Raw genomic sequence first — 118,878 nt, forward strand, 5'->3', positions numbered from 1 at the left:
GCTGGATCCAGGGACTCAAACAACATTCCCGGGAGCTGTCTCCTTCTGAGGATGGATCCTGGGGAAAGGAAGGAAGGAAGGGGAAAGAGAGAGGGAAGCGGGAGGGTGGGAAGGAGAAAGATGTGCCCCGCAGATATGCCCAGAAATAATTACACTATGAGAAAGACAGTGCCAAGTGACATGAGAGAGCTCTCAGAGAAGCACAAGAGGATTTCAGAAGAGGGAGAAGTTAATGCATTCATTCATTGATTTATTCAGGTCTTAAACATTAAAATCCTGTTCCGGGCTTCACACCAAACTAGGCCTGGGCTCCAGAGAAGAAGGCCAAGTGCCTGTTCTCAGGAGCTCCCACCAGCTTTGCAGAAGGCAGGGGATTTGTACCCCGCTGCAGGGATGCTGTAGGCACACGGAGAGGTCATTTCAAACAGGAGATCTGGGAAACTTCTTGGAAGCAGTCCACAAGGACTGGAAGAGTGCAAATGGCAGGTAAAGGCATGAACAAAGAGAACAGCATGAGCAAAAGCTCAGAGGCTGGGTTCACAACTGCTCAGAGGCTGACGTACTGGGTGACATTGGGTACACAATTTTCCCAAGCTGGGCCTCAGTTTCTCTATTTCTACAACAATAGGGTTGGACAACTTGCTCCTGAGAAAGGGAAGGGAAAAATAATCACACACATCCGATGTGGCTGCCCCCACCTCAGAGGGGTGAGTCCTGACTCACTTCTAGTTTACTTCGTTGACTCACAAAGGTGAGGCCTGGGCCCAGCCCAGAGGAGACGGGAAGAGAGAATGAAATGATCCACATCACACAGTAACAGGTATTTATTTTTTCACTTAAAAGTAGTATTTGTCATTTGACGAGATGTCTGCACATTGTCACCGTCGAAAAGGTAGGGCTGGCGTCCTGTGGAGTGTCAGCTCCCTCCCCACCACACCTGCGGACCCCGTCAGTTCCCTTCCCAGAGGAAATCTGTTACCATTTTTTGGGTGTACTTCCAGAGATAGTCTGTGTAAACACAAGCAAGTTCACCTACACGTGTACACATAGACAGCCCCACATGTTTTTTGTTTTTACACGCGGGAGCTGTGCAAACAGGAACCCAGACTGTTCACACTGCCCTGCACCTTACTTCATTTTCTTAATGACGCGTCTCAGATCCTGCAGGCTGTCACTTTGTAGGGGGCTGCCTCATTCTTTAATGGGTGGATACTGTCCCCCTGGAGGGATGTGCGGTAGTTCAGGCCACCAGTCTGTACAAATGTGTGGGTGAACAGTTAGGGGTTTCCTGTCCTTTGCTGTTATAAACAGCACTGCAAAGCCCGTCCTGGTACCTGTGTCCTTTCCACGTGGGGGTGTCTCTGTGGGACAAAGGCCCGGAAGAGCAGTCGTTGGGTCAAAAGTCTCATGTGTTGGTGGTTCTGATCCATATCGCTCCAGTCCCTGCCCCCCACAGAGGCGGTAACCAGTGTGTACTCCCACCAGCAATGGGTGACAGGCTCTGGTGAGCCCCGGGGAGGGAGTAGGGAGATGGGGACTTGGGAGGAGCCCAGGGCAGCAGAGTGGAGGACGCCCTTTGGAGGGGGTGGGACCTGGAGCCTGAGGAGAGACAAGTGGAAATCACTGAGGCAATGGCTGTGACCAAGGGACCTGCAAAGCTGGTGGTGATGTCCTGTGTACCTCGTCAGGCGCCCTTCCTCCATCAACAGTTCAGGGAAGGGCCTGCTATCCCGACAGCCTCTCATTCCCAGGAATGGCCCTTGGGAGGTGAAGGAGGGGTGCCCACTGGGACCGGGGGCAGCTGGGTGAGTGGGTGGTGGCTGTGGGGACTGGAGCTCCGGTTAGGAGCCGGAGCCATGGAGAAGCAGGCTGTGCCCAGCCAGGACTAATTCAGGAGAAACTAAAACTCCCCTAAAACTCAAGAGCTAGGGAAGGACTCCTGCACTTGCCCGAGAGTAGGGGGAGGGAGCTGAAGACATTTTCTTCAGATAGTCGAGGAAAGAGATGGTGGACATGGAGAAGGCAGTCACCGGGGTGCCATGCCCGATGGATGGCGGAGGTACTCAGTGCCTCTGAGACAGGGTGGTTCCCGCCCTGCTCTTCCAGTCCTGATCAGCCAGTCCTGAGTCCTCATCCCCTGCTTTTCTCTTCTGAGAAGCAGCTCGACCCCTGGGGTGTTTGGTGGTGGGGGGTCCTCCTTGCCACCAGTCCATCACCAGCCCTTCTCCTGACTTGGGCGGTAGAGATCCTGGAACCCCGTCGCCCGGGGTCTGAGACTCCCCCCAGGACCACACGAGCAACACTCCTTCCCCGGCCCTGCTCTTTACCGGACAGCCCCCATCAGCGTGGCTGCTGGGGCCACACAGCCCCTCCCCTCCAGCCGAGGTGGGACTTTTCACCCCACTTTGCACTTGAGGAAACCGGAGTCTGGAGAGCAGCTTCTAGGGGAAGGTACCCCGCCGTCACCCAGCATTGTCCCCAGGGCTTCCTGCTTCCAGCAGGTGACGTGGAGAGAAAGCAAAGCTGGAGCCCTGGCCTAACCACGGGATCCCAGAGATGGGACCGAGGGGACATGGGGAGACTCCTGAATAGAGTGGAGGGCTCCTGAACTGCCCTCTGCCCTTTCCACGCTGTGACCTTGTCTTGCCAGCAGCAAGCCCCACAGCGCTGGGCAGCGAGGGTAAACGTTTGGTAAATGTTACTGCATTTACCTTCCTCTGCACCAAAGCTCCGAGTGAGGGGCTGGGGACTGATCCACGTCATTAATCTGTGTCACACTGCAGTGGATGGATTCGGGCGTGGCTTTGAAACCAGTAGGATCTGGGTTTGAATCCTGACTCTACCACTAGGCGCTGGTGTCTTCATGTGTCTCAGCCTCCAGGCTGCTCAGAGTGTGAAGGAGTCAGGGAGACTGAGAGGCTCTTCCTTCCCTCACATCAGGAGGCGGGGGTGCCCCTCGTTCCACCCAGAGTTAAAGGGCGCTGAGTCCAAATTCCTGGTCCAGGGTTGCCCAAGCCTTTTTGATCATAAACCTCTATGAGTAAACAACAGTTTATTTAAATAAATAAATTTTATTTTAAGTAAGTTATTAAAAAAAGTAAATCTTTATAAATTCCGTAAAGTACTACTACACGAATATATTACGTTCCTTTAACACAAATAAAAATAAAAATTAGAAAAGATAGAAGTAAAAATAGGAGTCCTTAGTGTTTTTTCCAAGGCTTCAATGACACCCGACTTTGGAAACCACTGACCTGGCTTCAAGAAAGTGCAGAACCGGGTTGTCCAAGGGACTTAGAGGGTTGTGTGTATGCATACGTGCATGCGTGTGTGTGTGCATGTGTGTGTGTGTGTGAGCATGAGCCCTGTGCTGACTCAGGAATGGAGGTGTGTGGACATTTGGGAGACTTTGTACCTGGTGAGGGTTTGGGAGTTTTCTCGAGTGGCAGGGCTTGGGCTGAGCTTGCAATGGAGCCCTGAGTGAGGAGGGCACGTGGCTGTTTGGTAGATGCGCTCAACCTTGAATATCTTAGCTTGAGAGCAGCTTGGCAAGATCCCTGCCCCGCCCCCCCCCTCCCCCCAGCTTGGGTTGAAGGAAGAGGGGAAGCCTTCCACCTGCATAATGATCCTATTCCCCACCTACCCCCCTGAGCCCCCACCCCTGCCTCCTTAGACAGCACGCTTAAGCACAGGGACCTAGTAACCCATCATATTATAGTTATACACCATATGAGGGACTTCTGCTTTTACTTCTATCCTTTCTAATTTCTATTTTTTATTTGTGTCTATTTATTGTGCTAAATTAGTATAATAGTACTTTACAGAATTTATAAAGATTTATTTAAAAAATAACTTACTTAAAGGAAAATTTATTTACCTAAATAAACGTGGAGATCAAGCCAGCCCCTAACCCATTTTCTCCCTGAGAGGCGGGGAGCACTAATAATGACTGCTATTGCAGGGGTTTGATTTGACATAAAACAAGAGAAATGTGGTCCTTGTTTCACCTGCTTGCCATCGAGCCAATTCATACTCACTGCCCATGCATGAAAGGGCTGCGGTAACAGAGGGGAGGTGTTAGAGATAATTTCCAACTGGGTGCAACCTGGATTAGGGAGAACAGCTTCGATATTCACCTCCAGGCCTCGGCTGAAGTTCCCTTCGCTCGTCCATCTCACCCCTTTGCTGCTGAGGCCCCTGCTGCCTCCCTGCCCCTACCCTGCCCTTGGCTCCCCGCTGGACACTCCTCAGCCAGCCCTCAGGACTGCAGCCTGACTCCAAGCCTGCGTAAACCACCCAGGACTGTTAAACAAATCCTATAATTAGAAGCCAGGTTTCCTAAACGAAGTGAAAAATGTAACGTTACCCTCTGTTTGTTCACTGGATGCTCAATGCATGTCCCATGATCCAGAGGAGCTGTGACTTTGGGTTTCCAAGAAGCCTTAATAAGGTAATGTTTATAAGTTCTTAACTTTACAACTCCATTGGAGTACAACTCTGTGAAACGAGGACAAGCCATAATTCCAAAGAAATTCTGCCTGCTCCCCTACCCTCCCACCCCCTATCTCAGTGGTGAAAAATGTTGTCCCCTTATGTGGTGTGCAGAAAGCCCCAAGGCTGGGATTAAAGGAAGCGGGTTCTGGCCCCAACTCTGATGCTGAATTGCTGTGTGACATTGTTTCAGTCTCTTTCCCTCTCTGGACTTGTGTTTCCTCATTTGTAAAAGAGAAAACATGATGAGACTTGCTTGTTCTAAAAGCCGTTTTCCCCTCCGACCTTCTACAGTTTGATTTCTGTGTCTCTCTGCCATCGGGGTTTTATCTCAAGCGAGGACTCGTCTCCAAATTTGACCTCCCTTTTCTGGACTCCTCAAAAGGACTTGGTGATGAAGCAACGGGTGAATCTCGTTTGGGGTTGGCAAGACACATAGATATACATTTTTCTGCCTCAGCTTAAACCCCTAAGGGCCTCACTCATGAGATAAAATGCATAAAAAATAATGTGAAAACGACTTGTGAAAAAAACAAGACTCCCTTAACTCTTCGAAGGAATTCAAACTGGTCAACACGGGGAAGAGTGGAAAGCACTGCTGTTCTGTCTGGAGACAGTAGCCACTATTAAGTTAAAATATTATGATAACATCATAAGAGCTGACATTTATTGAGTTCTTTCTGTGAACCAGACTCTGAGCTAAGGGCTTCCATCCATCCTCTCAGTTAACCTCCCAGCACATCTGTGAGGTAGGTGCTTTTTCATTAGCCTCATTTTACAGATAAGAAGCTGAACTTAGAAAAAGAAAAGGAGTAGTTGGAGCAGAGACTCCAGAATCCATTTCTGACCTCTTTAAAGCTACTGCCGACAGACCTCTGATCCTGTTGTGGTACTGGTGGAAGCAAGTGTCGTGAAGGAGCTTCCATTATTCTGTGTCCCTGGGTGACTCTAATGAGCCAAGCACGCCCTGGCAGGCTACATGGCCCTTGTAGTGTAGGTGAGACAGACATCTTCGCTGGACTCAGCCTCCAAGATCGGGGGGTTGTTTGTTATTGCAGCGCAGCTTGGCCCATCCTGACTGATACTGCTTGTCCTGGGGCAGAGGGAAGAGTTTTATTCCGTATATTCTCAAAGAGCAAATTTGTCATCAGTGGATGGAAGGAGCAGGGAGGTAGACATATGAAACAAGTAGAGGCTGATAAGAAACTTGGGAGCTTTTGAAAGCAGTCTCATTGGGAAGCCAGCAAAATGACCCCCAAGCTTCCACGGAGCCTGTGATTCTGAGAAATGGTCTAAACAATGAGATTTGCAAGTGATTCTGGAATGACAGGGTCAGAGCCAACTGTGTGGTTGAGATAATGGGATAGAACGCAAAGGAATCCCAATATGGAAGACACAAAACTGTGGCCATAGCTATGTGATGGCCAGCCCCAAGAGCCAAACAACTCATTTCTCTCCAAGAGCACACCCCTGGGGGAGAGGGAGCTCGGGGTCAGCCCGACCCTTGAATTCTCTCCAGAGCTGACTCAGAAAACATGTCCCCCTGGCACAGAGCCCCCTCAACAGACACATTTCCCTCCATTGTAGGTTAGTCTGCAGAGCACAGCAGGCCACGCTCACGGCAACTGGGAGGGACTTTGGCATTCTGTGTACGCTGCCTAATGACACAGGTGCCCGCCTCTAACCACTGCCTCGTTCCAATGATCATTAACACTCCTGAGCTGGGGCAAAGGTTAGGGTGGGTGGTGGCCAAAAGTGGCCTCAGGGGCCCAGGGTTTCATCTGAAGTTCTGCCCCTTTTGTCCTCCCTTCCCTGGACCTCCATTTCCTCTGCTGTAAAAATCTTTATATTCCCACGGGATTGAAACAAGGAGGAAATAAAGTCATGCATGGACAAATGCTTTGTAAACTGTAGAGTGCGATCCACATGCAAGTGTATCACTCTTACCACCAGGCAATTTTCAACAGCACCTGTCCAGGTCCTATGGCTGGACCACTTCCATCTCCCAGGGCCGGAAGCCTTGAAGCTGTCTTCTAACAGTAGAACAATTATCAAGGTGTCTTTCCTGGGAACCAGACTTTGGAAATGATCAGATTCCACACTAGCTGTTTCTTCCTCTTTCCTCACAAATCCAATATTTATGAGAACCGACCTGCCAATGGAAATTTGGCAAGAGTTTACATTCTGGAGACATCATACCTTCCTCCACATGGCCCCAGGGCTGAGGTCATGGGCTTCCCAGGAGATGCGGCCGTTCCCACGGAGGCAGGAGATGCAGGAGACTGAGAGGAGAGGGGCCCAGCAGGAGTCCCTAAGCTGTAGGCTGGTTCTAAAATGTCAATATTCTTATATCCACCCTCCTCTATGAGAAGATAAACTCAGGAACTGTTTCAGTTGATCAGTCCAGTGCCTGGCATATATGAGGTGCTCAACATATATTTGTTAAATGAATAAATGAAGTAAATGACCCCTCCTCAAGAACTCTCAAGGCATTGCCCATACCTTGAAGGTCACAGTTTGTAGAAACTTACAGAGCATCTCGGTAAGATATTGAAACCCCAACTGGGGGAGCTTCTCAGTGTCGTCCCCCGACAGATTCAGGCACAGCTTGTGCAGGAGGCCAGGGTTGGAATTTACTGCAGCACTAAGAGCCTTAAGTTTCTGAGGCTGTTTTCCGAGGGGAGGCAGGGTGGGGACAGAGGCCTCGGCTATGGCCACCAAGGCTCCTTGCTGAAGGGTGGTGTGATGTGTCTCAGTGTTGCTGCCTGTCCCCTAGGTGGTGGGTGGTGAGTAGCTCTCAGGGTTTCTCCACTCCCTCAACAAGTCCTGCCGTGGTCAGAGCCGGCCCCAGGCTCCGGAGCCAGGCACACACGAAGCACGTGTGTGAATACGTGTTCGCTGCATTCCAAAAGCTTTCACCTCCTGACTCTTCAAAACGGTAACCAGACAAAACGCACACACACAAGACTCCTTCCACAGATTCGCACCCACACACGTGTCCTCCAGAACAAGCACAACAAAAATAGCGCTACCTGAGCCGATGGCAGAAGCCAATGTGTAAGGCAGACTTTGATCAAGACCACCCATTTTTAGCTTTGTTCAGGGGAGCAGGCTTTTGACTCCAAGCGGCAGAGGAAGTCCCTCTCCCGCCCCCACTCCACCTCCCCCTGGACTCCTCTCCCACAAACAGCCCAGGCTTCTTCCTCCACTGGGGTCCTGGCTCTGGGGGTCTGAAGAGAACATTTCTCACACTGTACCTTTTTCCTGCATTTGCTGGAGGATGAGGCCTCCCACCCAAGATCGACGCAGACCCACCCAGCAAGAGGAGGGGCTGACAGCTTTGGGGGAAAGTCAGAACTCTGGATCTTGTAAGTCCAGACGTCCTGTAAACTCTGACCAGAGTATAAACATCCCCCGGGACCCAGGGGAGGATATGCCGTGGGCGGGGGGCCCGGCGCCTCCGTCTGCTCTGGGGACAGGCTGTTTATTCCATATCTCTTGTGGGCCCCCTTGGGCTCCTTCCTGTCCCAGGCCTGGGAAAGTCGAGGCAGGCAGGACAGCCCCACAGCGGGGCCTGAGGCCTTTGATACAAGACTGGGACAGCTCAGGGCTGGAGGGGAACATTTAAGGCTCAACAAACCCAACATTTCCTCTTCTTGAGTCTCCCTCACAGCATCCAACTGATCGACGGGCCTCTGCTGATGCATCTCAGCTGATGGGGAGCTCACACTTTCCTGGGGCAATCCATTCTATTCCTGGGATTCTGGCAGTTGGAAAGTTCTAGAAGAGAGCTGACTAGAATTGTTCTCTGTGACCTGATGGAGCAGAGCTAGGAACAACGTGTACAGCAAAATAATAGCAGGACCATTCATGGAGCACCATGCTGTGCCAGGCAATTTACATGCATTATCACATTGAATTCCCACTCCTTTCAAGGAGAACACAGTAGGCTCAGAGAGGTTAGGTCACTCCCCCAAGGTGATCCAGCTGTTGCATGGAGGGGCCTGGGGTTCAGGTCACTCTGGTTCAAAGTCTGTGCTTTAAATATTAATCTATAATTGTTCTTCACAATCAAAAAGCAAAAATAGCACACACGCCCACCAAAACACCATACAACAAACACAGACACACACGAAACCGACCAAATTACAATAAAAACAGCCCAGACTTGCCAAATATTAAACATCAGTTGTATGCCAGGCAAATCATATTTTTTATGATAAATCCATTTTAACAACCCTAAGAGGAAACTGAGGCTCATTAAGGTTAGGAAGGGTGGACATGGCCACCTAAGAAGGGACACAGCCATTTCTGAAGTCTGCAGTCTCCCACTACACCATATCACATCACAGGAGGGGAGCTCAGCATAATGAAAGAGAAAACTTTTATGATTATGACTTTCAAAAGCTAGAGGTTTACAAAGCGGGGTGTGCATCCTCAGAGAGAAATGATCTCCCTATACAGGCAGGAGGTATCCAGTGAAGATGCTTTCCAAGGGGTCCCTCCACTGGTAGGGGCTGCACAAGATCTCCACAGCTCCGAGGTTCTGTGGGTAGCGAGCGCTAACAAGAGACCAGCTACCGTGGGGAGCCAACCTGCCACCCAGGAACACAAACTTGGTGTTTTCAAGGCTGGATGCTGGGCCGAGGGGAGGCCTCAGCCCCCCAGTCCCAGAGCACAAGCCCATCTCTTGGAGCCCTCCCTCAACTCGAATTTCCCTGACCGCCCCCTCCCCCCCACCCCCGCCACCTCCCCCCTAGTTGGGGAGAAGGCACTGGCACCTGGCCTGGGCAGAGGGTCATGTGGGTGTGGCGGCCCCTCTGCACATCCCAGGGGCCGCCGATTCACCCGGGCCTTTCCCTTTTTTGAGAACTGGGAGTCTGCTGGCTGGGTCTGTTCCCACCAACAGTGTTCCCGTCCAGGGAGCTTAAAATAGTGCCTCTTGGCTGGGGCTCTGGAGCGAGCAGGGAGGCAGGCATTTGTGCAAATATGGGCCTGGGAGAAGGACTCCGACCCGGGGGGGTGGTGCGGGTGGGCAGCACAGCAGGAGAGCCAAGACCTCCTGGGGAGGATGCGCCCTCCTGGTCACAGCCCCCTTCATCTTGCAGCAGAGGCGCCTGCTAATCTGCTCTGCCTGCCCACCTGACTGGGTCCACTTGGGCAAGTCTTTAGGCGGAATCCCGCAGGTCCTCCCCACCCAACAGAGCCTCCAAGGTAGGTCCACCGGGAACAGGGAGCCTCTGCGTTCTTCTGCTGGTTCTATCCTTGTCCCCGCCTCATATTGCCTTTCCTACCTAGAAACACTGCAGAAGCATCCCTGAAGGCCCAACTCAAAACGTGTTTTAACCATAACAGTGACAATGGCAGCTACCATTAATTGAGCGCTCACTTTTGTCAGGCACTCTGCTAAGTGCTTTAATATGCATTGTCTCATTTGATCCTCATAGCTATCCATTGAGAGTTAAGTTATTATCCCCTCCAATGTGCAGAAGAAACTAAGGCTCAGAGAAGCCAAGTAACTTTCCCAGGTCACACAGCCGTGACGGGATAGAGGCAGGATTAAAACTCAGGTCTATCAAGCTCTGCAGTCTGAACTCTTACCCCCTGGGCTGCACCTCCTCCTTCAGGTCCCCAGGGCTCTGGTCTCCCGTTCTCCATTCCAGCATTTTCACCCTGAAGTACAGCTGTTCTGATTCCATGCATCAAATATTTGGTCAATGCCTACTGTGTGCCAGGAACATTGCTGGGTCCCATGCCCACACCCTGAGTTCTCAGATCCCCTGAGGACTCTGGTTTGGGCTTGGACTCAATGATCTCCCCTAAGCTCCGGGCCCGGTCTATTTGAGGATGTCAGGATGGGGCTGGGGCTAGCAGAGACCCTCCCGGATGCCCAGCGACCAGCCGCACGCTGCCCTCCTCTCCTGGCTGCAGTGCTTGTCTCCTTCCTCCCCTACAGGGAACAGCACGTGCAGGAATCAGACAAAGTTGCCTTGAATCCTTTGTGACTTTGCGCGTCTGGAGCCTCAGTTTCCCCATCCGCAGATTCAGGATAAAATTAGGGTGGTTGGGAGGATTTAACGAAACAATGCACATGCAGGACTTAGCACAGTGCCTCGCAGTCAGTACGTAGATATTAAGTGCCAGCGATTATTATTACTAATTGTTATTTTCTGAAAATTATGGTGTCTAGGTTCCAAATGCCTAGCACATAGTAGGTGCTCCCCGAAGGGAATCACTCACACATCAGAGGGAGGCCCCCCACCCCATCCTGCCCTGACTCCCAGCTGGCTGTGCCATTCCTGCCGGGAGGTGGAAGGCGTCCTGGGCAGGGTCGCTCAGGCAGCTGGTGAGTGCCCACTCACCAGCCCCCTCATTTTCAGTCCCAGGGCCCAATCCAGGGAAAAGCGACGGCTGGCGGCTGGCGAAGCTCCGGCAGGTTGCCGCCCTTCTCTGGGACATCTGGCTTTCTGGTGGTGCCACCTGGCGGAGAGCACAGCACGGCTCCTGGATGAGCTGAGGGCTCTGGTGGCTCAGAGCACAACCACCCCCGTCCCTCAGTCTCCAGCCCATGCGCCCCTCCGTCATTCACATGTACCCACCACCTCCCGTGGGAACAGACCTCAGACCCCACCTTGGTGTGGGGCAGAAGGCCCTGCCCAAGTTCCTATGGTTCCCTCTTGGGCCTGGCTTGGGTTTGGGTCCCACAGTGGTCTGCCAGGGTTCACACTCAGGACATCCCCGAGTGCAGATGACCCTTCAGTGGTTTCTAGAAACTGAGGCTGGAGGAAGGGCCCTCCTCCTGGCCTGAGATGGCCCAAGAATGGGAAACCCAAAGCTGGTCACTGGGCCTATCCCTGACTCCCCACAGCCCCTTCCTGGGTACCCCACAGTTCCTTCTCCCCATTGTGAGGGGTCTTGGGCCCCCAGAAGGACTGGCCTAGCTCCTGGGCTCCCTCCAGACCAGCAAAGAGGCCCAGCCTGGCTCTGACCTGTGTGTATACAGTTTGGGGGAAGAGTAGTAAGAACTAGGAGCCTGAGCTGTGCTCCCACCTCCGGCACAAACATGCTGTGTGAGCTGGGTAAGGCCGGTCCCTCCCTGGGGGCTGGTCTCCTTGTGGTAAAATGGGGGTGGGGGTGGGAGCATGAGCTAAATGATGGGTAAGGACCCCTGCGGTTCCCAGACTGGGTCCTTGTTAAAGTGCAGGTTCTGGGGCTTCCCACATCAGAACTCTGGGGCCAGGACCCCGGACAACGAAGCTGGAAGCTGGGGAGGCCGGTAAGTCCTGTCTTTGGAAGATGGAGGCAAGGGGTGTGTGTTCCAGCAGGGAAGGACCGTGTGGTGGTTTCAGGGCTCTTGAGAAGCAGAGGAACCCCCTGCACCCCAGTCCTCCTGCTTTATTCTCCCCACCTTCCTGTGGGTGCAGGGAGGGGCCACCCCAGCTGCATGTCTGTCAGAGCCCGCCGCTGGCAGCAGCAGGGGTGGCAAGGAGCCTGCATGGAATACAACCAGGCTGTCCCCGTCTTTTGCCCTCATGCTTGCTGTTTCCTTGTTCAAAGGACAGTGGCAGCGGGGCTGGGACAGCCTGGGGTGGGAGTGGGGGCCCTTGTTGCCTGAGGAGGTATTTTCAGAGTCCCCCTCCCTCTGGAGTTTCCAGTGATAGAATAGAGCCTTGTCTAGTATTTGACCAAATATGGTGGTATCTCTCGATGAGCTGGAGCCTCAGCCAGCTCCTCAGTTATGCTGTGGAAACCTGCCCTGGACAGATTAATCTTGTGACATTCAGGAGCGCCTCGTACCCCGCGTGCCTCCCCTCGGCCGATTCCTGTAAATGGCCAAGAGTGGCCCTCAGCAAGCCTGTGCAGTCCTGGCTGTCTGTTCCCAGTGTTCCTCCCCATCTTCTTCACACTCCTTCCCACCCCCTCGTCCGCCTCCCTGCGTGGACTCGCTCACTCACGTTTGGCCGGGTTGTCGCTTGAGGGGAGAGATCTTTCCCAGCAAGGGGGTCAATTCAGAAGGTGATTCCAGGACCTGTGGACCCTGGAGTCACCTGGGCTCACGAGACTGTGGCCTGAGCCCGTGAAGCCCAGGGCTCTCCCAGCCAGGAGGGTGGGCCCGAGCCGGGGGAAGGGAGAGCTGGCTGAGCAGAGAGAACCGTGCTAGCTCTACGGCGAATGTTTAGAATAACAATTCCTTTCACAATAAACAGCGAAGTGTTTATTGAGCACTTACTATGCGTTAGGCACCAAGCCAGCTGTTTAACATGGGTTATTTCCTTTACTCCTTATAATAGCTCAAGAGGTGGATGCTTTGATTATCCCCATTCTAGAGATGTGGGAGCTGAGAGACTCAGAGAGATTTGAGGGAGAAATGGGCCAGGTCACTGTCGACTCCTGGGCAGACCTCTGTTTTACAGAGAAGGAAACTGAGGCTGAGAGAGAATCAAAGTCAGAAGTAGCCCCACATGGGCAGGGCCTGGAGTGGAGACGGTCTGTACATGAGGCAGGGCGCTGCATCGGGAAGGCCAGGACAAGCGGCCGTGAGGTCCGCAGGGATCCGAGACTTGGCCTGCATGAGAGCACACATTCAGAAACATGTTCACAGCAGGCCGGAACTGTGCAGAAAATATCCCAAGAAAAACAGCCTGGGGTGGCGGATAGAGCCCTGCACAGGGATCAGGCACAAACCCCAGCTCTGTCATGTCGAACTCCCTGTGTAATCCTGGGCAAGGCCCTTCCTCGCTCCTGCCTCAGTTTCCCAGCCTGTGAACTGAGGGGGTGGGACTCTGGTCACCGAGGGCCATTGAGCTCACCTGAGGCTGGCTGAGGCTGAGTGCCTGAGACTGTTTCTCTGGGACATGTGGCCTGTGTCCCGCTCCTGGCCAGCACACTCTGAGAACTTTGGCTCTCCTGACCAACGGACAGCCCGTACCTCCTCCCCCTTCGCCCGGTTGCCATCCCCAAAGCAAACGAAGCTGATTGTCTTAGCCGGCTCTGTGGGTGCTGGCCGGGCGGCCGGCCGCAGGCCACAGGCGGAGGTGCCACCCGCCAGAGCCCCGCCAGACACACAGGGCATTGTCCCTTAGTCAACAGCCCCTGGGCACCTCGGCCGGGCTCCTGGCCTGCCCCCACGCCCTTCGCCGCCTGCCACTGCGCCAGGCCCAGCCCGCTGGGGGCCCGAGACTCCCAGCCGATGATGAGCCCACCCACCCACCCAGCCCCCAGCAGCCCCCTGACGAGCTATAATTGCTTCGCTCCATCCTGTTGCTGCCATTCTCTTGGCGGAGGCATCTGGGGTTCCAGGCAGGCGGCAGCTGCAGGCCCACCGCCCGGCTCGCGGGATGGACTGGCCGCACAACCTGGTACGTGGCGCTTCCCCACCCCACCCCCACCCCTTTTTAAGGCCTGAGTGTTTCGCTCCTTCTTTCCTATTGATTGATGGCTGCCTCTGTTTGGTTTGGAATCTGCAGAGGTGAGTTCTCACTCTGTCTCCCCCAGCACCAGGGAGAAAGAGACTGGTCTCAGAGCCTGCAGCCATGCCCAGTAGCTCAGGCTCCCGAACTGGGCTCGGCCCGTCCACACTAATCCCTTTCAAGCCAAAGGCATCCCTGGGACGTCCTGGCAAACTCAGTTATCTGGGTTTTTCCAAAGCGTCCCTGAGTCCTGAGATCCAGGCTGTGTGACCTTGGGCAAGTCCTTCTGTTTCTCTGGTTCCCATCTGTAAAGTGAGGGACGGGGACTCGATTCTATGCTGGGTTCTGAGCAGAGAGGCAGACTTTAAGAATGCCACATGAGAAGCTCAGATGAGAGAGCCTATTGTTAGCGAGACATTTTTCTGCACCAGAATCTAGGACCAAAAAGGAAGAATTTAGTGACTTGAATCTCTGTCGTGGAGTTTGCGCCAGGAGATGGCTCTGCCAAGAGGGGCTATGCCGAAACTTGTTTCCAAGGGTCAAGACTTGCTGGGGAGCTGGATAAACCAGGCACGGCCATGCGGGCTATGGGGTGAGGGATCCAGGGCAGGGAGAAGCCAGGCCAGATTCAGCAAGATGAAGTTCCCCCTGGAGATTCCTCCCTTCTGGCCGGTCCTGCCCCCATCCAAGTCCTGGCCCTTCTCTCCGTGGCTCCCTGAGGAGCCTGGGTTCTGCTGGGCCCCCAGCTCCTCTTCTGTGTGAGCCAGAGGCTCTCCTGACACTCCTGGTTCTGGGGAGGGTGGATACAAGTCAGCGAGGAGGGGACGAGAGGGTCGAGCTTGGAGGAAGGGAGCACAGGTGTCGTGGAGATGGAGTCCAACAGGGACCCTGGCCCAAGGCCCGCGCGTCTCCCCAGCCTCATCTCATGCCCCCGCCTCCCACCTACTCTATTTCAGCCTCGCTGTTTCCCTTCACCAGCTCAGACCCCCCTCACACTGTTCCCCCTACCCGTAAGCTTTGACAGACCCCTTCTGCCCACATCTGCTTCCCTCTTATCCTTCAAAACTCTCCTGACATGTCCTCTCCCCAGAAAGGCTCTGTGAGACCCCTCCACTGCCACTGGGCTGAGCGGGTGGCCCTGCTCTTCTGTACCTACACACTGCACAGTCCTGCCGTTACACCCATGAGCAAGAATTCTGTGCTTGTTATCTTGTGTCCCGTCTGCTCTCCCTCCCAGACTGTAAGCTCCAGAGGGGCAGGGAGGATGAACTATTCATTCACTCAGACATGAGGGATCAGACAGTATGTGGAAACTGACGCGAGGCCTGCCCTTCATGGAGTCTGTGCTTAGTAGGGGGCAGACATGTAAAAGAATCACACACACAAACTGTAAGACTGCAGTCTTGCAAGGCTCGTGTGGCGTTGAGAGCCCAAGAAGGTCCATGAAGGCATCCCTGAGGAAGTGACACTGGAGCCAAGACAAGGGTGAGAGGCGTTTAGAACATGAGGAGGAGAGGTAGGATTCTGTAGGCAGCAGCCTGTGCAAAGTCCCTGTGGCAGGAAGGAGCGTGGTGACAGGACGGGATTGAGAGAAGGCTGCAGGCTGAAGCGAAGTGTGAGAGGAAGCCAGGAGTGATTTGAGGAGGGAGAGCTCAGGCCCTGGAAGGTGACTTCATCAGATTTGCAAAGCTGGGAGGTGGGGGTAGGATTTGCAGAGACCTGGTAAAGAGACTGTTGAGCTGTCCAGGGAGGTGAGGAAGGCGGTACACAGAGAGAAGTAGATGGGTGGGAGATTTTTAAGAGGCGCAACAGACAGGACTTAGTGGTGATGTGGTGCATAGGTTTTGATACACATGTGCAGTGGGCTGGTGGGACCAGGCCAGGGCATGGCAGGTGAGGGTGGCCCCTATAGTGGCCTCTTCTCTTTCCTCTCCCCTCCCTTGGTCCAGAGCTCTCTCACCTTTGCCATGTGGCCTTCCTCCCCAGCTGTTCCTTGTCATCATCTCCATCTTCCTGGGGCTGGGCCAGCCTAGAAACCCCAAAGGCAAGAGGAAGGGGCAAGGGCAGTCTGGGCCCCTGGCCCCTGGGCCTCACCAGATGCCGCTGGACCTGGTGTCTCGAGTGAAGCCATATGCCCGCATGGAGGAATACGAGAGGAACCTTGAGGAGATGGTGGCCCAGCTGAGGAACAGCTCTGAGCCAGCCAGGAGGAAGTGTGAGGTCAACTTGCAGCTGTGGCTGTCCAACAAGAGGAGCCTGTCGCCCTGGGGCTACAGGTAGGCCAGATGGGGCAGCAGTGCTGCCTAAGGGGGGTTGCAGTGGGCATGCCTTGCCCACTGTCCCCATCATTGGAACAGTTAAGACCTTGGATTCAGAGGCCTGAGTGCCTAGGTTTGAATCCTGGCTCTGCCTCTTACTGGCTGTGTGGCTTTGGGCAAGTTGCTTAGCCTCTCTGAGCCTCAGATTCCTCAACCTACCTCACTGGCTTAAATGAGATGTCCAGGGAGAGTACAGCCGTTATGGTTCTCCAAGTCTCCGCTGAAGCACTTGCAAGGCCTTCCCAGGATGTCACTTCCTCCAGCTCAGGGTACCTTGTACACCTCACTTAGTTACAGCACTTCTAGGCAGTATTGAGTTGGCTGTGTCCACATCTAGCTCTCTGCTAGACTGGGGCCTTGCACGCTGCATCAGCATAATCTAGGGGTCCTCGTGCCCCACCCAATCAAAATCTCCAGGGTTGAGGCCCACAGAGTGGTGCTTTATGCATCTCCACATGCTCAGGATGCTCAGCCAGGTTTGAGAATCAAGACCTGCGACCCCTCGATGACAGGGGTGGGGTCTCACCTGGAGCGTAGCTCCGCTGCCCAGCACAGCACCTGGCAGGCAGAAGGGGCCACATGTGCCTGTGTTGAATGAATAATGAAGAAATGCACTGACCTGAAGGATCCTCACTCACAAACCCGGGCCAAAGGTTTTTTAGCCACACAACTTATGCCCTGAGACTCCAGAATATCATGTTCAATAGAACTTTCTGGATGATGTAAAGTAAGGTATGATAGCCTCTAGCCTCATGTGACTACCGAGCACTTGAATTGTGGCTAGTGTGACTGAGGAGCTGATTTTGATTAATTTAACGTTAAGCAGCCACGTGTGGCTAGTGGCTACCACCTCTGGAATGTGGCAATTGCAAGGGTCCCTAAAGATCCTCCCTTTTCACTTTGACTTTCTTGGGGATCCTATAAAAATGTAGCTTCTGATTCAGGAGGTCTGGCGTAGGGAGGAGATTCTGCATCTTTAACAAGCTCCCAGGAGATGCGGATGCTGTGGGTCTGCAAGTCAAGTTCACCTTCCACGTTTAGCAGATGAGGAAACTGAGGCACAGAGAAGGAAAGGTCACAAGGCAAGTCTGTACTCTCAGCTCTAGGAGGGAACTCGTCTGTGTTGTCCATCGGTGAACACCTAATGTCTAGGACGGACTCACTCACATGGTGGGTATGTGAAAATAAAAATATCTGTTGAATGAATAGAAACAAGTTAGAATAGCAGCCAGGCCTCCTGACTCCTCTTCTGGCGGGGATTAGGCATCAATGTGCTCACATATCATTTTCTGCAGATTAAGTTTCCCAAGAATATAAACAAGGGAGGAGGAGTCAGGGAGACACACGGAGCCTTGGGCTTCTTTGTGATCACACAGCACAATCTAGAATACTGGGATGGGCAGCTTGCTGGATGAATGAAGAAAACTGGGTGACTGACTGGTGACCTTGAGCCGGGATAATCTTGGGTGGTGACTTGCCTTCCAGAATCTTCTATTTTCCCACCTGGAACACAGAGTTGGTTGCTGCCGTTCCTCCAGCATAGCAGTCTTGCTGTGGGAATGAAAACCCCCGTCAGGAAAGGCAGGGGCGTGGGGGGTGGGTGCCGATTTGCTCTTCCCCGGACCACCTTCTGCCCTGTGCTCTCTCCTGCCTGCCTGCAGCATCAACCATGACCCCACCCGTGTCCCTGCGGACCTGCCGGAGGCGCGGTGCCTGTGTCTGGGCTGCGTGAACCCCTTCACCATGCAGGAGGACCGCAGCATGGTGAGCGTGCCCGTGTTCAGCCAGGTGCCTGTGCGCCGCCGCCTCTGCCCGCTGCCGCCGCGCACCGGGCCCTGCCGCCAGCGCGCCGTCATGGAGACCATTGCCGTGGGCTGCACTTGCATCTTCTGAACCGCCAAGGCCCTGAGCTGGTGGGCAGTGGAGACAGCCCTCCCTGCGCCCCCATGCCAAGCAGAGCCAATGAAAAGTAAACGCTGTCTTTTCTAAAGCAAGACCTTGGGTTTGCTCCTTGTGGCTCTGAAGCCAACACCAAGTGGGGAGAGGAGGTTCCTGGGAGGTAGAGTTCAGATCAACAGAAAGGAGGATTTTCCATCTCTCAGAGTTCTCCAACGCTGAGAGGATAGGCTATTTAAAAAGTACTGCATTCGTCTCTACTGTTTAGGACAGTTGTATACTTCCTTTAATTTGGGTTTATAAGCCTCTATCTCAGCCAAGGTATTGGAGCTTGGTTGGTTTAAACCTATACAGGCATGAGCAAGAGCTACGTCTCCAGAGTTAGTTAAGGACCTTTGCAAACGAGCCCTTTGGCAGCAGAGAGCTCCCCGTCTCGGGAAGGGTTCCGCTAGGGCTGAGCCTCTGAGGACATTGTGGAGCAGATTCCTGCTCTGGGTGGAGAAGATGATCTCTAAGGCCTCATTCTCTGAGATTCTCCCCAGGTGGCCAAAAAGCAGGGTGGGGTTTTAACCTGGGCCAGCGAGCCCTTGAAATTTTCGTATGGATAGGTCTGTTTCTGGGCTGGGGATCCCTGGCTTTGAACAAGCACTGACGAGTTGAGAACATCAGCTTAGATCATTCTTTCATCCAGCCTTATCCACAGAGGGTTTGCTGGTATCTCATGGTTCTCAAACTCGAGCTAGCCTCAGAATCCCCTGGAGGGTTTATTAAAACACAGACTGCTGGGTCCCGCCTGCAGAGGCCCTGATGCAGTAGGTTCAAGGTAGGGCCGAGACTGCCTTTCTCTACAATGGTTTCTGTGCATTTCTAATGCAGCGGATCCCAGGCGATGCTGATGCTGCTGGTCTGAGGACCACACTTTGAGAGCCACTGGCTTTTATGAAGACACTTTGCCGATGAAAAAGGCAGTGTGGACTGACTTGTCCTAAAGCCCCTGTGGGTTCCTGCCCCCTGGATACTAATCCCTCCCCCGCCCCCCCCCCCCCCCCCCATTAGCCCCTTGCAATTCAATCCTCTCTCTGCCCTCCTAGCTCCTGTGGCAAATCCTAAATCAGCTGTTCTGGGGTCTAAAAATACCTTGCCTCCCCGAGGACAGCTGAGGGGCTCAGGCCATTTTCCGAGGGTAAGAATAGCTGGCACTTTAGAGTTAATTTCAATGAGGGGGCCAACAGTCAGTATAGGAATCCTTTCCTTGGCTGCTGTGACTTCAGTGCTTAAAGCAGCTTCTGCTCTGAGTGTTTTAAGGGTCTAATTCATGAAAGGGCAATGGTTAGGTATGTGCCTGTCTGGGGTAGTAAGTAACTTACCTTTTTTGGTATTGTTCTAGAGCGGATACTGATTAAAATTACCCCAGGAAGCTTCGGCCTGGTTCCAGACACATGGAAAATAGACTTCATGTGCCAGTCCAAGCCGATGCCTTCAGCAGCCACTTCTCCTCCCTGGGGAGCTGCTTGTCTCTGAGGCCCCACAGTCTACTTTCCTGGTCAAAAGACTTCAGCCACACATGAGGGACCCACTGCCTCCAAGGCCTTTTTGTCGGGTGAGGGCCTGGGAAGACCTGAGCTGCAGGAGGGCTGGTCTAGTCCTGGGAGACCCCGGGTGCCTGGGGCGTAGGGACTGGGCGGGGAAACTCCTCATCTGGGTGGGACGGGCTCCTACCAGAGCATCAGACACACGAGATCCTCAGCAAAGCTGGTTAGTTTCATACGGATGATGCCTTTTCCTCTTTCTGGGCTTCAGTTTTCTCATCTGTGAAATGAGCAGAGGGGCCTTAGGGGTCTCCAGGGTCTTTTCCAGTTTTACTGTTCTGCGACTTCGAAGCTTGGCCTCCTGAGCCTGGCCTGGCAGCTGGCCTTTCCTGGTCCCCTGGTTTCAAGGCAGCAGCAGGGAGCTTAGGATTGTTTGAGAGCTGGGTCTACGCTGCGTCTGCACTGCACCCTGGCACCTCCTTTGGTCTGAGTCTAAATGTGTTTCACATTTTTCACTGTATGGTGAGAAACCCCCATTGGATGCGAACGGGGGCCGCATCTGCCTCCTTCAGCGCTGCATCTCCAGTGCCTAGCAGAGTGCCCAGTGCAGAGTAGGGAGGGGTGCAGGGCTTGGTGAAGGAATGAATGCATGCGTGCATTCATGTACAGAGGCCTCTAGGGGGAGCCCAAGATCCCCCCAGCTCCTTCTGTTGCTCCTTCAAAGGCGGTTCAGGAACAAAGCATTCCTCCTTCCTCCACCATTCCTCCCCCACCCCCAACTCTACCCTCCACAGTGCCCCTTTGCCCCCCAAAGGGCTGAGCTTTTGCTTGGGTCCCCTGCTTTAGCGGTGAATCCCTGCGAGGAGCCTAAACGTCTACTACACTGCATCCAGGACTACTGAGGATAAGTGTGGCCTCTTTGCTGTTTTATTTGTAAATGCTCCCTCTTCTCCCAGAGGGCTGTGGGCCCTGGGGGCTTCTGTCCTGGCCTGAGAAGCCTCCGGTGGGCCCTGGGCAAAGGCTTCCTGCTGGTTCCCGGGCTCCCTTCTGCCACCTTCGGGAATCGCTGGCTTTTCCTTGCAGGCAGGGAAGTGGGGAGATCCAGCCTCAGGTCTGGGCTTGAGGAGGCAGGCAGCGTGGACATTTTGGCCCGCTTTGATTCTGAGCTGTTCAGGCCTGCCTACCCAGATGAAGGAAGTTTCTGAAGAACCAGCCAGCATACTGCAGTCAAGCTGGGGCATGGAGCCAAAGCCCAGCCGAGGACTGGGCATCGAGGGTAACTGCCCTGGTCTGCCTCTTCTGGGCACACATCCTTAGGGATGCAAGGGAGGGCTGGTTATCAGGGATAAGTTTGGTCTTGGCCTTGGTCCTCTGGCCCAATAACAATGATCATCAGTTACACCATAACAGCCCATGGCATCTTCATTGCAAACACAGACCGTGGAAATATGCCGTCACACACTGATTTGACTGGACTTGAGAGGAGGGGGAGGGCACAGCCCCAGCCTGCATGTGGTTGACATCATGCCTCTCTCCAACACTCTTTCCACCCCTCTTGTAGTTTGGATGAGACCACCTCTGCTCCAGGGGCGGGACTTGACTGTTCTAAGCCAGTCAGCTTAATCTCGATCCCTGTATCCTGGTTACTGGCCCAGGAGCTAAGTCCTAAGCCAATCAGCATGTGGCATTCACTTGGCCATAGGAATTGGTTCAGCAGGGGCCCAACTGGTCCAGAGCCCAGAATTTGGTTCAGGGGTCGTGGGAGAAGACCCTCTTGCCCGGGAGCTGTTGGTAGCTATCGTTGACCGTGAGAGAAGCAATGGCCTGGCATTGCAGTGCTGGGTATCTGCCCTGTAGCCAGACTTTTATGAGAAGCAATAAAACCCTTTCATTGCTTAAGCCAGTTTCAGTTTGGTTTTCTACTACTTCAAATACAAGCATTTTTTACTGACATGTCAGTTTCATAATTCCTATAATAACCAACAAGTGCGTGCGACTTACACTTTACAGGCACCATCTCTTTCACACCCCCCGCACCCCCAGCATAGTAAAAACAACTTTGGAGCCAGTCTGGGCCTCTGCCTACTTGAAGAGTATTTTGCCCCATGGTGAATTCAATTAATTTGAAGAAGCTCCCGATTTCAGCTCTGTTCTATGAACTTACCAAGCGACCTTGAGCAAGTTATGTCCTCGCTTTGGGCTTTTATCTCCCTCTCTACAAAGAGAGGGAAGTTAGCTGGATGACCTCTTGGGCTACTCCTGTTAGGAAAGACACATTGTCACTGTCATTTGGCAGCCTTGTGTCTTCCTGGCATCTGGGCTCACCACCCCCCACCCCCACCCCAGAGCCAAATTTAGCAGGTCCGGGAGGAACCTGAGCACCTGCATCAGATTAACCTCTGAAAAACTATCCCAACACCTTCTTTCCTTCCTATACTCTCCTGGGGTGAAAGTTTGGGGGTGAGGTATGACTGCCCTCTGCCATCTGGGAACTTGCCTTCTTACAAGACAGATCCATCGTATTACTCCTCAACCCTTGCCTAATGAACAGAATGGTTAATTTCTCCAGGTGCCAAGGAAAAACTTTTCTCTTTCTATGGCCTGGTATGTTGCCCTTTTCCCACTGTTTGCCAGGAAGCTCGGAGCTATACTGACAGCACTGCTGGGGTAACAATCTCTTCCTTGGGTCCTACCACAGTCATCTTCCCCAACATGCAGTGTTGTTGAGAGGTTTGGATGGTATCTAGTAAGGTCATAACTAGATACACATCTATCAAGCTGACAGTAAATAGGAGCTATTCTCATGTCTTAGGTTTTCTGATCTTCCCTACTTTATCTGTAAACACCTGGTTACATGTTTCATTGTAGGTGCTGCCTCAGGTACATTTTGAGTAGGCAGTGAAAAACAATACAGAAATTGGATCCAGAGTTCTCTGCCATATATTCCCTCCCAAGGTTATCCTTGTCTCCTAGTTAGAAAACCAAGTCAGAAGCAGCTTGAGAACATGGATTTTTATTTTTTCTTAAAAAAAATAAATAAAATGAATACACTGGCTTGACTTTTCTTCCCTTCTCTTACTCTCCCCCTTAGAAAGAAGCAACCACTGTGAGAATTCTAAGATAGAGGCAGAGAGCGGGACACCTGGACCCACGCTGGAGGGAGGACACTCGACACACGAGGGGTCAGAAAGAGGCTGGGTGGGTGAGCGCGACCTGTACGGTCTTGGCCACTGTGGGTGATCCACCTTCAGCTGGCGATGGACATTCCCAGGCTCGCCCGGAGCCCTCACAGTTCTGTCTTCACCTTGTGCATCAAATCCTTTTGGTCAATCTTGTCTAGGTCCTGGTACCAGCGGTTGTAGGCCAGCAGGGCCACGTTCTTGGCAGCGACAGCCATCACCTCCACGGAGCTGGCTGCCCACTCCAGGGCAGTGAGGTGGAAGAGCTGGTCGTGGAGAGCGAACCGCGGGAGGGTGGTGCGGGAGCCGTAGAGGGGGTGGGCCTGCCACTCGGCTGTCTGAACTGAGTAATAGGAGCGGAAGAGGGTCTTCAGCTGGGACCGAAGGAGGGGCTTGGGGGACTGGACTCGCCAAACAGCTGCCTCCTGGGGCTGCTTCCGCCGGAAGTTGGCCGAGATGTTGACGGGACAGATGTTGTCCAGAGCACAGAAGAAGTTGGGGAAATCCGTGGTAAGGATGCTGGCAAAAGGGAAAAGCTTAGGGTCGGGGAAACCGAAGTAGGAAGAGTTGAGGTAGCCGTGGACCAAGGAGACGACGGTGGGCTGGAAAGGGCCCTGGACAGCATCAATGGGCGGGTCGAAGCCTTCAAAGGTGATGGTGCTGCTGCTGCTGTTGTCCAGGTGCAGGGGGGTGGCGATGACCACTATGTCGTAGAAGTCGGAGCCGTTGCCCACCTCATTCTCATACTCTACCTGGTATAAGGCTCTCCCTTCTGGAAGGAGAGAGAAGAAAGCACAAAAGTCAACTTATTTCTTGGCTCCTACTCTCTGATCTCCTCCCATCTGGGGCCCAGCATTGAGGGTACGAGACCCTGGGTGCAGCTAGGCGTCCAGATGCTGGGTCCTGGTCTTTCCATGCTGGTGTGGCTGCACAGTGAGCACTGGACTGGGAGTCCAGGAGACTCGAGCTCTTTCTCCAGCTCTGCCACTGACAGTGGCTCGAAGTCCTCAGTGGCCAAAAGAACAGGGCTAGATTAATGCAAGCCTCAGCTTTCTGGCTCTGACATTGGGATGGGACAACAGTGCCCTCTGGCGTCACTCGGCAGTGCTGGGGCTTCCCGCTGGTTTTTTGGAACCACTCCCCAGCAGATCACAGACTGGGATTTAGGGACAGAAGAAGTGGAAGTGTTCACTCTCTAGGAATGGAGTGGCCACATCCCTTGCTCTGTCCACTCACCTACAGTGTGCAGGGTCACAGAGGTCACCGTGGCGTGGATCACGTTGGCTTTGGTGAGCTTCAGCAGACCGGAACAAACCAGCTTGTTGCCTCCCTCCACAGACCACAGGCTGCCTTGCGCCCCGGCTAGTGCCATGGCTCCTGGGCAAAGGGGTAGGGCGGCCAGTGGGTTCTCAGAACCACTGGGCAGTGGGGCTTCAGAGTCCAGCACCATCCTGGCCGGGCCTGCCTCCCTCCCAGGCCAAGACTCCTCCCAACCATGGGCATGAAGAGACCACACACACACACACGCAAATAAATACAACAGAATTCACAATGCCACGAAGTGAAAACGTTATGCTCAGTGCAAGAGCCAGCTACAAAGGAACACAGATTTTAAGCTTCATTTATGCAGACTGTCCAGAACGGGCAAGTCCGTAGAAACACAGAGCAGATTCATGGCTGCCTAGGGCTAGAGGGCTGGGAGGTGTGGGCGAAGTGAGGATTAAAGGTATGGGGTTCCTTTGGGGGCAATAAAAATGTTCTAAAATTGTGCTGATGGATGCACAACTCTGCGAATATACCCCAAACCACTGAATTGTACACTTTTTTATTTTTTAAGGTATGCTTTTTGGTGAAGAAGATTGGCCCTGAGCTAATGTCTGTTGCCAATCTTCCTCTTTTTTTTCTCCCCAAAGCCTCAGTACATAGTTGTATATCCTAGTTGTATGTCATTCTAGTTCTTCTATGTGGCAGGCATGGCTTGATCAGTAGTCTGTAGGTCCTTGCTCAGGGTCTGAACTGGCAAATCCCGGGCCACCGAAGCGGAGCACACAAACTTAACCACTCGGCCACGGGGCCAGCCCCTGAACTGTACGCTTTAAATGGGTGGAACTGTGTGGTGTGTGACTTATCTCTTGAAGGATACACACCTTATACTGGAAGAGTGAGCAGGGAAGCCCCCTTGTGGAGACACTAGGCAGGACCTGAAGGCTGGGGAGGAGGTAGCTGTGCCAAGAGGCAGAGGAACAGCATCCTGGGCACGTGGGAGGAGCTCTAAGTGTTTGGGATCCATCAGTAAACAAAGGAGAGAGAGGTTCTTGCCCTTGGGAAGCCTACATTCTAGCGGGAGGAGATAAATAAGTAAATTAAATAGTCTGCTGGAAGATGATACCTGAAGGGTGGGGGGACTGCGACTGCTGGGGGCAGGCGGAGGGCTAGGATGTGATTTACGTCTGGGTGTGGGGTAGCTTCAATGGAAAGGTAACACCAGCACAGAGACGCGATGGGGAGCGTGAGTTTAGGGTGCCCGTGTCTCAGGGAAGAATGTTCCAGGCAGAGAGATGGCCACACAGAGGCCCTGAGGTGGGAGGGCACCTGGACGCTGGAGACTCAGCAAGGAGGCCAGTGTCTGGACCGGGGTGAGTGAGTGGGGAGGCGGTGGGCCCAGACCATGTGGGGCCTTATAGGCCACTGGGAGGACTTTGGGTTTTATCCGAAGGAAAGTGGGAGCCCTTATGGAATTTTACACACAGGCCTCACACGATCTTTTGTTGTAAAAGGGGCGTCCAGCTCCTCTGTTGAGAATAGCCTGTGGGGGGCAGGGGGCAGGGGCACCTGGCAGGAGATTTGCAGTAATCCAGGTGAGGGATGCTGGTGGCTTGGACCAGGGAGGAAGCAGTGGTGGGAAGCAGTCAGATTCTGGATATACATGGAAGAGAGAGCAGATGGGATTTCTTGACATACTATGACGCGAAAGCTATGAGAGAACGAAACGAGTCAAGGTTCTGGCCGGAGCGACTGACAGGAATGAGTACCACCCGAGCTGGAAGACTCTGGGAGGTGCAGGCTCAAGGGGGAAGGTCAGGAGCTCAGGGGTGGACATGCTGAATTTGAGATGCCCATTGGCCCTCCCGGTGGAGACATGGGGTGGCAGCTGACACGTGAGCCTGCAGTTCTGGAGAGAGCTCCGGGCTGGAGGTCATGTTTGGGAGTCAGGTGGGTGGAATGTAAAGGCTTGAGACGGGCTGAGCTCATCACCGGAGCATGAGCAGCTGAGAGGAGAGGACAAAGGACTGAGCCTGGACCTTCGGTGTCATGAGACTGGGAGAAGACAAGGAGCCCACCGAGCAGGCTGGGAGGGGGGCCAGTGAGGGCCAGCGCAGCTCTTGGCCTTGAACGCCCCTCCCCACCTGGCAAAATCCTACTGCATCTTTCAGGCCCAGAACAGTCTCCACGCCTCGGGGAAGACACGCCCTGAGGACTCTTCCAGGCAGATTAAGTGGTGACCTCTCTTGTGGTCTGTGGGGTGGCCCTTTTGTGGCCTGTGAGGTGACCCTCCTGTGGCTGGGGGGTGGCCCTCTTGTGGACTGGGGGGTGGCCCTCTTGTGGTTGGGGGGTGGCCCTCTTGTGGTTGGGGGGTGGCCCTCTTGTGGCAGGGGGGTGGCCCTCTTGTGGCCTGGGGGGTGGCCCTCTTGTGGCTGGGGGGTGGTGGGTTGTGCATGTGCCCACTGGCCCCAGTAATGAGCTGGGAGGGTTAGGGGCTTTAAAAGATGAATACCCAGGGGCCCAGAGGCCTCAACAGGGCAGTTCTTGAAACCAATCCAATCGGGAGTGGTAGAAACAAGCTGGACCTAAGATCTGAGCCTTACTTTCACTGTCTGTGAAGTGGGGTGAATACCACCTCCCACCAGCTTGGAGGATTGATGCCAGAATCAAATGGGGTTGGGGCAACAAAGTGCTAAGGCAACCGTCACGAGCCGGGTAAATGTGAGGTGATTACAAGAGCCCAGCCCATTCTGGGCACTGTGGGCTGGGGAAGGGCAGGCGGGCAGGCAGGCAGGCTGAGGCCGGAGGCTCACCAGCAAAGGCGGGCATTGCTGCCGACTGGCCGTAGCTGGCCCGCAGAACGGCGGAGACAACGTCGTCGATAAAGCGCTGCGTGACGCCCACCTGGAGCAGGGACTCGGTCACGGAGCGCTGGGTCATGTTGATGAAGGCCGACTCCCCCAGCGAGTAGAGCAGCTCCTCCACGCCCGAGAAGGCATAACCATGGGCCTGGAACTTATAGATCCTGGGAGACACGCGGAGCTCGAGCCCTTGTGCAGAAAGGTCTTTTGGCTGACCCCCTGCTACCGGGTCCCTGCACCTGGGAGGCCCAGCAGGGACCCACCCTCCTCTCCATGCAGAGGGCTGGGAGAGGAGGCTGGTTATGCTCCCCTTGGCCTGTTTGCTGGCCGTGGGGGGCCTGTCCCACCCGGAGGGGCGGCACAGAGGGAAGGGCAAATACCCCGGAATCCCTCTAGACCTGTCTTCACATCACTGCTCTGCTGAATGACAAGTGCGTCGTTTCTCTGAGCCACTCCCTGCCTGAGGTCACAGCCCTCTTCTCACTCAGCTGGGACTGCCAGGCAGTGGGCCACAGCCCACCCCTGCAGACACTTCCCTTTCTCCAGCAGCTTCGGCTCTGCCCTGGCTTCTAGGACCACACTGGACCCGAGGGCAGCTGCCTCATGCCAAAGTTGTCACCCTCGCTGCGAGCCCTGCCTGTCCTCTCCGCTGGCCCTATCCGAAAGGGCTCCCATCCTCTCCTTGAGTTCACATCACGTCCTTCCCTCCAAGACTCCTCTACGCTCAGGGATGAGCATTTGCCTGGAATCACCTGCTGATGGATTTCTGGATGAGCTGGCCTTTGAAATGTTGCCTCTGCTTGGGCTGCTGTGTAGACATCTTGAGTTTGGTTATCAATGGGACACCTAGACGGAGGTGTGCAGAAAGCAGTGAGAAATGTAGGTCTGGAACTTAAGGGGAAAGTGGGGTTGACAGGTGGAAGCTGTCTCCCACAAAAGGGAGAACTCAGCAGTGTAGGTCTGGATCAAATTGACGAGGGAGAAAAATGTAAGAAAGAAGAAAGGGGTAAGGACATAACCTGTGGGGGACGCCTGGAGAAGATAAAGAAGCAGCACCATAAAAAGCATGGTTATAGAAGTGGGAAGAGAAGAGCAGTGAAGGAGGCCTGGAGGCCACCCTTGAGTGTCAGACACTGAAGCCTCTGCGTCTGGGCCAGGGAGCAGGGAGAACCTGCAGGAGGGACTTCGGGGGCCAGCTTGGGTGCCAGCTTGGAGAGTGAGTGGATTGCGAGAAGTGGAGAGCGTGGCAACAGACCACACGTCCTTGTTATCCAGGAGTGATGGGAAGGGGGCTGGGACCCAAGGAGGAGAGAAGCGGGGAAGACATGTGCTTATTCTAGATGGGAAAACTAGGGGATAGCAGAGTTTGTAAACGGGTGGTCCACATGCTGCATGTGGCCTACAGATGTGTTTCGTTTGGCTTATAAAATGAATTGGTTGCATACATTGAAAAACTAGGACATTTTGCATATAACTCTGGATTTCCAGATTCTTCTGAAAACCTGGAAGATCTAGCCACAGGAGGTGGGCGTTCCCACATGGCCACAGTTGGCTCTAGCAGAGCTGGCTGCCCCCTTCAGATGGGGCCCTGCTCTTCAGGGTACCCCACTCCATACCCTTCTCTTCTGCCCCCTGCTTCACTTACTCATATCCCAGGTTGGCCCTTGTGGGTGGCCGAGTTTGTGACTAGTGCTTTTATTTATCTGTTTAGCAGAGGGAAAGAAAAAGCTAGTGTGACAATACTAGAGACCAGAGACCACCCCTGCACCACATAAGTACATTCCTCACACTTGTTCAGAACCTCGACTGAGCTGTGCTGGGTTCTCTCGTCAACAAGTACCTTTTCCTTTTTGAAAATGTATTGTCAGGCTGGTTCCTTCCCCAGCTCTGTTCCTCGTTCCCTCGGGAATGCCCTCCCCACAGCTCGGCCCAGCCCTACCTCATGAACTTCTCCATGACCTCCTCCACCCACATCTGCAGCCGCAGGAAGCTGATGCCGTAGTGCCACCAGAGGCGGAAGAGGTTCAGCAGGTACCAGTCCGTCTCCTCCAGCACAAAATGCTCCCCGCTGAAGATGGCGCTCCTGCCCACCACCTCTCGCCGGTGCCTCAGCCCTGAGGAGACAAGGAGCCCCTCAGGTCCCCTTCAGAGCACCCCCAGGAGCTGATGGTGCCCGAAGCTTACACTCGGGGCCTTCCTGAAGGACTGGCTCCATTAAAGGGAATACAGACACTATGGTTTGATCATCTGTGCTGCTTGTTTAAAACAGTAAACAAAGGCACTTGGGAAAAGTTTGGCCTGGTTAGTCAACAAAGAAATGAAAATTAAAATAATGTACCATTTCCCTTTTTTTAAAAAACAGGGATCTACTCAGTCACAAATGAGGGGAATTCAGATTTCAGCCCGCAATGTCTGTGGAAAGAGTCACAGCTCCCTGCAACCGGCCACACACTACCACTGACAGAGCTTTGGGACCTGTGCCTCTCGCTGCATCCTCTTACAGCCCAGGAAGAGGCAGAACCCCCAGGGAATGATGTGGAAACTGAGACTCGGAGGTTATAGAACCTGCCCCAAATGACAGGTTTTTGTTTCTTTCCCTCCTATTCCAGTCCCTGAGCCACTAAGTTTCCCTTCCCAGAGGCCACCAGTGAGTATATCCCTTCAGAATCCTTCCAGAGACATTTTGTGCAAACACTCACAAATGGGTATGGGTTACTGCTTCCCCCACCCACACTATAGACTGCTCTGCATCTCACGGGCAGACTGTGACTTGGAGATTGTTCTATCCCAGGGCATCAAGGACTTCCTCCTCCTGGCTGCTCAACAGTGTGCTGTGTACTTAAACGATAATTCATATAATCTCAGATCCCAGTGGGCGGGCAGGCAGGATGTTTCCGACCTTTTGCTCTTACCAACAATGCTGTAATGAATGACCCTGTGTGTATGCCACTTTGCACACCTCTAAGTACACCTGTAGGATCACTTCTGAGAAGCGGAATTTCTGAGTCGAACAGGGTATGTATTTGCGGCTTTGACAGAAGCTGTCGGGACTGAATCCCAGCCTCTCACTCATTAGCTGCACGGCCTTAGCCAAGATGTCTACACTTTCTGAGCCTCAGTTTCTTCAGGAGGAGATACAATACCCATCTTGCAGGCTGGTAGGCAGGATTAGAGATAAGGCCTACATATAACCTAGAAGGATGCCAGCTACCTGGGAATTACGCAGCATGTGGAAGCCATTATGATTCTGATTAGTAAGAGGCAGCAAATTGAAAGGGAAAGAAACTGGCCTAGGAGTCAAACCTGAGTTCTAATCCTGGCTCTCCAACTAACTCACTGTGTAACCTCAGGCAAGTTCCTTTCCCTCTCTGTTCTCAGCTGTTTCATCTGTAAAATGAGGAGACTGAGCTACGTGACCTTCCGGCCTCGACCGGAGGGGCAATCTGGGAAGGGCCTGATGGCTGCCACCACCCCGGGCGCTGGATGCCGGAGCCCCCGATGGTGCACTCACCCAGCTGCTTGACGAAGTCCTGCATGTGCAGGCTCAGAGAGTGGAAGCAGGCGGCCCCACTCTCGTAGTGCTGCTTGTTGACTGAGATGGTGGCTAGACGGCCGCCCACAGTCCCCTTCTCGTACACGTCGATCTGCACGCGGGGGCCGAAGTGCTGCTGGAGGAAGTGGGCCACGGCCGAGCCCCCGATTCCGGCCCCAACCACGGCTGTCAGCAGGTCCAGGAGGCAGGCAGGGGAGAGACAGAGCATGCGCGTGAGGCGGCCGGTCATACCTCCTCAGCCTCCTGGGCAGCGGTTCCCAGGCACTTGCCTTTCATGGGCTCATGACCTCCCCAAAAGCAAATGTGCAGACTGGTTTTTAGTGAAGCTGTTAATGAAGAGCAAAGGACAACCTGAAAACTGCCACCTACTGTCACCCTCATTTCATAAGGAAAAAGGCACATTAGCAGCAAAAGCACAGGGAAGAACCTCAAAGTCCAGGACGATCATTTAAAGAGAATAAATTTTGTTTTATACAAACTCATTACATTGTCCCCATTTTTATTTCACTATGAATTGGTGAAAACCTGGTCACTGACAGGTACTGTTAGGTTAGACGAGTGTTTGGAAACCCCTCCTTAATCCAGGGGTCAGCAAACCACAGCCCACGGGCCACATCTAGGCAGATGTCTGTTTTTGCAAACAAAGTTTTACCAGGATGCAGCCACACTCTTTCCTTATCTTATTGTCTATGGCTGCTTTCGTGCTAGGCAGAGCTGAGCAGCTGCAACAGACACTGTATGGCCTGCAAAACCTAAAATATTTACTCTTTGGCCCTTTACTGAAGAAGTCAGCTGACCCTCAGTCTAGTCCAGCCTACCACCTGACACTTAAATAATTTCTACATCTGTGTTTGCCAAGACTGGAATGTACCCTGTGACAAGTTGATCATTACCGTACGGGGAACTCTATTCCACTTTGGACTCTTGTGACGAAATTTCAGCTTGTTGGGGTCTTTTCATTCACTGTCCTTTCTACCCCTCCTGCATTCCTGTTATTTGCAAACTTGTTTCATATGCCATCAGTATCGTCATCCAAGCCACTGATAAAAATGTTTCAATGGGCAGGGCTCTGAGGTGCTGCTAGGAACCATGGTCGAGAGAGATACTAATCATGAAATAGCACTGTGAGAGGGCAGTAAAGCAACTATGAAGCTACTGAACCGGACCGCCACACTACTCACAACGTTTACCCACCATGTATCTGAAACATAGCTTTCCTCTCATCTGACAGTCTAGTAACCCTATCCAAAAAGAAAGTGAGATAAATCTGGTCTGATTTGTCCTTATTGGACCCATGTTGGATCCTAAGACCACCAGCTCCCGCCAAGAAGGCAAAATTACAAGGTTCATGACGATCTGACCTCCATTTACTTATTCCACTCCCTGGCCCATCCTCGCAATACTCCACCTTCTTGTCTGTCTTGACATCTGCTGGGGGCCAGGTGCCTTTGCTCTCTCATGCCTGTCCTGGTCCCTTTGTCAGGAATGCTCCTTCACCCTTTGCCTCGCTGACTTCTATGGCCCTCACATGTCATTTTTAGCTGGCTTGCCTGACTCCCCTAAGACAAGTCAGGCATCCCTCCTGCATCTTCCAGCAGCACACTCTCCCTACCCCTGGCCTAGGCACACTACACTCAAAGGGTCTGTTTAAGGACTGAGAGCAGGTCACTATGCCCCCAGATCCTAGCAGGCAGTAGAGTTAAGTATTTGTCACATCTTCAAAGAACAGACCGCTTCCTCCTTCTCAGTGTTTACAAAGCTATTTCCAAGAATGCCCTTAACTTTTTAAACCCAGTGTGCTCCCCTCCCCTCCATTTGTGACAGAGCCCTCAATTACCCATTTTTCCAGAGAAACTGATATCCCAAAGCCTGGAAGCTGCCCAAGGGCTATGGGAAAGCAGACGACCTCGCCTCATTGAGAACCAGCTCATCCAACACCTGTGAACTGACACCCACTCTGGTCTATGGCAAGATGAGCTCGGGCACAAGATGAATCACACAGGGCTCCTGCTCTCCTGAGCCCAGGCAGGGAGTGGGCAGACAGACTCATGCACGATTGGCTATGACAAAGTGTGACCAAGTGTCACAACAGCGTTCCAGGGAATCCTGAGGAAGCAATGAATTCTGCCCGAGGATGTGGAGGCACAGGCTTCCCAGGGGAAGTAATGTTTGATCAGGACCCTGGAGGACAATTGGCTCTGCCAAAGAACAGAGACACGTTCTCCACAGAGAGAACAGCAAGAGCAGGGCAGTGTGCGGAACTATGGGGGAGTTCAAAGGGTCCAACGCCACCCCGAGGTGTTCAGATCTGATCCTGCCGCAGTCTGAGGGTTAAGCCTTCCTAACAGGAAGCTCCTCATTCTTGTTGTGGGTAGAGTCCAAACCTCCAACAGCAGACAGAGGCTCCTATCAGAGGACTAGGGACGATCAGGAAAGCTACAGGCAGCTTGGCATTGCCAAGTGTTCTGCCCCGGATGACCCCTGAGGCGATGTGGGCAGGGTCAGCTGGAATGAGGAGAAATGGAATTTCTGCATTGCCAGAAACGGTAGTGCTGGGAGGAGGGGCTGCCCCTTTCCCAGCGGTCAGTGTGCAGTGTCCTGCTCTGCTGCCCATTCCCAAGAGACAGGGGAGTGCCCTGTACCTCTGGACACTGCCTGCCTAACTCTTCCCCATCCTTCACAGCCTGGCTCAAAATCCACCTTCTCCATAAGGTCTTCTCGGACCACTAGCCCTCAGGATTCTCTTTCCTCTGAAAACCCTGAACTCTCAGTCCCAAACTGACTTCTGGCATGCTTTAGTCTGTCTTAACCCTTCACGGTTTGAGCTGTGGTTCTGTAACCCAAGAAGCTTTAGCACTGCACTGGCTGCAGGAAGTCTGTGGTGCTCCCACGGGACATCCCTCCCTGCCATCTGGGGTGCACAGATCGCAGATTAGTAGCCTAGGGTTTCCTACTTCCCCACCCAGATGCCCAGCATCTCTGCCTATGGGAATTTATATGTGAGGGGTTTGAAAATCTTTGAGTCACGTAGAGTTAAAATGATAACCATTAAGAGGAAAAAACTGCAAACAAATATGGAACCGCTAGTCAATGATATGCACGATGACGTATTTAGCAAAGAGTCCTGATGTCTGCAATTTATTTTGAAATGCATCAAAATGTCCGATGGATTAATGGATGTGTGACAGGTATGTGATAAAGCGAGTAGAGTAGCAGTTTGTTAATGGCAGAATCTAGGTGGTGGGTATACAGAGGATTGCTGTATTATCTAGTTCTTTCAACTTTTGTGTACGTTTGAAAATTTTCAAAATAAAGTATTGGAATAAAAAACAAAAAAATAAAACGGCTGCTGTTAAAAGTTCCCCACTTGGTCATTCAGCAAATCTATCCCCAGCAGACTTACCATGGGTTCTGTCTCTGCTAGGACTGTCTCCTACCGTCCCTGAGGTGTGGCCTGGATGTTACTTCTAGGAAGCCCTCCAGAGCGAAGGAAGACTGCGGTGAAGTGCCCTTCCTCTAGATCAGGGTACTTTCTCAGCCTTGGCACTAACTTCCCTGTATTGTGCAGTCTCTCCTCCAGACAGGAACTACGGAGACTGTGCCTGCTACAGACGGCCCTCAATAAACCTTTGTGAATGACATCGCCCAGACCCTGGCCTCTCCGTCATCGGGGCACCTGGCAAAGAGCCAGGTCCACGGCAGATGCTCAAAGCCTCTGGACCTTCCAGTGACATCAGTGGCCAGTCCTGCCTCAAGCCTCTTTTCCGTCCCAGGTAGCCCTCGACACAAGCCCATGCCACCCTCCTCATCAGCACCTTGCCTGCTGCGGTCCCCTTCCTCACCCAGTCGCAGTCCCTCGTCTCTTCTCCACCCAGCTTCTTTCCGGAGGACCTCTCCCTCGCCCAGCCGCCCTCCCCATCCCCCACCCAGCTGCTCTGGACTGAGAACCCTTTTCCCGCGCAGCCCTCCCCAGCTTAGCACGCCACCTCGACCTCCCCGCACCGATTTTGCTGGGCCGGGCATCTCCGCCTGTAGAGGCGGCGGCGAGGAGCGCGGCCAGCGCGGCGAAGAGCCGAGCAGCGCGGGCCATGGCGGGCGGCGACGGGGAAACCATGCCGGGACGCGGGTGCCGGCGCGTTGGCGCCGGGCTTTACAGCCCCGCCCCGGCTCCCCCGGCCCTTCCGCCTTCCAGCTTCGCTGGTCACAGGCTCTCATTGGACGAACAGCCGTCCCTCTCCAGCACGAGAACTTCATTAGCTGCATCTCTCTCGGGGTAGGCTCTGTCATTGGCAGCTTCCCTGTCCCGCCTCCTGGATGCGGGTTCCTGATTGGCTGGCTCGTCCTGCTCTGTCGCAGGTGTGCGCGCTTCGGGTGCTCAGCATCAGCACCAGGGCCCAGCTGTGGGGAGATGGATAGAAGGGAAAGAACGGAAGCTTTGACGACCACGGCTCAAGTCCAACCTCTGAGAGTTACTAGCTCTGTAAACTGCCTTCTCTGTGTCTCATTCAGTTTCCCTGCCCTACCTTTCTAGGTGGTTTTGACAATCACGCGAGATAAGGTATATGAAACAGCTTGGCAGTGTCTGTAAGTGCTAGAAATTGCTGACCAACCACGCAGCCAGGGAGGCTAGACGCAACCTTATGCAGATGCTGAAAGGAGGCCAGATGCTGAAACGAGGCCAGATGCTTTCGAGACTGCTGTTACTTATATGCAGTTGCAGTGTTCGCATACAGTTTATATCACTGCCTTTTACTTTAAAAACAAAATGGGAAGGGTTTCAGCCACTCTCAGAGGGAAGGAAAAGTGGGAAGGAATAAGTTCCCATTTTCATCCTCTAAGAAAACAAGAACAGCTCAGTGTAGCTGGTTTATGACACTGTGAAGGACAGATTTCCTCTAGCAGAAAATAAAGTTGGGGATGAGTTTCAGAATAAATAAGGAATCCCTATTTATTCAGATTCTGGCTGAGAGAAGAAACTGAAGAGATTCAGAGAATAGTAAAAGAGCAAATAGCTGGGGTTCTAAATCAGCTTTGCGGGTCTTAACAGGGTCAAACTAGATTCCTAGTAAAGTGGTAGATAAATAAACATGCATTTTTATAAAAAATCTTTTTGGCAATGTTTGTGTCAGAATGCAAAGTTTAAGTTCATTCCCAAGGACTCAGGATAGTCCCTTAAATTTTTTTTTTTAAACAAGCGTTCATTGATCACTTTGTGCCAAGTTCTCTCATGTGCTGACTTTTGTAGGTTTTTTTGGTAGAGTAAATCATATTGACCAAAAATTCAACTTCTTGAACTGCTTTTAATTTTAGAGTCCTTGGTAACTCTAGAATCTAGAGCTCTTTTCTTCTGTTAAGTTCTTCCAGTCCTGCCACACACTGACATTGTGTGAGCACATCAAAGTTGTAGGGCAAATTAAAGAGCTGTAAGAGGAAAAGCAAAGAGGCACAATTCTGGTGGCTGAGGTGCACCACTACTACTGAGACTGGGAGTGAAGTTTGGTGACTATCAGTTATCTATTACTGCATAATAAACCACCCCAAAATTTACTGGCTAAAAGTAACAATCATTTACTTTGTCCATAAATCTTCACTTCGGGCAGAGCTGTGAGATCAGTTCATCTCTGTTCCACGTGGTGTCAGGTGGGGCTGCAAGATCTACTTTCAAGATGGCTCACTGAGATGGCTGGCAACGTGGTGCTGGCTATCAGCTGATGGTTCAGCCAGGACCCTCAGTTCCATTCCACAGGCTGCTTCAGCTTGCTCTTGCTTTGTTGGCTGGGTTCCAAGAGTGAGCATCCAGACTGGAAGGTTTGGATCCAGAAACTGGCAGTGTCACTTTCACTCTATGTTCTTGGTCAATCACCAAGTCTAGATTCAAGGGGATTTGTAGCCATGTTATAAAACTTTCATGGTGAACTTGAGAACGTGGACAAAGTCTGAGTGAGTAGGAATAAGAATATACTTACTGCCTAGCACTGGGAATACGGGAAACAGTGGATTATGGAGCCAAGGTGTACAGACAAGATTGGAGGAATGATTAAAATGCAAGGCTAAACTGCAGGAAAGGCTGGCTCCAAAGAGCGCCACTCAGCCAGGAGGCTGGGTATGGGGAAACCAGCTGAGCAGCAGAGCTAAACACAAGGCCAGGCAGAGGTTGGGAGGCACGTGTGGAAGCTGAAGGTCAGAACAAGGCCACATGCCAGGAATCCGGTTGAGAGGATGGTCAGGAGTCCTGCAGTGCAAGTGAAGTGGTTAAAGCAGGTAAGACAATTAGAACCACAAAGCAAGCACAAGAAAATAACGCAACGTCAGAGAGGAAGGCAGAAACAGGAGTCCAGATTTAAGAAATACACAGAAATCAGAAAGAAGGGAGGAGGTGGAAAACAGACAAACCTTGAACACTGAAGCAGGGTGTGGAATGCTGACACTGCATCCACTTGGCTGGGCTGCTGTGAGATCTCGGTAGTTCCACCGAGTGCCAACAAGGTGGGTCAGGGATCAGCGAAGTGACCCTAACAGGTCAATATACAATATGAATCAGGCAGACAAAGACACTAACACACGAACTGCTGTTACTTCAATTCGGGTTTTATTAAAGTTGCTTCTGAATGTTATGTTTCATCCTTAGTTTTCCCTATTTTATTTTGCTTTAGTATTTAAGAACCATTCTTCACTTATCAAATCTTTTGCCATGAAAGACCACCAAATAACTTCTATCAGTATCAAACAGACTGATTCTTTTATGGCAGTGAGGAAACTGTTACAGATTTGTAGAATCCAAGTACTGAAACACCACGATCCCCTCCTTCAGGTGAGCCAAAGCTTCCGTACACATTGTCTGCAAGCCAACAATGTCTTTCCACTTCACCATCAAGCTAGAAATAATCACGAGCACTGACACAATTTTCTTGCTTCTTTAGTCTAAAAATGTGGATTTCTTGTGTATGGTTAGAGAAAACACACAAAACCCCAGAAGCTGGAAGGAAAACAAGTCACTGTGATGGATTAGCTTACCATTTTCTTATAGTCAAGCATCACTTAACCACACTTCCCCCGCCCTTAGACTTTAGGCAGCTATAAAAACATAGGAAAAATAATATGTATAATAAAAAGCAATAAAAATAAATATTTGAGGGCCTACTGTAGTAGGCAATTTACACATTTCACTTAATCTTCACAATATTGAGAGACTCATAACCTTTTTACAAACAAGAAAGCAGGCTCAGAAGGGTGAACAGACTGGCGCCCACAGTCACACAGGTGATTGGGCTGGGATTTACGTTCAAGTCTAGGCCTACCAAGCCTGTGCTCTAGTATGCTGCTCTGGCTCCTGAAGGCCCTTCGACATTTTGAGATTCTTACTGTTATACCTCCGTCTTCTAAATTTACACTTTTAAGTCTGCAAAACTACTGAATAAGAAAAAAACTAAAACTATTCTCAATCTACTTGCTAAAACAGGAGCTTGCAAAGAATATCAGAAAACTCTTCAAGTAGTCAGAACATTCCATACTAAAATTATGGTTATTCTAATTCACTGGTAATGATAGCTAGTGATCCAAGAACATGTGGGTAATTACAATTGGCACATTTTCTTATTGTCATTATCTGTCAATCTCAAAGGAATGAAGGCAAAAAAGGATAAATTCCTACTGTGAAATCTGCTCATTAAATTTACAGTATGCACTTAGTGGAATGCCAAAAGTGGTTCTGGTTTTAAAACCTTACTACCGGTCTTATGCTTGCATTTTAAAAGCACATATTTGTTTCTTTAAGTGTCTAAATCTGGAGATGGTAGGGCCCATTGGGGGATGCCTTTATTGACACATGTTTGTGTAGCGTTCTAGAATTATCTGTAATGTCTGAGAGGATAATGTTTACCATTTCATGGAATTGGGTCATAGAGTTCTAGCAGAAATGGATTTATTTTATGAGTAGTTAACTTAAACCTAAACCTATGCAATCTGGACATCTGACACGTGATTACATGTCTGCTGGGGACATATTTGCATGTTCATTACAGAACTGTTGAATCTTACATGACTGAAGTTAATATCTAGTTTTTTCTTATTCAAATTATCACTGAAATTTAGTTTACTAGTTTCAGATTTTTTTTGAGTTCAGTCCTAAAAAGACTACGTCTTCATACTTCAGAAGAAACTGAAGGGGCAAGATTAGATCATCATTAAGGCCTCTTATAACATTGAACTATCCATAACTACCTACCTTTCTAAAGTCTGACTGATGTACCATTCATTCACTATTTATTGAACAAATCTTTCACAGAATACTAGCTGTAAGCAAGACTGAAAGAATAAAAAATAAACACACAGGCTCATTAACTTTAGGAGGTCAATACACAAAAGGGGAGCTAGATATTTACACATGTGCATAAGACAGATACAAAAACTAGGAAATAAAGTGTGTTAATGTAAGAGAGGTAGTGCTTTGTATCAATTTAAAAAAGTTCAGCCTAACTAAATGAAATGAGAAATCTTGGGAACCTAACATTTTTGTCCTGACTACCTCCCCACATAATCTAATAAAGGATCATAAGGCAAATCTGATAAAGTGGCCGAAGATTTAAGGGCTGGGGAAAAGAGAAGTTGTAGGTAAATTGCCTATACTGACCATTTTGGGTCAATAGCTGTTGGTGCTGCCTCAGTTTCCCTGGAATGACTATATACCTAGGGAAGCTGAAAATAATTTGAAGATAACTCAGCAAAGAAAGCAGAGTTTCTTGGCCATGCTTGCTTGAAAGGGACCTGGGTATCTTGAATTTCTTGATGCTCCCTGCCTTCTAAGTCTTGCCTGGGCCTTTAGCCCTATAAATGGGAATTAGAAAGAAAAATGCGTGTGAAAATGAAGTCTACCTGGCAGGAACTACAAGGAAAAAAGATGGCTAAAAGGAAATAAAATAAAAGGGGGAAGTCCTGAAAATCTGTGTGTATAAAAATCAGTCCAAACGATCTCAATTCAAACAATTATAAAGCTTTACCATCTAAGTACCCAAATGATGAACCAATCCCTACCACCACCTCTTCCCACAAAATACAAGATCCTACAAAATTCCTGTTATAGGGACCATTAGAAAGGAACATTTAGTTGAAAATACACAAACATATACTCATTTCCATCTTTTAAAAAGATTTTGGATTGAAAGTCATCAGAGTACCAATTTAAAAGTAATTTTCCTAAACATATTTGATAAAGGCCATGGGAACACTTGTCACATTGTTCAAATGCCCAATGGCAAGACTTCTGATGAGACCACACAGGTCACATTAAATCAATAGAGTATCTTAGAAATAAAGCCAATATGACTAAATCCAAAACAGATCACATGAAGTACCTCATGTACAATACAAACCTAGCTTAATAAATAAACGAAACACAGGTCAGGTGATACACTCTGGGAGAACATTCAGTTCCTCACGGCCAATTCATAGTCTTCTCTGAGACTCCACTGCCACTTCCACCTGGGCAAGTCTAATGGTGCGGCCATGAAGCTTGTAGCCATCTTGCCTTACTAAGGCCACGGTGCCAGGCTGCACACCAACACCAGCTGGCACATGACAGATGAGTTCATGCTCATGAGGGTCGTATTTGTCACCGATGGGTGTCATCTTCTCCAGGCCATGCTTGGCAAACACACTCTTCAGCTTTGCTTCTAAAAGTGCCAACCCTCGAAAGATCTTCTCCAGAGTGAGCTTCTGGTCCCCAGGCTCTGTTTCTTCAGAAATGCACTCTGTAGTCTTCTCCAAAATGTCTGCCACTTCTACCAGGTCCTTACAGAAACTCTGAATTCCTATAGAGAAACCAGATACTTTTACCGTTTGTGAGGAAATCATTCTCCCCTTAGAAGTGGAGACTGGGGAAGGCCCAGATAGATGGCTAGTGTACCAGGTACCCCAGGAAGTGGGGAGATTGTCACACAGGACTCAGGAATCATCATCACTGATTACCACCCCAACCCACTGAGAAGCCAGTGTTTCTCTTGGAAGGCACATGACTAGGAAGCCTACTGGGAAACGAGGAAGATGGTCAGAACCCAAGAACCAGGTAAGACTATATACAATAGGCTCAGAAACTTGTCCTTTAAAAACTTGCCCACTTTTATATTCTTCTATTTTTGTGGCTGTTCACTTTTAGCAGTGAATTATGTACATTTTGAAAATGCCTGCCTGTCTCAGATGTGCTGATGCATGCATTTTCAACAGGGACAAGCTATTATTATTTCAAAAATAAGAAAACAGTTGACAAGACGGTGCTAAGAGGGAGTCAAGAGTGGTTTATTCTTGAGGACTGGCTAAATAGGAACAGGAAAGTAAGACACATCCACACATGAGGTGAGTCTCCAACTGCCTGCTATGAAGTTATACATACTTGCTGGAGATAGGCCACAAAACTTGTCTTATGTTTTTAGAGTCACAGGAACTGTTACAGATAAAAATAAACCCAGTCGTTGAGAAATCTCATTACTCCCAATACCGCATCTTGATTTTTCTTATAGAAATGATAAGGAATGTCATCACTACAGAAGTCTATGATAACAACAAAGCTCTGGTAGGGGCTGGTGAGGGGCAAAGGACTGTGGTTGATCTGGCTTTAATCCAGGGACAGTTTTAAGGCCCTGTGTGAAAACAGGCAGCCACCTTAACTGTACTCAGGTAAAAAGGAAGATCACCTGCAGGCGAGCAATAAAAGAGATGAGAGGAAGGAACCCACTGACAGAGAGGTAGGAATTCCACCTTTAACTTCTGGGTGATACAGAGCCATTACACTTCTTTAGCAAAACAAGTGGAATGGGATTCAAATTAGTCCATTAATAACATACATAATAAATTTGGAACTGCTGGGGGAATTACAGATGGGCAGGAAGGGAAGATATCAGAACAAACAGGCGAGCCAATTGAATAATCTTGGTACACTATGGTCTGGTCTGGCGCAGGAGAGGAGGCAACAGAGAGGAAAGAGTGAACTTAGGAGACATTTCCAGGGAACCAGACTTGGTGTGATCGAAGTTGCAGAAGACATTTCCCTGATCCCCAGTGGGGATGGCAACCATAAAAGGTTTCGGCTATTAATAAGATTAGCTGTAAAAGTAGAAGAGTTCAGCCAAAGGCTTGAAAAGTATGCCCATATGATTAGAATTTCACCTAAGAGAAGAGAATGTCTGATAAAGAGCAATCAGAAACATCAAAGGCACCCCCGGCCACTCGAAAGAAGACATCCGTGAATAGAGCTTGGAAAGCTGTGAGCTTCTGGGCTGATTCATACATTGCCTTGGTACAAAGAGCCCTGGCTTCCACTCAGTAAAGTTATGTGAGTTTGGGGGAAACAAGCCTGGGTTCTCGTCTGTATAGTGAGGAGCTCAGTCTCTGATTCTAGTCTGATTGCTGTGTTATTTCAATAGCCAGCTGGTGTCTGCATCACTTCTCAGGGGAGAAAAAGGAGGACCTTTGTGACCTGTCTCAGAGAAGGTGGAGTACCGGGACAAAACGATGCCTGGAAGGAGGAGAGTCATCAAGCCATACCCCTTAAAAGCATTCTTTTTTTAATACTTCCATGCTCACTGAGAAATCTTCAATTTTCTAAGTAGTCCATAAGGAGGAAGTGACTTAAGCAAATGACTGATGTGGCATGTTTTGCCAGACACACTTTGCTCTGTAAATGAATAAATCAGATTATCTATTGAATTCTTTTGAGTTTAGTTAATATGTATTTGTTAAGAGAGACCTTATTAATTCTTGAGGAAACTGATAAACCCAGTTCCTAACTCAAAGCTTGACTTCTGGTACGCCAACTTACCCTGCTCCCCTCAGGCAGGCAGGAAGTCGTCCCCAATTAGCACAATTGGTCTATTTGCTACACAAATTCCCTACAGCTCAGAGGTCAGCAAACTTTTTCTGTAGGAGCCATATAGTAAATATTTTAAGTTTTGTGGGACAAGAGGCAACATCAAGGATGTTATGTAGGTGATTATATAACAAAAGAGAAAATAAATTTCCACAAATTTTTTATGATGAAATTCAGAACTGTATTTATGGACTAAGAGGTGGCAGGCTTGGCTTACAGGCTGTAGTCTGCCAGGCCCTGATAGTTAGAAATAAGAGACTAAAACTTGGATGAACTATCAGGAATACAATTTGGGGGCCGGTACTTAGCTGATACTTGAAGCCTCAAAATATGAGGTCTACAATATTGAATGAAAAGCAGGCGGCTATGCAAAAGCACTGGGGTGGGACAGGACAGGAACAAAGTGAGTCTGTGCACAATTATATAAAATCCAGACAACAGAAAGTAGTGCGATATAGGGGAAAGAAATGATTAGGGTCAGGAGACAATGGACTCATGTCTACATCTGTCACCAATTAACTTTTTTGACTCACCTGAGAAAGGAGACTGGCCTAGATAAAATCCAAGGGCCCCTCAAGCGTTCATTCTATGTGTAGTGAAAGTATAATGCCCCACGTTAACTTGTGAGTACAGCAAGCAATCAGATTTACCCTTTACCCTGAATCCCTGTTAGTTGACTCAACTAACACTTTCACGAACACATTTGGAAGAAGATGGGGTGCATTTAGGGAAAAATTTCTGAAAGACTTTGAAATGGACCAAAAAGATTATTCAATGTCATCAATGAAAAAACAGACGCGATCTAGCACAGCCTGCAGGGTTATCTGCTTCCATGTGGTCCAAGCCTTTGTCTTTATTTTATAACTTAGCAAGCTGTAGAATACTGAGAGAAATGCAAATGATTCTTGTCCACAGCAGTGAAAACTGTCTGGTGGAGTGAGAGCTCATTACTGCACTATGGATAGAGACCAGTTTCGCTTCTCTGAAGCAAATTTCAGTACTCTTGATTACCTACATGTCTGCTCTTCCGATTCTCCGAACACCTTAATGATTCACTTATTCATTACTGAGGTGTAAGCACTAGAATTTAAATGTACATACTTGAAAAATAAAATAACAAAGGTTTGGTCAAAATAAAGGCAAGCATTATTTTAGCCAATGGTTCACCTGACAACGCTCCCTCTAAGCAGCACGGAAAGCGCACAGGAATAATGGGAGGGTAGGGTAGCAATCAGTTAAGGACCCAGATGTGTTTTTACTATGTTCAGCTTGCAGAACTGCTAGTAAGTCGCCTTAAACTAAAAGCTATCTTTTCTTGTGGATAAATCTCTCACCAAATATCTTGGCGTCTTCTACACATCTCTGGGTTCGCCTTCTTATGTTTTCACCATCAGCTACAGCTCTCTGGTATCTCACCTGAACATCAGAAGCAAAGTCAAAATGATGATAAAACAAATGCTTATCGGCAGAAAAGAACGTTCTTGCTGACTTTACAAATTTTACCCTTATGACAGGTTTTTATTTAAAAAATTGGGAGTTGTAGGAATTTTAGGTCAGGTACTTGAAATCCCATCAAAGCAGGAACCTCCCCTTTATAGCATCCCCGAGAGGCTGTCATTTAGCCTGCTGGTTTGAACACTTTAACAACAGTTTTCAAGCTTATCATCTTGAGAAAAAGCTTTCTTTTTCACATTCAGCCAACTGCCACCCTCCAACTTTTATTCACTTTATTGAATTCTAGGACAATCAAGAGTAAGTTTGAAAAATGTGTCATCTATTTGAAGGCAGTTATTTTAGTCTTTCTCTCTTTCATTCTTAGAATCCCTGGTTCCTTCAACCGCTCCCATAAGACACGCCTTCCAACCTCCTTACCATATGGGCGGTCTTGCCTCGGAATTACTCCATCTTTCTCTCACAGTGTGTCTGTCAACCTAGTACTGGGCACAGTACGCCAGATGTAGTCTGATCGGGAGAGTACAACAGGGAACTGAAGAGATGACTCTCCTTAGTGAGTGATGTTTCTGAACCACTACAGGTTATTCTGCCTAGCATCCCTACCAAGAAGGTGGAGATGGGGTGAGGGGTAATGAGCCAATTAGAGGAAACTATTTAAAAAATTGACATAAAACACTTGACTTGAATATTTAAACCAGAGAGAAGATGTGAAGGACAGATGATATAACATCCACTCACCGTCAAATCCTGGACTTCCTTCTCCAGTTTGACAGCTTTTAGCTTTAAGGCTCTCTCTGCAAGAGAGGGCCCAAGCCCATCAGGAGGGTCCTCAGAGCTGCAGTCCTCCCCAGCAGTTCTCTGGGTGGCAGTGCTGAAAGGACGCAGCCATGCCCTAAAGTGGGAGGGAGGTGGCGCACAATGAAGAAATGGCATCATAAACAGCCAAAGTTACAACAAAGTTCAGAGACTGGGAAGTTCCCAGATTGAACTCTAGACAAAGTGCTTTCAGTCACAGTAACAATATGAACACTGACAAAGTGCTTACTAAGTGCCAGACACTGTTCTCAGGGTTTTCTTTAAATCATCTCTTCATCTACAACAATGCATGAGATAAGTACTATTATTACCCTTATTTTACAGATGAGAAAATTGAGGCTCAGAGAGGCCTAAGACTTGTTCAAGATCATACAGATAGTATTCTATTGAGCCAGGGACTGAGCACGAGGCAGTAGAAACTGCCAGAAGTGGAGACACAAGAGCCAGCAAGAGAAAACCAGGTTTGATACCCAGAACCAATGGGGCAATATCAGCAGCAGGAATTCCAAACACAAAGCCTGACAGTTCTGGTTCAATCCTTCATTTTATTTTATTCTTTCCCTCTCCAAAGCCCCAGTGCACGGCTGTATATCCCAGCTGTAAGTCCTTCTAGTTCTCCTATGCAAGCCACAGCATGGCAACTGACGGATGGGTGGTGTGGATCCGAGACAGGGAAATGAACCTGGGCCACCAAAGAGGTGAGAGTGCCAAACTTTAACCACTAAGCCATCAGGGCTGGCGCCAAGCCTTCCTTTTACAGGTGGGGAAAATTAAACCCAGTAAAGGGGCTTTATCCAACCGAAGTTAGGCCGAAAATTCTAAACCTTCATGATTGCAAGCTGTTAAGTAAGGCTTTTAGGGAAGAGAAGCTGTGCTAAGAAAAATTCTGAGATGGCAACTCACCTATATGTAAAATCAAGTCAACTAAATACTTATAAAACACTTACTGTATGTTCTGAACTCTGAACTATAAACAGGTGAATAAAACAGATCTTTGTATTCAATTATGTTTGTAATCTAGAATTTTGTACAGCCAAAATTTTGACATTTAGTTTACATAGGAAGGAATCTGGAGTAGAGGCAAGTCTGTGGATCTTGGATTGTAGCTGTGTTGACCCCTCCCCTTCAAAGAAGTTTCCATCACACCTCTCAGATCCTAATTTAATTGGAAGTAAAATCACCAAGAAAATCAATCTTCGAGTACAAAAGCACTTTTAAAAAAGTTTATGTATGGGGCTGGCCCACTGGCATACTGGTTGGGTTCCCACACTCTGCTTCAGCAGCAGCCCGGGGTTCGCAGGTTCAGATCCCGGGAGTGGACCTACGCACGGCTCATCAAGCTGTGCTGTGGCAGCATCTCACATACAAAACAGAGGAAGACTGGCACAGATGTTAGCTCAGGGCCAATCTTCCTCACCAAACAAATAAGTAAAAATAACTTTAAAAATTTATTTATATAAACTGGCATATACTGAAGAGTGGTCATTGAGGTGACACCAGAGCAAAGGTTTAAAGAAAGTAAAGGAGTTTGCTTCAAGAAAGGGAAGAGAGAACAACAAGTATAAAGGTGTGGGCAAGACAACTTTCATCTCCCAGACTTTCCATGCCAGTCCTGAATTCAATGATTATGATCTGGTGACAGGTGATACATATGGTTCTAGGTTTTTGGTTCAGAAAATATGGTCACCACAGATCCGAGGCCAATCCCACAGGGTGAAATACGTCCTTCCTCCTAAACCCTTAGCAAACTACACCTATCTAGTGGAAAGCAGGTCAAAACACTCTCAGGGCCAGTTTAAAGGAAAATGGCGTGAAAGAGGAAATACGGCCGTTCCCTTCAATCCCTACGCTTCAGAACTGGAGCCGGGACAAATTTTATCTTAAGGAACCATTTTCTGGTCACTTCTTTACATCACAAACTGCCAAAAAGACGGGAAAAAAAAAAGCCGGAAACCCTGAAATCAACCTCTCACCAAGGTGCTAGGGCGGGGTGCTGGGTCAGGCTCGTTAAGATAAACAGGTGACAAATAGTTCTGCAAAGTTCCCCGGCGGCTTAATTTACATTTCAGAGGCCCAACCTTACCCACGCCCCCGTACTCAGCCATCTTATTTCCGAGGAAGAAGCAGTCATAGGGCAATCGTCCCTGAGATTAACTAACGTTGCTCACTAATTAAAAGAGCCGTTTTTGGAGCCCGGAGTGGTTTCCACATTTCCCCAGTATTTAAGTTTGGAGAAGTTACTCGACTCTCCCAAACCTGAGTTTCTTCAGTAACACGGGGGATAATAAAAAGAACTAGTCCTAGTTCGGCGAGGGGCACGATACGCGATCAATACAAGCCGCCGCCACCGATGGAGACGAACAGCCAGAGGGACTCGCTGAGTCCCGCAGGCAGGTGCAGGGGGTGTGGGGGACGAGGTTCAGCGCCCTCCTCTGGCCGAGGGGTTGAGCGAAGCCCGGGTAATAGGGAAAGGACTGGCCCAAGGTCACACGGGAGAGGGGGACAGAATCCCAATCCACCTGCAGACAGCGCCTCTGGAGAGAAGGGGCAGGAAGAGGCGCATCCCCAATCCAATCCACGCTGGGGGCTAAAGGGACCTCCTCCCCCGAGGGCGCGACCTCGGACCTCCCCGCATTCCCCGGCCCAACCGGGAGCGCGGTGGGGCGTCAGTCTGCCCCTCTGCGAAACGGGGTCCGCAGCGCCGGGTTGCAGCCGCCGAGAGGCTGGGCGGGTCCTCGCGCCCTCCAGCCCACAGCCGCCCGGCCGGCTCGCTCGGCCCGCACTGTCCTCAAGTCGCCGACCCCCAGTCCGCGTTGCTTACCTGCTCTGGAACGCGGCGCTCGAGGCCAGGAGACGCTGCACCCGCCGCCGTCCCGCCCACAAGGCCCGCGCGGCCATGTTCCCGAGCGCGGCGGACGGAGGCGGCGCACGCGCACTCGCTCCGAGCGGCGAGAGACGCTCACTTGAAAAACCACGCTTCGCGGGCGTTTCCCTCTCGGCGCTGCCGGACGCGAAAGCTGCCCTTCCGGTTGTCCTTGTGCGCCGCGCTCTTCTCCGGAGCGCAACACTTCCGGTCCACGGTGTGTTCGGGTTCCTGGCACGAGGGCGCGGGCTCCGTGCTAGTCGCCGAACCCGCGGCGCCCAGAAGGCATCACAGCTGTGCCCTCGGGGAGCTTACGTGAAGTTATAAACAAATGCAAATACAATGTAAAGTCAAAAGATGGCCGGTGTTTAAAAGGCGAGGGGCATGGCGCTACGGAAGCCTAGAATACAATATGGCCGGGTAGGGGGCGGTTTCCCAATGGAAACAATATTTGAACTGAAGGCTGAAGAATGAGTAGATGAAAAGAGGAGGAAAGCTTTCAGGTAGAGGGAAACAGCATCTGCGAAGACTCAGCGAAGAGGGACAGAAATACTCGAGGGTGGGGAGGGGCGTTAAAAGGCAGGGCCAGGTCACGTGAGAGGTTTAAAAAAATCTGAGCGTGGGTCACATCCCCCGGTCACTCTTCCCTGCTTTTCCCTTCCACTTCCCTTACTAAAATGTAAGCTCTATTAGGCCGGAGGTTCATTTGGTCTGTTAATTTCTAATGAACAGTGCCCTAATGTAGTAGTTCAAAAATTCTTTGTCGAATGAACTTGAGTCTTAAGTCTGATTGCAATGGGAACGTGCTAATAACAAAGCCTTTACATATTTAAGGGGGTCGCTTGGCTGTATGGAAAAGATAGAAGGATGTAAGGAAATAGGTAGGGAAACAAGCTGTTGGAATTGCCCATGCAAGGCAGGGCTGTATTCTGTCCTGGGGTCACCTCGACAGAGACCTTTGTAGCCACTCTGTCCAAGGTAGCTACTGTTTTAGGTATGTCCAGCACATTTTTGTTTCCGTCTTGGTATTATATGTTTTGTTTCCTTTTTTGTTTGTCCTCCCAACTAGACTGTAAGCTTCATGAAGGTGTCTGTCTTGTTCACAGCTGTGATTTCTGACATCTAGTATGGTAGTGCTCAATAAATATTTGTTGAATGAATTAATGACGTTGGATGATGTTAGTAGAGATAGGAAGAAGTGGATGAATTTTAGAGCGATTTAGTATGGAAAGCTGACAGGATGTGAGCATGAGCTGGCACTCAGAGTTGCCAGAATAGTTACTGGATAGTCTCAAGGTAAAACAAAAAAACTTTTTTAAGGGATGGGAAGTGTGCCTTCATCATTCTGAGTCTTCACCATAACGTGGCTTACTTGTACTGTGGCTGTTTGGGTCGGATTTTCTCTGTGCTTGTCTCTGAGTTCCATGAGGACAGAGCTGGACAGGCTTAGCTTAAATGTGTTGTAACCGATACCTTATGTTTCCTTTTGGCCTTAGGAGAAGAGCAACATGGTTTAAAGAGGGATTATGATCCCCTTTTACATATGAGAAATTGAGGCTCATAGAGGTTGGTGAACCTGCTCAAGGTCCCCCACTGAGGATCTCGTGACACTAGAAATCTGATAGTCCAAACACCTGGCATTGTTGGGAAGGATGGAGCTTCAAGTCCACCTCAGACCTGTGAGCCTATGCTTTGAAAGGACAACCAAACAAGGCATTTTAACAAGTAAGAACTGGCATCCCTGCTTTAGCCATTTGTTTACACTTGGCTTAGCCCTCCATCTTCCACCAAATGTAATGCATGCATGCATCCATTCATTCGTGTCCTTATTAAGTGGTACTGTGCTTCTGAATGCTGCAGGGCAACAGGAGGGAGAGACATGGATAAAATAGAGCCTTGGAACTAAGAGGAAGGCCTCTAGGCTCAGACTTCTTGTATTCAAGTGCTGGCTCCACCACCACTTCCTAACTGTGGCTTCTGCAAGTTGCCTAAGCTCTCTGGGCTTCCATTTCCTGAACTGTCAAAACTGGTGTAATAGAACCTGCCTCACAGGCTTTTAGTAAATACTAAAGGGATAATGCCTAGAAAAGTGATTACTTAGCACCAGGACCAGCTACTTAATTTAAAGGGCAAAGAGAAATGTGGAGCCCCTTGTTCTAAACATAAGAGGGCAACAGCAGAACATTAAACCAAGCACAGGGCCCTCCTAAGCGTGGGACCCTGTGTGATTGTACAGGTTGCATGCTGGTGAAGCTGGTGCTGGCTAACACAGTGCCTGCATGGTGAGTGCTCAATAAATAACTATTAATTTCCTAGGGTCAGATCTCTCAAAAAGTCCAAGATCTATTGGAGGGAAAAGACATTTAACCTCAAAATAACTGCATGAGAGAGAATGTGACACACACTGAGGACACAGTTGGGTTGAGGGCTATTCCAGGATTCACATTTTTTTTTTTATTGGCACCTGAGCTAACATCTGTTGCCAATCTGTTTTTCCTTCTTCTCCCCAAAGCCCCCCGGTACATAGTTGTATATTCTAGTTGTGAGTGCCTGTGGTTGTGCTATGTGAGATGCTGCCTCACCATGACTTGATGAGAGTTGCCATGTCTGCGCCCAGAATCTGAACTGGCGAAACCCTGGGCTGTCAAAGCAGAGCACAAGAACTTAACCACTCGGCCATGGGGCCCGCCCCCGAGGATTCACATTTTAAAAAAGAACATTGACAATCCAGTTTACATGAGCTCCTTTGTCAATGAAGACACTCAGGTGGAATCTGGATGAGAATGGTCAGTTATGGATTGGTTGCCTTTTAGCTTTTGGTGGTTGTAATTACCATGTAAAAGTCATTTCTTCATCAGTGGAAAAGACACAGGATTTTGAGTCAGACGTTTCTTATCTAGCTAATAGTAAGAACCACTGTTGACTGGGCATTTCCTATTTCTTGGACACTGTGTAAAGATGCTTCCCATATATTATTATCTCATTGAATTCCCCCAACAATCTTGGGAGGAGAGTACAATTGTTACCCTAGTTTTCATGGTAAGGAAAACAAGAATCAGAGAGGTCAAGTGATTTTCCCAAAGTCACAGCTGGTAAGTGGCAGAGGCAGGGCTCAAACCCAGCCCTGTCTGGATCCAGGCTCATAAGCCCTAAGCCTTATGCTTTGCCACTGACCAGCTGAGTGCTTTTGGTCAGATTATTTCACTCGCTCTGGTCTCCAGCGACCGCAGAGGGTGGTGAAGTTTGGATGAGGCTCAAGTATGTCAAGCCTTCGGTATGGTAAAGTATGTGAAGCCTCTATTGAAGTGCACAGAGGTTATTCTGGGATTTCCCTTCTCTCCCCTTGAGCTAAACTCTGAGCAATTACAGTTAAACGGTTTTGTCTTTATAGGAGGGAAATGTGGTAAAGACATATAAAGTGCCTACAACGTTGAGAAAGTAGTGAGTGGCACAGGAAGAGACTGCCCAAGACTTGAGGTCCTTGCTCTCCTAGAAAAGTATGTGCTGGGGCCGGCCTGGTGGCATAGTGGTTAAGTTTGCACGCTCCGCTTCAGCAGCCCCGGGGTTCACAGGTTTGGATCCTGGGCACAGACCCAGCACCACTTGTCAAGCCATGCTGTGGTGGCATCCCACATAAAAGAGATGAAGACTGGCACAGATGTTAGCTCAGCGACAACCTTCCTCAAGCAAAAGGATGAGGATTGGCAACAGATGTTAGCTGAGGGCCAAGCTTCCTCACACACACACACACACACACACACACACACAGTATCCTGTTTATAAAAGGCTTAGCACCCATGTGGCAGAAATGAGCCACCATGCTCTTGGTTCTCCCTGATAGTTTTACTTGATGGCAGATATGGAAGGGCAAACTGGTGGGCCTCCGAGTGCAGCATAAAGATAAAGACATAAAGAGTGTCACCTGGATTTCTAACCACAGCTCCTGGAGCCTGAGTGTCCTATAAAATAGGTAAAGGACTTGATTGACAGCAAATGACCCCACCCTACAATGCCTGCAACATCCTGTGGACATTAGAAATCTATGCTACTGTCACTGAGTATCTCTGTGAGCTTAAATTATGTCAGCTGCTGAACCTCTCCTTTGCCTGCTGTATACTCAAATCTCTGATTTGAAAACACCTCAAATCTGGGGTTCTGGTAGCTGTATCTGCCTCGTTCTGAAGCAAATAAGGAATGATTGTAGAATTTGCATGTTTCTATAGCTTTTGTTCACCTTTATGCAGGCAGGGATAATTCTATTGATTTTCCAGCCTATTTATCTTGCCCAAAGGTGGTCAGTAATGGCCGGCATGAATACAGTTGGTGCAAATGTGACCGAATGATCAAGCCTCTTCTCTTTGTGCGGCACCACCGATGCTTCAGCACTGCCCTCCTTTGCCCTAAGGACTGGGAATGGGATGCTGAGAATGGGATGGAATGGCTCACTCACATGTGCTTTCATTTCTTCTTCAGAAGGGAAGGCAAAGACATTTAACAAAACCTTTACGACACTGCAGATTTCTATCTCCCTCCACCCCCATTTTCCACCCTCTGTAGAGTTATAAGGATGCCCTCCATTTCCCTCTTCCCTTCTACTGCTTCCCTCCCCATAACCCCTGTAATCATGCAGTCAATAAAGGCTGGTCTTTTGGGTGCCCTGGAGAGTAGAGGCTACTTCCAGTCTTCTGGTGTCTCCTTGTGAAAAAACCATTTCTGCCTTAGATGGACAGTCTCGTATTTCCTTTGGAATGAAATCCTCATCCTCTTTCTAGGTCTTCTTCATTTCCCATTCCTGAAGTACAGAAAGACAAGAAAAATCAGTTTGTTGAATGTTCTAGTGTGAATTGCAGGATAAAAACATTCCAGTGCATCTAATTATATAAAGAGCACCACTGGGCAGATTAGAGAGCCATGGGTCACAGTCCCACTCCCTCTCTTTCTGTAGCCGTGGGTAAGTCATTTCTCCACAATGGAGCTCGTCTCTAAGGGAGCCCAAATTTCACAAAGTTTGTCTTTCTCAGACAAGGAAACTGAGGCCCAGAAGGAGGGGAGTGGGGACTGCACTGGCTCCAGTGCTATTCCCCAGGACCGGGGGGTGGGGTAGGAGGCTGAGGGGAGAGAAGCCAAAGCAGTTTAGTAAGGAAGGGTGAGGGCAGGCAGCCCACAGGGCTCCATTCCTTCTGCCAGGGCTGTCTAGGAGTTCATCTGAGAGGAATGTGGAAGTCATGGCCAACAGTGAATGACTTTTTACCCATAAATGAGGCATGGGGTTTCCAGCCAGCTGTGAACCAGGGTAGAACGTGACAGTTAGAAAATTCTTGATGGGAGGATTCTCCAATCCCAATCTGCTCCTCGCCCAGTCTTTGCCATGTAAATCACAGTTGTTCAAGGCAATGGCCTAGGCGTCATCCTTGATTCCTTTTCCTCATCCTCCACATCTTCACTGGCAAATCCTTTGGCTCTACCTCCAAAGCCAGCCACTTCATATCACCTCCACTAAACCCTTCTCCTCTCTCATCTAGATTACTACTTCTAACTGGTCTCTCTTGTCCCGTCATCAATTCTCAACAGAGTAGTCAAAATGGTCTTTTAAAAATGTAATTCACATCCAAAAATTGCTTGCTCAAAACTTGCCAATGACTTTCCATTATGTTGGAACAAAATCCAAAGTTCTTCCAGGGGCTTACAAGGATCAAGGAGAAGCAAACTATGACCTGTGGGCCAAATCTGGCTCACTGCACGTTTTTGTACAACCCGTCAGCTAAGAATGGTTTTCACATTTTTTTTTAAAGATTTTATTTTTTCCTTTTTCTCCCCAAAGACCCCCCATACGTAGTTGTATATTTCAGTTGTGGGTCCTTCTAGTTGTGGCATGTGGGACGCTGCCTCAGCGTGGTTTGATGAGCAGTGCCATGTCCGCGCCCAGGATTCAAACCAACGAAACACTGGGCCGCCTGCAGCGGAGTGCGCGAACTCAACCACTCGGCCACGGGGCCAGCCCCACATTTTTAAATGTTTGAAAAAAATTCAAAAGAACAGTAATTTTTCATAACACCTGAAAATTATATAAGATTCAAATCTCAGTGTCCATATAAAGTTTTATGGGGATACAGCCATGTTCATCATTCGTATACATATCGTCTATGGCTACTTTCCTGCTACCATGGCAGAGTTGAGTAGTTGGGGAAGAGACCACGTGATCCATAAAGCTTCAAATATTTGCTATCTGACCCTTTACAGAAAAAGTTTGCTGACATCTGGTCTAGATGATCTGGCCTCTGGCTGGTTACTTCTCTAATCTCACATCCTAATGCTCAGGTATTTGTTTTTTAAGTCCACACTTCTTACGTGCAATTCTGAAATCTAGAAAGCTCTGAAACTAAAATTTTCCTCAAATGTTTTGGCACAAACTCACTTGTGGCAAAATCTGACCTGAGCTGATGTGAGGCTGTTTATAATCTCTCTATTCCACGTGGTGTGAATATTCATGAGCCTTGCTGTAGAATTATTAACATGTTTGCTTACAGAGTACCTCCTGAGAACTTGTTGGGGTTTTTCATCATATATAATATGTACCATATTACCTTTCCAAAATCCCCAAAGTCCTGAAACAGCTGGCCAAGCATTTCAGAGACAGGACTGTGGACCAGTATCATGGAGGGCGGCCTGGACTTGGCATGGGAAGAGGTGGGTGTGCATCCCAGCTCTCGCAATGATGCCCTGTTTAACCGTGGGCAAGTCCCTTTACTCCCTCATCTTCACTTTCCTCACCTATGAAACAGGGCCTTTCCTGTCTCAAGACACACTGTAGATCAGAAACCAGATGACTGCGCTTGTTAGAACTATGTGTTAAGAAAGAGAAAATAACTTCTGAATGAGATTTAAGGATCTTCTCATGAGTTTTACTGCATGTATGTCTTGGCAATTCTCTGCCTTTCTCACTAGCTAATTTTTGGTTCTTGGTGAGGTTTCAGAGAAAGGAGGCTGCCAGTTCTCTGAACTTTGATTAGCTGAGCGATTGCTGTACCTTGGCTTTCTGTAGTACCCGTCCTTGGTTGGAGGTTACGATAGATGGGCTCCTCTTCCTCAGCTCAGAAACACAGTTGACAGGGAGAGGTTGCTCTGGGGCATTGTTTTGGGGTTTATTTGCAGTCTCCTGTTGATAACAAGAAAGAGTTACATCGGCAAGGTCTAGTGCTGGCTACCTACACCATGCCTGCCCGCCAAAGAATGCAAGTAGAATGCCCTCCGCTGACACACCAGCATCGCACAGGGTGAGGGAGGAAGATACTGAGGGCCTTGGAATAAAGGTTATGATGGCTAAAAGTACTAAACTCTCATGATGCACCAGGCATTGCATGCATTAGCTCATCTAGCCTTTCCAAGCCTCTGAAGTATGTACTAATATTAGTCATCCTATTTTACAGAGAAGGAAAATGAGAAGGTCAAGTCACTGCTCAAGGTCACACAGCTGGTGAGTAGGAGAGCTGGCATTCAAACCTACAGCCCTCTCTCTAACCTCTCTCCTGTATTCCTTCTCATTTCCTACACTGCCTTCACCCCTTAAATTTTTCAGATAATTGCTTAGTACCTTACTGGATGTAATTCCTTAAGCATGACGTATTAATAGCTAAGCCTGCAGGGAATTTAGAGAAGACTTCTCTTTATCTCCAGAGGCCATCAAAAGGATCAAAAGTGGAGGGAAAAGTCCTCTGGAATGTGAACATCAGGGCATGCAGGTGGGAGGAGGCGGCTGGAATGAGTGATCCACTTCTAACTCTTTCACCAGCCCTCTGTGACCCTGGGAAGTTGTTTTGTCCCTGGCCCTTAAGCTCTTCACCTGTGAATGAGTTTGGAAACGCCCCATGGAGAGGAAGTGCAGGGGTGGAAGAAACAGCCCTGGCTTCAGAGTCATGGGGTGCGGTCTGATCAGGCAGCGTAAGCTTGGAAAACAACAGTAAGAATACACTTCCCAATGACAACTCACACTTATCAGACCAGTTATTTCATCTCTCTGAGTTTCAATTTCCTTGTCTGAAAGCAGCTGAAACATTTATTCATTCAACAAACATTTATTGCACTCCTACTGTTTTTTAGACTCTGTAAATATAGGCTAGAGACATAACAATAAATAAAAAAGACATGTCCAATTCTTAAAAATACAACCTTGTGGAGGAGACAGATATTGGACAAGTAAAGACACAAACATGTACACACACGTATACATGCTGTGGTTAAATGCTGTGAGGAAGAATAACAGATGGGACCATTGGTAATTTACACTAGCGGTTTCCAACTGGGGGCCATTTTGCCCTCCCGGGGGACATTTGGAAATTTCTGGAGACATTTTTGGTTGTGATAACTAGGGGTGGGGAACTACTGGCATCTAGTGGGTAGAGGCTAGGGATGCTGCTAAACATCCTACAGCGCACACAACAGTCCCCTGTAAAAAAGAATTATCGGCCCCAATAGCCATAGTGCAGAGGCTGAGACACTGATACAGACTGAGGTGAGCAAGGTTCTCCCTGAGGAAGTCTCATTCAAGGTGAGAGTGTCTACCTTGCAGGGTTGCTGGGAGCACTGGAGATAATGGATGCAAAGGCCTGAGGACAGCGCCTGGGACACTCGGGACCCCAGGAGAGGACGTGTGCCATAGGGGCTAAAGCAGGGCTCTGGAGTCAGACTTCCTGGGTTTGGAATCCTGTCTTCCACTTAGCTGAGTGACCTTGAGCAAGTCATGCAACATCTCCGAACCTCAGTTTCCTTGTCTGTCAAATGAGATGGATACCCATAGTCCTACCTCATAGGACTGCTGGGAAGAGTGTGTGAAATAACTCAGGTGAAGATGCTGTACTGGCCCATGGTACCCGGTCAACACAAGGTTGTTATTCTTATTCAACATACGGTAGTTACTATTATCATCGGTAACCCCAAGGCCACTTCTAAGATCACATTGAGGATAAAAAGTCAAGTGGTGGGGCTGCAGTGGAGAGGACACAGGCCAAAGGACTTGCTCCAAGAGTCCCCTTCCTAGCCGTGCCACCTATGTATGGCGTGTCTCCTCTGCTCTTTGGGCCTCAGTTTTCTCATCTGTAGACGAGCATAACTCCTACCCCCAAAGAACGATCATAAAGAGCAGTAGCACATGAGGGGGTTAAGGAGCAGCTGCCCTGGTGCAGAAGGAGGTGGACTCACCCTGCTCTTGTTCTTGCTGCTCACCAAGAGCCCCAGGGCTGGGCCCCCTGCCAGGGACTGCTGCAGGCGCTCCTTCACAGCCACCAGCCGCAGCTCCAGGTCAATCCGGCGCTCCTCCTTCGCGCGACACTGAACTTCCAGGGCGGCCACAGCCTCCTCCAGAACCTTTAACTTTGTGCCTGCGTCCAAAGACATAGATGAGAAACAGCTGAACCTGGCCTGAAGCACCAGGGAGTCTGGCAGGGCCTCAGGCCCTACTCTGCCCCTCCTAGGGGGCCTTTCCAGCTTTCAGTCCTGGTTAAGAGACGGATTTTGGGTCTGAGGTTCCAGCTCCATGCTGGGTTGTGTGGTTTTTACCTGCCCAATACCCATTTCCCCATCTTCTGGTATAGAACCCTGATTTTCCACTGCGAAACCACCTTTCCCCTCTGATTCCCTAGAGTTCCGATGGGGCTGACCTCACTCCTAGTTTAAGGGGTTGACACATAATGTAGATCTGGCCCATAATTGTATCTCATTCTCTGGTCACAGTAATCGATGTAGGGATCAAAGTTGGCCCGATCAGAGTGAATCTTGAGGTGTTTGTGGGGGCCATTGGGAAGAGAAGCTCTTTCTGCTGGGCTGGCTGAGAGGATTGGGTAAGGGCTGGAGCTGTGCAGCCATTGTGCCACCATGAGGGGCAGAAAGTGAAGCCAATGTAAAGGAAGGCAGAAGCAAGAATTAGAGAAATAAGCTTCCTGGTGGCATCATTTAAGTCCCTGGACCTTGCTATACCTGATCGTTCAATTTTCCAATTACATTTTTCTCCTTTTCAGTTCTAAGCCAGTTTAATTTTGGTTTTTGTTACTTGTAATGAAGAGACATAACACAGGGCTTTACACTGACCAGGGGTTCCTACTAGGATTTTGCTGCTTATTCAGTTAAGCCAACAAACCTATAATAGAACCTCCTTTGTGCCAAGAGCTGTGTTGGGTCTTACCAGGTTCAAAAATTAGTTTCATTGTTTGCCCTAAGGGAGGCTGCACTGGAGAGTTTTCTAATAATGGTAGATTCTTTCCATTTGTTTGTTCATTCATTCAGTAAATACTGAGTGCCTGCCTGCTGTGCACCAGGCACTGGTCTGTGCTCTTGAGATATATCAGTGGACAAAACAGGCAAAGATCCTTGCCCTTATGGAGCTTATATTTGTGTGTGTGTGTGTGTAAGAGAGAGAGAGAGAGACAGACAGACAGACAGAGAGAATAAATATAATAATCTAATATGTTACAAAGTGATGTGCTATAGGGAAAAACTGAGCAGGACAAGCAGGGTAGTCAACCTGTTCCAAACCCTGGTTTTGACTCTTATATTGAAACCAAACTGCATTTCTTGGTCTCCCTCCCATTGATTCTGGTCCTTGGCCACACAGAACAAGTCTTATCCTTTAAGCCAGAAATACTCAATCTGAGGCTCGTGGATTCCTAGGCAATCTGTGTCTCCGGGGACACATGAGCTCCTGAAATTGTTTGCAATGTTGTGAATTATGGGTTTTTTCCCCTCTAAGAAAGGGTCCGCAGGTTCCATCAGATTTTCATGGGGTCATGGACCTTGGACATATTCTATGTAAGGACAGGACCTCTGTTCCCTCCAGCATGTGCAGCAACCTGCTGCCAAACTGCAGCTATAGAGAGAACTGACAGGGAACACGGCAGCAAATGGCGTGCAGAGGAGCCCACTGCAGGCAGGGCTCATGGAGGTCATGGCCCTGGATTTCACAAGAGGATCCTTGGTAAGTCTCCCTGTGCACCTGGACCAATGTCTCACACAGTCAGGTGCTCAGCACATATCTGAATGAATGAGTTAATGTGAGGCTCCGAATGATATCTCTTATTTCCTTAATTTTAAGGCACACACTATTTTTCACATTTTAATATTTCTAAAATCAGATCACATCTTACCATATTAAGTGTACACATTTTTGTGATGCTTTTTCATCCCCTTACCCCAAAAGCAATTATTAACTTGATGGCACTTCTATTAGTCAGGAGGGATAATGAGGAGGAGGAGGAGGAGGAAGGGGAAGAGAAGCCCCTCGTCCTGAGTAAGAAACTGGGTGACCTGTCCCAGGGGGAGTGTCAAGGCTGAGTCCCCCATGAGCGCTCAGGACCACACCCACAGAGGTACCTGGACCGCTCCGAATGGCTTCCTTCAGCTCCCTCTTCTCCTGCCTCAGTGCCATCAGCTCCGTCCGGATGGTCTCTTTCTCTTTCTCCAGCTTCTCTTTTTCTACCAGGTACCTCCGGGCATCCTCCTCAGCTCGGTTCTTACCATACTTGTATTGATTGGCACCTGCAGAGAAGTGAGGCAGGAAAAGGCCCTCTGGTAAGGGTACTTGGGTGGCGTTACGTCTTCTCTCTCAGCCTCAACTCCTACATCTATTAAATGAGAATATTTAGATCTATACCCTCAGATACATTTAGTGTGACTCCTCTAAGGAAATAAGGAGCAAAAGGGAGACAGAGCACAGGGACGAGGACCAAGGGCTTTAGAACCAGACAGACCAAGGTCTGCGTTCTCTTTTGCCCTTTGCTGGTTGTGTGACATTAGGCAAAAGTGAATGGTGGTGTTTTGTGCCTTCCCTTTAGGCCTTAGTTTCCTCATTTGTAAATGTGGATATTGATCAGATTTACCTCCTAGCGTTGTGGTAAGGTTTAAATGAGACAATTCATGAAAAGTACTTAGTATAGTACCTGGCAAATAGTAAGTGCTTAATAACTATTAGATAATAATAATAACATAAAACAAATACTGTGATGTATAACACTCTTCGGTTTTAGAAGGGCATATTTTAAAGTTAACTCTCAGGTATATTTAAGACAAGGAGACAGTTACATAGAACTCAGATCTATAGAGAATTGAGACCTTGGGCTGAAGTCAGGCATTGCCCTTTTTAGTACTGGGAAAAGGAATCTCATAGTCTACCATAGGCTCTACACTATGGTGGACAATGACAACAAATAATTATGAAAAAAATGTATCGAGCCTTTACTATGTGCTAGGCCATTTATATGCACTTCCATTTAATCCTTACAAAAACTTACTATTATTAGCTCTATTTTATTGTTGAAGAAGCTGAGGCAGAGAGGTTAGGTCCCATTGATAATGATGGCAGAGCCCAGATTTGAACCCACGTCTAACTCCATGGTCCATGCCACACAATACTGCTCTAGCTGTGGCAAGGCCATTGTCCAACCTCTCAGTGGAAGTTTTATTTATTTTTTTGCTACAGATAGCCCCATACAGTCCTTTGTAAGTTGGTGGGGTGTGGAGTGATTCCCATGATTTACTGATAATTGGGGATCTTCCCTCTCTAGCTCTCCTAACGTTTGCAATGGTCACCCAGTGACCCATGCAAAAATCAGTTCCTGCCACAACTACCCTGCAATTCAAGCCCGATCATAAATAAATCACAGAGGGCAGAAAAGGAGACCCATACCTCCCCCAACTTCCCAGATACACAATTTTGGATTTTATAGACTGGTAAAAAAAATAAAAAAAATGGGTAGACCAACAAAGCATTGTCAACATTCTATTGTATCAGATAAGACCTTAAAAACCCCAACTATCATCTATTATTCCCAATATTTTACAAAATAAACAATATTTTAACATCCTCAGAGTTGGAAGGATACAAGTGCAGAATGAACTAGTCATTTACATTGAATAGATTTAGCTTTATAAAAAGCTTCATGCACTGTGCTTATCTTTCTCATTTCATTGCAGATGAGTGAAAACTTCCTTAGGGACTGAACCAGCAAGTGGAATCACCTTTGGGAGCAGCTACCCTGGTTTGCCTTGATGTGTCAGCACCACGGAGAGCAGCTTATCTCACACCCCCACCCTGTAATACTTAAGTCACTCGAACAGTGGTGAAGAAACAGACTAGTTGTTTCTAATGGGTAAGTTGTAAGGAGCTATAATTTTGTGGGCCTCATAGGATGAGTGATACAATATTTGCTTCAGAACTGTCCAAGCACCTTCCAGAAAAATGTGGGCTTCCATAAGGAGAATAAAAAGGAAAGTTTAGTATCCAAGTTACTAATATAACCAATGCACTAATGTTGTAGTATGTATCATTACTTCATTCCTTTTTATTGCTGAATAATATTCCAGGTGGTTTTAGGGGGAAAGCCTCCATTGTTTCTATGAGAACTCAGCTGTTCATCTTATTAGGGGATCCTTTGTAAGTGATGAATTGATTTTCTCTTCTGCTTTCAAAACTTTATCCTTGTCTTTGGCTTTAGCATTTTGATCATGGTGTGCCTTTTGTGGATCCCTTTGCCTTTATTCTTCTTGAACTTCATGGAGCTTCCTGGATGTGTAAATTAATGTTTTCCAATAAATTTGGCAAGTTTTCAGCCATGATTTCTTTCAATATTTTTTGTGCTCCTTTCTCTCTCCCCTCTCCTTCTGGTGCTCCCTTTATGCATATGTTAGTGCATTTAATGGTGTCCCACATTTCTCTGAGGCTCTGTTCATTTTTCTTCATTCTTTTTTCTCTCTGTTCTTTGGAGTGCATCATCTCTATTGATCTATCTTCAAGTTCACTTACTCTTTCTTCTGCCAGTTCAAATGTACTGTTGAACCCCTCCAGTGGGTTTTTCATTTCAGTTATTGTACTTTTTAGCTTCATGATTTCCATTTGGTTCTTCTTTTTGTAATTTCTGACTCTTTATTGATTTCTCTATTTGATAAGACATATTCATCTTACCTCCTTTTAGTTCTTTAAGCATGGTTTTCTTTGGTTCTTTGAACATATATAAAATGGATGCTTTGAAGTCTTTGTCAAATTCCACATGCAGGCCCTCTCACAGGCAGCTTCCGTTGCCTGCTTTTTCCCCTTTCATGTTTCTGTGCATGTTTCATAATTTTTTGTTGAAAATTGGACATTTTAGATAATATATTGTAGCATCTCTGGATACTGACTTCCCCACCTCCCTCTGGTTGTTTATTTGTTGAGTGACTTAGCAGGCTCTTTTAGTGAAGTCTGTCTTCCCCTGCAGTGTGTAGCCTCTGACATTGCTCCTCAGAGGGTGCACCCTGGGAGGACTGTGTCTTAGCAGGGCTCTCTCTGACTCTCTCCCTGATTCTCTGTTAGTATCATGCCCAGCTGTTAGGCTCCACTAATTGTCAGCTGATTGCTCCTTGTTTTTGACAATGCCCTGGGGCATCAATTGCTCCACAGTCTGATCCAATTAAATTCAGCCCCTTTGTAGGGTAGTTTTAAAGGTCCATTATTTGAGATCAGTCTTTGTTCTCACCCCGGGAGGGTTCTTCTTAGCTGTCTCTTTCTCTGATTCTCTCTGATGAACTAGCTGGCCTACAGTTTAGTTTATTGCTCCCATGGAGCTACTGGCTTCCTTACTTGGTTACCAGTAAATCTACATTGTTTTTGACAGCACCCTTGGGCTTGAACTTCTCCACACTCTGTTCCAACTAAAGTCAGTTCTTTTGAGGAAGAGCTTTGGAGTTCTCTGTTCTTATGGCCTGCCTCTCACCCTGGGCAAAATCTCTGAGTCACTGTTCTGGATCTAGGGGTGGGAACAATGGCCTGCTTCTCTCGGAATGACATGCCTGCTTTATAAACAAGGTGTTGGGTGGGGGTAGCAACCTCTGGTCTTCTTGGCTCACGTCCCCCAGTGTTGAACCTCTGCCCCAGGAGTGAGCTGGGGTGAGGGCAACTGGGGCCCCTGTATTCTTGGCCTGCTCCACCTGGGAAAAGCCTCTCCCCTATGACTGGGGTCTGGGTAGAAGAAGGGAGCTCCCTACCTCTTGGCTGCACTCACCGGGAGTTTACAGCCACTGAGTCATGATGGAGCCAGGGGTAGTGAGAAATGCTGGTGGCCTGCCCCTAGTGGGGAGATACTGTAGCCCTCGTCTGGTAGCTTGGGGAGAAAGAACCCCATTTTCTTGTCCACACCTACCGAGAGTGGAGATTCTGTCACACTGAGTTGGGAAAAGCATAAAGAAGTGGGTTATGGCTCAAACGTCACAAACTCTCACTGTTCTTGCTGAGACTTAGTAAATTTTCTAGAATAAGTCTTTCTTCATTTGCTGTATGCCCTTAGGACAATTCCAGAGACTTTAGATGATTACTTGTTTTAATAATTTTCACCAGTTATGGTTGTTCCGCTGGGAGTGGGTCTGTGGAGCTTCTCACACCCCATTTTTCTCAGAAATCCGCTTGCCACCACGATTTTTGCTTTCTGGTATTCATGACCTTTGTAGTCTCCTCCCACACTAGATAGGGCTGACCTGTGCTGCCATGAGGACATCCCCGAAATGAGAGTGTGACTTCCAAAGCTAGATCACAAAAACACTGCGGCTTCTGCCCTGTTATTCCCTCCTGGGTCACGTGCTCTGGGGAAAGCCAGCTGTCTCGTCATGAGGGCAAGCAGCCCAATGGAGAGGTCCCCATGGCGAGAAACTGAGGCCTCCTTGCCACAACCAGCACAAGCTCAGCAGACGTGAGTGAGCCATCTTGCCTCAACCAGCACAGACTCAGCAGACGTGAGTGAGCCATCCTGCCACAACCAGCACAGACTCAGCAGACGTGAGTGAGCCATCCTGCCTCAACCAGCACAGACTCAGCAGACGTGAGTGAGCCATCTTGCCTCAACCAGCACAGACTCAGCAGACGTGAGTGAGCCATCCTGCCTCAACCAGCACAGACTCAGCAGACGTGAGTGAGCCATCTTGCCTCAACCAGCACAGACTCAGCAGACGTGAGGGAGCCATCTTGCCACAACCAGCACAGACTCAGCAGACGTGAGTGAGCCATCTTGCCTCAACCAGCACAGACTCAGCAGACGTGAGTGAGCCATCCTGCCTCAACCAGCACAGACTCAGCAGATGTGAGTGAGCCGTCCTGGGAGCAGATCCTCCAGCACGTCAGGCCCTCAGACGACTTCAGGTGACGGGCTCACGTGTTGACTGCAGCCTGATCAAAGACACCAGGCCAGAACTACCTAACTAAGTCACTCTGTGGTTCCTGACCCATGGAAACTGTGTGACATAATACATGTTCATTTTTTGAGCTGTTACATTTTGGGTAATTTGTTATGTAGCAATAGGACATTAATACATGCTCTTGAGTAAGACCTTTCTCTTTTATGTTTTTCAGTTTCTTCATCCGAAAAACACTGCTGGACTAGATCCATGATTTCACACTGCCCTGCAAGGAGCCCTACGATGCCACAGTGATGGCCCACAGGCTACTGTACGGTGCAAAGGGGAGGTCAGGTGGGCGTCCTGACTCCAATCAGAGCAGCTCCACTTTTCTCTCTCTCATAAACTGGGCTGCAGTATAAGACTGGATTAGGAGAAAGGGTCTGTCTTTGGTTATCTTTGTTGTTAGATTTTTTTTTCTTTTGACATTTTCTGATTTCTTTAATCTTACATGCTTATTTCCGTTTAGTTTTCCCTTTTAAAATGGGCATTCTCTAAGGCCCTGTAGTTCCAGTGCCCGTGAGAATGGAGGGCAGGGAATGTTTCACAACAACCCTCTAATTGTTCGGAGGGGAAGCTCAGACCTGGAAGAAGGGACTTTTCCAAAGTTACATAGCAATTGAGTGATCACGTGAGGAATGGGATGCAGGTCTCCTGACCCCCAGAAGAGATTATCTGTACGAATGAAATGGAGCTATAGTAAAGAAAAGTGTTTTAAAAAATAAATCTTCAAAAAGCAAGGAGAAGTTGACTTTATTCAGGTACCTGGGGAAGAAAGTTAAAGCAACGAATAAAAGACTCTTGGAACATGCTGTCCTGCAGGAAGCTGGCTTGCTCATAAAGATAAATGAATGGGAGCAGAAATTAGTGTTGGAAGTGGAACAGAGCTCGCCACAGAGTTGTCTGGCATGCTTGGTCATTATCGTGAATGTGTCAATCAGGCAGTTCCCCGAGCCCCTCTGGGGTGCTGGGCAGAGCTCAGGCTGGGACACACAGGGGAGCCGCGCCTTGCAGGGGACCTGCCTCAAGGGTATTTGGAGGGGTTCAGTTCTCCACTTATTATGCCAGATCAGAAACTATAAATTGCTAGCCTCTGGAACAGGCACAGCTTGAAGATGATATATGTATATCTCCTAACTCAGCATTAAAATTTTTAATAGCTGCTAATATTAAAAAATATGTGGATTTCACATAAAGTCTAGATTTCTGGTCTCTTTTGAATAACTGGCAAATCTGGGCTGGCATTGCTGTGTGGGGGGCCATCGGCTGGAGCTGAGTGGCAGCCGCCCCTATAGTTGGGGCCTGAGCACTCCAGTTTCCTGCATTACCCTATCCTACCTCCTGTCGTTTGCCCTCTGAGGCCACATGCTAGCTGCCCTTTATCACAGTGCTCGTGCTGTGATTTTTCTTATGGTAGAGTATTTTCTTATACCTTATTTCACTCATTTATTTACCCACCTGACTCCTGGAGGAATCTGATTTTGAGACCCACCCCATGGACTGTTTCCTCCCTTCCTCCCTCCCACATAGAACTCACTGGAGGCATGGCGCTTAACCTTGACCTGTGGGTCCACCCGATGGGACTTCTCACTGCAGGAGGAAGCATGGCGCTTCACCTGGGCCCCAGTGGGACGCTCGGGCTCCTCATCCTGGGTGGGAGATGGAAGAAGGTGAAGAGCAGGCAGGCTTACTCATCAGTGCAGGGTGTATTCTGGTCCTTGCTCGGGAGCTGAGCACTACAGGACCCCTGAGCTCTTGGCCTTACACTTTAGACTCACGCGGCTCTCAGCGGTTGATAAACCCCTTTCACAACAATGTATCACTTGATCCTCAGACCTTCCTTTGGAGGGCAGCAGAAGGCAACCCTAAACTGGAGTGTCTGCTGAGAGGGAAATTAGGAGGTCTCAAAAGACTGCGGGTGACCATATTTGATTTACCACAGATATTTCTGTCCTCACATCATTTGGAATCATCCTTCAGATTTTCTGAATTGCTAATATGGAGTCTTCAGTTAAAAGAGAAGTCATGGATGATTTCAGCCATTGGGAGAAGGGACATAAGACAACGGACTGGCTATACATTTGTGCGTCAACAATACTAAGAACACTCAAAATCCTGTCAAAGCGCAGGAAACCATGAGTGGAATATGATACTAATGTAATATAATAATGATATTGATAACAACAGTGTTATTGTTGTGAGACCTTCCAAAGTTCAGGTACTGTGCTAAGTCCTCTCCATAAAGTATTTCATTTAGTTCTTGCAATAGTCCTATCAGGTAGGTTTTATCATATCCATGTGGAGCCAGGAAGTGAGGACCAGAGAAGTGAAGCCCAAGGTAACTCAGATGAAGCCCTGAGTCCAAAGTTCACGTCCTTAAGCACTAAGCTGTCTTGCTACTAAGCTCTGCAACTGAGAAAAATCTCAAGCTGCAGCCACTGGTTCATCTGAGTCTGATGAAAGACTGTGTAAACAGAAGAAGGATGGCTGGAGAAGTTTCTAGAAAAGGGAGTCCTAGCGGTGAGAGCTCAGAGTGTCATCCAGCACTGTCCAAGGCAGGGGTCCTGGCCTGCAGACATGTCTACTTTCCTTGGCAGCTTGATTCTCTCTCTCTCTCTTAGCTGTGGGGCCTGACTCACCTACCAGCATCTGATCAGAATGTGGTTCTCTGGCCCTCCCATGGGAGGAGAAGGCACAGGACATGCTTCCGGGAGCAGTCTGGGTTGTGTGATGGCTACAGAGGCTTCATTGTACATTAATAAGCTGGCATGTCCTTGGTTTAGTGAGCAAGACAGGGAGACTCTGTCCTGGGAGCTGAAGCCCAGACTGTGGATGCCACCAGGGTAAGGCCTATGGGGGTGGTCACCCAGCTGGCATCCCCCAGACACCACTGAATCAGCAGCATCAGGTCACAGAGCAGTAAACAGGGGTGGGGAGCCCAGTAGTTTGCTCAAACTAGAGCAGTGCTTTGAGCTTGCAGAGCCCTTTCTTTTTCCTGATCTGAGGATCTTTCCACTGCACCACCCAGCCTCCTGTGCCAGGGAGTCCTCGTCCTGAGCCACAGTCTGTGACAAACAGCACCTTCTAGCTGCTGGTTAAAAATGATCTCTCTTAGGCAAAGGAGAAAAGGAGTGGTGAGGGAGAGCTAAGAAGTGCCCTTTGCCACATGCCTGGGCAGTCCCAAGTGACCGTACCTGCATCTTTTCATAAGGAACATCATCGTAGACACGGGGCTCAGGCCATTGATCCTGGCAGGATCTTGCATATCTAGAAAATACAAGGTACAATGATGATGACAATGATGATGACGCTTGGCAGCTTACAGTGCTTTCCTGTCCACTCTCTCATTTGATTCTGGCAGCAGGTCAGAAGGTTAGTAATAGCAGCCATGCCAGGCAGCATTGGGCCACTGCTGTGTTAAGGGCTTCATAGGCAGGGAGCCACGTGATTCTCACAACAGCCCCTGGGCTGGTAATTCATCACCTCATTCTGTAAGTGAGAAAACAGAGGATCCAAGCTGGCAAGCAACCAGCCCAAGCTGTTGGTCATGACAGAGCTGTGACTTGAACCTGGCTCTTCTGATGCCGAATTCCAGGTACCAGCCCCATGCCCGCCTGGATGCTCAAAGGTGTGAGAACCAAGATTCTGTGGCATGAGAGCAGAGCCCAGGCCATGATGCAAAAGGGCTTCTCCACTTTTGCTCATTCCATCCACAGCGTCCCTCGACCGTGGGCTACCTCCTTTAGTCAGCCCACTCCTGCCTGCCGGAAGAGGAGGGCGCCCACTCCGACTTTCCAAGGAAGCAGTCTTCCTCAGCCCTTCCTCCCTCTCTCCCAGTGTCCAGGGTTGGACTTGGGGCCTCTGAGAGGGTGCCAAGACAGGAAAGGCCGCGGGCAGCTGCGGGCTGTGGGGTGCTGACCCTTACAGGAAGGAGTTGCGGCCCGCGCTGACGATGCTGGTCAAGGTTTCCACGTCCACATAGTCATAGTGCAGTGCCTCGGGAGTGACTTTGGAGCCCATCTCCACCAGCAGCAGCCCGAGCCAGCGGCCCATGTCCTCTGAGCAGCTTGCCTGAGGGAGAGGAGGCACAGCCATGTTCACAAGACTGTCGGGTCTCTGTCTACCTACTCGCTTCAGCCAAACCCGTATATACCTGTTATGCAGCCACTCCTGAGGGATCCGAGAAGAACACGCATCGAAATCCAAGTGGCTCTTGCCTTCCCTCTATTCAGGTTTCTGCTCTACCACCACCTCCTCAGAGAAGCCCTCTCTGACCACCTCTCTAAGACACACACCATCCCTCACTATCCTCAGAGCCTTCCCCACCATTCAGAGGTGAAAACAACACTTCGATGTTCCTTGAATTTTTTAAAAAATATTTTAATTTTTATTAGAGGAGGGTATTTCTCACATAATCCAATCAGTGTTTTCTCCTGAATTATAATTGCCAATTATTTATAGTATTGTATACAGGAAAATCTCCAAGAAGTTGCTGGTCAACTAAACACATATTTATGTTAGTTCTCATTTAAAGAGCATTATTATAAAATCAACTTAGCATGAAAATGCTAAACTGGAATAAAGGAAGCACATTTTTTGCCAGAAAGCTCTGTGAATAACTTAAGAGAAAGAAGAGATTCGACTGCCAAATATGAAAAATAAAAGTGAGAGCCAGGGGCTGGCCCAGTGGCGCAGCGGTTAAGTTTGCACGTTCCGCTTTGGCGGCCTGGGGTTCGCAGGTTCGGATCCTGGGTGTGGACATGGCACCGCTTGGCAAGCCATGCTGTGGCAGGCGTCCCACATATAAAGTAGAGGAAGATGGGCACGGATGTTAGCTCAGGGTGAGTCTTCCTCAGCAAAAAGAGGAGGTTTGCCAGTAGTTAGCTCAGGGCTAATCTTCCTCAAAAAAAAAAAAAAAAGAAAAGAAAAGAAAAAAAAACTGAAAGCCAGTCTTGATGGCCTAGTAGTTAAAGTTCGGCTAGCTCTGCTTTGGTGGCCCAGGTTTGGTTTCCGGATGTGGAACCACACCACCCATCTGTCAGTGGCCATTCTGTGGCCGCAACTCACACAGAAGAACTAGAAGGACCTACAGCTAGAATATACAACTGTGTACTGGGGCTTTGGGGAGGAAAAAAAAGAGAGAGGAAGATTGGCAACAGATGTTAGCTCAGGGTGAATCTTTCCCAACAATAAATAAATAAATAAATAAATAAATAAAAGAGAGTCACAGAGGCAATATTTCTTGAAATTTAAGAACTGACTGAGGCAGTGGGAACTGAGCAAAGAAAACAAGACCAAGAGGCCACTGACCCTCTGTGGGGCCTTGGACAAGCACCTGGATGCCCAGGCCTCAGTTTCCTTATCTGTAATGTGAGGGGGTAGTTATTTAAGTTTTCCACCAGTGTTAATGTTTTAAATTCAAAATAGCTGGAGGATTGACACGTAGAGGGATTCAACCTGTCCTGCCTGACCTGAGAGAGGAGGGCTAGGGCCACTGGGGAACGACGACAAAGAATGGGTAAAATGAAATCACGTTTTCATTCAGCCATTTGTTCAACAAATACTAACTGAGCCCTTAATTGTGCCAGACATCAGATTGGGTTCTGGAAAAACAAAAGTATACAGAACAGGCATGGTTACTGCCTCTGCCTTCATGATTTTGACTCAATAAGGAGAGAATCTTTCTAAACATTGAGCCGCTCGATGGGAGGGGCAGGCTAGCTGGAAGGGCAGTGGTTTGTTTATCTGAGGTGGACAGCCACTCACGGAAAGGTTTCAGAGGGGACTCCAGAATCAGATCTGGGTTAGATCAGACTAGATGCCTTTCAGGATGGGATTTTAAGAGAAGGGAGAGGAAACAAACCTTGGGTCTAGGGTTGCCAGATTTAGCAAATAAAAATGCAGAATGCTCTGTTTAATTAGAATTTTAGATAAACAATGAATAACTTTTCAGTATAGCTATGTCCCAAATATTACATGGGATATATTTATATTAAAAACATTATTCGTTGTTTATCTGAAATCCAAATTTAAGTGGGTGTCCCATATTTTAACTGGCAAACCTACTTGACCACGTGGCAGCAGCTGGCTTCCTTTCCCTTCTTCCTCAGTCCTGGTAATGTCAGCAGCCAGGTCCCAAGACAAAAGCCAAGGCCCATGCCCCAGCTCCTCTCAGCTCCCACCACTGGGGACCGCCTGGGTTCTCTCCTCTCACCTCCAGAATGGCCACCTCTTGCCGGTTGCGCAGAATCCTGAAGGCAAATGGGTGTCTGGGCCCAAAGCCTGGGGCCACCTCACAGCCACGGAGGGCGATGGCATTCATGTGGGTCCGCAGGTCAGTGCGGTCCTTGTGGAAATACAGAGTGTTGCACTTCAGGCGGCACCAGCGTTCCTTCCAGCCCTGGTTCACCAGCACGTTCAGATAACCTAGGAGAGCGAGACCAGCAGTGTGACCTCCCGACAGCCCAGCCCCGGGGCAACCCACAGTGGAGGAGGCAAGTCAAGGTGCTTGGGTCTACACCCCGGGGACAAAGCGCCTGGACAACCCTTGTCCTAACTCCAGCTGGAAACGCCTTCTGGGTCCCCGATAGCCCACTCTCCCCAGGTTGTGATCTCAGGCATCCTCTTCTCTTTGTTTCAGTTTCCTATCTCAGAAATGGGGACTGACAATCACATTTGTATATCGCTGCACTGCCTGTGGACCATGCCAAGCTTGATGAAAAGGGCAGGAACTACTACAGAGAATGAATAACACAGCTCTCCCTCTTGCCTTTCCTCTCCCTATCAAACTATTACTGAAAGACAGAAAGTAATGGATGATGCTGACACCTGGTGGCAGCATGTGGCAACAAAAACAGCAAGCCAAGATAAAGAATTAGAAAACAAGCAAGGCACAGGCTCCAAATTTAAAATATCTAAAATATATGATTTCCTGTTGGGTTCCAGTACACGCAACACTGCATTTGGTTGAACAGAATAATAATGTTTTCCCTTCTAAACCACTTTTAGCTCACATTGAATGTATTTATAATAAAAAATACTTAAATGTTTTTATCTAAGAAATTTCCTTGTAAGACTGGCTCGTAACTTACACACCTGGCATGTTATGAGCCGGGAAATAAGATACTCTCTTCGTCGTCTTCTTCTTCTTCCTTTTTTTTTTGCTGAGGAAGATTTGCCCCGAGCTAACATCTGTGCCAATCTTCCTCTATGTCACATGTGGGTTACTGCCACAATCTGGCTGCTGACAAGTAGTGTATGTCTGCACCCGGGAACTGAACCCGGGCTGCCAAAGCAGAGCACACTGAACTTAACTAGTAGGCCATGGGGCCAGCTCCGTACTCTCCTCTTTTTATAGTGGAGGAAACTGAGGCCTAGAGGACAGTGACTGTGCTAAGGTCACAGGAAGCACAGAAATATGGGAGTCAGTTGGCTTTTCCTTCTGCTGAGCGTCAGGGCCTCGTGGGAGAGAAGTGATAGAAGGGCATGGATTGTTGATGGGGTAGGATTAGCCATCCAGTAGGAGGAGCCTTTCCTCTGCCTTGGTGTCAGGTGGATGAGGGAGGGTCTCCTGGCTTAGCCCCAGAGCTCCCCATCCACTGGGTCTGAATTCTCCTCCGCCGCATGCCTGGTACCCACCACAGCACGGAACCTCCTCGGCGGAGGGCGTCTGCAGGTCCTCAGCCAGCGCCTTCTTCTTGGAGAAGCTGATGATACGGGTGATCTTGCGGCCTGCAGCCCTGCTCATTGAGCCCTTCAGCTCTGCCAGGCTGCTCTTCTTCCCTTTGCCTGTTGCCATGGAGATGGGTCAGGGGGAGGGAGGGAGACCCAAGTCCCAGATCCACTCATCTAAGCCTTCCCTGTGGCCCTTTCAGCCTGCACACAGAGCCTGGCCCATGTCTCCAGTGCGGTCAGGATCTGTTCTGTACTGTGCGCCTGTGGCAAGGCCCCTCCCGGCTCTGGCATCCTCGGGCCTGAGCCCCCAGAGGTACCTACCATGTTCACAGGCCTCCCGGCGGCCGAGGGAGGAACAGCTGTCGCCCATGCCCAGGCTGTCGGAGTCTGAGGTCTGCTTCTCTTGGGACAGCCTCTGGGGAGGGACACAGATGGCCTGGCATCAGAGGGCACACTCAGAAGTCTCCCTTTGTTGGTTCAGTCTCCCCCTGACCCCTGCACATGGGCGTTAGCTAACAAATATTTGTCAGCAACTATCATGTGCCTGATACCACACTGGGTATGGGGAGGACAGTCATGACTTAGGATGGTTGTGTCTTTGAGTTACATTCTATCTGGGGAGCGAGGCAATTAATTACAACACATTGAGATTAATGTCCTAAGAGCTGGACCACATTCGGCAGGTGATAGGGCGCTGGGAAGGTATTTAAGTGGGATACTAACGTAATGTGACTGGTTTAGGGAGTTGTCTCCAGTGGTGTCACTGGGGACAGACAAGAGGGAGCAAGACTGGAAGCGAAAGAGCCACTTACGAGAGTGTCATGTGGGCCAGAGGGGACTCAGTAAGGAGGTGAGCCAAGGTGACAGTGAGGATGGAGGGAAAGGAAGAGCTGGTATTTTCAAAATCGTCATGAAAGGACTTGGTGGCCAATTAATAAGAGTGGTGAGAAGAGAGGAGTCCATTACAGTCCTATCTTGGGGGAAAGGATGGTAAAGACACACACACCATGGTAAGAACTTTATTGCCAGTCAACGTTATTTTTACTCATCATGCCAACTCTGGAGCAAAGCTGGAGCAATTCATTCATCCATCCATTCAAACAGGGTCAACTAAGTTCCTACTAGCTACTCTGGGAGGCGGCTCGGAGCAGTCAGATGGACCTTGGACGAAATCCTATCTCCAGTAGCACCTGTTAGCGGCAGGAATGTGGGAAAATCCTTTCATCTCCCCCAGGCTCGGTATTCTCACCTGAGTTACACTCATTTCAGCGGACTGCTGTGAGGCACCAGAGAGCCCAAGGGAAATTGCAAGGCCAACAAACTATTATTTCTACCACTGGTGTGGTGTGCTGCCATCTCACTTTAAGAAGTTAAACTGTGCCAGCCAGACTCGGGACTGGATTAAAATGACACTCACCCACTTAAAAAGGCAGAATTACAGAGCTCTGAGGCCCCTAAACCTTTCCTGCTAAAGACACCCCAAGGCCAGGCTCAGAGATGCTTTGCTATAAGCATAGGAATGGGGGCACGGAGGATAGCAGAGGGCGTGTGCTCCCCTCAATTCCCAAAGGCTGGAAGACTGGCAACTGCCAGACAGGGGACAGACTGTCAAAAGTATAAAGAATCACCCCTGTAAATTGTGAAACGCCACTTATGGTTCTATTTGTTCTGCCACAGGTGGTAAGTTTTTCATCAAGATAGGAAGCAAATACAAAGAAACACTGTGAACACTTTGGAATTGACTTAATGATGATGGCACTTGAATCACACGATTCCACGGACAGACAGGCCCACCACTCCCACCTCCCCACTCCCACTCCCCTCCAAAAATGCCACCCTCAACATTTTAGCTACCCTCCCCCTATACGCTCAACCACAGGAAAGCTCATCCCTATAAGCTTGTCTCTTCTTTCTCTACACACCCTCAAACTGCACCATGGATGCACCCGTGGGTGTGTACACTCATGCTCACACTCACACACTCACACTCTCACTCAGAAACATGCACACCCCAACCTTGCTTTCCTTTAGGCGCCACTGACAGCAAAGGCTGAGTGAGGACAGGGCTGAGCTCCTCCAGCATCCTCCTAGGCACGAGAGTCCCCACCCTCCTCGCCTACTGACTGTCTATTGACCCCTTCCCTTGCAGCTCCTGTCCCTTGGCCCACCTCTGCCCCAGTGAAATCTTGCCCATTCTTTAAGGCTCTACGTAGGTGCCATCTTCCCTAATGCCCTCATCCCTCCGGCTAGCCTGAGCTCCCATCCCCCTCACTACCGCTTTCCAGGACCACTCCAAGAGAGCTGACAAGCTCCCCCTTCTCTCAGAGCCCAGCCACACTGGTCTCTTTCCATGCCATGCTTCCTCCTGCTCCAGGGCCTGTGCCCTCTGCTTGGAACTCCTTTCCCCTCTCTTTTCTTGCTAGTTTTTCACCCTCATCTGAAATGTACTCCCTCAGGGAAGCCTTCCCTGACCCCAAGACAAGAGCAGGTGCCCTGGTATATGCTCCCAGGTTACCTGGTACTTTTCCCTCTCAGCACTTACACAGCTTGGCATTTCTAAATCTGTGTGACAATTTGATTCATGTCGACTCCAACTCTCCCCTGGGAGGGCTGGGCGTGGGTCTGTTTCTGCTAGGATTGCACCCCAGTGCTGGGGACAGTGCTTGGTGCACAGCAGATGCTCCCAATGACCCACTGAGTGGAGCTCAGGAGGACCCCCTTGAGAGGTGGGCTGGCAGAGTCATCAAGAGCCAGGCTGCCTGGGCGTAAGTCCTAGCTCTGTTTCTTATTAACTATGTGACTTTGGGTAAACCTCTCTGTGCCTCAGCTCCTCATCTGAAAAATGTAATTCATAAAAGAATTGTTGCAGAAATTAATTTAAGTAATACATGTAAAGCATATGGAACAATGCTGGCCACACAGTCATATTCTGTAAATGCTCACCTTCATCAGATCATGCAAGATCCAGGTATGTGGGTCTTGGACCTCCCCCTTGGGTTTGGGGCTGAGTCCCTTTATCACCCACAACACCTGGCAGGGCACAGGCATTAGCACGTATTTGCTGTTGGCCTGACGAACTACTAAGTGACGGCTTTGCTCATGTCCCAGTGGCGCACACTCCTCTGATTGAGAAATTCCAACTTACTTTTCATGACTCTGTTCCAATGTGACCTCCTCCTGTCCTGGCAGGATTAGTCACTCCCTCCTCTGACTTGTACTGCACCCTGGACATGGACACTCATTCACTCATGCATTCATTAACTCAGTAGACATTTATTGAGTGCCTACTATTGTGCCAGCTCTGTGTTGGGCACTCACAGCTTGTATGACACCACAGCAGGTGCCTGGCTTCACCAGCAGCCTGCGAGTCCCCCTGGGCAGAGCCCGTGCTGCCTGGCCCAGAGGAGACCTGTGGAGACAGGTGTACCTTGTCTAGGTCCAGCTTGCACAGGAGGACGGGGGATCTGGGCACGTCTGCCCCCTCGGCTCCCCCGATGGGCTTGCTCACCTCTCGGATGACCTGTGGAGAGGAAGAATAGCTGTGAGCAGCCCAGCAGGGACGGCGGAGGCAAAAGGAAGAACGGGGTCTGTGTGGTCAGGACTGTCGAGCAAAGGGATTGGGACCCCCTGGGCAGAAGAGCTGGGTTGACCTGGCCTCCTTCCTGCCACATGTGTGGGCCACCTCAGGGTTTGACCGGACTTTCTCTTGTGTCTGTCCCTTGAATTGAAAAGATACAGGGCAGGGAAACAAGAGGTTTGGCTTCTGGCCCTGGTTCCAATGCTCATTAGTCACGTGGCCTTCAGAAAGCCCCTTCCCTGCTCTGGACCTTGGTTTCTCTGTCTGTAACATGGGTTATAACCTCCCTGGGTTGTCTGAGGATCAGTGAGATCATGGGTGTGAAAGGCCATGTGAACCGGGACACACTGCACAAGCCTGAGGGACTTGCTTCTGTGACTATGTTGGATAGCCAGGGCTATCTTCTCCATTTCAAAGATGAGGAAACTGAGACTCCAAGGCATTCACCCAAGGCCACACAGCACAAGCATCCAGATCATGAAATAATGGCCACCACTTGCTGCTCAGCTATCTGTGGCTTTACGTGGATTATCCCATTGCATCCCCACAGCAGCCTTGTGGGCCAGGGACCGCTGTGATTGCCAAGTTACAGATTAGGATGACGAGGCTCTGAGAGGCAAAGCCATGGTTGCCTCGCCTTAAACTCTGGGATAATGGCCTCTCAGGATTGGGGTGTCAAGGCAGGCCTCTTAACTCTGGGTCTGGGGCTCCTTCTTCTGACCCACTGGCCCCTTGAGGGCAGAGGCTCCCCAAGCAGGCAGGTTCTCTCCCTTCCTTCCCCTCCTGAGACAAAGGCAGTAAACATTCCAGTGGAAGAGCTGGTTATCACAGGAAGGAAGGGAGGATGGGGAGGGAGGGAGGATGGGGGGGGGAGGGGTTTGGTTTCTTTGTTCCAGCAGGAAGATGAGAGGAGAGAGAGAGAGAGAAAGGTGCCAGAGTGAAATAGAAGCAGGGTGCAGGGCTGTGGCCGCTGTAAGGGACGGGGCGGGGCTTCACCGTCATCACACAGTAATCACTGACGGTTACTGAGCACTGACTACCTGGCAGGCACTGTGTCAAGTGCTGTCTAGAATCCTTACGAGAGCCATTTTACAGAGGAGGCAACCGAGGCACAGACAGGCAAAGTCATCTGCAGAGGATCACACAGCCAGTAAGTGGCACTTAGGCCTAGGATTGAACTCAAGTCTGTGTGTCACCAAAGTACCCCATCGTCATCACCATGTCACCCTGCCTATGGCCTTTGGAGTAGATTTGCTTGTTGGCTTCTAATCCTAGTCGTAACCACTTGGTTGTGTGACCTTCAGCAAGTCTCATAAGTTCTCTGTGCCTCGGTTTGCTCATCTGTAAAACGGGAACAATAACAGTCCCATTGCGAAGAGTAAATGAGGTCATGTTTGTCAAGCTTTTAGCACAATGCATGGCCTGAAGTGAGTGCTCGGTACACGATAACTCTCTTTGTACGTGCAGCTGCGAGATGCAGAAGCTGGATCACAGGTGGATGTTACAAGGATGCACATTTTGCCCTAAGATAAAGAAGAATTTTTCCTTTTTTAAAAGAAAAAAGAAAAAAGATTAGCTTACTTAATGATAAAATCAGCTTCCTTTGTAGATATTAACCTCTCATTCCAGGAGGTGTACAAGTGTAGGCTGGAGAAGCCCACAGCAGGGATGTTAGAAAAGAAAATCAAATACCTAAAAAGAAGAAACGCTTCCAGCCTGAAGTCTGTCTCCTGGAAACATCCAAGGCCCATTTCCACACATAAGCCCCAGCCACGCACGGGACAATGACCTCCTCTCCCTGAGCAACGCCTGTTCTTCCAGGGACGGAGCCCACCCCGCTGAAGGCTGGGCCTGGGGAAGAGAGGAAGGAAGGGAGGCAGGGCGGGGGGGAGGAAGGTGCGGGCCCCCTGTACCTTCAGCCACTCCTCGGCCTGCTCCCGGCTCTGCAGTGCCAGTACCAAGACCTCAGTGGCCCCCTGGGAGAAGCGCAGCTCGTGCCTCTTGTGCCGGCTGTCCTTGGGCACGTAGACGACGTTGCAGACATCCAATGCCAGCCTCAGATGTGGCTGCCGGTCCTTGGAGCTTTTGTAACACTGAACAGGGAGAGAAGGAGTCAGGTCCTCCTGGAGTGGAGGGTGGAGGAGGGAGACACCCTCACACAGAGGCACGGGGGAGCTCCACCTACCCCAAAGACATCTCCCCCACCCAGCTCAACTGTGGGCACCATGGGAGGAGGCTTTGGCTATTTCCCGCAGAGAAGAGAAGCCTGGGAGAGGGACATCTTTGGACAATCTTCAGATCTTAACGGCTACCAATGGGCCCCTAGGGCACACCTATTTAGGAAGAGGCAGATTTTAGCACAATACCAGGAAGACCATTCTAGTCTAAGGAACCAGAGAAGAAACAGGCTGGCTTGGGAGGCAGCCAGCTCTCTGCTACTGAAGGGCTACATGGCAGGAATGTGGGAGAGAGAATTCTGGCTGAGATGGAGGCTGGGCTTGGGAAGTCAAAAGTTTATCAATAATGACTCTCACTTCCCAGTTCTTATTATGAAGCCAGCATTACCTTGATACCAGAAGCTGACAATGACATTACAAAAAAGGAAAATCATAGGCTAAGCTCTCTCATGACATAGCTACAAATGCCATGAACAAAGTATTAACAAGTAGAATCCAGATACAAATAAAAAGCATATTGTATCAAGATCAAGTTTATTCTAGGAATTAGGGTTTATTCTAGGAATGCAAGCGTGAGTTAGCATTGAAAAACCAACCATATAATTCATAACATCAACAGAAAAAAGGAGAAAAACTACATATCTCAAAAGAAGCAGAAAAAGTATTTGATAAAACTCCATACCCATTTGTAACATAAACTCTTAGCAAACAAGGAATAGAGGGGAACTTCCTTAATGTGATAATAAGGGGCATCTAGAAACAACCCACAGCAAACATCAGACTTAATGGTGAATTACTGAAACTTTCCCTTTGAGCTCTGGACTGAGACAAGGACACCTGCTGTCACCACTTCTGTTCACCTTGTGCTGGAGGTCCTAGCCAGTGCGATAAGTCAAGAAAAAACTGAAGGCATAAGGAGTGGAAAGAAGTAAGTCCTGGCCCTTGGACTAGTTCTGGCCTGGGATGAGCTTTTCACGGCTCCAGGGTGAGAAAAGGTCACGTTTCAATTGGATATATATTGGGCAAGGCTTGTCAACAGATTTTTGGGTAAAGAGCTATTTTCTCTTCTGGAATTATGTCTCTCTTCCTACTTTGAATTTAAAGGTACATTTTGTTTGATGAAAATGATAGTGATGAGAGATGGTGAATTGAAAAAAAGGAAAAAAGCAAGTTATGTAATAAATACTACATGGGCTCAGTTTTAGAAAAGACAGATACATGGAAACGAGGGTGGAAATATGTATATTAAAACTTAACACTGGTTAGCACTGGGTCAATGGGATTATAAGTGGTTTTTTAAAAAGGCTTTTTCATTTTGTTTTTCTCTAGTTTTATACATAATTTACTTGCATAATGAAAAACAATAAACATTGTTTAAAAATGATAAAAAATTCTTTCTTGGCAAAACAAAAACTTGGTAAAGTCTATATCGGCTCTTCTAGTTTTTTTTTAAATTCTGCTCCAGTGGGAGAGCCCTGATCTCAGAAGAACGAGGCTTTGAGCCTCTGCACATGAAGCAAGCCCAGAGGAATTGAGGCCGACACGCCTGCATGCACGCAGACATGCGCAAGTCCGCGTGAGGCCTAAAGGCACACGCCCATGGCCACTCACCAGGAGCTGGTCCTCCTTGATGACAGTCAGCTGCTTGGCCCACTGCCCGAAGCGCTTTTTCCGCAGCAGGAAGGCACATATCCTGCAGTCCCTCACCAGGTGCATGGAGGCCTCCTCCGAGGGCCACTGGTGCATGGGCTGTGGGCCCTTCCCTTCCTCCTCCTCCTCGTCGTAGGACTCGTAGGAGCTGCTCATTGCGTCAGAGTCGTTGTCTGCAGGTGCCGTGGGAAAGGACCTGCCACTGTGCCACCGCCCAGGAGGCAGCTTCTAACCCCTCTTCAGGCGTCCCTGCCCTGGGCCCCGGGACCACGAAGGGGTGGCACAAGGGGAGATCATGGTAATGGCTATACTCCCTTGTGGGCACGGTGTTTTACAGATTTACCACTGGCTTTGTGCTCTCGGTGACTTCACCGAGGTTCAGTTTTCTTATTAGTAAAATGGTCATAAATAACAGTATCTACCTCATCAGGCTACTGTGAGCATTACTGAATACAGAGCGTTTAGCCCGGTTTCTGGCACTCATTGAGTGCTCAGTAAACGTCAGAGGGGGTGGTGGGTACATGTACGCCAAGGGTCAGGTCAGGGCCTACTCTTCAAGGACAGAAGCTTCTCAATGCCTGCCCGCTACTTACAGGAGTTCTTCAGCTCTCCGTTCATCCTGGTCGTGGGGTAGCTGCTGTCTGCGTCCTCGTAGTAGCTATCCACGACGGAGTGCGCCGGACTGCAGCCGTCCGTGGGATTGGCAGCAAGAACCGCACCTTGGAAAAATGCAGGCAGACTGCAGGGGCCAGGGCTGGGCAAGGCCCTGGACACAGTGCCCCTCCTCAGGGAAGAGAGAGCGGAGCTCCCTGCAGCTCCCCGGCCAGGGTGTGGGGCCTCCTTTCTGCATCTCACCTGCTCTAGCTCCCCATGTGCCCTCTGTGCTCCAGGCATGCGTTCATGCTCTTCCCTGTGCTCTCCTAGCTTCCCGGAGAGCACACTTACTCATCCTTAAGACCAGTCCTTCAACATCTTTCCTCTGATCTTCCTAGGCAGAGAATGGTCAGCCTCTCCTCGAGACCCCAGAGCACTGGGGGTGTGTGTGTGTGTGTGTGTGTGTGTGTGTGTGTGTGTCTTAGTCACAGCTCTGGTCCCTGTACTTCTAAACCTCTGCGACTACAAAGGAGGAGTGGGACTAGAGAGACAATGACAGTGCACCCAGTAGTGAATACAGCAGCCACCCTGCAGGATTACCACCGCACACTCCCATTCAGGGGGCCGCACGGCCTCAAATCGTATTCTGCATCAGCATTACGGGGGTCGTTTTAGAATGCAGACCCCTAGGCTGTATCCCAGAGATTCTGATTCACCGGGGTGGGCTGGGGTGAAGTTTAAACAAAATGGTTTTTAAACTATTTAATAGGACATTAAAAAACATACGTAAAAATAGAAAATATATTGAACTCTCAGGAGTTGGATGTTTTAAAAACAATGAGGGTTGTTTTGATGCAGATGGTCTCTGGAGCAAACTCTGAAGTTCAGGGGGTTAAAGGCATGTGCTTTGGGGTTGATCAGATTTGAGTTCAAACCTATCTCCACACTTACTGAGCGACCTCAGAAAGAAAACACAGTTTCTCTGCCTTTCAGATTCTTCACCTTAAAGTGGCATGAACAGTTCTCACTTGGATTAGTGCTATGATGCGTATAAACTCTCAGCACAGTGCCCGGCACACAGAATGTGCTGGACAAATGCCAGCTATCATTATTATCGTCTCCTGCGATTCCCACAACACTGGGAGGTGGGTGTCAGCCCCACTTTACAGATGAAGAAACTGAGGCCACGCACAGTTCGCTGGTGACAGAGCCTGGATGAGAACTGAGGTTGCCAGCTCAGGGGATGGAGGCACATCCCTCGTCCAGGAAGCCTTCCTTTCATCCCATTGCAATTGGCTCTCACCACGCTGCTCTTCAGAGCGCCGCTTTGGGCTCCCAGCCCCTCCTGTCCATCTGTTTCCTGAGGACGGCAGCAGTGAAATTCCCAGTGACCGGGACACCCAGTTCTATCTCCCGAGTTCGGCTCAGAGCCTGCCTTTCCCAGCAGGCACTCTGAGGCCTCAGATGATGGCGACATCTCCTGTGGGGTGGACCAGTGGAGTGAGGCCTGGAGGTGGGGCCCGGGGGAGGAGGAAGTGCAATGCGGAAGGGGGAGGGGGCGTCTGCAGCAAAGCGCTGGGACACCTGGCAGGGCTGGACACTGTGTGCAGGAGGAAGGATACTCCGTGACGGGCTCGGTGCTCTCCCCCTGGACAAGGGCCTTGGCCTTCCTGAGGCACTCCCTTCCCGCCTGCCCCAGGATCCCCGCTGCTCCTGGGAGGCGGCTTCTCCGCCCCGTCTGAGAGGGGGATGAGCTCTTTGGGGAGGTGGAGGAGCTTCATTAGGTGAGGGACTCGTGCTGGGGCTCGGGGCCAGCAGCACTTTGTCCTCTCTTTCCTCCCCTGTCCTTGAGCAGTTAAAGTCAAGTCACTGACTTCACATACAAACAGCTGCTTGCAGCGACGCAGACCCCAAGATGATCAAGGCTGAAGAATATGGAGCCACTGATCACCTGGTCCAGCCTTCCCATCTCACTTGGTTTTAGCTAGTTTATTAATCATAAAAATAATATACCACAGTAGCCCAAAGGTGGAAACAACCCAGGTGTCCATCAACTGACGGATGGATACACAAAATGTGGTATATCCATACAATGGAATACTATTTGGCTGTAAAAAGGAACGAAGTACTGATACATGCAATGACATGGATGAACCTTGAAAACATTATGATGAGTGAAAGACACCAGACACAAAAGGCCACATATTGTATGATTCTATTCATATGAAATATCCAGAATAGGCAAATCCATAGAGACAGAAAGCAGACCGGTGGTTGGCAGGGGCTCAGGGGAGAGGGGAACAGGGAGTGACTGCTTAAGGGGTATGGGGTTTCCTTCTGGAGTGAAGAAAATGTTTGGGAACTAGATAGTGGTGATGGCTGCACAACACTGTGAATGCACTAAACGCCACTGACGGCCCACTGTAAAATGGTTGAAATGGTCAATTTTACGTTATATGTATTTTACTACAATAAAAAAAATATATGCCCATGGAGAAAAGCACAGTCAGTACAAAAGAGTATAAGTGGGAAAATATGTTCCCTTCACCCAGATTTCTATTTATTTCCCACAGGAAAATACTCTTAATAGTTTCTTGTATATCCTAGAAAAATTGTTAAAATGAATGCACGTGTGTGTGTACGCCATTAAAAAACAAATGAAATTATGTTATATGCAATGTTCTGTGTTTGAGTTTTTTTCAATGAAGCTATCTTGGAATTCATTTCTGGTCAGCGCAGACAGACCTATTTTATGTATTTTTTGGTGGTTGGAGAATATTCCAAGGTACTACTGAATGATGGGAGAGCGTGACACAAACATTATCTTATACAAGTTCAACCGCACATGCTGGGTCATCCAAAAACCATAATACGGTTTCTTGTATGTCATGTTAAGTCCCATACTTAAGCCAGCGGCTTATCTGATCCTCAAAAAAAGCCACCATCTTTTGCAACCCTGGAGGAAACCGATTGAGAGACGAGTCAAAATCAAAGCCTTCCCTTTGCGGGCGATTTAAGAAATTTTTCAAAGGTAACTGGTACCACTGCCCTCTAAATTATTTTATTGTGCTCACCTATCAGTAAAAATATATACATGTCATATACTTACATTTACTTATGTAACAATTAAATATGTACATATAAGCTAATTCCAAGTATTATGCTACTATTAGATTACAAACACTATAACTATAAAATATTCACATGGAAATTTTAGAAAGATGTATTGCCCTAAATATAAATGAAGCTTCTGATACTTCTGCCCACATCGTTTCATGAATCCCCTGGGGTGCCCACGCTCCACTCTGAAGACCTCCGATTTCCACCACGGCTTTTTTCATCTGATGCATTGACTTTGTAACTGATCCAACTACAAGATGTGATTCTGCTGAAACACAATTATCGCACCGGTCCACTGAAGAGGAGCACTCGGAGGAGCACCAGCTTCAGCACTAGGAACCCGGCTGCGAGGTCATCTGCGTACCTCCATCCTAGCCCCTTGGTATGTGTGCATTTAGCCCCTCTTTCTTATCTGAAGGGCAGGGGAACAGAGGCCCAGAGAGGGGAGGCAGGTTGTCTAAAGCCACACAGAACTGGGACTAGAACCCAAGCCCCTGACCCCCAGGGCCACGCCCACTGGCCCACCCAGGCCATCACTAGGGAGGTCAGGTGCTCAGGCAGCTGCTCCTCAGGAAGTGGGCATGGCTGGGTGGTGCCCGGCTGGGAGCTCCAGCCCCAGCAGGAGAAACAGGCACTTCAGGAGAGGCGCCTCCTCCCCTTGCCCCCACCCCCAGGGGACCAGAACTTACTGTGGGAGCTGATGTACTCGGGGGCCTTACCCGGCCCCAGGGGAAGGGCCTCCTCATAGTAGTCCTCGGGGGGAGGCCTGTTGGGGAGTGGTGGAGGCAGGTCGGCTGCCTGAAGGGGGACAAAGGCGGGGTGAGACCAAGAAGGCCCGCAGAGCCAGAGCGGAGGGGAGCAGGCAGAGCGAGGGGAAGGAGGCAGGGGGAGATGGAGGCGGGAGCTCCTTGAGGCGGCATGCGGTCTCTGAATGGGAAGTCCTAACTTCTGAGTGAGTTGCAGAAGGGCCCTGCTGGAAACCCTAGAGAGCATGCTTGGTCCTGTACTTCTTACCCGAATTATTTAAGCCTCAGGGCTCCTCTGTAATGTCCGACAGTTTTGTGGACTGCCACATAGACGGAGTTACACTTTAGACTGAGCACACGCAGAATCATCGAAAGCTACTGTGAGTTCTGCAATACTCTGCAACCCCATCTGCATGCATGCGAGGAACAGCAGGACAAGTAAACGTGAGATGTTATTTAGCCAGGTGGGATCACCTAGTGGCTAAGAGCCTAGGCTCTGGGGCTGGGGAGCCCCAGCTTTACAGCTAAGCTCTGTCACTTACTAGCAGTGGGACATCAGCATGTCACTTACTCTCTCTGAGCCTCAGTTTCCTCACCTGTAAAGTGGGGATAATAATACTGCCAGCCTCACTCAGTTGCTGTGAGCACGTAAAGGACATAATAAGTGGTCAAGAATTGGGACCATCCATGGTGATGAGGACAGTGAATTATGTGGTTGACAGACAATGCTTGATGTGATTATGCGCCCCCTGACTTAATTCCATGGCCCCAAGGGTGGGAACCCTAGATATGATCCAAACCATTTTGTAGGTGAAAAACTCAGGCTCAGAGACGGGAAGTGATTTGCCTAAGGCCACACAGCGGTAAGGAGGAAGGCAGAGGCTACGTAACTCCTGGTCCAGAGCTTTCCCCATCACTCTGCCTGTATTACTACAATCACAGGCTGGGGTGGGGACATCCTTTGGGACTGAAGGGACGGGTCAGTTCATCACATTCTCCCTGCTCAGCCTGGGCACAGTGAGCATGTCATGAGTCACTGAAATGTTCTCTTGGCACTATTTCTGCCCTTAACCACCATATGGGAGACAGAACAGGATCCTGTACAACCAGGAGGGTCCCCAGGGTCAGGGGGAGAGCTTCCCTTGCCCTCTCCAGAGGGACAGAGGGCCTGATGGTGTGGGAAGCCAGGCCATGACTCACATGTCTCAGAGACGGGCTCTTGGCTGGCTCAGGGCTGGCTCCTTTGCCGGGCTCCCCATCGTCCTCCGGCATGTCCCGAAGGTCGCTCAGGTCACAGTCTGTGGAGGGTCAGACCATTAGGTAAAGAAAGCCGAGGATAAGTGGCACAGAGCCGAAGAGGGCTGGATTTGGGGTGGGAAGGCCTCCACCACCTCCTCCATTAGTAACCCTGAGCAAGTGACTTCACCCCGAGACTGGGTCTTCTCATCTGGAAACTGGTCACAATAATCCCCGCCTTGTCTACCTCCCAGGGTTTTCCAGAGGATCAGATGAAATCATTTTCAAGGGTTATGTCATGAAAGCATGGTGTCTTCCTGCAGTGTCTATCAACTCCTAAAACTCTCTCCCTGACCCACAGCTTTCCCCCGTGGTGAAGAGTGCCGTCTTCCCTCAAGACGGAGCAGGCATTGCATACACCCTGCATGCAGCCTGGCTCGGCTGCTCCCACGCCCGTGATGCCACTGCTGGTCCATCACAGCTCCATCTTCTAGACTGCTAGACTGGGCCGCCAGACGGCTCGACCCAGGGTTCCAGGCGGCCACGACCAATGATGGAGGAGCAGGTGAGACCACACCCTGGGGGCCAGACCCCACTGGGCTGCGCTTTCATCCCTCCCTTTCCTCAAATCTCGGGGATGATCTCCCATAACCGTACAGATTTTGACTAGATTTTCAGACCTGGCAGGGCCCAGAGAGGCCAAGAGACTTGCCCAAAGCGACTCAGTGCTGTAATGTTGGAGCCAGGCCCCTATGCAGGTATCTCCCCGCCCAATCCGGGGACCCTCCCACAGACTGAGGTCAGCAGACGGTCGCTTACCAAATTCTTCGAAGAGGGACTCCACGAAGCTGGGCCCAGTGTGGAGGTCGGCTGTGTTCACGTACAGATAGGAGACTTCCTTTGCTGTGAGGGAGGAGGAGAACATACCAGCAGTGAGGGGGAGGCGACCCGTGGCTTCTGACTCTGAGGAGGGGCCAGGTCCCCCCGCCCCACTTGGACTTTTCTCCCACACAGGACACAGCATTCAGTTTGCAAAGCATGTGCACATCTTAACATCCCCTGGTTTCCCAACATTGTTTTCATCTTCACATTGTTACTGAGGCTCTCCCTCACCAAGTGAAAGGATGCCCAGAGCCCAGTATAGAAAACAGCTCACAGGGGCTGCTCCGGAATGGCCAGGGGACAGGGGCTCTGGGGAGCACAGTCCCAAACTGCCGTCCCTTTCATCCTCCCACAGGCCTGTGAGGGCAGCTGATGACATCGAACTCTTTTGTCACTGAGAAGTGAGGCTCACAGAGTCCCCCAGTGGTGACTTCCCACCACGTCACTCAGACCCTCCAACGCTGCAGAACACAGGTGAAGCTCCTTAGGGTTTACGAGTCCCTGGATTTACATGTATCATCTCATGGGCTGACTTGGGGTGTAGAGAAAAGGCTGGAGCAGATGAGGGGGACTTGCTGCTCAGTAGACAGGCAGAGAGGCTGTGGGGGCAGAGGAGGGGCACCAGTAAAGATGTGGGGCCGGTGTACAACTCACAAAGATGGGGGTGTGTGCAAGTGTGGGTCTGTGTGTAGGAGTGTAGGATGTGTCTGTGCTACGTGTGCTGTGTGTCTATCTGGTGTATGTCAGACTGTATGTGAGTGTTCACTGTGTGTGCATGTGTACTATGTGTATGCGATGTGTATGTCAGTGTGTGTTGTGTGCGAGAGCAGTGTTACATGTCATATGTGCTGTGTATGTGAGTTCATGCTGTATGTGAGAGCATGTTGTGTCGTGTGTGATGTGTGTTATGCATGTGAGGTATAGGTCAGAGCATGCAGTTGGTGAGAGTATGTTGTGTGTGTCATGGGTAGCATACATTTGTTATGGTTGTGCTATGCATGTGAGCGGAATGTGAGAACGTGTGTGGGAGGGTGGTATGTGGTGTGTACGTGAGTGTGTGCTGGGTATGGGAGGGTGTTGTGTGTATGCAGTGTGTGTCAAGTGTAGTGTACATTTGTTATGGTTGTGCTATGCATGTGAGGGGCACATGAGAACGTGTGTGGGAGTGTGGTATGCAGTGTGTATGTAAGTGTGTGCTCGGTGTGAGAGCACGTTGTATTTGGGGTCACATGTGATACATGTTTGTTACGTATGTGAGGTGTATGTGACAACGTGTTCTGTGTGAGTATGTTGCATGTGGGAGTGTGGTATGTATATGAGCGTGTGCTGGGTGTGACAGCATGTTGTGTGTGTTTGGGGTCACATGTGATACGTGTTTGTTACATATGTGATGTGTTCTCTGTGTGTTGTATGTGGGAGTGTAGTATGTGGTGTGTACGTATGTGTGGTGTGTGTGTGTGTGCGTTTGTAGCAGGGTGAGGATGGAGGAGTCCAATGAGCACAGAGGGCTGAAGTGGATGAGGACATTGGGTCAGACCATGAAAACCCCGAATGCTACACTATGAGGCTCAGTTGTTCTGCTGCCGGCAGGCCCTAGGGAGTTACGAAAGGTTCTTGAGGAGCTCTGGGGAGAACGCTGATGGCTGACCTGGGAGGGGCTGCAGGCTCTGCAGGATGGAGGCCACGGCCATCTTCTTCTCCAGGGTGGTATCGCTGAGGTACTCGTGGTCCAGGAGGCTGAGCAGCCCTGTGAGCTCAGGGAGCAGCTGCTCCAGCACTGAGGCGGGAGGCCGATGGAGCACGGTCAGGGCCCTGTGTCCAGGATCCCGGCCCCGCCCCCTCCCACTGGAGGCCAGGGAAGCAGGGCCAGAGGGCAGGCCCGGGTACAAAGGGAGACCTCAGAGGCCCTCGCACAGCTGTCCCAGGGCCGGCCACCCAGCCTCCCTCAGGAGAGCCCTGTTCAGTTAGCCACGACATTACTCCGGGCCTCCCCACTCTACCTCAGACCTCTTACGTCCTTGGCCTGAGGATTGAAGCTTCCGGGCTCACCCTGGAAGCTCTGAGCCCAGGCTGCCCTGAGCGGAGGCACCCAGGCCTCCCTTTGTCCCAGCCTGACCTCTGCTTTACAGGCCCGGGGTCCTTCCTTGCTGCAGCTCGAGGCTTGGTGCAGGTCCCAGGCGGGAGCCTCCAGCCGTCCAGGACACAGGCAGGAAGGAAGCCCTGCTGTCCCACCAGTTCATATGCTTCAATCTCTGGAAGCTTCTGTTTCCGGCGCCTTGGTGGGAGCCAAACTAAACATTAACCCTCCCCAGCTCAGGCCGAAGTCTACGGTGAGGTGGCTGTTCTTTCTCTCCACACTACAGCAGTGCTTCTCCAACTTGAGCTAACAGGAACTACCCAGTGAGATTGTCAAAACGCAAATTCTGACTCAGGAGGCCTGGGGTGGGACCTGAGATGCTGCATTGCTGACAGGCTCCCAGCTGCTGAGGAGGGGCCAGCAGCTGCTGCTGCTGCTGCTGGTTGAGACCCCACGGAGTTGCAAAATCCTAGAGCACAGAGTCCTTTAAAGACTGGAGCGTGCCAAGAGCATGATGTCATCCATGTCTCCCTGTCCTGAGCAGCAACTTGGGACTTGGTTTGCCTTACAGCTGAAGACCAGCCTCATGACAGTGGTAGCACTGTCCTGTTTGTAACTCGCCAATCATTTGTGCTTAATAGTAAAAGCCCTTTCATACTTACTGTCTCTTCTAAATCTCATATTAAGCCTTTTATTATTTCCATTATATGGAGGCAGAAACGAAGGCTCAGAGAGGGTAAATAACCTCCAGGGTCACACAGCCAGCAGAGCCTTGACTGGACCTGGTTCCCTTACTCTATACGTCTAACCATGACACCATAGTGCCTTGCAGTATTTTACACGATCCTCCCAACAAGTTTTAAGATAGGTCCCATGATCACTCCTACTTTTTAGATGAAGAAAGTAAGGTTCAGAGAAGGTAAGTAACTTGCTTGAAGTCACACAGAGGCAAGCAGAAGAGCCAGGAGGTCAGCTCCAGTTTCCTGACTCCCAACTCCACGTGCTTCTGCCCACCCCGGGCCCCCCGAGGAAGCCGTGAGACTCCGACTTGTAGCTACTGGGTCTCAATGGGTAAAAGGGGCTATAACCAGCCCCAGAGCCAGACCACCTGGCTTCAGGTTCAGGCTCCATCATTCATTCGCTGTGGGACTTTTGGCAAGTTACTTAACCTGTGACTCAGTTTCCTCCTCTGTAGAGGGGAGGGGTGTAATAACAGCCCCTGCTTCTTATGGTTGCTGTGAGGATCAGTTATACCAGGCATGAAAAGTGCCCTGCCCCGGACTCAGTAAACGCTCACCCCCAGTCAGCTGTTACTGCCGTTACAGCATTTACCACGCTGACGTGTGCTGGGCGGGTCTCTCTGAGAGTCTGTCCCCCTCAGCAGGCTGTGAGGCTCTGGGAAGCACAGAACTTACTACGAATCTCAGCTTCCTTGGCATCTAGTCTGGGGCCCACTCGGTGTGGGTGCTCTGTATGTATTTGAAGAGAGAGGGAATGAAAAGATGACCACGCCAGGACTTTTTTAAAAATAGAAATCTTACGTGTAGATAGTGGCACTTGTTGGAAAAATGTGGTGTTGCAGTTTGTCTGTGGCATTCCATCACCACCTCAAATTTGTTGGAAATGAGCTAAAGGCTGAAAACTGACAGCTACCCCCTTGCGAGCTCTCTCTGCCTCAGGGCACTGGGCTTTCCTCTCAATGTCTCATCTGGTCCCCACAGCACATCTGTGAGTAGGTCCTAGGGGGATACTTGTGCTCCAGAAGATGACGCTGAGGCTGAGGGAAGCTAAGGGCCCATCTCACAGCTTGAAAGAGGAGGAGCCAGGTTGATTCCGAGTCTGTGTGATTCCTAGAGCTCCTGAGTCGCACACCTCCAGGGGGCGCCACTCCCCTCAGAGCCCAAGTGAAAGGTGCCCGCAGGCCGCGCTGCCTCCAGGGCTCGTGCTGTGGCCAGGCCACGTGAGCGAGGGCTCTGGATGGGGAGGTTTCCCTCTCTGAAGTAGGACATCATTTAAATCCTTGTAGCCAAATTCTAGCTGTGGTGAAGGAAATCTTTTCAAACGGAATCGCAAACCTCTCTGGCACCAACAGGCATACCAACAGTCAGTTAACCCAGAATATTTACTGAGCACTAATTATGTGCAACTTGGGGGAAATAGGAAGTGAATAAGATACTGTGGCTGTGGGCATATTCTCTCTCTCTCTCACTCACACACACACACAGACACACACACACACATGCACGCACGCACGCACATAACGACTTGCCAGGGAGGCCATGGTAAATACCCCAGGCGGGCACGGCACCATGGGAGCTTCCCTGTGGCCCGCAGCCGTGGTCCACATGAGAAAATCCACGACACTGCTCTGCCATCACGCAGGAACTTCAAGGCTACGGGGTGCAGTGGCTGTTTCTTCATCCTACTACCAGCGATTCTGAAACTTTGTGGCCTCAGGACTCCTTTATACTTTTAAAAATTATTGAGAACCCCAAAGAGCTTTTGTTTTATGTGGGTTATATCTATCAACATTGACTGTATTAACAATTAAGACGAAGAAGATTTTAAAACACAAGAATACACAGGTGCGCATCCCATTAGTCTTCAGCGCTACCATGTCAACGCATGTCATGTAACCTCTGGAAAACTCCACTGTACACAGGTGAGAGGACGAGAGCAAAAAAGGCCTTTAAGGTCTTGGGACTATATAAAAGTAGTTTTAACCTTGCGGACCCCCTGAGAGCATCACGGGGACTCCCCAAGGCATTCTCCATCCCAACCACACCTTTCTGAGAACTGCTATCCTTCAATGAATGACCTCAGATTGCTAAACCTTTTCCGATTTCCTAAGTCCCTTGGTCTGCCCCTTCCTCCTCAGCCTCCCTCTCCCCTCCCCCTCCCTCCCTTTCTGTCTCTCTTTCTTTTTTTCACTGTAAGCTTCCAAAGATTTCTTCTTGCTGCTATCAGCAAGTGCCTAGTGCCTATGTGTGGCAGCATTCCTGCTTATAAAAGCTCTCGGGCTTCTAATTTAAGGTTTGTTACAATTGTTTCTAACAAGTAGGTTTGGAGCGAGTTCTCTGCATTTAAAGACAGGAGCTATAGTACCCAAGCTTTGTAACACCTTTTGTCTTTATCCTTGGTCCTGGATGGGATTCCTAACAGAGACCATGACTTTTCATCTAACCGTGATCACAAAAGTCCAAACACAGCAAAGGAGGGAACCGAGTAAATCTGGGAGCAGCAGATGGGGAGAGCCAAGCTGCCCAGTCCGGGTGGCGGTTGGCTTCTGCAGCCTGGAAGGAAGTGGCAGGCAGCAGGTGGCAGAGGGACAGTCACATAGTTTTTAAAGTGGGTTTGGCAGAGAAGTGTGAGCCAAGGGGGAAGCTCAGCTTGCAGGTCATGAACAGGCTCCCTAGAGCTGAGCAGTTACTGGATACTGGGCGGTTAGCACGCCTCATCTCATTTCATCCTCATAAACCTCACAAGAGGTAGCCGGTGTTGCTATCCAAGCCCTACAAGGGAGGAAATGGAGGCTCTGAGAAGTGAGGCCACCCAGTCAGCAAGCAGCAAGGCCAGGCCTTGAGCTCAAGTCTATGTGACTTCACAGCTTGCACCCCTGTTCCTGAGCAGCAGAGGCCAGGCCAGGGCAGGGAGGAGGTGCGCAGCCCCTCACAGCTCTCCTGCCGAGGGCTCTGGGCCATGTCTTCACTGGGGCTCCTGGCCTGGGTGTCCCCTCACTGGGTGGGTGGGAAATCCTTATTGTGGGGCTGAAATTCCTGCTCAGTGGGCCTCTCTCCACTGGACCCATTGAACTTCAGAGCCCTAACTATGAAGATCTCATAGAAGAAAAACAAGTGACTCAAAGCGTACACCTGACTTAGCGATACCTCATCCCAGACGGAGTCTCATACCTCATGGATGTGGGGGAGCTTTCAGCCAGCGCTCGGCTCTTCAAGGACAGTACAGAACTGCCCCTAAAGCCAGCTTTCAGGTGCACTGAATACAGAAGTGCCTTTGATGGCAACTTCATCTTTGACGCCTTAGAATTTAAACCACGGGGGTTTAAACCATCAGAGAATTTAATTTGGAGAGAAATCACGTGTGTATGATGCACACGACAAACGGATCTGCCAAGGCTCATACATACCCCCAGGACAGCAGCCTCAAATTTTGGCAGTCAGACTCTCCCAGGGGGTTTGTCAGAAATGCAGATTCCCAGACCTCCTATCCAGAGTCTGACTCAGCAGGTCCTGTACTGGGACCCAGGAATCTGCATTTTTTATGTGTGTGTGTGAGGAAGATTGGCCCTGAGCTAACACCTGTGCCAATCTTCCTCTATAGCATGTGGGACGCTGCCGCAGCGTGCCTTGATGAGCGGTGCTAGGTCCGGGCTCCGGATCTGAACCCATGAACCCCGGGCCGCCAAAGCAGAGCGCGCCAACCTAACCACTACGCCACGAGACCTTCCCCAAGAATCTGCATTTTTAAGTACTCCAGGTGATTCTAAGGTTCAAGCTTTGAAAAATACTCCACCAGAAAACACACACTACACGGCATGTCTGTGAATATAAGGAACCTGGGAAGACTTCCCTCATTCCTTAAAAAATTATCATTAGACCTGGCCTTCTGAAACAACTGAGAGTCAGGTGGGAACAGGAGCTCTTACAGAAGATTGTTACTAGCTGGAGCGTGGAGTCTTGCTTAGAAGAGCAACGCTGAGGGCTTTGGGGTCAGACCTGTGCGAACTGGAATTCTTGTGCTGCAAATTCTGAGCTGTACAAAGATGGGCATGTTAGAGAATTCTGAGCCGTGGTTTTCTCATCTGTGAAATGAGAATAATAGGAGCCCAGCCTCCTAGGCTGTTGTTGTTGCTACTTCCTAATACTCCCCAGAACCATGCAGACTCCACGGTATTGATGGATGGTATCGAGTGACAGATTTGCTAGAGATGTTGTAACAAGGGCTGTGAGGATGGGGACTAGGTCTCAGTCATAGTGGATGTCCAACGAGCATTTATTCAACGAACGTGATATTTTGATGACCTAGTCTAAATTTTTCATTTTAAAGATGTGGAAAGCGAAGGTCAAAGAGGTTATTTGGCTTAGTTACGGTCACACAACCAACTGAAAACAGAAGTATCTAGTGTTAGATTCACACAGAGCTAACGCTTAGAGGAATCACAGAAGAGCGGCTAAGAGCACAGGCCAGAGCACAGGCCGTGCACATCTGGGCCCCCTCCCAGCTCTGCCGCCAGCAGTGGGCCCCGGGGGAAATTTCTTAACTTTGCTAAACTTTCAGTTCTTTATCTGCAAACAGAGTGAGTAGTAACAGTAGCCGCTTCACATGGTCATTGAGAAGATGAAAGGAAGTAATGTGTATGGCGCTCAGAGCACTCAACAGGTGCCCTGTTCACTCCTGTGACCTCCCGGCAGCCTCAGGTGTGTGGTAGGCACAAGGGAGGGGGGTATCTGGGGGCAAGAGGATGTCATGGGACTCTGCAAGCCCCACCACGTGGACTGTTCATGGCTCCAGGCTTGACACCGAGCTTGAGCTTGGGGTGCTTAAGGCTGTAGGAGGCCGTGGAGCCCCTTCCCCTTGGGCTCACATCCCAAGGACCCTTTCTACGCTAGGTGAAAGGACAACATCTTCCAGTTGGAGGGGCAGTAATGCAACCCTGACATCCTGTCCTCACCTCCCCAGTCAGGAAAGATGTCACTCACCAACCTGCCCCCTCCCATCTTCACTCCTGGTCTAAGTCATCTCTGCTTTCCGAGGGTAGACCAGGGCATCAAGACAGGGCTGTCTTTCATGTCTAAAGTTTATTTAGAACGATGAATACATTTCATTGATCTTGTTTGGTTTAGCTGAGCCTTAGGGAGGTACGGAGAATTCCAATGAGGAAAAAAACACAGGAAGAAACGGTCTAATCATTGTTTACAAGTCTTTAATCTTTCGCTGAGTGGGACAGTCGGGCACAGAAACCCAAGATGGGTGATAATTGTTCTCTAGGATGCAAGAAAGTTTGCCAAATAAAATTAGAAGGCTATTTAAAAATATATCTAAGATTAGACCACCAAGTGCTTATTGTTCCTGGTGAATATCCAGCTAAGACTAAGATCAATTTTCTCTCTGCTCCTCCACACTCCCCACCTAAGTGAAAACACAGTGAGATGGGACAGAGCAGAAATTAAGCCACAGGCAAAAAGCAGGGCTACCTGCTTCGAGGACGGCACCCCTGATGGAGCCTGAGTGAAACCTTCAAACAAAAGGTGCTTACCATAGCTGACAGGGGTTCTAGTGCAGGGAGGGCTGGATGTCGAAGAGATCTCGGAGGTCAGGAGCCCACTTTCCATGACAAAAGAGCAGTGAATAATTCAACTTCAACGACCCACAGGAATAATGAGCCCTGTTTCGGCTCCTCCTAGGTGGGCCCAGAGGGCACTCTGACTTGTGATCTCATTCCTGCGCACCTTTTAGACTCTGGAATTTACAAAAATGCAAGGAAACAGCCTGCGAGTTACAATTCATTAAATGCAAAGCAGTAGGAGGAAACGCAATTCCTCTTTTCCCTACCTCACTATTGAGAAACCTCTTAAGGACAAAGATAACTCATCTTTGTTTTCAAAGACAAAGAAAATGCAATCAGCTTGATTTAAAAAGGGAAAATAGGAAGAGCTGTCAGAATGTGGTTTTATGAAAGGCCTACAATTTTTCTTTTGGTTTACTCAGATTTCTTTTCTCATTTCCAAACAGCAAAATAACCCAATTTCCATCTCATAAAGGCTCCTGTCCAGGAGAGAGAAGCAGTGCATTACTTAAAAAATTTTTGATCATGATTTTAGAGACGACTTTTAGGACACTGTTTTGTAACCAGCTAGCACATTAATGAGGCATGACCCATTATAGTGGTGGGGAGGCAGGTCGCCCTGGAAAGGAAAGCAGGCATGACCTCAACATTTGGGTGGGAGGAGGGAACGGAAGAGGAACCTTTCCTTCCAACACTGCAGGTCCATCCAAAGAGACCTCCCTCCAGTCTGCCTTCAATGTTCTTTTCTTTAGCCTCTTAACCCAGGGCCTTTGCATATGCTGTTCTCTCTGCCTGTCAGAACTCCCTTCTCCTGAAACCAGTAATGTCCCCCCTTCAGCTCTCAACTCAGTCAGGTTTCCTCAGGGAAGCTTTCCCTGTCCTCTCGACCACACCCATTCCCCGTATTTGATGCTGTCACAGCACCACTCTCCTTGTGGTACTTCTCATGGTGAAATGTTATATTTACAAGTCGTCCCCCCTTATCCACGGTTCCAGTTACCCGTGGCCAATCTCAGTCCTAAAACATTAAATTGAAAATTCCATAAATAAATAATTCCTAAGTTTTAAATTGCACGTGTTCCAAGCAGGGTGATGAAATCTCGTGCCATCCTGCTCCGTCCCACTGGGGACGTGAATCATCCCTTTGTCCAGTGTATCCACGCTGTATATACAGCTACCCACCCATTAGCCTGTTAGTTAGGAGAAAACATAACATCTATAGGGCTTGAGATGACTGCGGTTTCAGGCATCCACTGGGGGTCTTGGGAACGTAACCCCCGCAGACAAGGGGGGACAACTGTACTTATGTATTTCATTGATTAACGTCAGTTGCCCCCCTTGAGCCTGAACTCCATGAGGGCAGGAATAGCACCAGCTTTTGCTTACTTTACAGAGTAAATCAGTGTGTAAGCATTTATGGAACGAATGAATTCTTGAATAAACTTTTCTTAAGAGTTGATGAAGTCCAGCAGCCAGTGAATGTGGTTCTTTTTTTTTGAGGAAGATTAGCCCTGAGCTAACTACTGCCAATCCTCCCCTTTTTGCTGAGGAAGACTGGCCCTGAGCTAACATCTGTGCCCATCTTCCTTCACCTTATATGTGGGACACCTACCACAGCATGGCTTTTTGCCAAGTGGTGCCATGTCTGCACCCGGGATCTGAACTGGCGAACCCCAGGCCGCCGAGAAGCGGAACGTGCGCACTTAACCGCTGTACCACCAGGCCGGCCCCGTGAATGTAATTTTAAAACCATGTCTGTCCTCAAAGTGGCTCAGCATAGTAAAAACATGCTTGAAAAAAAGAAAAAACAGGTCACAAGAAGCCCTGGGGAACAAAAGGACGCAGAAGCCCAATTTCTCCCTGGGCTGAGCTCCCCAAATGCTATTTGGTTGAACATATATCCTTCGCGTGAATATGGCTGCCAATGGAAGCACACGTCGTAGCTGGGATTTTAATCCTAACATATAAATTGGGAAATAATGACAACTAACATACACTGAGCAACTCAAACCACTTGAGTTCAAGTCCTGTTTCCCCGTTTCCTAGCTGTTCACCTTTGGGACACTTACACACCCACCCAGTGCTTCAAGGACATCATCGGTAACCTATGAGCAGATGCAGCTCTTCAGTGGGGATGGCCCTAATACGTGAGAATGTGCCTAGAACTGTATCTGGTATGTAGTAAGCACTCAATAAATGTTAGCTGTTTATATCATTCTTCTATTACTTTTATAGAAGTCATACCCTGTTGCAAGAGATTTACACGCATTATTTACACGACCTAATTCTTATGATAAGGTGGGTTAGCCCCATGTTACAGCTGTGGGAACTGAGGATTGCAGAGTGGGGAGACTTCTGGGGAGCTACTCAGCGATGCCTCCCCCAGTGCTCCTTCAGGACGCTGCTTCTGTCTATGTCCCGCTCCGGGTTAACTCTGCAGAGAGGCCACCAGCTACACAGGGGAGGCGGGCAGAATTGCCCCTGCATTTCATGGGTGTAGAAATGTGTCCTTCCCCTGCCCACGTGCTCTTCTGGTTGCTGGAGATCTCCCCACCTGGGCGCATGTGGACATCTCACTTCCTTCCTCTGAATTTACCAGCCCTTCTCTCTGAGCCCAAGTGAAGGGCAAACAGTGGGCAGAGCGTCAGAGGGGACGGCACTGGTGGGACTTGCATTGTTGAGCACTAAAACAAGCATTTCCTGTTGTCCCAGAGAGTACAGGGAAGACCAGGGTGCACACTGGCTGGAAAAGAATGGAAAAGGAACAGCAAAGAAACCCCAGCTGCAAAGCCAATGTCTTGGTGTTGACTGCGCTCCAGAAGTTAAATATAGCCCCCGTGAGGGAGAGCAAGGGCTGGCAAGGTCACCTTGGAAGGCTTGTGCATGTGTTAATTATGGCTCTCACAGGAAGCTGAATATCCTCTATGCTGAAGAGAACAGTACAAGTCTGACTCCATGGGACAGAAACACAGAATCCTGAGGGAGGGAGGTGGTGAAGAGTGCAAGGTTTGGGATTTGGTATCAGAGGCTCTGGTTTGGGATTTGGTATCAGAGGCTCTGGTTTGGGATTTGGTATCAGAGGCTCTGGTTTGGATTCTAACTCCTCCCACTTACTAGTGTGGAATCTGGGGTAAGTCCTTAACCCCTCTGAGTGTCATCTTCCTCTTCTGGAAGGAGGGGTTTACAATCCCCATGCAGGTGCGCGGGGGAAATGGGGAAGGGCTAGGAAAGGGTTTGTAAACCGTGGGGATTACTATTAGGGATGGGAAGGTAGCACGATTCTCTGATCTCCTGTTATTTCAGGAAGACAGGGAGGCAAGAGGTCAGGGGGGTTGAAGGTCAGTGGGGAAGGTCGTGGGGTCATTTCTGGGGGACTCACTTCCCAGGAGTCAGGCCAGGGTGACAGGCTCAGGGAAGCCCTGAATCTCAATGGCCTTTCCAGCAGCAGCTCTGCCCAGGTCCTGTCATCTGCCAGCAAAGCCCTCGTTCGGGCTCTTTGTTTCTCAGCCCAGGGAAGCCGTCGCTCCCGCACCAAGACATTTCCAGACAGGAGGGGGTGAGGAAGTCACTTTTGGCTGTGGGACTGGGCTCTCCCAGAATTGTTCCTTTGTCTGCAGATTCCTCCCCATTTAGCTCACAAAGGAAATGGGTCCAGGAGGAAGTGGAAAACTGCGACATACACACGGACACACACGCTCACCCCCACACGCAAGATGGCAGCTGTTTCCGTTTCCAGCAGTCTGCACCATCTCTTCCCCAAAGGCCTGGGAAACAGCAGCAGTCCCGGGAGTGGTCTGGGAGACCCGATGATAAAAGCAGGGAGCAGGTTTGAGCCCTTAAGTGATGTTCCAGATGTTGTGCTAGGCATTTTGAATGGATTACTTCATTTAATCCTCACAATGACCCCGTGAGGTAGGTACCGTTTTTACCTTCTGTTTTACACACAAACCAAGCGAGGCTCAGAGAGTCACAGTCATTTGTCTAAAGGCACACAACTGGCAGAACCAAGATTCAAACCGAGACCTAACTCTAGGGCCTAAGCTTTTGATCGCTGCATCATACCTGGCCTTCTCCTTCTAACAGAGGTTCCCGACCCCTAAAGCTTACTGGAGCCAGTAGTGGGCGCCTCATGACCCTTCCCCACTGACGTCCAGTCAGAGGATGGGCGCCCGGTCTGAGGCCTAGATGGCACTGGGCTTTCTGCACCTGAGCAGTTTGAGTTTGGACCCATCTCACCAACAGCCTGGGGCAGACACCAAGGTGTCTGGCTAGGGGTATATGGCTAATGCAGATAATAATAAAGACATCCAAGAATGACAGCGAACATTTATTGAACACTTCTTACACACTAGGTACTGTGCCTAACACTTTTCTTTCCTTTTTTAAATAGGACCTCAAGCAGACAAAAATTAGGCTAACCCTAATCCTTGCTGCACGGCTGTGTGGCCTTGGGCAAGTCGCTTCATGTCTCTGAGTCTCAGTTTCCTCAACGTTAATGAGGGGTCATGATAACTGCCCTACCCACCTCTTGAGCCTGTTGTGAGACTCAGGTCCAACACTGCCTGTGAGAAAGGAGAGCACGCTGAACTGAAGTTCCGTAAACTGATAAATTGTGACGAATAATGTACGTGCCCTCAGTCCCCCTCCCCCACTCAAGCAACAGAACCCCTGTGGGACTCAGGAGATGAGACTGGACCGCATCCTCATTCAGAAAGGCAAAGGATGAGGTTGACAGTCAGCCCACAGAAACCTTGTGTGATAAAGGAACCAGAGAACCATCAGTAGATGCTTCAGGGTGCACCAACTGGAACACAGTATATATTTATCTTTCTTCTATTAGATGGAGTTTAAAAAAAATGATTATTTTTACTATTTCTCACCCATTGCCAGTATCTGAAACCCACCCCAGCGCTCTTTGTTTAAGTGTTCCCTCTGCACGGCTTTTTCTCCAACTGCTACCCACTGCTAGCTGTGTGACCCTGGACAAGTTACTTAACTTCTCTGTGTGTCCTCATCTGCAAACTGAGGATTCTAATAATACGTACAACATTACAGGGTTGTCCTGAGGATCCAGGCAGGTATTCTATAACATGCTGAGAGCAAGTTGACTATTACTGCTATTTTAAAATCTCCCCCACTCCCCAGATAGTGCCCACTCATCCTTTGAGAGTTTGTTTAGACCTCACTTCCTCCAGGAGGCCTGGCCTGCCTTCCTGGGGAGGTGAGGTCACCCTGTTGTACCCTCCAGAGCAGACGACTTGTTCAATGTCCTTCTCCATTAAACTGTGAACCCACGAGGGCAGAGATGATACCTGATCTAATCTGCCACTGTGGCCCCGTGCCTGGCACAGGAATGCGTACACAGGAGGGGCCCTGGGGAGGGATCAACTGACAACCCAGAATTCAGAGGAAGGACCACAGACTGGGGAGGGGGCCGTAAATTCTGCTATGACAACTGTTTCCAGGAGCAGAAGGGCTCATGGGGTAGGGGAAGAGGGAGGGGGTGGAGCAGACTTGTTCCCTGCGGTGCTGGGGGCTCTGGAGGGCAGACCTGGACCCGTGGGTGGCAGCTCCAAGACCACAATATTAGGTTCACCGTATAGAAGTTGTTTCCAAAAAAGGAAAATTTCCAAGAGGTGCTGAGCCCAGGTGGGAGAGCCCCGGGGCAGGAAGGCAGGGGCGAGTCAGGACAGTGGGTAGTTGAGACACTAGGCGGCTGGGGCAAGAAACGCCCGGAACCAAACCTGGGATGTGCACTCCCAGTGCCCAGTGACCCCGGGCTGGTGATGTCACCTCAGTTTTCCCATCTGTGAAATAGAGATAAAGCAAGCACTCGCCTCGGAGGGCTGTGGGAGCAGAAAGGAAGGTGACATGTGACCAGTGTTAAGCCCTGTGCCCAGCACATGTGAACCCCTCCGTGAAAGCTGGTTTTTACTATGGATGTTGTCGCTGTCGTCAGTAATCACAGGGGATTCGGGCTTCACGCAGGGGTTACACTAGATGTTCTGGATGGGAGGCTAAAGGTCAGGCTCAGAATGGCCGCTCTGACTCCTGCCCAGGTGGGACGTCCCTCGTTTTCCCTTCCTTCCTTCCCCTCGCCTCCCAGGGCGAACCCTGGGTTTGGTTCTGGGCCAGGCGCCCAGGAATCCAGCCCACAGGAAGCCCAGCCATCCTGGGGCACGCTTTGGGAGACCCCTGGGGTGATTCCTGCCTCCACGGCTGGCGGTGGGCATCAAGAAGATGACGGCTGAAGGTCCTAGGAACAAATGGAGTCTTGAAGAGCCCCAGAAGTGTCTCCTCCGCTCCCCCATTAGATCAACAATTCTGTATAATTAACACTATTCGAAAACCGACCGAGTTGAAGTTTTACATTTCCCTGCGCTTAACCTAAACACGAAGGTGAGTTAACCTTATCCGGTCTGCTGCTCACCTGAAATATTTGCTGCAGCTTCCAACCGCTCGCCTCTTTCCAGTCTCGCCCCTTCCACCCTGAGGCGAGCTCACTGTGCGCTTTCATACTTTCCCCAAATAGCAACCCTTGGCACCACCTGCTCCTGCTCACGCCTCGTCAGTAGCTCCCTGGGGCCTGGACACCGGTTTCCTTTGTGACACACGTGTCCAAAACCCCTCACCTGCTCCATGCACTCCCTGTGGCTTATCCCCAGCTCTTCTGTAACCCCATCGCTTCCCGGGATGGGCAGGCGAGAAGCAAGAGGGAAAGTGTTCCAGAGAGAACTTGGATTCCTGTTGCAAATTCATTAAGAAAGGTGATCATCTGCCAACCTGTATTTTAAGCATTATCTTTTTTTTTTTTTTTTAATTGAATGCTTCCTACGTGCTGCATGCTTGCCTTGCCTGAATCCAATGATCCCTCCTGGGCAGGCAGGAGATTGTTATCTCCATTTTTAGTTGAAGAAACTGAGACTTGGGATTAAGTGGAAGGAGTAGAGCCGGGATTCAAACCGGGCAACCTGACACGGCAGCCAGTGCACTCAGCTCCCACATTGTGCTGCTTCTATTATTAGTTACAAATGGAGAGCAACACAGCCTCTCCGGGACGGGGACAGACCCAGTTAGGGACCTGCAGGATAAGGACTCCAGGCTCCATCTAACCTCTACCTGCTTCTCTGGGCAGTAGGTAGGCACGCCCACCCGAATCGCGCCCCCGCCCCCCAGCATGCTTCTGTGTCTTTCTTCTATCCACGTCACCATTTTCTCCATCTGGAATACGCTCCCCTCCTTGTTCCTGAGGCCCCTCGCTACAAAGTGTCTCTTGAGCCCTCTGGTTCTTTCCATATTCTCTTTGATGGACACTGACAAAATATGACCTCATGTCAGAAGCCTTGGTGACAAAGTCTTAGTTTCTCTGCCTCCCTACGAGATTCAGGGCACAGGGACCCTGAATGGCCCCCTGGGACCCCTCAGAGCTGCCCCTGGTTGCTGGCTGCAGGCCAGGAAACGTGATCGGTTGCTCTGGCTGCCCAGCACACTCCTAGATCAGTTTTCTTCTTGGTTCAAGTGGAGCTAAAAAAATCCCCCTTGGTTTCATATCAGCTGGATCTGCTCTCAGTAAACCCTTCAACAAGAATGGGCAGGAAGAATAAATATTTATTCTATAAATGAATACATCTGGTTCCATCTTCAAAAGAAAGCTTTAGTATAAATCACAATAATTCCTCCATTCTAAGATGCCACAGATTGAATGCTGTTTTATCTATTAAGTAACAGCTTTTTGAAAAAAAGAGGAAAATGAACAAATTAATATATCAGTTTAAGATATGTTCTGATTTTTAGAGAATGTGTCTTAGTATCAATGAAATATTAAAAAAGATACAGTCCAATTCAATTTTTATTTTATTCTTTCAGTTCTAGTGGTCTCAGAAAAAAGGCTCTGCAGCCTTGACTAAACCATGGTGAAGCAGGAGAGGTATGAGCAATGTCCCAGCCCTGAACCCCTGGGGGCTGCTGGGTCAGCGAGGGCACCTCACAACCACCCATGCACTAACGGCAGCCCTGAGGCCCCCAAGCCAATGGACAGGTTTTGTCCCCAGCAGAACTATGTCTATGCTCTGCTGATACCTCAGGACCCATGAGTGGTTCCATGGAAAGCCAACTGGGAGTTCATCATGTGACCTTAGGCGAGACACTGCCCCTTGCGCCTCAGTTTCCCCAGATATAAAATGAGGGGCATAGGATCAGATAGGTGGTTTTCAAATGCTCTTCTGATGGAGCTATCGGATCTGTGTAGCTTCCTGAGGGGCTGCCGTGGGAGTAAGAGAGATGGAGCAGCCTACACTCAATATTCTCAGTCCTACTTCACCAAGAGCACCTCTACGGCTTCAGATTTTGTTTGCAAAAGGATTCTGAGGCCAAAAGGTGTTTGGAAAACTCTGGTAAATGGCATTCTGGGATCCTTCCAACACTACTCTTGAATGCATACTCTGTGTGATCTAAGGACAGTGCTTCATTCCTCAGCCTGGACACACCCTCAGAATCCTTCTCACCACAGTGCCCCAGGCAGACACTCCCCAAACTCTTGACCGTCTAATCCAGGGGTTGGCAAACCATTCTGCGAAGGATCAGAGAGTACATACTCTAGGCTTTGCAGGCCATATATAGCCTCTGTTGCAACTACTCAACTGCCCTTGCAGTGAGAAAGCAGTCAGCCAGTACAGAGTGAATGGGTGTGGCTGTGTTCCAATAAAACTTTATTTACAAAAAGAGATGGTAGGCTGGACTTGGTCCACGGCCGAGGTGTGCTGATCCCTGCTCTCTAACATTTGGATCTGACAGGTGAAGAAACTGAAGCCCAAGGAGGGGATTCAAGGAACCCCTTGAATTTGGGTTTGGTTGGGCTCCCATCTCCCGGGCAGGGAGGGTGCGTCCACCACTCCACCCTGTTCGCTTAGCCACGACTCTTACCCGAATTTGAACTTCGGGCATCTGGGACGACACGGTTGAGGGAACGGTGCCTGGAAAAGGCACGTGCCCCACTTCTCCCTCTCAGGAGATCAGTTTTCCCCCAGGTTCTTAGAGGGCTATAAAAAGCCCCTGAGCTTGCCTCCTGCGGGACATGCTGTCGGTAAATTCCCCAGAGCTGGAATGACTGAAATGTGGTGCCACATTCTGACCCCGCCGCAGCCTGACAGCTGTGCCACGGAGAAGAAGGACGCCTGGCCGGTGACGGCCCCGCCACCCCCACTGGGGATGTGGCTGGGATTCCCCGAATGGAATCTGAGATGGAGGACAAACCCTGCCTGGGCCCTCTTGAGGCAGCCTCTTTGTTAATTCCAGGAGGACGAGAGCTTCTTGAATTCTAAACACCACAACGCTGAGGACCATAGCAGGAGGGTGAAGGGCAAGAAATAAAATCTCACGCCAGCTGCCCGGCCATTCACTGCTGGAGGGTGTCCCCTGGAATTGTTCAGATCCCCTTGCCCTCGACTGCTTCTTGGCACCTTCCCTGCCCCCCACCTTGAGATCTTTACCTAATAAGTCCTTGTGGCTTATCTAGCAAGTCCTTCACAGAACTGGCCTGGGGACGACCCTCCAACATCCCTGGAAAAGCAGTGGACAGCAGTGGTGACAAACCCAGGTTCGGAGGTGGGCGGGGCTGGGTAAATAAATTGACCTTTCTAAGCCTCAGTTTCTTCACCTGTAAAAATGGGTATACTTAAAAATATATATATGCACAACAAAATTTTAATTATGTACTGAAAATAAATTACAGGCAATAACTTTCAAACGCAACAGAAGGCAAAGTTGTGATAAACATTCCTACTGAATTCCCCTGGGGGGTGAGCCCGCAGTGCTCAAGGGAGAGAAATCTCACAAATCTATCAAAAACGTCACACTGTCTGCGCATTCACACTCTGACGTGAGTCACAAACATTCCCTCACGGGGGCTGTACTTATTAGCCTACCACAGAACCAGATTTTGCCATAAACTACAAAACTTTCAATGCAAAATAGTATTTATATACTCATAATTCATATCCATGCCCTATCCGTGATTTTAGAAAATAACAGCTACACATTGTACAGACACTCTTAACTCATAGCCGTAGGCAATATTTTTGGGTGGAATTTCTCCCCCAGTGTTAACGGCGTATTTCATGTACAAAAAGGCCAAACTTCCTCAACTCCATGACCGTCGAGAGGATTAAATGGCTCCATGTACACATGTAAACTGCCTGCTCATGGTGAGTGCTCGGTTGGCTATTATTATTAAACATCTGCTGTGTGTTAGATGTTGGAAATGAGATGAAAAGACAGTCTCAGACCATAGGATTCATATAGACGTAGAAGGGGTATTTATGTTGGTACAATAAAATCTTCTAAAAGCCAAGTCTGCAGAGGGAGGTGGCAAAGTCGGAGGGCAGTAGAAGGGAGCACATGGCAGGGCAGTTTTCACAGGACGCGATGCTGAGTGGTCTCTTTCAGGAAAGGGGAAGAGCAGAGTCATCTTTCTTTTTTTTTTTTTTTTTTTGAGGAAGATCAGCCCTGAGCTAACTACTGCCAGTCTTCCTCTTTTTGCTGAGGAAGACTGGCCCTGAGCTAACATCCATGCCCATCTTCCTCTACTTTATACGTGGGACGCCTGCCACAGCATGGCTTTTGCCAAGCGATGCCATGTCCACACCTGGGATCCGAACCGGTGAACCCCGGGCCGCCGAGAAGCGGAACGTGCGCACTTAACCGCTGCCCCACCAGGACAGCCCCAGAGTCATCTTTCTAAACCTCAGTTTTTGCATCTGTCCAATAGGGAGAATGTCTTAGGGCTTTTACCAGACCTGTGAGAAGCCACAGAAGAGGAACTCCGGGCTGGAAGGGCCCCCAGAGAAAGGCTCCCATGTTAGCAGTCAGTTCTCTGTCTGAATATCCCCAATATCACACAGGTTCCTTCCCACCCACAGCGAACCCTGCCCCCCCCCCCCCAACCCATGAACCGCTGCTGAGTGAGAGCATGTAGGATTACCAGGCTCTGAACAAAGCACTCCATAATGCCCCACACCCCTGACACTGAGTTGAAATGGACACAATTGGGAAAAGTGAAAATGCTTCTAAAAGCTGAAAGCTTATAAAAATGTATGTTCTCGTGTCGCAGAAGCGAGCTGCTGAGCCAGCGCGAGAACGTGGGAATTCTGCTTCTACGTCCAGATCATTTTCCACTCGGGGGCTGTGTGCTGGGACATTTACTGGATGCTCATGTTCTCAGGCTAGAGTTCACACCCCCTGGGGGTCCACGGTGGAGGGCAGGGTGGGGTAGGGAAGGAGAAACCCCGAGATAAGCACAGTGCACTTCTGGAGGTCCACTGCATAAAGATATGCTTGGGGGTGGGGGGTGGGGGGTGCGTGTTCAGATATATTACGGACTATAATAGGAAAACTTGCTTGGGTTTTTAAAGATAAAATGAGACATTTCAAGCTTTCAGAGAGTTACTTTGGGTAACAGACCCAAACCCTCAAGTCCCATTTGGTTTAAAAGTGTGAAAGGCAGTACTAGGGGAAGCAATAGGGAATCCAGAAGGTATTTGAGCAGGGTCAAAGGTCATGATAAAAGCAGTGCATTAGAACAGTGAGCACATCAGATTCACCTGGGAGATTTGCAAAAAGTACCATTCCTAAGCTTCATGCCAGACCCATGGATGAGATCTCTGGGGCTTTACTTTCGGTAGGCTCCCGAGGAGATGATTCTGAGCCCAGCTGGACTCGAGAACCACTGCTTCAGACTAATGGAGAGGGTTCCTTAAGACAGAGAGTGGAAACAGGAAGCTCTTATAGGAGGCGACGGGATATGGGAGAAGAAGCCATCCAAGATGCATTTTTCAATAACAGTCAACAGGATTTGGGGTCTTATTGCATAAAGAATGAAGGCAAAGGAAACGATGAATAACGATGAAGTCTACGTTTCTGGCCCTAAAATGAGAATCATTGAGATGGAGAATCCTAGAGCTGAAAGGAGCCATATCCAACTTCTACTCTGTGAATTTTGTATTTTTTCTTTCATTTATGGATCATCTCAACAGACATCTTTTGAGCATCTGCTGTGTACCAAGCATTCTACTAGGTGCTGGGGAAAAAGAGCTGTGAAGCAAGGAAAGGAGGGCCCTGCCGTCACAGAGCTCACCTTGACAGCTCATTCAGTTCCACGATTCATTATAATTACGAAACTGGCAACCAATGAGAAAGAGGTACAGGGTGCTGGGGGCACCTATAAAAAGGAGATGGAGCCTGGGAGACTGCGAAAGAGCGTCTTGAGGAAGTAATGCTTGAGTAGACTGCTAAGGATGAGCAGGAGTTAACCAGATGAAGGGACAAAGGCCAGTGGGAGGAGAGCCCACAGCAAGAGATGGACAGGGGCCCAAAGTAAGCTGGTGACAGACAGGGCAGGGCCTGGAGGGCCACCACTGGACTACAGTTTATATCTTAAGAACAAGGAGAAACCACTGAAGGATGTAAGCATGATCAGGTCTATAGTTTTAAATAACAGTCTTTAATTGCATCAGGCCGTCTTATTCCCAAATTCCCTCCTTAAGCAGAGATAATGCATAAGACCCATTAAAAGCAATGATATAGTGTACATTTAAATAAAAGATGACTGCTTCAGGTTGAAGTATACACTCCTAGAAGTCCACTTCTCTATAGTTTGCAGGAGGGTCAAGCCTATGGAAACCTCTTGAATATTAAGTGACAGTTGTTCTTAACCTATATATTACTGTGGTCCCCATAGGAGCCATTCTGGTGGCTTCTCTGACTTACGGCCATCCAGCCTCTGCTTCATTATGTCCCTGGGCAACTCCTATTATTGAATAGTTCTTTTCATTTGTATGCTTTCTTCTAGATCAAACCCAAATCGGCCTGTGTTTAACCTCCTTTTTTTTTTTTTTTTGGTGAGGAAGTTTGGCTCTGAGCTAACATTTGTTGCTAATTTTCTTCTTTTTGCTTGAGGAAGATTGTCACTGAGCTCACATCTGTGCCAATCTTCCTCTGTTTTATGTGGGATGCCGCCATAGCATGGCTTGATGAATGGTGCTAGGTTCATGCCCACCCGGGATCCGAACCTGAGAACCCTGGGGGTGCCAAAGCTGAGTGCACGAACTTAACCACTATGCCACCAGGCCGGCCCCTGTTTAACCTCTTGTACAGCCTTCTGGAGAGTCTTTCTACTTTCCTCTTCTACAGGACAGCTAGTTTGAGAACTGATCCTATGTCCCCCCTTCAAATTCAGTCTTGTTCACAAACAGCCCCATTTCCTTCAATAGCTCCTCACGTGGTTGTGTTGTTAACAGAAAACGAGAAACAGGAAGGGTCACCTGATTTGGTGGTGAATAAAATGAGTTCAAAATTGGGTCACTCGGAGGTTAAGTTGACTTCCGAATGGAAATCTACCACCGGCAGGAGGGAATGCAGGAGTGGAGCCCAAGTCACGGCTGAATAGAAGCTGAGAGTCACCCTCCTAGGGGGCGCCTGGTTCTCCACAGGAGCGCGTGCGGAGAGAGGGCTGAAGTGGTGGGAGAGAGGGGCAAGAGCCAGCGAAGAAGAAAAAGCAAGTGAGCCTCAGGAGGAGATGGGGAATAGCAATTAGTAAGCACCCACCAAATAGTACCCCATTTGGTCTGGGCAGTGGGTGCTGGGCAAATATTACCTCATTCGGTCTCCCAATTCTGGGTGTAATTCTCCCTGCTTTACAGACTGAGGGGTCAAGACTCAGTCGCGTCACTTGCCTCAGGGCAGGAGAAGCCCAGAGGCCACGAGCACCTACAACAGTGGGATTGGGGGCTGGAGGAGAGGCCGAGAAGGCTTCCTGGAGGGATGGAGCGGTGGTTATTTTATTTAACCTAGACTTTCTTGATTCCAAAATCTACACTTCTCCCATCTCAGCAAAGTAGGAGAATACATTTAGAAAGGACTAGAGGGTCAACAGAGCTACAGAGAAGGCCAGGAGGTGGGCCTTGAAGAGGTGACAGATTAGACAAAATGGCAGCCAGGTGTGGCCCCTGCGGGTGGGCCTTCAGCAGAAGGTGCGACTGGAAGTGAGACTGGAGAGAGCAGTGTGGGAAGGACGAGGAGGCTGCAAGTGCTCACCATTTATTTGAGAAGCTTGGCCAGGAAAGAAGGAGGAAGATGCCGAGGGATGGCAGGTGTGTGTGTGTGTGTGTGTGTGTGTGTGTGTGTGTGTAGGTAGAGGTGGTCTTTACTCTTTTGTTCAGTTGCAAGTTTTTTTCAGAAGGGTAAGAAAGATATGACAAGCTGATGGTATCCGAGCACAGGATTGTTTTCCCAAACCCGAGATCAGAATGGAATAATGATAGGCTCTTGGCAAAGGGGGAAGAGGGAGGAACACACTTGGCAGGGTGCTCACCCGTGTGAGAAGGGGGGTTTGAAACTGATATTTGAGGGAGAGGCAGAAAATACCCAGACTAAAATGGAGAAGCCAAATGCCACAGAGGCTGAGTGGGACGAGGAAGTGGAAGCAGTGCCCAGTGACCAGAGAAGCCTCCAGAGGAAAGAGAGTAAGGGTCAAATCTCACGGCCCCAGGTGACTGCACTCACCAGTGTAGAGTGCAGCTAAAACCCACATAGTTATATTTGGTAAATATAACATCTGTCGCCTCCTGAATGTTTCCTAAGTGCTAGCCTATATGTATTACCTTTTCCCATGACACCCCAGATGAAACGAAACTGACGTTCAGAGAAATTAAGGAATTGACCCAATTCATAAAAGATCACACAGCTAGAAAGTTGCAGTCAAAACTCAAACCCAGGCTGGTCCATTCTCTGAAGCGCTCAGTTCTACTGAGTCTCCAGGCTGACAAAGGTGACCTCATGGAACGTGTCTGGATGGAGAGGATGACTATGGATGAGTACTCCTCTCAGAGAAAGAGTAACCTATAGAAGGAGTAGAGAATGAACTTGGGGTCAGGGAAGAGGTATAGGAACTCACGGCCTTGGGAACAGAAGTTGGGTGATGGGTCACTGGAGGGGAGGTCATCACAGGAGTAGCTACAGGCTGCTTGGCCAATGGAAGCTACAGATAGGGAAGAAGTGGCTTTCCTAACATAGATCTCAAAGCTGGTGCAACAGAGGCAAGGCGCAGTTAGAATGGTTCTCCTATCATCTCTTGAATAATAAAAATCTCACTTAATGAAAAGCAGAGTTTCATATTATTTCTTGAGTTGCGCAATTTGATCTTCCAAAGAATACAGAACGCAGCAAAACAAACTCCCATCTTGGCTTGAATTCACCTAGTTGAAAAAGAACTAGTCGTGAAGTGGAAAGGAAAGGAACCTCGGGGAAATGAGTCACTTCATATCCTTATACATTAAGAAGGCCTATTGAAAAATCAGAGAAAATTTAGACCAAAGATTTTAAAGAGAAGATGGCTTGAGAAGACTGGAAAGTTCACAAAAGCAAAGTTGTGAAGACACAAACACAGTCAATAGGCACGAATAAACAGAATAAACAAGAGAAAATGGACATGTTGGCATATGTATTAGTATTTTATCAGTCACTCAGAAATGTCAGTCAGCCAGTGGTCCAATTATTGAAGGTCAGAGATGGATTTCCAAGAGACAAGCACCAAGAAGGAGCTCCAGGATACAGAGAAGGTTACAACCTGGTCCCCATCTTTGAGTTGCACAAAAGCTGTCTAGCTGTGTACTCAAAACAGAGTAGGGACTCAAAAAGTGTCATCAGAGTCGGACCAGCTTGGGGAGGGACCAAGCAGAGTTCTATAAAGCAATTTTATTATGTTGAATCTGATTTAAAAAAACAAGGTTGTAATTATTATAATGGCCAGTGTTTATTGAGTGGGTCCCACGTGATAGGTACTGTTTGAAGTATTTTCCATGCATTTTATATTTACAACAGCCCCAAGAAATAGGTATTATCAGTTTCCACATTTCAACCTCACATGAGGATAGAGTTAACTAACTTTTCCTGTAGAAGATGGTGTCTATAGTCATTAGTCTATAGTGAAGGTGTTACCGTCACCAATGGCTGATTCTCTTTGTATGATGCTCAAGAATCGGGAAATCCTGCTGGAAGGAATTTCATTATAATATAAGTGGTTTCTATGTCTGTTACTGCATCATATGAATCCTGCTTTACTCATGGGAACACACACATCCTGTTAGAAGAGAAATTCTACTTCCCAGGTTTGTTTCCACTCTCCATTCAGCTGACTTGGATGCTGTAATTGCTACTGAAGATCTGAACAGCCCAGCTGAGGCGCGATGGAGGCGCCGGGACCTGGAACAGGGGGATCTGGCATCCAAGCCCTGCTCAAGGGCATGGGCAGGTCACCTTCCACCACGGAGGCAGTCAGCAGCAAGCTTAGGATGAGGACTTTGGTTCCAACCCAGCTCTGTTTCTCACATGGTGAGCAATGATGCAGTTAATGTCAGGGACCTAACCCTGCTGTTATGGACTGAATTGTATCCGCCCAACTTCATATGTTGAAGCCCTAACCCCCACTGTGACTGTATTTGGAGACAGAGCCTTTAGGGAGGTGATTAAGGTTAAATGAGGTCATAACGGTGGGGCCCTAACCCCACAGGACTGGAGTCTTATAAGAAGAGGAAGAGACACCAGAGATCTCTCTCTCTCCGTGTGTGCACACAGCGAGAAGGTGGCTGTCCACAAGCTTGGAAGAAAGATCTTGACAGAAACCAACCCTGATGGCACCTTGATCTTGGACTTCTAGCCTTCCAAACTGTGAGAAAATAAATTTTTACTATGTAAGCCATCTAGTCTGTGGTATTTTGTTCTGGCGGCCCGAGCTGTCTAATACACCTACGGAGCCTGCTTTCCAGTGAGGTGGGGATTAATGACAGTACCTGCTCAGCACCCCATCCCATTGCCGTGTAAGAAGCGGAGCATGGCGTCCGGCGCACAGTAAGAACCTGACGGTTTCAGTTGTTATTAACAGTGAAGTGTGCTCCCCCCACCCCCCCCCCACCGAGTATCCTGGGCATGGCAATCCCACTCCCCACATGGTAGGTATGGGGTTGAAATGAGACCTGTGCTGCTTAAACCTTCCCCACAACAGGGGAGATCGCACACACCCACCTGGGGACAGGGGCACAAGAAGAAAGGTCTGCTGGAATGATTTTTGAAGTCTTTCACTTTATCTTAAAAACCCACAGGGATTTTGCATTCTAATCCATATAGTGTCATGTCTGCTCTAATTCATATAATGTCGTGTTTGCAGGAATTTATCAGGGTAGACAACCAAGAATCTAGACAGATAATCTGGTCCTGCGTGCCTCATCCTCTCGACCCGTGTTCTGAGATGGCCTTTGCAACGCACAAAGAAGTGTTCTGATGTGACGGTTTAGTAGTTTTCTTTTTTAACCAACATTACTATTAATCAGCTTAGGGCGTCCTATAGAGTGTGTCTCATATCACTACTTAACTAAGTGAACCACTGTTAGCCAGTTCCTACTGTGCGCCAGGCACTGTGTCAGCAGAGTGACAACACAGGTCCACTCTCAGCCTTCCGGAAGCTTACATTTTGGAAGGAGAAGTAGATGCTAAAAACACAGTCAGCAACTAATGCTTAGAGTAATGGTACATTGTGACAAGAGCTGTGACAGAGAAGGAAAGTAGGCTAGAACATTCTGGTCACTACCAGATTCCTGGGAAGTCCGACTTCCTAGGAAGAATGCTCTGGAGGCAGCTTTCTTAAGCGAGGTGTTGGTTATGACGAATTTTCAGGGAAGAGAATTATTGTCACTCTTGGTCTGTGTAAGGAGGACATAGTCTGTTTTCCACAATTCTGGGCAGGCTAGGTATGGAATTTTTTTTTGTTTTGGTGAGGAAGATTCCTCCTGAGCTAACATCCATTGCCAATTTTCCTCTTTTTTCTGCTTGAGGAAGATTAGCCCTGAGCTAACATCTGTGCCAGAGTTCCGCTATTCTGTATGAGGGATGCCACCACAGCATGGCTGAAGAGTGGAGTAGGTCCACGCCCGGGATCTGAACCTGCAAACCTAGGCCACTGAAGCAGAGTGTAAGGAACTTCAACCACTTGGCCACAGGGCCGGCCCCTGGATTTTTGTACTGGGACTATACAGGGCGGTATTTGACAACTTGCAGGGGTGATGGGGTGGGGAGGTGCTCTTTGCTTTACATCCGTGATGTAGGAGGTGCAGACAGAGGGCTGAGGGACATTAGAGTGCCTTTCCTCTCTGACGAGTTTGTATGCTCTTTGCAAACTTGTCCAGGATTCGGTTAACGGGTGAGAACTGCTTTATAAACTGCAGCCTCAGTCCCCAAAGAGCCACATGGAAGCCCCCTCCATTTTCTGCCTTCCAGCCCCTAAAAGAAGAGGGTGTAGGCAGTATTTTGTGTTGCAGATGGAGTGGGTGGGGAGGTTGTCCCCAGCATCTTGAACAGGAAGCCTGGGGTCCCCTACAGCCCTCTGCACTGTTAAGCCTGGCTTTCCCTATAATTTACTGGCTTTCCCCTGCCACCTGCTCGTGCACTCGTCTCTGCCCCCAGTGCCCTCCTAACTTCTCACACCCTGGTCACTCCTTTTTGCCCCCTTGAAGGCCTCAGCACAGCAAACAGGCAGATGGAAGAAGGGTGTTAAGATTATTGTAGGGAAGCGGAGGAATTTCATATTATTGCTAATAATAACAAGAATAACAATGTTTCTCATGTTACAGCACTCGCCACTTTACCAAGCACAGTCACACCTGCCATCTCTTTGGACACTACAGGTGGGAAGTTAGGACCCTGGTGTTCCGAGTCCCAGCCTTGGACACTGCCCCCATGTTTAAGGAAGCTACTTTTTCACAGACGCATGCCCACTGCGGTGTCCAGGCCTTTACTTAAGCACACTCCCCGGAGAATGCCACTCTCTCAGCTGAAGTCAATTCCAATTTCAGCAAGCCCCGACTTCTGTGAAACTTCTATCAAATATTCTCATCCCCCCAAAAAGAGTCTAAGCAGGAAGGGGCCTCGGAGACCATCTAGTTCAACTTTATCACTAGTCCAGAGAGGAGAAGGGACTGGGCTAAGGTCACAGCTTGTCACAAACAGAGCCTGGGCTCAGAGCCCCGCGCATGTACCCACGCACGCCTGCTCCTGCTCCCAATGCCCTAGGCAGCTGCACACTTCAGTCTCCTGGGGCTTCTCACCCGGTGCACAGTAGGGTGTTTTGGAAGTGTAACCTGTCAGCTGTCATGTATCCTTCCTGAGGGAAACGGGGTGGGAGGAGCTCGCCGTCCTCAGGAATCCCGTGGGGAATTCTTTTATGAAGTTAAGACTCTGAGTGTATGAAAACCCTGGCTTTACACACAGGAGGCAACCCAGCTCGCGGACGTGCGGCACTAATCCAGGCTGCCCGGGCAGCAGGAGGCACCTGCACACACAGCACCGGGTCTTCCAATCCCCCCCGCGCCCCACCACCGCCCCGCTCTCTCTCTCCTCACCCTCTCCGGCCTCTCGATCGCGGTTCTCCCTTCCCCGCCCCGCGCGGCAACAAGTGCGGGCGCCGCGGCTCCTCTTACCCCGGCCTCGGTCCATGGCGCCGGCCGGTCCCCGGGGCGCGCGGAGCACGGCGCGGTGGCTCCGGCCGGGCTGGTGGCGGCGGGCGCGCTGCGCTCTCCAGGCCGGCCCCGCGGGAGCGCCCTCCGCGCGTCCCCTCCTCCAGACAGGATGCTCGCCCGGCGCGCCCGCCCCTCCACGCCGCTCCCGGAATAGCCCGGAGCACGCCTCGCCCCCTGGGCCGCCGGCCGGGGTCCCGCGTCCCGCCCACGCCCGCGCCGCGCCCTGCCCTCCGCACACCCTCCGCGCCCCTGTAGCTGGGGGCCGCAGGACCCACTTCCCGGTTCACATGCTTTTGTCCCGCGCGGCCCACCCCAGCCCGGACCAAGGCAGAGTTCAGCTCTGCTTGCACTCCGCTAGTGATGGGGGGCTTACTATCGCATCTCTCAGCCCACTCTGTCTTCAGATTGCCGAGACTGTTAGAACGTGCTTTTTTTCCGGGTGGAATCAAAACCTTTTTCCCTGTAGCTGCCACCCATTTCCTGAGTTTGAGTTCATCTTCTCCATTCGACCCGTCTTTCCCGAGTACCTTCTAGGGCCAGACAGTGGACCAAGTGCTATGCCAGTACAGTGACAACAACTGTGTGAAACAGCAGGGAAATGATAATAATAACGATCTTCAAAAAGAAAACCCTAGGAAAAGGGGAAAAGGAAGGGATTGCTAAAAGAAGGGGAATGCCTTGGGACACTTCCCACTTTTTGAGGCGCTCTGTGTACTAAAACGTGAAGAATGCCAACGTGGAGTGATAAAAATTGTGGAAATGGACACTATTTTAGCATACAAAATCCAATGCAATCTGTGTGTGCTTGTCCCAACATAATGATAGGATGTAGAAAAGATACTGCTCTGGTCAGTGTGATCCAGGAATGGGATTTAAGTTTAAAGCTGTATGAAGAATGTCTGCTTCTTTCATCCTATTAGTGTATCTCTGGGAAAATAGGTCTAGCCCATTTATAGGCGCTATGAAATGTCTAAAGTTAAGACCATTCATCAAGTGAAGTCCAGGCCCAATTCTCCTTCTAGACACCTCTCCTCCCTAAGATGGGCCAGGTGATGGTTTTCAGTTTTGACCAGCAGCTACTTTCCTTAGATCTGGCACCGGGAACACCTTGTGCCTGGGAAAGAGCATCTTCTACTTTCCTGGACTGGGGATATTTTCTCCACTGCTTTTGTGGGCAAGTTGAAATCAACGCAGTCTGCAGAATTGCATATGTAACCTGTTTGGTGTGTAGTGTGTGAGCCCTCTGAGGAAATGTGGGATTTGGGTCTGAAAACTTGTGTGTGAGCTCTGCTCTACGACTTACTAAGTGTGTAACTTTCAGCCTGTGGGGCTTGCTTGCTGGTCTGTGCGATGGGAAACCTCACCCTGACCTCACAGGGCTGTCGGGAGGGCAAATGAGATGATGATGCAAACCCACTTTATAAACCATAAATAGCCAGAAAAATATGAGCCATTATTATTTTCCAAGTTCCTCTTTGTTCCTGCCCACTCTTCCAATTTCAAAAGGTCAGTTTAAATTCTAAAGCAGGCAACCCACAATTTACAAGTGGATTAAGTTCCAAAAGTTCACTGTTTCAACTTTGAAGCGCTTGGAAACAAGGCTCTAAATTGTAGTTATGTTCCCAGGCTAGCCCGCTAATACTTTTAAAAACATAATATTTCATTTGAAATAATTAAAAAGTATAAAACACAATTATTGCAAAAACGGATGGAGGCTTTGGGAGATTTTGAAAAGAACTTTATGAAATTTTCAAGGATTTTGGAGGTTTATCAGAGAATTGGAACATAAAAGTCAAAAGGGCTAAGGAGAATTTATATGTACCCAAGGAATAATTTATGGGGAGGAATTAACTGAGCTGTGGTGGGGGAAAGATGTAAAAATGGGAGCTCATGGTCTGTGCACAGTTCTGAGGATTAACTGTGAAGGTGTAGTGGTTCTGGTTTAAATAATTACCCATAATGTCCACTAGGTGGCACTGCTGACTAAATTGACTACAGCTTGGTTGCTGTCAGGATAACAGACGGAGGAGAGGGCTATTTGTGGGTTTGGGACAAGGAATAACTATATATTTTTTCTGTACTTTTCCTTTCATTAGGTCTGCATTCACCCTAAAAACGACCCCCGCTTTTTATCACTTCACTTAGGAATATTTATTGCCCTCTGCACAAGTTCCCATTGGGAGAACTGATGCTAACTAAGTAGGAATGTTCTCTGTCCTCAAGAAATCTACAATCTAGTAGAAGAGCTAAATATGCAGAAAATAATTTAATTACAAATTATTATGCGCAAAGAACCCCAGGAGAGAGAAAGTGCTTTCGGAGTTCGTCAAGACAAAGCAAGAATTTCTTTCTAATCGTGGAGATTTGGGAGAGACTGCAATGAGGGGATAACGTGAGAGCAAAGACACAGAGATGGACAACGGCAGGATGTGTCTGCAGAGCGTTTGGTTTGGCTGGACTGCGGGGCATCGGGTGGTGGGTCCTGGGAAGCATCGGGATGGGTGTGGTGGATGCCCGGTTTTCGCCTCCCCTTTCCATTGCTCTGTATGACTATAACTCTCGGGAGAGGAATTTTAGGATCTGCCTCCTATCTTCCCCTTCCTTCTTGCTAAGTTTGAAGTTTTCTAGGTTTGCCTGCAGCTTGTCTAGAGAATTCTGTGTGGAGAGCCTCGGCTCTGTAAAAAGATATCAAATTTGGTTCCAGTGAACAATACCAGGAAGAAATCTTTCAACTCCCTCATGCTCCCAGTCTTGTGAAAACAAATGATAACTCCCCAGGCTCATTCTTAGCTTATCAGGTGGCACTGGGAAGCTCTGGGAAAGAAAAGTTTGGAGGCTAAATGTCCTTTGTCCCAGTGAGAGAAACATATTCTAACCTTCTAGCCTGTCACCTTGCCTTCAGGTCTGCTTCCACAAGGGTCACCAAAGTGACCATTCTATGATCCCAATCAGATCCCCCTTAAAAATATTTGCTGGCTCCCCTTTGCCCTCAGTGTAGAGTCCAAATTCCTTACCATAGTTTTGGGGCGCCTTCCTCACGGAACCCCAACCCACCTTTCCTCAGAGCAGACAAGCAGCGATCTCAGGAGACCGTGGGAAGAGTGAGAAAAACCACACCTTGGGGGTTCAGATCTGGGTTCTTAAACTGACTCCGTCACTGTGTGACTCTGTTCTGCCACTGGGTCGTCAACGTAGAATTTCCTACTTATTTCTCTCCTCACCTCTCCCTATCCCCCAGTCGCAAGGCCCGTGAGGGTGGGCACTGTGTCTTACTCCTTGCCTGATCCCTGGAGCCTAGTGCAGTGCCTGGCACCGCGTAAGTGGTAATAAGTGTTGTGAAGTGGTCAGCGCCTAAATGCTCAAGGATTCATGAGGCTTCTATTAATGCCTGTGTCCTGGGGGGTCCCATTTATCTTCTGAGATTGTTTATTTGCTTATTCATTTGCAGAGGGAAATGAGATCGCAATGAGGTGTTCTGTGAGAACTGTCTGCGCCTCCAGCCCCAGTGCGTGCTACTGTGGACATGCGGCCCAGCCCACAGCACTTCTCCTGAGCTCAGGGCCCCTCTCCCGAGCTCCTTTGTGTAGAGGGAGCCCCAGAGCCCCTTGCTCGAGTGTCTGCCCGTTGCTGGTTGCTGCATGAAAACCTCTCTTGTTTCATTCAGCACAATGTCACCATTATAGCCCCTATCTGGGGAAATGACACATGCTTGCTGGTCCACCCAGGGCCCCGGAAAGCAGATAGAGATCTGAGTGGCGGCTGCTGGGAGAAAGAGAAAAAGTTTCACGGATGGATGAACACCCCTCCTTCTGTCACACCTTCAGGTATCTGTTTCAGGGCACAGGGCTCCTACCTGTCCCCAGGCCACAGGGCTCAGCTTCAAGGGTCAACAGAGCCCCGGGCCCCTGTTGTGTCTAGAGGAAAGCAGTTTTTATTTTATGCCCAAATGCTGCATGAAGCCTGTCCCTCCCTTTCTCAAGAAAAGAGCCCCCTGGTTGCTGCTGATGCTTTTTTTTAATTGAGGTCACATTAGTTTATATCACTGTAAGTTTCAGGTGTACATCATTATATTTTGATTTCTGTACAGACTGAATCATGTTCACCACCAAAAGTCTATCTGCCATCCATCGTCATATTTACGTGCCCTTTTATCCCTTTCGCCCTCTCCCCACCCTCTTCTCTGGTAACCACTGATCTGGTCTCCTTATGGATGTGTTTATCTTCTACATATGAGTGAGATCATACAGTGTTTGTCTTTCTCTGTCTGACTTATTTCACTTAGCATAATACCCTCAAGGTCCATCCATGTTGTCACAAATGGCAAGATTTCATCTTTTTTTTATGGCTGAGTAGTATTCCATTGTGTATATATATATATATACCACATCTTCTTTATCCACTCATCCATTGATGGGCACTTAGGTTGTTTCCAAGTCTTGGCTATTGTGAATAATGCTGCAGTGAACATGGAGGTGCATATTATCTTTTTGAATTAGCGTTTTTGTTTCTCTGGATAAATACCCAGAGGCGGAATAGCTGGATCATATGATATTTCTATTTTTAAATTTTTGAGGAATCTCCGTAGTTTTTTCCACAGTGGCTGCACCAATTTACATTTCCACTAGCTGTCTCTGAGGCTTCCCTTTTTTCCACATCCTCTCCAACACTTGTTATTTCTTGCCTTTTTAGTAATAGCCATTCTGATGGGTGTGACATGATACTTCATTGTAGTTTCGATTTGCATTTCCCTAATTAGAGCACCCTGGCTTCTTAAGTGAGGCTCACAGACTGAAGTGCCTACACAGCTAGGCAGAGGAGGGGTGTGTGTGTGAGCTGGCCGTGGGAGTCGTGGGGGCTGTGGCAAAGCAGGTCACTTGTGTCTCATCTGAAAGCCCAGCAGCCAGCAACTCAGACCAGTGTGGCTGGTGGGAACATGGGCCTGGAGTGGCCAGATCTTTAGACTTTTCTGGAGAACCCAGGAATCCAGATTTTAGTGCAAAATCTCTCTTGATTTAAAAATGTTGGTAACAAATTCCAGTTGTTTTAAAACATTGCAAGAGCCAACTAAAACACTCCTCTGGGCTTAATCTGGCCTAGAGGCTACCTGTGTGGAGGCTTGAGGGAAATTATGAACCCATGGAGGCTTCTGGAGCATCTGTCCCTCTGGGCGCCTGCACCCTGAGGGCCCAGGGTGAGGCCCGATCCCTGACATTGCCCCACGGCCTCCTCTCTTCTGAAAGGCTGCGCTGCATCCCCGTCTTCACCTCTAGGCTGCAGGCTGACACCAGGCTGCAGAGGGCCAAAGGGAACTTCTTAAGCCTGGAGCTGGAAAACCCTTAGAGCTGAGAGGAGCCTAAGAGACTAGCCAGTCTGGTCCCTTGGTTTGTCAGACGAGGCAACTGAGGCTGAGGGGGCAAGAAATCTTGCCTGAAATCACACCAGACCTCAGAGGCAGAACCAGGAGTGATATGCAGCCCTGATGTCACCTGAGTTCAAGTTCAGGCTCTGCCACACACAGCCGTGAAAGCTTGAATGAATTACTTATCAAGGGCTCAATTTCCTCATCGGTAAAATGAGGGTAAAAGTAATGCCCAGAGGGTTAAATG

At 49.5% G+C, this 118,878-nt stretch overlaps 4 protein-coding genes and 1 long non-coding RNA gene across 14 annotated transcripts; 2 read left to right on the forward strand and 3 right to left on the reverse strand.

Annotated features, from left to right (window-relative positions):
• The first annotated feature begins 9,524 nt into the window (after nucleotides 1–9,524).
• On the forward strand, nucleotides 9,525–18,213 carry IL17B (interleukin 17B). 3 transcript variants are annotated; one of them, XM_023617455.2, is made up of 3 exons: nucleotides 9,525–9,705; nucleotides 15,888–16,177; nucleotides 17,881–18,213. In XM_023617455.2, exons 2-3 carry the CDS (start codon nucleotides 15,999–16,001, stop codon nucleotides 18,110–18,112), a joined length of 411 nt encoding a protein of 136 aa, XP_023473223.1. In that variant the 5' UTR covers nucleotides 9,525–9,705; nucleotides 15,888–15,998; the 3' UTR covers nucleotides 18,113–18,213. The 3 variants fall into 3 exon arrangements, with proteins under 3 accessions (XP_023473223.1, XP_070089130.1, XP_001503824.1); XM_070233029.1 differs by lacking the exon at nucleotides 9,525–9,705 and adding an exon at nucleotides 11,622–11,767; XM_001503774.5 differs by lacking the exon at nucleotides 9,525–9,705 and adding an exon at nucleotides 13,473–13,850.
• A 4,428-nt stretch (nucleotides 18,214–22,641) lies between these two features.
• Nucleotides 22,642–34,898, reverse strand: PCYOX1L (prenylcysteine oxidase 1 like). Of its 2 annotated transcripts, none has more exons than XM_001503777.5 (6): nucleotides 34,503–34,898; nucleotides 30,459–30,665; nucleotides 28,887–29,061; nucleotides 26,900–27,111; nucleotides 24,060–24,200; nucleotides 22,642–23,595 (listed from the first exon to the last, which is right to left on the reverse strand). In XM_001503777.5, the coding sequence occupies exons 1-6, from the start codon at nucleotides 34,612–34,614 to the stop codon at nucleotides 22,931–22,933; spliced, it is 1,512 nt and encodes a 503-aa protein (XP_001503827.2). In that variant the 5' UTR covers nucleotides 34,615–34,898; the 3' UTR covers nucleotides 22,642–22,930. The 2 variants fall into 2 exon arrangements, with proteins under 2 accessions (XP_001503827.2, XP_070089131.1); XM_070233030.1 differs by having other exon boundaries at nucleotides 30,459–30,826; nucleotides 34,503–34,665.
• Nucleotides 34,899–37,070: 2,172 nt separating this feature from the next.
• On the reverse strand, nucleotides 37,071–47,689 carry GRPEL2 (GrpE like 2, mitochondrial). 2 transcript variants are annotated; one of them, XM_001503782.5, is made up of 4 exons: nucleotides 47,450–47,689; nucleotides 44,551–44,704; nucleotides 43,692–43,773; nucleotides 37,071–40,306 (listed from the first exon to the last, which is right to left on the reverse strand). In XM_001503782.5, the coding sequence occupies exons 1-4, from the start codon at nucleotides 47,524–47,526 to the stop codon at nucleotides 39,942–39,944; spliced, it is 678 nt and encodes a 225-aa protein (XP_001503832.1). In that variant the 5' UTR covers nucleotides 47,527–47,689; the 3' UTR covers nucleotides 37,071–39,941. The 2 variants fall into 2 exon arrangements, with proteins under 2 accessions (XP_001503832.1, XP_023473229.1); XM_023617461.2 differs by having other exon boundaries at nucleotides 47,148–47,456.
• Nucleotides 47,690–47,753: 64 nt separating this feature from the next.
• On the forward strand, nucleotides 47,754–64,869 carry LOC102148841 (uncharacterized). 2 transcript variants are annotated; one of them, XR_002799590.2, is made up of 5 exons: nucleotides 47,754–47,994; nucleotides 48,988–49,216; nucleotides 54,919–54,965; nucleotides 60,449–60,624; nucleotides 63,849–64,869. It is a non-coding gene; the product is annotated as an uncharacterized lncRNA (long non-coding RNA). The 2 variants fall into 2 exon arrangements; XR_011425040.1 differs by having other exon boundaries at nucleotides 47,773–47,911.
• Nucleotides 51,925–113,407, reverse strand: AFAP1L1 (actin filament associated protein 1 like 1). Of its 5 annotated transcripts, none has more exons than XM_023617456.2 (19): nucleotides 113,234–113,407; nucleotides 86,978–87,106; nucleotides 85,267–85,350; nucleotides 84,412–84,509; nucleotides 83,155–83,263; nucleotides 79,345–79,470; nucleotides 78,713–78,924; nucleotides 76,838–77,017; nucleotides 74,775–74,867; nucleotides 71,669–71,762; nucleotides 71,312–71,461; nucleotides 69,888–70,099; nucleotides 67,599–67,744; nucleotides 66,868–66,940; nucleotides 65,211–65,322; nucleotides 58,850–59,014; nucleotides 56,687–56,865; nucleotides 54,519–54,647; nucleotides 51,925–52,283 (listed from the first exon to the last, which is right to left on the reverse strand). In XM_023617456.2, the coding sequence occupies exons 1-19, from the start codon at nucleotides 113,247–113,249 to the stop codon at nucleotides 52,260–52,262; spliced, it is 2,331 nt and encodes a 776-aa protein (XP_023473224.1). In that variant the 5' UTR covers nucleotides 113,250–113,407; the 3' UTR covers nucleotides 51,925–52,259. The 5 variants fall into 5 exon arrangements, with proteins under 5 accessions (XP_023473224.1, XP_070089132.1, XP_023473227.1 ...); XM_070233031.1 differs by having other exon boundaries at nucleotides 113,156–113,377; XM_023617459.2 differs by lacking the exon at nucleotides 113,234–113,407 and adding an exon at nucleotides 100,144–100,238.
• Between the last annotated feature and the right edge of the window lie 5,471 nt (nucleotides 113,408–118,878).

Source organism: Equus caballus, chromosome 14 (assembly GCF_041296265.1).
Source record: "Equus caballus isolate H_3958 breed thoroughbred chromosome 14, TB-T2T, whole genome shotgun sequence".
In the NCBI taxonomy this organism is placed as follows: domain Eukaryota; kingdom Metazoa; phylum Chordata; class Mammalia; order Perissodactyla; family Equidae; genus Equus; species Equus caballus.

Excerpts from the sequence above, each read along its gene's own strand:
- IL17B (XM_001503774.5), top strand. The coding sequence starts at position 13,830 with ATGGACTGGCCGCACAACCTG. Across the intron at positions 13,851-15,887 it reads TGGACTGGCCGCACAACCTG|CTGTTCCTTGTCATCATCTC; the intron begins GTACGTGGCGCT and ends CTTCCTCCCCAG. Across the intron at positions 16,178-17,880 it reads CTGTCGCCCTGGGGCTACAG|CATCAACCATGACCCCACCC; the intron begins GTAGGCCAGATG and ends GCCTGCCTGCAG.
- PCYOX1L (XM_001503777.5), bottom strand. The coding sequence starts at position 34,614 with ATGGTTTCCCCGTCGCCGCCCGCCATGGCCCGCGCTGCTCGGCTCTTC. Across the intron at positions 30,666-34,502 it reads TGCCCGGCCCAGCAAAATCG|CCGTGGTTGGGGCCGGAATC; the intron begins GTGCGGGGAGGT and ends ACCTGCTGACAG. Across the intron at positions 23,596-24,059 it reads TGTGACCCTGCACACTGTAG|AAGGGAGAGCCTTATACCAG; the intron begins GTGAGTGGACAG and ends CTCTCCTTCCAG.
- GRPEL2 (XM_001503782.5), bottom strand. The coding sequence starts at position 47,526 with ATGGCCGCGCGGGCCTTGTGGGCGGGACGGCGGCGGGTGCAGCGTCTC. Across the intron at positions 43,774-44,550 it reads AGGAAGTCCAGGATTTGACG|GTGAGATACCAGAGAGCTGT; the intron begins GTGAGTGGATGT and ends TCTGATGTTCAG. Across the intron at positions 40,307-43,691 it reads AGAAGACGCCAAGATATTTG|GAATTCAGAGTTTCTGTAAG; the intron begins GTGAGAGATTTA and ends GTTTCTCTATAG.
- AFAP1L1 (XM_070233031.1), bottom strand. The coding sequence starts at position 113,249 with ATGGACCGAGGCCGGGGTAAGAGGAGCCGCGGCGCCCGCACTTGTTGC. Across the intron at positions 65,323-66,867 it reads TTCCTTATGAAAAGATGCAG|GATGAGGAGCCCGAGCGTCC; the intron begins GTACGGTCACTT and ends TCTCCCACCCAG. Across the intron at positions 56,866-58,849 it reads AGCCATTCGGAGCGGTCCAG|GCACAAAGTTAAAGGTTCTG; the intron begins GTACCTCTGTGG and ends CTTTGGACGCAG.